Consider the following 144,179-nt stretch of genomic DNA (forward strand, 5'->3'; position numbering starts at 1 on the left):
GGCATTAGCTCCATCAAAACATAGGGGAAGCTTCTAAGGGCTCCTCTTGGAAGCCACTGCTGTAGTCCCCTGCTACCCGAACCTTGCCATGCAAACCCAATACAATTATGATGTTTACAACAGGTAGACACTGTACCCGAAGGAAGGTTGCTGTCACTTAACACTGAAAGTTTCAGCAACTTCAGATGGTGGAATACCATCAGGATCTGCAGAACTCAAAAGCTTGGGATGAACTGTTCCGCTTTTCCAGTAAAGTCTGAAAAATTCTTTAAAAAGAAAAGATAGAACAGACCTTGTTAAATTCAGGTTGGAAATACTAAAAAACAGTTACAACACTTCAAGTCCCATTCCAGCAGAGAATTACAAGGGAAGCACAGAGAAGGAGCTCAATTGTTTGCCTGCTTCTGTGGAAAGTCAGATAAAAATTCATGAAGTAGAAGAATTTATGATTATATAAGAGGTATGACATAACAGGCGTCTCAGAAATAGGAGAGGCATCAGTGAAATACTGTAATAGCAGGACACAAATGATACAGAAATGAGAGACAAGATATTATATGGAAGAGTTAACAGTGCATGTTAAAGAAGTGAAATAAAGTAAATACTTTTAACTGTAAGTTCAAGCAACAGAGCATTCCCATAATTAACATGAAGGGTTGACTAAGCAGAATGTTAATAGTACTATGCCTAGTCAATCAATGACTATGACTGGTCAGTTAAGAAGATGGAAATACACTATAAATGGTAATGTAAAATGCAACAACTAAAAGCAAAAAGATAAAGGGAGACTCCAGTTACCTCCATGTGAACTGGGTAATGTTCCAGTAAGTAATGGTGTAGGAAATAAGTGATTAGACAACATGCAGGACTTCCTGTTAGCAACTCTAATTAAAAAATCCACAAGAAAAGAAACATCTCTTAGTTTAGGCCTGAGCTGGACATGCAGCCAGATTCAGAAAAGCCTGTTTGTAATAATAAATCAAATAAATTTTAATGTTCTCAAAAAAGATTAAAAAGTTCCTTCAGAATCTTCCACAGTAATATTTAATTTTGATAAACAAAATTGCATCAAAGCTGGAAATGATTATTAAAAGCAGCAGCTAAAAGTTCAGTTTCCTGGAGGCAACAACTGTGTGGAGCAGAGAGATTTACTTCATATAGTTTCCAAAGGCTTTCAACAATATCCTTCACCAGAGGGATAAGACAGAAAATAATCCACCATGAGATAAGAGGGAAGATCTTCACATGGATAAATAGTGGGGTAAATGTCAGAAACGTAGGGTGGGGGTAAACAGTACGTTTTCACTAAGGTCTAGCCCTGGAGGGCATGGTGATATGTGCCATGGCGATCTGTGCCATGGCCTGTGCTGTTCAACATGTCCGTAACTGACCTGGGGAGAGGGTGAACAGCAAACGACACAGCTCACTAATTAATACTGTTATTAACGGCAGCAAAGATGAAAGTTGACTGTAGGACTGCAAAGGACAGTACAATACTGTATGACTAGACACTAAAGATAAAGGAAATTCTGTGTTGATAAATGTAATACGGTGCACATTGTGGGAAAAAAGTACCCTAATTTTGCATAGATAAGATGGGTCTGAGTTGGCTATTACCACTCATTAATGGAAACTACAATGGAGAACAGAATTAGTATTTTTTATCAGTTTTTTCTGCTGTTAAATATATTCATAAATTATTGGGAAACAGAATGAATAATGAGATGTCAAGCTTTGTTAGTAATAAAAAATTATTCACATAGTTAAAACTAAAATTGACTGTAAAATACTACAGAAGACTCTCATGACAATAAAATGGTAAATTAAATTCATTGTTGATAAATACAAAATAATTTTCAAGGGGGGGAAATACCAAATGCATCCTAATTATACACACAAAGTGATTGGCTGTAAATTAGCTATCAGTATTCCACAAGGAAATTTTGGACTCATTGTGAATATTTTCTAAATGTCAGCTTAGTGCTGAATATCAATTTAAAGAACAAATAGAATGTTGAAATTATCAGAAAGACAACAAAGAACAAGATGAAAGACGTGACTTTGCCATTGTATAAACCTCTGTAAGTGTTGCAGTGCAAATGCTGCATGCTTTTCCGCTGGTGCAAGTGTAGAGTGGGACCCAAAAAGTGCCATGGTTTAAACCCAGCCAGCAACCAAGCACCACGCAGCCCCTTGCTCACTCCCACCTCACTCAGAGGGATGGGGAGGAGAATCAGAAAGGAATGTAAAACTCGAGGGTTGAGATAAGAACAATTTAATAGGTAAAGCAAAAACACTAAAGTGAAGCAAAACAAGGAATTAATTCACCAGTTCCCATGGGCAGGCAAGTGTTCAGCCATCCCTGGGAAAGCCGGGCTCCGTCACGCATAATGGTTACTGGGGAAGACAAACACAGTAATGCCACATGTCCCCACCTTCCTTCTTTTTCCGCCAGTTTATATACTCAGCATGATGCCATATGGTATGGAACACCTCTTTGGCTAGTTCAGGTCACCTGTCCTGGCTGTGTCCCCTCCCAATGTCCCATGCCCCTCCAGCCCTCTCACTGGCAGGGCCTGAGAAACTGAAAAGTCCTTGACTTGGTATAAACAAAGCAACAACTAAAACCATCAGTGTGTTATCAACAGTGTTCTCACAGCAAATCCAAAACACAGCACTGCACCAGCTACTAAGAAGAAAATTATTCCAGCTGAAACCAGGACATATGGTCACATTTTCTGCTGCTATTTTACTTTGGAAAAGTCATTTTACAGTGCCACAAAAATCTTAGATGGAAGACCTGTTTTTAGAGGAGTCGCATATATGTTTCAGTTGAAGATCATGTTTAAATACTTCAGTATGTTTCATATAGATACAGATGCTGAAAGCATAGGTACAGGCAGATACATTGTTTATTAACTATTAGCACTAGGATTGTGGTTTTTTTCCTGAAGCATTCCATCATCTTACAAAATTGCAAGTTTTCTGTTTTCTGAAGTTTAAGCCTGAATCCATACACTGCATTCAGTTTTTGGTGATACTTGGATTTGTGCTGCAAGACTGTCTAACTAGGTCAGGCTCAGCACATATTTGATTCATTTAATGAATTTGTATTTTTATGTTCCTAAAATGTTTAAATTAACTTTCAATATCACCTCTCATCTATTTATTGTTTCCATTAATAACATTTTTTTATCTTCCATTTCAAAGCTCCGTAAGTGAAGAGTTGTAATAAATTAAGCTAAACAGGCAGTCAAAAAGAATTTGACCATCTGATGATTGTATTATTCAAAATGCAGTGTAATAGGCTGATTTAATTTTTGCCACGAATGATGCTAGAAGGATGCCGCATAAGCTCCACTATGAATTTTTTTTCTTTTTCTAGTCTGTTACAGGTGCATCAAGCTAGTCTGGGCAAAAATACAGAATCAGAAAGCTAATGATAATTCTAATGTACCTGTTTTTCCCTCACAAACCAATGTTTAAAAAGTTAACATCTAGGCATTTCAGTGAGTTATCCAGCAAGATTTGATTTGATGTTAAGCAATCACTTGTCACTTGCCATTTTACTGTCATTTGTTGAGAGTTAAACTACCAGGAAATTTAAAATCTGACTCGAGATTAAAAGCCAGCAGTCAACATATAAAAAAAAAAGGCAAAATCAGGTGGTCATCACTGAATTGTTGTCTCATACTGAACTGCTTGTCATTACTGATGCCCTTTAAGTGGTGTAGCGAAGGTTAAATAATAATGAAAAAACCCACAAATTCACTGTCACTAGTGTACCTTTCACCTCAACTTGTATACAGTGAGCTTTACCTATTCTCATTTTGCTTTAATAGTCCACAAGTCCTGCTTATAGCTTGTCTTTGAGGATCCTAGAAACCCCATGTACAATAGGCACTACTATAGGAGTAATGGTCAAATTTAAAGTCAAGAGACTTTGCTAAACATCACTGCTGTTGCTGAACTGATAGCAGAGAAATATGAGAGGAGAAAGTTTAACCTCATCAGATCACAAGAAGTTACATCTTCATTTAGAAATATCACTGTGTCTAGTTTGGGCCCCATAGTTCAAGAGGAATGCAAAAAAACTGAAGAGGGAATGGGGAGAGCTGCCAAGAGAATTAGAAGCGTCATGGATTATGAAGACAGGCTGGACTATCTGAGCTAGGTTTGTTCAGTAAGGAGGAGAGTAAGGGGAGGTCTAATAATGGTCAACAGGTGCTTGAAGGGCATTGACAAAGAAAGCAGAGGCAAACTCTTCTCAGTAGTAACATTAGATGCTATAGCAAGCAGCAGTGGCCAAACATTACAGCTTTGAAGTTAGTTACTAATGAAAAAAATAAAAGTGCTCCGGAAAGCAGCATAGCCCTGAAAGCGTTACTCAGGGAGGTGGTGGCATCTCTGTCTTCAGCGCAGAACCACAGCTGACCTCATCTAATGTTGTCAACGGTCATCAAAATTCTGTGTTCTGTGAAATAACTATTCCTGCATCAGGAGTTGTTTATCGTGGAGCTGAATGGTAACACTTTATTTTAGATAGTTTAGTCAATTCTAGATTCCATAGCTGTAAGAATAAAAGAAAATGGTAGTGGCAAATAGACTGTGCAGAAGATTTCATCTGTATACAAGAGATCCCTGTCATCATCCCAAAGACTAATATGTAGTCATGCCACTGAGATACTCACTGCTTGTTTTGTGGCAATGCTGCTGTAATTAAATTATGCTGCGAGTGACTCAGCAAATAGTAATCTCCATCAAATTTCTCATGTTGAAGCAGATTCATTTGTGTATAGAAGGTGTTCACAAAATGTTGCATTTTTCAACCTCGTTGCATCCTAGAGAAGGAAATATTGCTGAAGCAGGTGAAGGCCACTGCCTTGCTGACATGAATTCTCAAAGATCAACAAAACTTTGATCCTCTCCACTCAGCCATAAAGGCAGAGTGGACATCCAGTTTTGCATTGCAAACCCATACGTTGTCAAGTTGAAGGAGTTAATTGAAAATGTACCCCAATAAAACAATAGTTTAATTGAAGCAAAATGAAAAAGAAAATACACCCCACCCCCACCAAATGAATGAATAAAAAGGCTCAGAGACACGTTAAACTCTTGAAGTAACATATTCTAAAGGACCTGTTCTTTGGAGCTTATCAATGCAGAACCTGTGCCAGCTTGAACAGAACAGAATGTTATTCACAAAGGTGAATTCAGCTCTAACTCTGCTTCCTTTTCAGCAGCTGGATTTTCTGGGCCTAGTTCTTTTAGCTAAATCAATATAAATGGAAAGTGACTGCAGAAGTTATTCATTTATCTCCACTGGAGAAAAAAACACTGCTTTTGAAGGTCACCTCAGTGTCACATATTGCAGTTTTTGGAAATAGACTTTTGCAGGCCTTTTCCAGCTATTGGGAAGTGTTTCACAGTTCATGAGGTATAACAGCCAGTAACAACAGAAGTTGCTATAAAAGGGTGAAAAAATGGACTAAATTAACCTAAATAGAAAAGAACACCAAGATAATCTCATGATATTAAACGGTGAGTTGCAAACAAGTAAGGGATACAATCAGAAATCAACGGACCAAAAAGGATATTTCAACGTCAGGCTATTCAATGAATAGAATAAAGTAAGTTATGCACTATTATCCTCCCTTCTTCTTCCAGTTCACTCTCTGAAAATAGTGAGCCATCTGATCACATTTGCATTGATGCTAAGCAATCTCTAGCCACACACAGTTTACAGTTTTCATGTGCTGAGCTTATCTCATTACCAGGAGACTTTAGAATTAGCTCAACATTTAGAGGCAATAGAGCTCATGTATCAAAAAGATAACTTCTTAGCAGAAAAACGACTAAACAGGTTGCAATCAGTCCTTCACCAGAGTTTGTGGTCATGTTTATAAAATTCATCCATTGCAACATCTAAACCAGCATATACCAGGGAGAATGCCTTGTTTGTGACTATTGGATGACTTAGAAAAATGGGATCTTGTTCTGCTTTCCCTACTTTTTTGATTTCCCTTCTACCTACATACTCTCCCAGTCCATGTTTCCCCATCTGCCTCTTCTCATCTGGCATTAGGAGAAATTGTGCTGCACAACATCAGAAAATTCATCCAGATGAGAAAGAACTCAAAAAAGAAAGCAAAGAAATCTTAATCAAATCAGTAAATTATCTTTGTTGACAAGCAAAGCAAGCCAGAATTCAGAGCAGCCACTGTTACAACATGGTTGCCAATCCATAACATATATCTGTGAGTAATAACTTATTCTACAGTCACTGACAAAAAGCCATGTTTTCTTCATGTTTGTTATTCTATCCATTCCTTCTACATCTGCTTTGTTAAATGCAGGAAGTAACTAAGATTTGCATTGTTCGATGAAAATGTTACAGAAACAGCTTTTTCTTCCTTTCTAAAAACTTTCACTTCACAAAATATATTTCTGGGTTTTTTATTTCAAAAAAACTTTATTGTGTTTGAGAACTTTTTGATTGTATTTTTGTGAAAATTGTTACATTTTACATTGAAAATACTTTGGTTTAATTTTTGTACCATTTTTCTTGTAATGAGTGCATTTCCCGTCTTTGGCATTACATTCTGGAACAGTTTTCTGTGCCATAAAACATTCAAAGAAAAATATTTACTTAGTGACCAGGTCAATCACTATGAGTGTCAAACATCCCTTGAAAATGAACACAGTATGATTATCCGTTACAACTGGGAACTACAGAGTCAGTCAAAGGGGTGAATTATGGCTTCATTCAGATGTGGATTCAATCTGCTCCCCTACCTCAGAATATGACTTTGCAGGAAGACATTTAGAAATGGAGGATGTGGAGGCTGAATTGCCTAGTGCAGTAGGTTTCAGAAATATGCATTGGTCACCCAGGCCATAGAATACAATTTATGAAGGGTTTTGCACATCACCACAGAAGTGCCAAGCTGCTAGGTGCAGACGGAGCTTATGTACATCCCAGGTCCAAAAGAGGCATAAAACATGCCAGGAGCACTTTGCTGCTTCCAGACTGAAGTAGCTATTGAACAGAGATTTTAGAAAAGGGTTTTTTTTTCGGTTTACTGTTTTCATCTCTGCTTAGTTCAGCTTTATGTACCTTGGTCTTTTTTAAAGCTCTGGATTTTAGAAACATCCCAAATAACTGACAGACTCATGAATTTCAGTGGAATTACGACCTTTACTCTCTCATTTCTTCACCTGCAGAATAGGAACCTCTGTTCTCCCATGTTGGAAGAATGTTTTGAGAGGTGGCGTAGATGCATTAGAGAACAGTCAAGGAACATATTTTCAAAGAACAGTTACTAATATAAAGCAATATTCTATTAAAGGAGTGTGGTGGTGTCCATATATTTAGGTAAACTGTGTCCAGACCGATTTAAAGCATTTTCATATGGAACAACTGGTCTTTGCCCCTATTGACATTGTTTTCATCAGGTGGACATTTTTCTGTGTTGTTTATTAAAGCTATTTTCCCCCATCTAGGTGCTGGTGATTTTCCAAAACAATCAAGAAGAGTTCTCAGGGGAAAATGTAAGGTGACCTGTGCTCAAAATATAGCAAAATAGGGAAGACATACAAGCCATAATTAGGAAAAAAATATTTATTTTACTTTTTTATCTAATCGTTTTGCTGCTAGTAATTATGGGTTAAAGGGGGAAAACCAAAACCAAATAAAAGAGAGGCTTTATTTTAAAGGGGGGTGGTTTCTTTAAACACACAAAGTAGTGATAAGCTGCTTTTTTAAGTTTTTTTTTTTAAAAAAGCTCTTATTTGCTGGGTAAGTGCGTTCAATTTTTCAGTGTCTTTGGATGAACCACAATCCCAAATCAAATATTGTCATGCATTATTAAATTAAGTCAATTATGTGTCAAACAGATGACGTTAAGAATGAAATTTGTGCTGATAGAGACTGCATTTTTAGAGGGCAGTCAACATATTAAATCCTAAGGAGAGGCAATATATTTTTCTGCTTGCAGATCCCTTTGTAATTCACTGGGACACATGATATAGAAGTTTCCACATGCCAAATGCAACCCTAATAATTTACAGGGAAATGTAGTGATAAAGAATTCAGAGGACTAGAGGAAATACAAATCCATTATCAACTTTAGACATCAGGCTGTGTTGGTAGTTTTTAATTCTTTGGAAGTTTATTCCACTTCTGGTTTTAATTTATTTTCATTTTTTTACCCCATATGAGGGCCTCCTGGCATCCATATGTTATTGCTAAAAAAAAAAAAAATCACCAAAAACAAAACAACAAAAAAAACAAAGTCTAAAAGAACTGAGTAGCTCTTCTCTCAAAACTCAACAGCCTGTTTATTATCTTGTACATGCTTACCAGGTGCTTATTCCTAACTTTGAGAGGGTAGCTAAGTGGCAGCTTCTCTGTTTCTCACCTTATGTTACATCTCACCATCTGTGCAGGGATTGTTTTGGAATGTCCCTGATCTCTCAGCCCACCAAACTCTACACTCACAAAATTAAGTTAACAAAAATAGTTGCAAGTTGCCTGGATTATTGCTTAAAAATAAATAAAGGTCAAACTTGCAGCCATATAGTAAATTCTTACCTAATAGTCTTTCTGAAGGATAAACTAACCTTTCACAGGTTGTAATTACTGTGCTACATATATACAGAAAATTATTTTGTATATATTATGGGGCTGGGCCTCTTCCAGAGGATTCACGTAAAGCTTTGCTTGGAAATTGCTTGTATATGTAGAGAGATCCACTACACTATTCTACTGGACTTGTTGTGGACATGATTTCCCCCACAGCTAAGGCTTGCTTACTAAAATATTCCCTCTGTGGTGTATTGTGCATTTCTTATTTTTTTTTTTTAATGCCTGTTTGATATAATTTCCCAAGGGAATATCTCTTCATGCAAAGCCTCCCCTCCCCTCCCCTCCCCTCCCCTCCCCTCCCCTCCCCTCTCCTCCCCTCCCCTTCTTTTATTTTTTCTTTTCTTTCCTTTCCTTTTCAATCAGGACTACAAATAATAATAAAAAAAAGGTTGAAAATAAATATATGGTACAAATTCAACTCCTATTTACACCCATTTGTATATAAAAATAAACCATGCTCATGATGTTGAATTTGTGTTAGTAGAACTGATGACAGAATCTGGCCCCAAATAACTTACAATAGTGATATCTGCTAGTATCACACAGAGGGTTAAATACATCTAAGGCTCACAGAAGTCCTGGATAAAGGTAAGTACGTTAGCTTTGATTTGCTCTTTTGGGAATAGAAACAGATTGGCCAGATGATTTTTTGCAAGTTCTTATAGTAACTCATGGGCAGTGATGGAAAATACAACACAGGGCCAGCCAGCTTTTAACTTTAAGCTCTAGACAACACATACTCTTTATCTTAGCTGATAGTTGATTCTCAAAGGCATACTGGAAGCTGTAACCCTTTCCTTAAAGCTTATATACATTGTCTGGGGCTGAAACTTTTCCCCAAATATTGAAATTCAAGTGCATAATTTTTAAGATTTTATTTATCTTTATTTTCAACATACACTACTCACAAGGTTATTGCCAACTGTCTCTGAACAGCTAAGTTGGCAGTGTGCTCACTTTGGGTTTGGATTTCAAGCTGAGAAAAGGCATGCAGCATCACGAGCATGCTTCCTGGGAAGACAGCCGGACTTGCAGACTGAAATTATTCCTTTTTAATTGCTACTCAGAGATGATGTGCAGAATGTGCTACTAAAGAGTCTTTATTTTGGTCCTCAAAATCAGCAATCCAACATTTAGCTGATTTTGGGGAGACAAACTGGTGGTAGAACTCCTTCTACTAGATGTGCAGCATGAAGAACAGAATTCCCCACAATAAGTTTGAAAATATAAGGGGGGAAAAAGAGGTGTGAATTATTTCAAAATTATTTCAGCAAAGAATTGCAGTTACACAGGACAATATGCCTTTTTTAACTGAAGACAATGCATTTGTTTCTTTTTCTTTTTTCAATCTCTGACTTGAAATTAGAAACCAAACCCCAATTGTATTACTGGTGCTTTCAGATGTGGTTGGCAGACAGTACCTTGTCCACTTGCAGAACATGACTGCTGTTGCCTAAGCGGACAGAAACTCAAGTGCCCTCCAGGTACAGACAGGAAAATTAAGCAACTTACAAACAGTGGTCTCGATACTGGTCTGAATCATGTTCATTTTATGTAATGAATCCTACTCAAAGCCAGCAGAAAATATTTAATCTTATTAAGGCAATTCCTTGGTAAATTGCGCTATTTTAAATTGCAAATGATGGTGTTAAAATGAAGAGTGACTTCAAACAATGTAATGAAAGACTGTTACTGAAATGAAAGCTCAGTAAATGACTCTGTTCTCTGCTGCCACAGTTCTATACGGAGACAATGGATTTATAGGAGGAGAGTACTTTTTCTACTTCTCCTGATAGATTTAGCGATCAGAAAGATATACTAATGAAATACATTCATTATATTTTGATTTGGTGAGCAAAACTTTTTTTTCCTCTGTCTAGAATTATTTCTTATGTCTTTCCACCTTAAGATTTTTCTTCTTTTTATTTTGAGGTAAACCCAGGTAAGTAAAACCTATTCCTGTCAGTAGGCACGCAATAAGACAGGTCTTTAATGCTCTTCATATTTGCTACCACTTTTTCCTTCTAAAAGCCAAAAAGGTTCAATCTACTTTACAAGACTGTTGACATCTGTTAGACTTTTGCAGGTTTTGATGTTAGAGAAAGGGCTTAAAAATACCAAAGTTGGTAATCACTCAACAAAATCACTGAAGTTACCTGAGCATGGCCATGAACTGTTAAGTGGTTAACTGCTTTAATTACCCTCTTGCACTAAGTGGAATACTGTGTGTAAGCATGTATGTGCATGCTGAAGAACTAGTTCTACAAAGCCATGAAATAGTTAATGGAACTCTACATTGCTTTTAGTTCTGTCTTTCATTTAAGAGTATATGGTATATCAAAATGGTGATCCTTTTCTTCTTTTCACAGTTTGCAGTTGTTCTCTTATTCTGCATACATTTTTTTAAAATTTATTTTTTATACTTAACTTTATGCTCTGAAGAAGCAAAAGAGTTAACTCCCTCCCCTGAAATGCAAGAAAGAATAATGCTTTAAATAAATGTACCCATCTAGATCAGTTGCAGGAACAAATGGAGATCCTGTATAACTAATTGAGATTATTTTAATAGCCGCATGATCTGGATCGCTCTAAATATCATTTAGAGAACTACTGCTTTTCAAAAGTGATCTTGTCTATTTACTTACAGGCTTCTATTTTTTATGGTCATTGTCTGTAAGTTATGTTTTGTTCAGCACTGTGCATTTTCATGTATTGCATGTAACTTTGAGCTGCCAATACACATAAATTGGCAAAACTCAGTTTAAGAGAAAAAGTGGAAGTCAGACATGCCTGTTGCACTGAAAATATACTCAGTCCAGTTTTTCTGTAATATCTTCTGAATGAATTGCCCTTCCTCCTGCTCTTTTCTCTACCACCTAAAATGCTTCCCTCAAGTTCTTCAATAAACTGTTCCATATTAATTGTACTTGCTCTGCCTTGTTGAACATTATTTAGCACAGCTCAGCAGAGGTACAAGCTTCTGTAGCATATGGCACAACTGTGCTTTGGCAAAGGTGTGCTGACATTCTTCTGCTTCCTCAGCAAGAATTTAGGTTTGGAGCCATTCACTTCTGCCTCTAAACCTCTGAGTTCCTATGCTAAAAACTAAGAAACATTTGTTGAAGTGACATCTTTTTCATCTGGTCTTAGCGAACAGTAATGCTTTTATTGAGGAAATAGTTTTCAGGCTCAGGTTAATGTGAACTATTGGAAGCTAACATTTTAGTGTCCACTGGTATACAAAAAATGTGCAGATACTTCCTCAAAATGACTGTGTAAATATATTTGACTTACCTTGTGGCTAAAAGATAAGAAAATGTATCTGCAATTACAACACCATATGTGGCAGTGACATGTAAATTATATTAATTGGTCAACCACCAAAAACAACAGGTATCTGTTTTCTAGTCAAGCCAAATTCAACTGCACTTGGGTTAAGCTAATTTTAATCCTTCATTAACAAGATTCCTTAGATACAGACTCATGAAAATTCACAAAGTCCCCACACAAAGGCAGAAACAAAAAGTACAGAAGCTGGAATTTGCATGTCAGATTAATTTCAAACAGCTGGTTTCAGTTGCATTCCCCATTGCATAGTTATTTATATTGCTTAGAGAGAAGAGCTCTTAGTTACCTCTACACTTCTCCTCACTCCTGATTGGGATGTTGTAAGTTTTTGGGTTTTTTGGGTGTGTGTGTGGGTGGGGTATGTGTGTTTTGTAGTTGTTTTTTGGTTTGTTTGGGTTTTTTTTGGTGAGGGGCATGAGATTTCTAGTGGAACTGATTAATAATAAATATATGTAGCTTGGATTTAAGATGGGTTGTATTGTTTTTCCTATGAAATTATTCTAATTTTTCCAGATCAGCAGAGATGTATATTTTAGCATATCTGGGTACCAGTGCTTTGGAATTTTAGCATATGTCCTTTTGCTAAAATTGTCCTTTTGCAGCAAATGGTTTCTATTTCAGGAAGAAAAAGTACTGAGGGAAACTTCTCCTGTCTTCATTGTGGTTCAGGGAGTTTAGCTTAGCCCATTGTGGGCTTCAGAGGCATCTGGCATACTAGAAGATGTGTAGAATCATTCCTTGGTATATTCAGCTGGGTTATGTATGTGTGTGTCTGTATTGTAATACTAGAAATAGTTGTGTCTGGTTTTTGGGGGGCTTTCTTTTGTTAGGTTTTTCTTGTCTGTTTGCTTTGTGGTTTTGTTCTGTGGTTGCTCTTTTTTTTTAAAAATCCTTTAAATATTTCATTACATGGGCAAATATTTTTCAGTAAAAATGCACAATAATTTTCTAGTTTGAAGACTGTCACTTTAAAATAACTTCAGTAATGAAAAAGACTAGTACCCTCCTCCCACCACCCCTTTAATCTAAATTGAACATATGTGTGGACTTTGCTCAGACTTTCCAAAGTCATTCCTATCTGGGCAGAAACCAAGTAAGAAAAGTTCCTTACCAAAAGAAAATGTTTAATAGTTGGTTATAAGTGGATCCAGGAGGTTACAATGAAACCTGAGCTGAGTGAACTGCTACTGCAAAACCTCAAATGGTAGAAACCAAGCCTCACTTTTTGCATAGAAATATCAAAGCAGCTGAGTTTCACTTGAACAGTTTTAAATCCTTTTGGCAAAACTTCTTGTATTCTGTATATTGGCTCCTGTATGCACTTATATATATTCCATTTCCAAGTAATGAGTACATTTTTTTCCTCTCTACAGAACAACTTCAAAACCCAAGGTTGCAGATTCTGAATTGTGACATTTTGAGATTTCATCTCCATGGTGGGTGGGATGGCTGGTGAATTCAGAACCATGGATTCATACATGCCCTACCCTGTCTTCAGAAGGTCTTGGGAATTAGATGTATGTCATTTGTCTGCTTTTATCTAAAATCTGGCACGCTGTCATGTTGCCGCCAGCTTTATTGCTCTTGTTCTGGGTAGCTAAAATTCAGCCTGCAGATGCAGCCCTGTGGAAGGCAACGTTGGGTTTGTATAGGAAGACCACTGCCAGGGCGTCTCATGGTCAGGGTTGTACCTAAAGAGCTCCTACCTAAATACAGTGCCTTCTACCACAGAGGACTGATTTTGACAAGTAGCATAAATAATCTTCTATTTAAATAGTATATTCTGCTGGTACACAGTACCTCTAATTCAGGTTTTATTTGATTTGATTGTCCTTCTTATGATTCAGAGGGTAAACCTTAGGGGTTACTCACTGCCAAAATTATGTGAATGGCCATTTGAAGTTCACAAGAAAATTCTATACTGAGGAGACCTCTACATTTATAATTACAAAAGACCCCTAGGTGTTTGATATAGAGTTAGATCTATAGGCTTTTAAGTCCTGCATTAATTATTATTGTAATTGTTAGCTTTCTGACTCAAGAAAAATGTAAATAATTCAATTAATGAAATGTTTTCATTATTTCACTTGTGTCATTTTCATGATCTTTACAAATTTCATGGTCAGGAGGATGTTCCTGTTGGTTAAGCTTACTTTTTCCTTTTCCTTGTTACTCTTCATCCCTTTTAAGCTCCTGTAGTCCTTTTCTAAACTCCTTTTTTTTATTTTTATTTTTTTTTCTCTTCCATTTTCCCCAGAAAGCATTTCTTCACAGAAACCTTTTTACTTAATAGTTACTAGCTGGAGAAAGGTTTGTTAGATTTTTTTGAACTGTTGCAAGTGGAAAAGGATGTTTTTTGTGGGAAACCTTTCACTAAGTCCCAGTAACTTTCTTCTTATTGTCTGTGTCCTAAACATATGCTTACAATTCCAAATGTCAGAAATATTAATTTTTTTTCTAACTTTAAATTCCTAGGCTGAACCATTATAAAACCAGAGGTCAAACTGAGCTGCTGATGCTGATTCTGATGACAGTACTGTTACATCTAATTCATTAGATGATATTTCAGCTGGTAAAGGCCAGACATGTAAGATGGAGCAAAAAGACGTAAGAGAGAATAAGGAGGAGGAGTTACAGTATATTCCATATGATAACAGCCATTTATCCTCATTCACTGCAGGAAATCAGCCCTTTTTGTGTTCAAAATCCTGCTCTTGCCTAATAGAAGGAAGTGAACAGAGTTAAATGTGTTCAGCACCTGGGCAATTTATATATGGTTACAGACCACATTTACACTATCCCTCCAACAGCTGGAAACAAGGTATGGGAAAGGCAGATGCCCTTGGATCTTCAGGAGATACATCAGTTTAGGTGCAAGTTTTCTGCCATAGCAGATGTTGTAAGCACTCTGGTAACTGGTCAAAATTTGAGAACTTAGAAACAGCTGCAAACTTCAGAGTCATTGGTAGTCTCTATGCATCAGAACGGGCCTGCAGGAACAGAATAATATAGCCGATTCTCCTTATAACCAACTACCTTTCTGAGTGGAAGTGATGCAGAAGTTAATTCTGATTCAGGCTGTGAATAAGGAATGTTGTTGAGCTTTAAACTAGTTTGAGACCTTTACTGTTGGCTGCCTGAAGACCAGGGAATATCTTTTTGATGTGTATTACATCTATTTCAAAATTGCAGGAAATAGTCTTCAGAACTGAGAAGGCCCAAACTTATACCCAACAAAAGTACTTCGGATTTTTCAGAAACTGATAATCAAAGTTTCCTATTCAGTAAGAAAAATTCATTTATGTTTCTTTGCCAGTGGAAAGGTATTGTATCTTCAAATTTTTCTAAAATGTTACTAAGGACCCTTTGAAACAAGGACTTTTCCTGACAGTAAAGCTGAATAAAAGCTTTCTTAAGACATTTTAGGCAACCTCTGGAAAGATGCTTATAGGTAGGGCCCCATTCTGAAAATCATGCTGACCTCTATAAAGTGAAAGTGATAAAAAGTAAAAAAGTAGCATTCTCTTGCTCCTCTTGCTCCACTGTACAGCAGTACCAGAGATCATGCTGGGTACAGAGAAAAATAATTTTCTACTTCAGATAATCCTCCCCATTCTCCAGGAAGTTTCATACATTCTTTGCGTTCTCCCTTTGAGATGGTTTTTGCATGTGTATTTTGGTATGAGAGCTTGATTTTTACATTAAAAATGGCTGTGCACTTAAGGTTACCTACCTATTAGCTAAAGGGTAGAAAAGCAAAAGAAAGTAACTGGTGGAAAAGAAAAGATTACGCAAAGTTATGTGAAGCTTGCTCTGGAATAAGTTAGATTCTGTTCCTTAACACATAGCATAAATTGTTTGAGAATTATATAAAAAAACCCTGCCTCAAAAGCAATAACCCACAGTATTAATATAATAAACTAAATGGATATGAAACATCTATCTATAATACCATCATCATGCCATTTATCATAAGAAGCAAGTATACCTGCAATTAGAACACTCTATTCATAATGAGTCTCAGCTGACTTTGATATACCTTGTACAATATATTTCCTACTGAAGTAACAGATTTAAGGTAATTTTTTCTCCCGAATATATACTATACATCATACTTATCAAATTCATTCCCATGTGTATTCCCATTTTTTATTGTAGGTGATCATTTTGGGTATTTAACTTTAAAATGTATGGCATTACATATTATTTTTACTTGTTTGTTTGTACTATTTCAAATTCTAAGTGGAAGAGGCTCACTGTAGGACCAAAACTGTGATCTCAGTTCCATTTTGGGCTGAACCCTGTACCCTTAGAGAACATGTTAGAAGATGTATAGGTAAGAAATAAAATGACTTATAAGCTGTGTTATGGAGCTAATTGCTAGAAGAAAATATTTCAATATTTTATTACCAGGAAATAAAATTCAAGGGTCACTACAAGCCTTATATAAGATATAGATCTTAAATTCAAGCAGGACTTTCTACTTTTTGGTTAATGGTAGCCCACTAGATGAACCTCAGAGATGGTGCAGGAAAATGAAAGGATAAGAGCAAGTAACCCAGAGTGCAGAACTGTAGACTATTGCAGCACACTAAAATGTAACTCTTGCCTTGTAGAATATGTAGGACAGTCAAACATATATAAATACATAAATAAATAAACAAACTAAACCCAGGTACATCTTAAAAGAATTTTTGGTGTCATGAATTAACTCACGTTGCTAGTTGTTTGTAGTTCGTTTCTTGCAGACATCTTAAAAGACTTAAATTATCTTTTGAATAAATGTCAGATTGGTCCCACACCATCAGACTCTGTTTGCTCTTCATAAATCACAAATTAAAAGGTCAAAATGGATTAATATAAAAATGATAATGATTATGCTCCATAAAACAGAGTATTATGTATCTAACATTATAGAAAGTATTTGAGTAAGGTAGTAAAGTCTAATGAAAATGAAATAATTTGGTTTTAGTAAACTGAATAATACAGTGATGGTTGAAACACTCCCCTGAGTGCATTTGGCTACTAAGAGGATGGGTTGAGTTGTGTTCCTATTCCAGATACAAAAATGTGTCCCAGGCTTACAAGAGCACTTCTCACTGGGTAGTTTCCATTTTACTGCATGAGAGCTTCCTATAAAGGAACTCAAAAGGGACAGCTAATTTGTCTTTGCAAAAGTTTAATACCAAAGTCTACCATACATTAGCTAGAAACACTGATGAAATAGTAAGATATCAGTGTGTTTATTCATATGCTGTTTCCTTCCTTTCCCAGGTGGAGTCTTCGAGATGTAAGTGTAATCGTAAGTTTTTTAATACCTGACTTAATAGAAAACATGGTGTCAGACGCAAACCCTTCTGCTGTTACCTCCTGCAGTGTTTAGAGCCATGTAGAAGCAAAACATAATAGGGGGCATAAAGGTCCCACATTTAAAAGTAGGTTTGGAGCCTAAATGAAGTCAGAAGGAGAGTCCATGTTACTAACCACCGTCATATTACATGGATTCATCAAGCATTCATACAGCATAGGCTGCAAGTATGTCACTTCAGCTTTCCCCATGTTTGCTTCCTTCCCCTTTACCCCCTCAATGTGAAGGAAAGACATTCTTGTCATTAGTCTGCTAAGTCTCCAGCACTAAGTTTTCTCAGTGACCTCCATCCTTTGGTTTCATTGCAACATCTAACTTGTTCTAGGATTAAAAGAAGCAAGTATAGGTAAAATGGCTTCTCCATCCTCACCCAACATACCATACACAGACTGAAACATCAAAGTTAAATTGAAAACTCAGAAGGCTCTGGGCCCTATGCAACTATATAATGGCTCTTATTGGGGTATGGTAAAATATCAATAACTTCAGAGGAATTCTGAAATGTTCATTCACGGGGGTAAGTACTGTGGGTTAAAGAGTCTTTTTTACCATGAGAATATTGTTTATTTCTGTTAAGCAGTAACAGTATTGCTGGTGCCCTGATAGTTATCTCTCTTCTGAGATACCAAAGCAAAGGAAACCTGAGAAAACTCCCCTTCTTTCAGAAATAACTGGGAAGTATTTTGTGAAGAAACTTTTAAGAGGGATGAATAGATTACCTACCTACCTACCCCTAAATACCTCCATTAATTGAACATATTGCATGAAGTGTTTTAATTTTGTTCTTTAGGCAGGAGAGAAAAAGAATAATATATGTTAAACATCTGCTTTTTCTTTGAAAGAAAATTTGACAGAACCTTTTTAAAAAATGGGGAAAATTTAATTTTACATTTATGAAATTTTAAGATTTAAATTCCTATATCATTACATGAAGAGGTAAGAGGCCTATGTTGATTTTTTCTGTATAGTGTACTTCATATTTCCTGTCTGAAGTAAAATGTGAGCCTTTGCTGATGACAGTTATTGCTGATTGTGATGTCAGAAAAGAAAAAGAAAAAATGAACCCAAACCAAAAAGACATAACTTTAAATATCCTGCACCTTTACTGTCTAGATCATTTTGCAATTGGAAGGGGTTCGAAGATATGATACACTCTATCACATACATAATTATTATGTCAATTTAAATTTTGGTAGATATTAAACTATACTTAGCTCCCTAGCCTATGTGAAAGTCGGCAGAAGATCTATGAAAATGTTTGCTTGAGTATGCTAGTAAATGTAATGTAGGTTCTTCATAAGAGAAATGCAGATAATAGTAGTTTCAATCACTTATTTTATCTTCTGTTTTTCCAGTATTGGGTCAGAGTTTGAAAAGTATTCCAGAAAATACCATTGTCTTACACTTTGAATATTGGTTTTATATTTTGTTGGGTCATTTGCATAGTGAACTATTTATTTTCCATGTGTATGTGTATCAATATAAAATATGTAACTGCATTTGGAAAATATAAGCTTCCTTCTTGCTACTGTTCTAGTAGAGGCAAATAATTTTCCTTGAATGACTAAGAAAGTGATTGCACCTGAAAATCAGATGCCTAAATCTCTATCAGATATTAATTATATCTGAAAAAATTGTCACCTGTTTCTTGGACCATGATGGAAAAGGTTCACACGTATCATTTATGCTTTCTAAACTCCTATTTAACTGCAGTTGTATGATTTGTTCAATATGTTTTCCTCTTCAAAAATAGTATTCTGAGAGAACTCTGTAAAGCTCCTCTTTGTAATGAACTCTTCTGCTGTTCACTACATCAGATTATCATTTTGTCTTTGTGACACTGTCACTGGACAAAAGATTGTGATGTCACCAGAATAAGTAGTTTCCGATAGAGGTGCTGGAGGGATATGAGATTGGTTCTATGTCTTTTCACTGACCTGGGTTCTGATCTGTGTGCTATGCCTCTGGGGTGACTTCACTGCAGTCAATAGCCCCAGTATTATGTGCATTCACATCACTAAATACAATGTGTTTTATTGCCCAGTGTGGGGTGCCTGGTGCAGAAGTGTATATCTGTGAAAAATGAGCGAATATAAAATTTTACATGTATTCACATTTTACCACATGAAAATTTTATGACTTAGCACTTACAGTGGATTTCACCTTGTTTGACTTTGGCTGCGTGAAAATTCCACATCTATTTTAATCTGGTGATGGGGTAATATATTCCAGCCTAAAATAGGTCTCTAGCGTAGGTGAAATGGGCAAGTACCTGGAGGTATTTGTCTCTCTCCACTATACACAGCATTAGCCTTGATGGTGAATTAAAAGCTTGGTCTTTAATCTTGCTTAAGCTTAAATGTTGAAAGCTGTATGGGTTAACCTGTCATCACCATAGGCTCGATGGACAAGGGCTGAATATGGATAACTGCGTCCTGCAGGGTCTGTGAAACCTGAGAGTTAAAAACATTGGTTTTAAACTTTGCATCCTGTAATACACAGCAGGTGAAATCGAATTTAGGCACAGCTGAGCCACCAGCACATTTGAGGTCGCTGTGCCTTGTTTTAAGAATGCTGATAACCCAAATGTCCATGGAAATTGGAGGCCATCGTTAGCATTGAAAAGCACTAAAAGTCAGGCCACCAATGCATTCAGCTACTTATGTCACTGAGCTTGTTTTAAGCACAGGGTCTTTATTATGCCAGACTGAAAAGTTGTTGCTGAGTCATAAACAATGAAATACTTCTTACTGTATTTTTAAAGAAAAGAGAAAATTGCTTGAACGTCTTTTTTTTTTTTTTTTTTTTTTTTTTTTTTTAATTATTTATTTGGGAAACTAAACTTGTATGGTATTTCAAGAGTAGTAACATAAATAACCTGAACAGAATAAGCCTTCCAGAAACAGAAAGGGTCTGCTCAAGTAATACCGTGAGATCTTTTTTCCTTCCCTGCCTTCCTACGCTGGAGCCCACTGGCCTTTGTAGCGGTGCGACACTAGGGAGCAGGCTTTCATCAGGAATTACCCGCCTGCAGCATCCACGGGGAGCGGGAGGTGTAACTCCGCGCCGCACATCAGCGCCGCGGCAGCGGGCCGGCCCCTGCCCGGCTGCACGGAATGGCAAGGCACGCGGGTACGGCAGCGCTAATGGTAAACAACGACAGATCTGTCGGGAGTCCGATGGGATGCGTCTCTTGTTTGTGCATGTACGGTACAGGAATCAGAGCTATTTTGTTTGGGGTGTGCTTAGATGCCTGTCTGAACTCTTCACCCCACCTTTTACAAATCAGACTTAGCAGTGCAATAAAAAGACAGGTTTTTTTGTCAGTATGAGTGACTTACAGTAAGCTGAAAACTAGGACAAGCAACTCTTAGAGATGGGGGAAAATAGAGTTGCTCTTTAATTTAATTTCTTTTAAAAATGCCCTTATTCTTATTGACCATTTAATAAAACCTTATTGTGTAATTATTGCTTCTAATAATCAAGGTATTTATCTCTAGAAATAAAGTTGCAGGAGGACAGAAAGGAATTCTTTCTTCAGAAGAGTTCTAGACTCAATTTTGCTAATATAATAATGAGTTACAATTTACAAGGCACTAAATTATTACTTCCTGCAATAATTTCAAGCAAATCTATTTTCTCATTAAATCAGTTTAGCTGCTGAACTATATTTTTATGTAAACCACATGTGTCTTGTATATTGTACCATTGTATTTTAGGAGTCTAAAATCTACATTACACATTTTATTCTTTTGATACACCACTCTTGCTTTCTTTATGGTGGTCAAGTCCGTTTTTTTACTAGGCTGAGGAGTTTTGATCAGGTTAACTTAAACCTGTGTAACTTAGATGTGATCACAAACAAAAAGCTCTGGAAATCTTCACCATTTATACTCTAGAAAACTTCGCCTTATTGGGAAACTGTTCCAAAAAAAGTATGTGGAACCAACCATTGCAGAAATAACAAAAAAAGAACCCCAAAACCTTTCCCAGACTTTCACAAGAGCAGCCACCCTGAATCATATCTGTGGTCCATATAGTCCACTTCTACATCCATTGCAGTAGGTTCATGGAAAAGTTTCAGCTAACATACAAAGAACAAGCAATTAGCTTGAACTCAAAACACTATTTAGGTGTTTCAGGCTATTGATTTTCTTTACAATATTTCTCTGCTTTTTTTCCACGTACGCAACTCTACCTGTTGCCTTCTGTGTGCTGATGTATGGTGAACCAGAACCTTACTGATTTGTTCTTGTCTGTGCATTAATAAGGCTGAAATATGTAGAGGAATGGCTCTTTCTGTATCAGTCCTCCCAATCCTCCTGTCTTGGGGGAATATATGCAAGTATTAGTGTTCTGTGGTAGGCAGCACCCCCCTCAGAGTATTAGACTACTAGAAAAGACTCTGCTTATGAAACAGCACAGGAAGTGTAATCTACTGCTAAATAAAGAACTCCAGAGTTACCACATTCAAGTAAAAAAAAATCCACTTGAGAAATTCTGGTATCCAAGTAGGTAATAGGGTATCTGATCATAGAATAATTAACTTCTACCAGAAGAACTGAGCTAAGTCAGATTCTGTAGTTGTTACTTTCAGTAGAAGCTTGCCTGAAATGAAACTTACACAGCATTATCCCACAGAAGATCAAGTTTGGGCTGCAATTCAAGAAGCTCAACAGCTAATTCAAAAGACAATCAACTGAAAATTTCAGAGAACAGAATGAATAAATGTAAACTATTGATAACATGGCCATATTGCACCATCAATTTTTAAGCCAAAGTTCCCATTGATTTCAGTGCTTAAAAATCAATGCGTTTTCTGCAGAGAAATAGTTTCAGATGAGCAGTGATTATTTATCATAATGACTTTTATCTGAGGATATCTCCCATTTCATAAATTATGCTTAGTATTCTTGTTTAATACTCTGTCTGTTGCAACAACCGTACTATTCTGTGAAGAAATCATTATCTGCCTTTGCAAAGTTTCTTCTGGGTTTATGCAGTGCTGTAAGGAACTTCTCAGGAAACATGCAATCTCTGTGGAAGAAGCCCAGCCTAGGGTGTTACTGCTGTTGTTTGTTACCTGTACAATGATACCAGCTGGCAGTCACAACTACTTAATGGGGATCCATCATGGGAGGGTTTACTTGCACACACTATAAAAGCTAAATGCTTGTCTAGAAGACTTTACAGACTAAATAGACTGAAGAGTTACAAGACAAAAAAGGTTGAGAGAGCTCAGCTGCCCAATGAAAGGTTGGTGACAGAGATTGATGCAAAAACTGGAGCTGTAGACCCCTTCTTTAAATTGAGTAAACTGTGAAGAATATAGCCAGTGTCACCACTTCCTCTTGAAAGTTTTCATTGAACTTCAAAACTCTACGGTCTGGCTTTTCATGAAAAACAGAAGACTGAATTCAAAAGGGCAAAATGCTTTGCTAGATAGTCTGATTTCAGGACAATTATGCCATATTTTACCAATTTAAAGGCTTCCATGCCTCAAGAGTAAGCCTCTTAACCATATTCTTAAATGTTTATCATATGAACAATGCTGCTGACTGACAGGACTCCATATACAAAATTAGAATTACATGTTCCCTAAAGTCTCTGGTCACTGTATACCTGATCTCATATAAAATGAAAATTTAATTTAGTGTCAAAATTATTCCTTTTGAAAGTAAACAATATAAAATAAATTTAAATGCTTTTCCATTTTCCCACCTTTTTTTCAGAGAAACAGTCATCTAAAGATATGCTAACACAAGTGTGTAACTTCTGGCTTGTAAATGTTGTATGTTTTGGAAGCTGCAGTGATTTGCCTGTTAAATAAGGGATATAAGGAAGATTTAAACACCTCCCTCAAGGGAAAGGTTCTGCTGTCACAAGTTTAGCCCACATACAAACTTTTCTTTCATACAAAATAGGGAAATATTCCCAGTATGATTCTGAGTGAAATGAAATAACTGTAGAAAGTAAGTTTAATATAAGGTTATGAGAAGATGCTGTGTATTTTATACAATATAATACAGAAAGGTCAGATTTTAATGTCCCATCTTTGGTCAGTGGAAAAAGGAAGTCATGTTGATAACCAGTTCATTCCCAGGCTCCTATTTCACTCTTCTGGCTTAAGAAAAAACCCACATTTTCAAAAGCTGTTCTAATCACAAAATCAAATATACCACCAGGAAAAAAAAAAAAAAAGAAAAAAGTATTTCACCTGTCATTTAAAATATCTGTTACTAAATTTAGTAGCATTCCATCTGGTCTATTTTTTACTTTTCCATTGTAGAAAAAAAAAAGAAAATGTTAGAACTCTATTTGGGTCATTCTGGTATACACAAATAATATATACCAAAAGCTACTGTGACGTTTATTGTTCGTGTCTTGTCCAGAAATCACTTAGCATTTTCTTGGCTGTAGAAACTTGTAATAAAATGGTTATAACAGGAAAAGCAAGTCACCTAGCACTATAACCCACAGAGAAATGAACACTTCAGCACTTATTTTTTACGGGCTAGTTAACCTCATTGGATTTATATAACTGCCAAAGCCTGACCTCCATTACTGTTGATCAGAGCTAAAATTTACTTCCATAACATATTATACCGACCACTTTAGAATAATAAAGGAAAACAGAAAAGACACAGAATGTACTCTTATTATTGTATATATTTTTCCCAGTCTGTGAGGCTTACCATTAACTGCTACACTGGGTAAACTGCAAAGTAAGTCTGTGTTCATGCACTAAATCCCTCTAACACTGGTCTGGCAATTTCCAAATATGGAAGTGGCTATCAAATAAATAAGAAAGGGCAAGCCTTTAATATAGCTAAATCTAAAATGTTACCTACTGCCAAGTGTTGGGAGCTGAGTTAAGTTAGCTCTGAATTCTGTGTTTGTAATGATACATGCATTTATTCTAGGACCCTATTTTGCCCATTAGCCAGCAGTCATGTCTCATTATCTGATTATATGAAATAGAGTTTGTCTGTCCTTTGGTTCTCTTTCTATTGACTTTATAAAGTCTTAGTTATTCCACAAACATGTTCTACACGTTCAAAATATTTGGTCAATTAGAATCCTATAAATTAAGTGGCTTCATAATAGTGTAATGAAATTGAAAGAGCCTGATAAGTACACATCATAACAATGAAAAAGAATTTAAAATAATGTTTGACTATGAGCTCCTTTTCTGCAGAGGATGAAAACCCTGTATGCTTGGTTATTTTGAGTCATGAACATAGTTAATAAAATGCATTAAAACTCACAGCGTTGCTATAAGCTTTGGTTGACTAATATATCTGATTGGCCTCTACTTATAGCTTCTTGTCAGAGACTGAATAAGAAATGGGGCTACTCAGTATTGCTGAAAGCCAAGAACACATAGGTTTATTAATGTACCTTTTAGGAAACTTGGTCTTAAAATTTAGGTTAATTTTATTGTAGACATAAAAGGGAATTTAAAAATAGTGATATTTTCTGTTAGGACTGAGATTTCCGAGATCAATATAAAAATATGGAAGAAAAAAGGAATTAAAACTGGCTATTGTCTGACTTCAACTGATATTAATTGACTTGTTACGTGTGATTGGGTCAAAATTAGTATCTCTGTTATTGCAAGGAGAATCTGGAGTTTTGAAGCTCCTCTTTCCTTATATTTTTATATTTTTTATTTCATTTTCTGACTTATAATTTTTACTTTGCCTGCTTCCTGGCTTTATTTAATTTATTTTATCCATCTTTGTGTACTGTTTTTATTCCTTTAATTCCCTTATTTTTAACAGAAAGAAAACAGATATTATGTGGTATTATTGCACATTTCCTGGAGACAGTGTAAGCAGAACAATCAGACTTCAGAATTAAATGCTAACTTTATTTATTAAAAGGACGGCAGGATTTTACTATAAACTTCAAGAATCGTAAGTCAAGTTATGGGGATTTTGAGATCGTCTTGCAAAGCACAATTTGGGGTGAGAGAAAGAGTAGAGTGATGTCATCTGCTTTGCCCTTTGGTTTTTTGCTTCTTACTCACTTGGATATGCTCTAAAAGTTTTCTAACCACAACAACAATGGTTAGAGACATGCTAAATTTTAAATTATTTTTGTATAATTAGATGTCAGGAGCTGGGCTGAAGAACAAACTAATGCCGTGAGACATTTCTTAAAAGCCATTATAGCTGCCAATTGAGTGGCAAGGAGACAGCTGTTCTGGAGTCTTTTACAGTGGAAGTGAGATGTACATTTGGCTTCTGTCATTGACCAAAACTAACCAAAATATACAAATATGTGAACTTTATGCACATGTTCATTTTTCTTAATTTGATAGATTAGCTCAGCTAACCGTGCAGTTAAAGATGGATGGAAGCCTTTTAGAAGGTGGTCAAACATTTCAATGAGTGCTTTTGAGGATATATGTGTTGAATTATATTCCTAATGCCAAACTGTGAGCAGCATCTTTAGGTCTCCATGTGCTGTTACTTCCCTGTGGATAATTCCACCATTTCATTTTTGAAATCAGTCTTTTAAAAGATTTTAGGGTAAATGTATCAAGACATAAGAATATTTACCCCTATAGTAAACATGTAATTCAGAAACATCTGGAGCATTTCTTCAAAATGTTTTCACTTTTGAACTGAAACACATCCTAAGGACTCTCAAAGGAAAGGACTGGTAAAGGTAGTTCTATATTAAACTGGTAATATAATGATATTTGAATTTATTTTGAAAATGTAATATTTACTTTCCCTGCTAGCCGCAATGTAGGTATCACACAATTATACTTTTTACCAAAAGGTGGGACTGGGTCCTTCTTACTGAAAGTTTGCAAATTGCAAAATGTCATGGTGCAGTTGAAAAACAAAGAAAAAGTGTTTAATAATGACCCTTTTGTATTTATGTATTACAACCTCCCTTAACCTTGTAGGATAACTGCAGGTTCTCCATCATTTAATGGATATAATTAAAAAAAAAGTAGGTTGTAGATAATCCCTTTAAGCGACTCTTTTGAGAACTCTTTAGCTTGTCTGAATGTAGGATCCTAACAGCTAAGCTACAAGTGCGCCAATTTCTCTGTTGTCCTAAGCTGAGGAAAAAAAAAGGCCTCAGTGATTGGTATGTATTTAAGTTTCACGCTGTCTTTTTCCTCCTGTGACTACAGCAGGACTTGGGCCACATCAAACCAGTTAAAACTCACACACCAGCATCTGCATGTGTCACCTAAATCTGCAGCATTTCTTGGGCCGGGAGTATATGAGGAAAATGGGCATAAGGTAAAGTTCTAAGATAAATTGTACTGGGAAAAAGTTTATTTTATACTTTTTTATGTTACTGTTGTGCATAAGACAATGCATCACTAGATTTTATTTTTGCAGTGTTTACCTATGAACGTAAATTAAGACTCTAGCTGCCTGGGCAGTTTACTGTGGCACCCATTATGTTCTTTGCCTAGATAGTGTTCATAACAAGTTATTCTTTCTGAGCTTTTTGTTTTCTTCATTATTTATGAGATGTAAGCCACTCTTAGGTCACTAAGGTGAAATAGATCACTGAAGCAGACCTTTCTGGGAAGGGTGATGCAAAAATTTCCTGTGCTCTGAGTAACAAAGGTGATGTTAAAATCTGTTCCCTTCAGATAAGGGTATAGTGGAGGTTCATTTCTATATTATTCTGTTTCACTTTGTTTTAACTTCCTCCACTTGAAAGCATTAAAAAGGTCTCCAGATTGTCTTTTAGATAACAACTGTACGCTTAGAAATAGGTTTCAGAAATGAGATTAGTTCTTCCGGAATGATGATGCTGAACTATTGACCTGCGGAGAGAGAGATGATGATGTTGACTTTCATTCTGCCTGGTTCCCTAGCTCTAGTCATTTTTTCTCTAAAATTCAGTAGTGGCAGGTTACAAAGTAGGGGTCAAGGCAAATGAAGTGGCAGCCAACCCACCGCATTATTCTATGCCTGTAATCCTTCTTAGTCTCTTGGTCATTCAAATGCAGGTGATGGTTTCAGTGCTGAATTAGTGAGGTAGAATGTCTCTTGATTTAACATTTTAACCAGAAGGGATTGCCCTCTTCCTCTGCTCCCTGGATGTAAAGCCTCTGATGATAACCAATGGTGATGGCAAAGTATATAATGAATGAAGGTGCTGGGTGGTACTGCTACTTGTAAAAAAGAAGCTCAGAGACAGTTAAATCTGTGGGTTTAAATTTAGAATAGACAAGTAATTTGTAATGAATTATTTATTGGGTTAAATTTCACTAACATTTTTTTCCTGTTCACCAGTTGTCCACAAACATATGGCAGAATTCTTGGATTTATTCATTATCTAGAAAATATTCATTTATTTCCTCAGTGAATAAATTCTTGGCCTGCAGATTGCTCATGAGCAGTTCATAGGGAATATTCAGAAGATGCACTGTGTGTGTTAGTTTCCACGTCTGCTTTGATGTACTGAGAATTATCACTATTATTATGACTAAAAGATCACATGAGCAGATGCTGTGCTGACAGCAATACTTCAGCTAGCCCTTTATTTAATTCTCATTGGAACATGACATAGTACCCTAACGCTGCACTTCAGGATTTACCTAGAGTATATCATAGCTCTTATTAAATGAGGGATTGCCTTTATTCTGGATTAATTTACCAGTGCTCTTTACAGCATGGCTCCAGTGTTGTGTTGGCATAGCTGAGAGGACAGGGAATTGCAGTTCAGTCAGGAACCAGTGTTTAACAGGAGGACATCATTACACCAGTATTCTCAGCAAAATCTATCCAGTTAAAAGCTTGCATAACAGAAAAATACATACTAATATTCTTGATTTACATTACGGTGCAGGCACTTTGCCTGTGTAGAGAGCAAAGACAGTTTTTTAGTTTTTTACTTGGCTGAGGGTTTCTGTTTGCCTGTTTGGTTTATTTTTTGTTTGTTTGTTTGCTTTTGTTTGGGTTTTTTTTTTTTTAATGTTCACAATTCAGAAGCATGCACATTTTAAAGAGAATGGTTTTGGGTAGGAAAAAATATGTCGGTAACATTCATAAAAATCGGTTGGAGTCTTCCCTGTTTCGAGAGATGACAACTTATGCATAACGTCAGTAGCGTACAGTCACCAGCTGTTAAGGATGTGACTCATGCCCCAGTGGAGATGGTCAAGTTTGAGAGGGTGAGATAAGCAGTGATAACTACTTTAATAGGGTTCTTCGTAGAAGTCATTCTCATGCCTGTCCTTTTCTTCCCTGCAACCTACAAAGAATATCCTTCAACTTCCCCCCAGTACACAGGGTCTGTAGGCTGCCACAGTACTTCCCTTCAAGTCCCACTCACGCAGAGGACTTTCTTGGTTTTCCTCAGCAAAGCACGAAGTGTTTGGGAATAGAAGAGTAGGGGTATTTTCTCAGCTTCCCCAGAGAATTTGAGAACTGAAGAAGACATTTTTTGCTGTCCCAAGGGTCTTTGTGTGTACTTGTCTTTAGTCTTTAGAGGTACACCACCCAACATCCACTGCCTGGGTGTTCACTTACTGGGTGCAATCTGGTATAAATGTACTACAGTGTAATAATACAGCTGGATGTATTATTATAAATTATAAAATTATAAATGGGGGATGTGATGCACTTGTTATAAAAATGTAAATCAGGAGAAGAAGAAGAAAAAGAAACAAGCTTTTTTTATAACTTCTGGTAACTCAGGTCATCACAGTGTTGCTGAAAAATCTGTGACACTTGAATGTATGTCAGTTGAAAAGCATATGATATGAAAATGAAAGATGATACTCTAAATAAAATGCTCTTTTTCTTTAATGTGTATATTGCTTAATAAAGTGAAAGAACCCAAATACTTAGCTTGAATTTTGTGAAACCTGTGAAGAAGTCCAGCAGATATCCAGAAGGTCATAAGCTGTAGCCATAGGTACCTAATCTCCTGATTGTGAGCATGCCTGGAAATGCTGCTTTGCTCAAAGATGGGTGTTCAGTCACATCCCTTGTGTGAGCAGCATCCTCCAAATTATAGATATAAGTAGCCTCTGTCTGTACTGAACATACATAACACCAAACTCAATTCAAAGCATTATATCTGAACCACTTCTGCTCAAAGATATCGAGTTAAGAACTATTTCAACTTTTGCACAATGCAGTGATTACACTCATTATTCCTAGGGTGGGAGAACTGCATTTGGTGCTGTTCCCTGTTCAGAATGGGGACTCCCTTTTTCTATGCAAATGACCTTAACAGGTCATTAACAGCTACAAAACTCAGGAAGAAGGACCCTCCATTGCTTCAACTGCAGCTGCATTTCTGTGCAGTCATTAACACAAGTTTTATGAAAGAGGAATAAACAAACAGAGAGTAGGTTTTTTTTCCTAGTGATTAATGTCTCTTCATCAGAAATATGAGTGTGAATGTGAAATCCATGAAACCAACAATATTCTTGAACTGAGGTTTCCCACTACATTCACTGAGTGTAATGAAAAATCATTACAAATGGCCAGTGTGATTTAAGCAAAAATGTTGAGGATATTGGTTTAAGCTCAGAAACCTGGTGAGACACAAGCACTTAATGCAGAAAAGAGAAATGAAGTTTCATTATGTCGGTGGTTTGGTGCTCATATTGCGCTGTTTAGGTACTTCTTGTCATACTTCTTGTATACAGTACTATTGTAAAGTACCAGTTTTTCCCTTTCATTGTACATGGAATGTGGGAATGTAAGAAAACCTTGAATTACACTCCTGGGCTCACTGCCTAACACTGAACTGCTGTGATGCTTTGTGCCAGGAAGCCTAATCCCATTTGGAATGTGACCCAAATGATTTAACCTCATTACACCCAAAGGCATTGTGATAGCTTTTATGGGAGGTTTTTAATATTTACGAAATAAATACAGGTAATGAGTTTACTTTAGGAGAATAAAAAATCCTTCATATTACTATTATATTTCAGTCCTCATATTACACCTGCCAACGTAGCAGTGAGAAAACTGATTCACCATTAGGAATACCTATTCACATTAATCACAAATAGGAGTAACTATTTCATATCGATAAAGAACAGTATGTTTACTTGTTCTTATCTGAACTCTTTTGAGATGTAAGAAATCGAGAATGTTTTTATCTCAAGAATGAAATACTTTAAAAACGAGGACTGTAGACTCAAAAGTTATGGCAATACTGTTTAGCTATGTTTTTCACTTTATTTCAGTTACCATATTTGGTAAAAATTGAACTTTTAATATAATTCTCTGATATTGTGCTTTAGCATCAGTATATTGTCATTTAATTTCACCAGAAGGCAAGGTCTCAGAAATTTGCATTATGTTTGAAATGATAAGGCAATATAAGGCTTCAGATATTTTAAAAATAATCACTTTAATAATAGATTTACCTACATCAAGTTCATAGATTCTAAAATTTTTAAAAAACTGTAGTATTATTTTTATGATGTATGACTCAATTGTACATCAGTAGATATCTCTAAAAAAGACACTGTATTGTAAAAAGTCATGGAATTATTTAGGAAAAACGAGACTTTAAGAAACTATCGGATTAAAGATCTTTTGGCAGTGTATGGAAAGAAATATTTGTGCCTTTAATGGAAACAGTATGACCACGAAAAGGTCTCAGACATCATCTGAGTTGAAGGTGGAATATTTCCCCTACAGCAAAAAAATGAAAGTGCAAATTTTTTTTTATAACCCACCCACTGTGTTGGCAGTGTCCGAGATTGCCTGTTTGACTTGTCACTTGGAAGACAAATTTGATCATAGATCATGACTGTCAGAATGCCTCTTCTGCAACTGTATCAGTAATTAGCTATGCCTTGTTAGTGCTCAAGGCAAGTACATATGTCACATTGAAATAAAGGGTTAGATTTTTCTCCATTTTAGATAACACTTTAACCTTTCAGCTTTGTAGTATCAACAAAGATCCAGACTATTGACAAGACTGTGTCAATGGCTTTTTAAAATGTCTGTGCTGTATTAGCCTGTTACAAAAATGTTGCCACTCTAATAAATTTTTTTTATTAAATACAGAGTAACCCAAGAATCTGGGGAAAAATAGGGGGAGGGTGTGAGCTGGTTTTAGTTTAGGCCTTATCCTAAAGTCTGTTGAGCTTCTCTGTGACTTTCTGGATGCCATCAGTTTCAATTGATTTTGATGTAGCTAGGATCAATCCTTTGTTACTTAATTGTATTATAGCTGTCTATGTCTTTGAAAACAATTACAGAGCTATCTATCAATCTAGCTGCACCAATAAAAATGACCTCATATAATTATAACTAATAAAAAAATTAGTTTATGCACATTGATTATGGCTATTTTACCAAGGGGCTGCCATTTATTAAATAACCTTGTGAACAAGATGAATTGCAAGTATAATGAGGTGGATCTGTGTTAGTATATGACATTATCAATCAAAAATACAGTAGTCAAGGTATCCTGCACTTAGGCAGATGCAGAACAGAAAAGAATGATGGGCTATTGCAGAACAGGATGGCCCCCCTGGCTGTCTTTGACATTTACCCTTTCTCAGTCTAACAGAATCAGGACTATTTAATTTACAAAAAATTAGAAGTAGCTACAGACTCACATAGGTTTCTAACATGCATGCTCTTAATTATTACAGTGCAATCCGTTCTCTTGCCAAATGAGGAGTCCTCTCATGTCCTATGCCAAAATCAGTGGGCATAGTTAGTGCATGAGATGCCAGATTCCAGATTTGGCCTAACCAGGGAATCCTCAATTATTTAGTTTTAGCCATCTTTGTTACCTTGTGCTGCTTAAGTGATGCTGGTTGTTGGATCAAGGCAGTGTCTGGACATAGAGACAGAGTAATGAGTTTATTAAACAGTTTTTGCATGTGTGAGAAATTATTTCCCAGTGGTAGATGAAATCCATTAAAAGATTATTAAATGACATATTTCCTTTAGAAGGTTAAACCTGTCCATGTGTTTCAGTGCAGTACTGTTTTGCTATAATGTGCAATAGTCTGTTATCCCTATTTCAACTTGTCTCTTTTTTGCTTAAATTTTCCTCTGACAGTCTATCCTAGAATAACCTGTGCCTTAAAATCCATTAGCCACATTGACTGGATTTCCTTTGAATATAATGGGAGCCCAGATGTACTGCCCCAGTGTAAGCATTCTGCACAGTGGATACCAAAACTAAGGTGAGGAGGACTGAATTTTCTGAATTTTTACATTTGCGAACTAAGGTCATTTTCATGGGTATATTAATCTGTAAAAAATTGTTTGATGTGACTACCCCTTGATTTAGAAAGACTGAAATGTACTTATCCTTGCTTTTAAATTAAAACCTGTCTACAAGCTTTGTTTTTATTTTCTTGGGTTTATACCTTTTGTTTCCAGGATTGATCTGTATAGAAAAGACAGGTACCATTTCATGAAACAGATTATAGAAATATGTAATTTTTAATTCTAGGTTTTTTTAAGCTTCTATTAAGTAAAAATGCAACTCAGAATGAAAGTAGCTCTTGGTGGCTGCTCCCTCAAATGAGAGGAAACAAAAGACCCTCTCCCAAATCATAACATATATCATCACAGTAAAAGAAAGTAAGTGGAATATTTAACATGATGGGAGTTTCTTGCTTAAGAATCATACAGAGGCATGTATGACATTTATAACAGTTATATAATTTTTATAAGCAATACAAATCCTCCTTTGCATGCTCCATTTGGATTTTGTTAGGCCAGTGTGCTTTGCAGGGACACTATTTTAGCCAGGGAACCTCTAGAGTAATGATTTTAACAATTGCATATAAGGACTGAGTATCATAGCAGGTATTTAACATTCATATCAGAAATTTCAAAATATTCTTCCATCACTTCAAAGATTCTCAGGAATTTTGAATGTCTGTTTCAGCTAGCATCTCATGGAGGTATATTCAAGTGATATCTTAGATTCTATTATAACCCTCCAATTCACTGAGGACATTTGGGCATTTAATGTTGCGGAATGAAGTCAGAACAGATACATGACGATTCCTATTTTTCTTGTTTTGTTTAAGTTATTTTTTCTATAAGAAACCAACTGTTACTTTTCACAGAGTGGTATGTGATAAAGTTGGCACTGTATTGTCACTTCACACTTCATTTTCTCTACTGCACTGTTCTAATGGACTATTTTTGACTCATTAAATGGAAAAGATGAAACCTCACATTTTTGCCTTTTTTATCTGAAAATGATCTCACACTGAAATAATTTCTTCATTAAGTGTTGGTTTTAATTTCAGTTGCAAACTGCTTCTCATTTTCGTTAGATACACAAACTCTGAAATTTTAGACCCTGTAATAACTAACTAAATTCTTTACTACAGGTGCTCCCAAATATCTGCTCCTGATCCCACAGTTTCTGGTACATATCTGTTTTTGTTGTGCTTAATTTACATTGTGAAACTTCACGTTTTCAAAACAGTGAAAGACTACTTCTGATAGCTTTATTTTTTCCCCCAAAAATCACATCATCTGGTACCCAGAAAAAAAAGCATGTCATATTTAAAAATAAGAGCTAAGATTTCCTGTAGTGTCATATATTCACTTCATAATTAAATCTGAATAATTTTATTCAAATATTCATTTTTCATTGGGCACATGGATTTTTTTTTGCCCATACAAACTGTTAACCTGAACCAGTAAGTTGCAGTGCAAAGACTGCAACCTATACTGGGAAAGATGGTTGAATACATACGTTTGGTCATTTCAATTCATGACAGCCCCAGAAAACATTACAGCTGAAACAGAAGTTCTTTGCACAGGTAGGTAACACTACCAGGCAGCAGTTAACCTGGAAATTTGACTTTGCATATTCTGGCTTATTAACTCACTCCTACCTAGCAAGTGTAATGATGAAAGTATGGTGAAAGCTTATGACAATGTGTAAAAAGCCTTTGCTTATTTGGTGGTTTGGAGTAACTTAGGACTACTAAAGCAGACTGCTGTTAACTGATTTATGTTGGCTAGCTTGACATTTGCAAGCTTTTGAAAGCTAAGCAGTTCTCTTAAGGAGAGGGATATAAAGTGCTGTTACATGGGTATGATCTCTAAATCCATGAGAAAACTAGATGAGGAAATGGTGGACTACTATGATCCTGGCGCAGTACACACCTGAAAAGCGCTGGCTGAGTTCTTCATTAAGTACACCATCCTGCATTATCTTTGTAGAGTAGTAGCTGAAATATACTTATCAGAAATCCTTTTCTGTTGTTGAAAGATCTTTTCTCTTGGTAAGTAAATTTCTGAATTTAAAAGATGTTCCTCCCTAAGTAGGTATTCCCTAGGTTGGGGAGGAGCAATGACTGGTGACACCCAGAATGCTGAGTTCAGAAGTTAGTGCAAAGCTCATCTGAAACATTTAAAGGTAAGCATGTCTGTAAATCTTGTCAGGCAGTTTGTCATAGGCAGGCTTTTTGGTTTTGGAAATGCTGGAACAAAGGGCTTCCTTGAAACCTTTTTGATACGGATCCTTACAAAAAAATCTAAAGATCTGTGGAATCTTACCAATGATTTATCCCTTGAATTTAAGTTTTAACAGTGGATGAAGTTGGAGAAAAAATATCTTCTTTTTTTTTAACAATCAAAGATGGTAAATAAATTTGATTACCTCATTCACATTTGTAGGTTTAAAGTTTAGCTGAATGCAGATATTTGCCTAAATATGGTAGCCACATGTTACAGAACGGCAAGTAAATCAGGTTAATTCAAGACTGTCAAGTAACAACAATGTATTAAAATAAGTGAGTGCCATCTTAAAAGCTGTTGTTCACTCACAGATCTATGGCATGAAATATGTAATAAAAGAAAGCTGGCAGCATAAAGACAATCTACAGGATGCTTCAGGTGTTGCAGAGCAATTATTAAGTTCTTTATCCAGAGTCTGTAAAATGATCCCTTGACAAAATGCTACAGATTTGAACATTTTGTCATTCCAGGCGTCATACATATCAAACGAAAGGAAGATTTACAGTGCCCAGGGATAATAAATGAAACACATTTCCCATCCCAAAATTCTGAGACAATTACAACATTCATAAATCTCTCTCAAAATTTTTTCTGCATGTCTGTAAATCAAAGAACCTGAGTCACAGTGGGGATCACAATGTAATGCTGGCTTTTGAGGATGGTGTACTATCAAGCATCCTAATTATATGTAATGTCACAAAGATGTTCATGTTGCAGATGGAAATGGGCTGAGATTTGAAGGTTTTCCATGACTAACCTTGTGAAGGATTCTTTACAATCCTGAAGCTAATGCCAGGGGAATACATTTAAATGGGAAACAACAACAACAAACCCAAACAAATCACGTTTTCTAATGGGAGAAAAGAATAGAAGAGGGAGATAAGTGTACCAGCGCTAGATAGAAGTAGCCTAGAAAGTCACTGAAGCATATAAAAATGATTAAATTTAACATCTGGAGAGTCAGCCAGTAACCTGAGAGAGGTTGCTGTAGTGAACCACATCAGGACCACCTGTCAATTAGTAAAAGAGCTCAGGGGAAATGGAAAACAGAATTCATAAGTCAAAAGAAAACTGATAACAGCAAAGTAACCTCAGATTATGATTTTTTCAAATAATGAGAATGTCTTTTGCTATAGATTAACAATCACACTACACAAATCCCAGGAGATAACTATCAGAATCAAGTGTATTCCTTTAACATCTTCAAAGCAGCCATCACATAAAAAGTGAGTTGGAAGGCAGAATGCATCAACAAACCAGGTATATTAAAATAATTTATGTATGTTGAGAAGGCGTTATAGCAAATATGCTTTCAGGATGAAGCTTTCAGGTCACTGTGTTACTTCTCAGAACAGGCAATCTCACTGCTGATGATTTGTTAAAGCAAGGGTCTGCTGTTAATTGTTGCAAGGGTTTACAATTAAATTCTTTTGAAGTGATTTTATGCACATTTTGATGCAAAAGATTAAAGATAACATAAAAAGGAAGAAGTATATCAAGCACTTACATGCATTCTTTTCACTAAGATGGATAACCTAAGGTCAGTGTAACTTTCATATACTTTCAGATAGGCATATTACTTTGAGACTGTAGAATATGTTCAACAAGGTGTTTAAGGAACATGCATTTTTTTTTTCCTAGATGCCTTATATAATTTTAGAAATCCTCTCCCTATAGAATCCTTATCATTTGAAGTCAGATATTGTTGTTATTGCCATACGGATGTTAGTTTCATCAATTTACTGGTCTTGTCAGCTAATATGCCAACTGCAATATCTTTAATTTAAAAATTTTAATAGCTTTATTCAGATAGTTATGTTTGCAATGTAGCATTTGCTCCTTGTCATGCATAGAAGGGCTGATCTGGTTTTCTCTGAGTACTGCTCCAGACGATTTATGGAGGATATTGTGCTGATGTCTCTCCTTATTCAACAGGCTAATAGGTGGAGCATTCTTCAGGGATATACTTCTGACATTTTAAGCCAATATTTTCCAAATAGGTTTTTAAAGTAGGAGTCTGGAGTTGTTCTGAAGTGGGACTCTCTGTGCCCTTCTGTTCTCCTTCAAACAACATCGTTAATTGTACAGTGACCCAGAGGACAAAAGAACTGACATGCTTACAGCATGCTAACAACTCATGCTTAATATATTGAGTGGTTAGCATGTTCAGATGAGAAAAGTCAGCTTAACATTACTGTATAACATTTAAACACACTTTGTTCCAGGTTAAGAAAATCAGAAACCAGGCTTTTTTCCTGATAATGCTTAGCTTAAACTCATACACTTGGCCTAAGCTGAAGATCCAGTCATAGTATTGCCTCGACCTTATCTCTGACAGGAAAAAAAGACCAAACCTCTAGCTCTTTCTTATCTCTGCTCTTAGCCAGTCAATTAGATTTATACCCATCTAAAGCCATATGTGTCCTAGCCTTAGCAGCCACCCAACTATATATGAGGCTATAGGCAAACCATGGTCTGATTTCTGCATAAGGAACCAAGTTAAAACCAACAGACTAATGTGCTAAATTCAGATCCTTTTAGGTCAACAACTGTCTGTGTGGGTAGGAGAGAAGTGAATCACAGAATCTGCTAAACCTGAGCTTTCTGTCCTGCATGATGGCAAGCACAGCATTCACTAAGTTGCGTGCTTACTTCCCAGTCCTAAATATTGATGTATTTAACCTACTCAGTACAGTTGGTTTTCTTTGTTGTGGCTGCTATTTCAAGTGTATTTCACACATTTGCACTACGTCTCTCTCTTCCCCATGATCTTATGTAAGACTGATTTGAGAAGGATTACTGAAGAATCCATCTACCACAATAAAAATGCCTTGTCCATGGAAAAGATTAAAGTGATCAGTTTTGTAAAGAAGTGCTGAGAGGTGCACAGCAGCTAAAACCCCAGACTTTATAATCAGGGTACTTGTTTTAAAGAATATGTTTGATTGCAGGAAAGAATCAATACATTTGCATTGACTCTTCATATATATGCTGGTATTGTGTACAAATATATCCAAATATATTTTTTAAGACTTCTAAATACTGCCTTGCCAGGTGGAACGTGTGGTTATATGTATCTAGAGGAGTTATAACTGTCAGGGAGAAATCCTCATTTCCTTATTAGATGATGGAACAGGTCTTCTATAGGTCTACTTGTTCTACCAATTTTTGTAAGTATATCTACTTACATCTATTTTATTCATTTAAAAATATACATGAATGTAGAGGAATGAAGCTGGGTTAATTATCATTGATAGTATACAGCTGTTGGCTGGCTTCAGGGGTGGTGGGTTGGCTGATGTAGATAAGGTGCAGCTGTGGCTGGTTCTGTTAAATGGTTGGGCAGCCGATGAAGAGAGTGGAGGAAGAAGGAAGAGAGAGGGAGTGTGCTCTGGATGAGGAGAAACTAGGAGAAGGCAGCAGAGGGACTGGCATGAAGAGTATGCTGGTATGTGACAGTAAAAGACCTTGTTGCAGCTGGGTAGTTTGGAGAGTGCTGCAACACATGAATATTTCATGAATGGACTTCTTTAACTTTAAGTGTATTTAAATAAACTTTACTGCACTCTTTCTTAAGGTCACCATTGTTTCAAGTTTCAGGATCTGAATTCCCTGCTATATCAAAATTGGTTTGGACATTCCTGTCTCAAGAATGCTTTGGAAGTAGACAGATTCTTTTCTATTACTAGAAGACTATACATATAGGGCAAATAGAAAGCATGCAGAATATTGACTGAATTTGATTTGCTTCTGCTTATGTAATGCATTTCTGTTATTATTTTATTAACTCTAATGTTTTACAAGAAATTTCAGTAATCCAATTTTGTCTCGGGTTTAGCCCCCTTAATGGGTTCCTCGATAAGGATGAGCTCATATAACTTACCATCTACTTCTGTTCACTCTTCCTATGCAGTTACTCTCAGTATTATGTGAATTGGATATTGCAATGGCTTATTGCTCTTGCTCTCTCAGAGAACATTTCAAAGGATTTTTATTTCCTACTTAATAAATGTGCTGTAGGTTTTGGGTGGAAGTCCTAGAAACAAGTTCCATTTTTGGAGTGGTCCAGAGGCATGTCAAACAATCCTCAGCAAATTTCTGCCCTATTTCAGTGTAATTGGTGTGTGTGTGTAGCTTCCATGCTAGTAAAATGAATCCAACTGTGTGGTTTTGAGAGTTGTCTACCTGCTCTAACAAATCAAATTCAGTGAATCTAAATGAACAACACTTAAGTACTACTCCCTGTCTTTGTGTCTAGCACTTCAGAGCTGGGTTGATGTTTTAATCCAATACCAGATCCGTCCATATGTTTCCAAATATTTTTTTCTGCAGATAGCAGTAATATATTGAATCATGCTGGCAGTCACGATTAAGGAGTTGGGCAAGATCCTCCCACTAACTTTTTGTCCTTACTTCCACATACCTGTGATACAGTTGAAAGTTAACGTTCTATGCAGGTACATTTTTATGCTCATTTAGCTGCCAGACAGGAACCCAATAAGGATATTTTGCACTCTTAATGAAGAATCTGAAATAACTGGAAGGTGCTTTTCCATAGTCTACCAGCTCGCCTTTCTTCCTTTAAACTTTAAGTGTTGCATACATGCTAGAGTTCACTGACGGTAGCTTCTTTGCTGGCTGTTTCATCAGCCATGTTTCCTTTCATTAAGAAATTTGCTTCCTCAAGAAAGCATTATGGATTTTAAGGTAAAACATGGTGGGGCTGTGATTTGGCTTTGATAACACTTCAATGAATTTGATTTGCTGTTGTTTTGGTATCTTTACATCTGTCAGCTAACGGGTACCATTCTTTCACAACAAACACAGACTTTCTTTCCTTCCCTTTTTTTTCAGCCAGTAATGCACCACCTAACATTGCATTCTCTTTCCAGTAATATTCTGACGGAAGAGAAGCACTTCCTTTTGATGGACTTTTCCAGTCCTATATTCCATGTACAACAGGAACCAAAAGCATTAATTCAATAAGGAGATGTTGCGCTGGGGATAACTCCGTCATTTTGAGGAATTCAAACTTTCTTTGTCCACTTTAAGTTTTACTATGGGAGTGAAAATCACCTTACTTAGGAGCTGAAAATATAACAAACTCTGTATAGCGAGTGTTCACAGCAGCATTTGCACTAGTGACTTGCAAGCAGTCCTGTCATGTACTGACATACGTATTCATAGCAACAGTTTCTTGAACATTATTTCTCAAGGAAGGGACCTGTGCATTTACACAGTGCCTTTTACAACAGAATCTGGATTCTGACTGTGGAGTCAAAAACTATCACATTACAAGTAACTGATAGGTAGGATTTTGCTTTACATATTTGTGGATAATTTGCAGATGGAAGAAATGGCTGACCCTTTTGACTCAGTCTGAAGTGTGCAGTCTACTAGTAACATAAATAGGACAAAATTTACCGGTGTGAAGTACAAGAACATTTATGGAGTAATACAATTTTTCTCTGTAAGCTGAGAACCAGTGGAAATGACAGATGAGGAGAAAGTCCTAGCTGTGTTCTATGGTCACTGAGTGACTCTGTGTTATGATAAAGGAGAAAGCAACACCAACTCAAGCAAATTTCAAATGAGGCCCCTGTAGGAGAGATGTTATTGTACAAGACCTGCAGGTCTTGCGACATTCTTCATAATGCTGGGAAATAAAAATTGAAAAGGGATAATAAAGGGATATGTGGATAACAGCAACAGATTTTTTTTTTACTTCTTTGGTGAAATTAAAGCTGAGAAAGGATCTAGTTCTTTAAAAGTTATACAGAATAGAATAATGGGGTGGGAAAATTAAGAATTCTCCTAGAGGAATGATAAAGGATGCAAACTGTGAGTAAGTTTAGACTGAAATAAAGGTGATAAGAATCTTTGAAAACCTGTCCTGTAGGAAGAGTGAGAGGGAAATACTTGTTTTGAAGTTCGGGTTGATAACATTTAAAGCATGATTTTATGATGCTATCCCTGTGATAAAAATGACAGGCTCCAGACATCCTTTACCATTTTGTTTGTATGTTGGTGAGTGCATCTGTATTAACCTACAAATTTCAAAAAACAGTACCTTTGCTTTAATTTATTAAGCTGCTTTATTTTTCCCCCCAGCACTTACCTTGCCATGAAGAGAAACAACAGTGCTGTCAGCAGACGTATCCTCCATCTGCTTTAAGCCAGCTCTGGTTGCAGTCCTGGAAAACAGCTTCTTTTCTCGCATGAAAACTTTGCAGTAAAGATTTTTTTCCCTTGCACTCTGATAGCTGCTGTTTGGAGTGCTGTATTGATAGGTGAAATGGGAAGATAAATATAGAATATGTTCTAGTCCTTTTTTGCAAAATTGTGAGCTATGTTTCAGCAGATTTAGATGTTTGCTAGCTCAAAATTATTTCCATTGTCAACAGTGTTGTTTATAAAATCCAGTATCATTTGTATACCGCATGAGATGGCAACCTTGGTTTTTGTATTTTTAATCCATGAAGCTTTTCCTGTTCATTGCTTTTTTAAAAATTCCCACATTAACAGAAGCTTATTTCTAAAAACAATGCAAACACATGTACACTGGATTATAAAGATCTGCTGTAATGAACAGGAGCAGCACAAGACCTTTGACTGTATTATGCCATGGGTTTATTTGTTTAACGCAAGAGAAGTGATTTTAATTGTTTGAACAAGGTCCAAAGCAGAGTATCTTTATGTCAGCTGTTATAAATTACACTAATGACAGAACAGACAGTTTCTCAAATAAAGATTTTTCTTGCAGTAAAAAGTATTTTATTATAATCTGGAGCTACTTATTTCCTATGCACCTGCTGCCACTGATTTTGTGCAGCCAGCTATTGTTAGGAGTCTGCACCCACTGTACAGGAAAAGTGAGCAGATATACATCTGCTATATGACATTGCATCTAAGGCTGAAGTTGAACCTTATGTCCTTTTCCTGTGAAAATCTTTTATTTCTAACATAACTGTTTATTGTTAAGTCTAACGTGATCATCTTAAACCACAACAATAATTAATAAAAGGCAGTTAACAATTTTTTTTCATTATTTTAAATTCTTACTTGTGCACAAAGTTCTTGAGCACTTCTGTGCCCTTAAAAGGCTTTCCACATATGTATTGCTATGAATGTGCTTGTGTCTTCTCAAAATCAGGGATCTAGGCAATTTTCTCAGGTAACAACATAGCAGGCACCTAATTTAAAACATAAAATTGAGCTGTAGTTCCCACCTTGATCCTGCAATAGCTTTGGTTCAGACCCAATCAAAGAACTACTGAAATTAATAGGAGTCTTTCTTCTTACTTTGATAGGGCTTGGATTAAACCACTAATGTTTAGAAGTATCTATTCTGCAGTGTTCCCATATCAGCTGAAAGGCACCTGCCCCTCAAATGAACCAAAAATCACACTGCCGCATCAGAAATACATTAACTGTTCTTTGGATGCACCGTGTCCTTGGGTTATCTGTTGCTTAGGCCTGACCAGATCTATTAAAACTAATAAAATTTAAAGGGAAAAGAAAATGAGTAGAGGGAAAAACACTTATTAACAAATGATCAGGCAAAGGATGCTGGAATGGCCTAGCTGTTGAAAAAGTCATTGTTTATATATGGCTATAGTTTGATGATAATATATTTTGCATGTTGAAGGCGTAAGAAAATATTTAAAGAATTTAGGGTCTTCCTTTTGAGAATTTTATTTTGCTGTCTGTGACCCTGACATACTAACTTTATGATGATTCTGGCAACAGTACCATACCTACATTTTTACTGGTGAATATATGAATATTTCATATTCCTTTTTTCCTTAACTGGTATGACTCTTCTAGAATCCAAGGGTCTTTCTGAGGTAAGTAGGAAGACAATGTTCAAAGGTGAGTGTGGAAAGGAAGAAGTTAATTATCTAAATTACTGTTTGTATGGAACTAACTGCATGCATACCTGCACAGTTTTAATTTTAGTGTGAAAGTACACTGCCAGCAAATTCTGTCCTTTCTTTTAGAGCATGATACTAGAATTTGAAATCTGCTTTTCAGTTGGCTCAGCTACCTGAAAGCCTATGTGACAGTGCTAAGGGAACAGTGTATCTGATTCAATCATATTCAAGCCCAAAATTTCTTCTCGAATGTCTTAAACCTTGCCTGAATATGTTTTTAGGCTAAACATGAGACAAATTTGTTATTTGACCACAAGCACAACACAACACAGTTGTATCATCAGTTACATAGCCAACATAGATCCAAAACCTAATGAAGAAACAGTTTGTTTAAAACATTACTGCATAAACTGGACATAAGATCATGATTTACCACTACTCGGTTCTCCAGTGAACACTGGATGGAAGTTGTGCCACAGTTGCAATAGAAGTTAATCTTGTAAAAAGCTATGAAGACAAAGGAATATGACGTTAATTAGGAGAGGGTATTAACTGTGTAACAGTAAAGACTCCTTTCTACTCCACAGTCACTCTTTACCACCTAGAAGAGATTTGATCATGACAAAGTCTGAAATACGTAGTTGCTAATGGAGGCAGGATACCTATCTTAAGCAGCTCAGCAGTATACTCTGGGTGTCAGTCTCCACGCATGCTAAACACATTCACTGTGTATTACTTTAATAGAAATATCTGTGAGTGAGTTAAAACAATTGCTATTTTGAAATCAAAAACGCTGGAGAGACTTGAATCCTGCATGTACATTTCAATTAACTGAAATAAATTAGGAAAGAATTTAAATTAAAAGATCTCTGTAAACTTGGAGGGACAAAAAAATAAGAAACTAAACCAAAAAAAACCCCCATCCAAAACAAAAAACCAAACTTGTATTGTGGAGATGCCCAGGCAATTGAGTTTTCAGATAAGAATGAAAACACTGTTGACAGTCAAATGTCAAAACATAAAAAATGTTGACAGTCAAATGTCAAAGCTGTTTGATATCCTAAACTTTCAATAGTTTAATATTCCTAGAAACTACAAGTAAATTGCCAAAACATCATTTGCACATGGATAAATCCAATTGTAAGTGGAACAGAAGGAGCCCTGTAATTCTCAGTCCAACAAATGATGGTGGTGATCCAACAACAAATGCAGTTTCTGAGACAGAGCTCTGTACCTTTTAGAACTCGACTAATGCATGTTCCAACCATTTGCTGCACAGCTGTATTAGAGGAAACTAAACAGGTCACGGACTAAAGTAAATAGATAAAAATTTGGTTTTCCAAAATGGTATAGCTATATGTCTTCATTTTCCTCAAAAATTTTTCATGTTCCATCACTGCTTTGAATGAAAGACTTTACCTGCCTTTGGTTTTGAGATCCAACCATGTCATGAGGTGAAAGTCCAGAAGACTGTAGATTAAAGTGAACTGAGACTTTAAAACACTGACAAACCACTATAAGTTCATATGAACTGGGCATTCTGACTTTAGCCCATAAAGACCCTCAAAAATAATCACATTAATTAAGCAAATTGGTGTGTGGTCTTCTTTTGTTTGTATAAGGCACTTGGTTGGGATATTTTGGGTAGTCTTTTCCCAGAAATGGAAAAATTAATTTCAGACATAAATTTATTTCTTTCATCATACTGTTCTCAATTCTCCAGACATTCTTTTTTGTTGTTTTTTTTTTTGTTTTTGTTTTTTTTTTTTTTAAATTAAGCTCTTATTCAAAGTGTTTTTTAAAATGGTAGCATTAGACAAGATTGTTCCTGATCATCTCTTTCATTTGTTCTGCCTCTTGAACACATATAGTAACAGTGATATATTTTTTTCAGTTTTGGGGACACCACAATCAATTATAAAAAGAATACTTTAGTTGTCTTTTTTTTGCCTTTTTTTAACATGTGAATGTCTTACTTAAATAATTAGTGTATAAATCAACTTTCAGTATCTCTAAGACACAGAAGAAGCCAACAGTGGGGTGAGCATGCTGCTCAGTATGTTTTGACTCTGCAGAGGTAATAAACAGTCCCTGGATATTTTTCACCCAAAGATGCTCTTGCCGCCAGCAGGTTCCCAACACTACAGGTGGCAAAAGCTGAGATGAGTTTTCTTGTATGCTTCAAGTTGCAGAGAAAAGGAAGCAAAAAAGGAAGGACACTTCTATGGTGTTTGTCCCCTGGAAACCAGAGCCATCTGACACAGGCATGCACTAACCTAGAATTTATATATAATGACTCTCAAAACTGTGGCACGGCAGGGTGCCCTATCAGCTCTCTCAGGTCTGCTTCTGTCCAGTATCTGGGTTGATTTTCATATGAAAATGAGAAGCACTTTTAGGGATGCAATCATCAAAACCTTTTTATTAATTTCTTCTTGTAACAATTGTCCCAGGAATTCACATATCCGTGAAATGTCAATCTCAGCCAATTTAGCCAAAAGACAATTTCTAAAGCCAGCCACTGTTTTTTACTCCTTATGTGAAGAGTTTCTAAAAGTAGCTTTCAAAATGCCGTACTTTCAGTGAGTCTATTCCAAACTTGCTCATGAAAAGAAATTGAGCAATACACACAGAACCTTTATATTAAGAAGCTGACTAGCAGTTTGTTTCATCACTGAAGATAGAAAACAAAAGTCTGCATGAACCTACCCATCCATAAATCCAGCAACTGGGCAGCTGTAACCTGACATGCCTAGAATGATCTGTATTTTACAACAAGAAACTTGAAACAACCCCACACAGTAAAGCGCTGTAGCAATACATTGCCTTCTTTTTGTTCTTTGCAGACTGATTTATGGTAAGGACACTTTGCTTCCTCTAGAGATCAGAGCATGTCCTCGCTGAGGGTCTGCTATACAAAAAAAAAAAAAAAAAAAAAAAAGGTGGGGAGGAAAATAAGCAATCAGGTAGGTTGGCACTTTGCCAGAGTTCTCATTGGCTCCCCATATGTGTGGGCTACCTGGCTTTCCTCCAGGCCTGGAAGACGCTATCTTTAAAAGATGAGATGCCAAAGGCCTATCGACCATAGAGACATTTTCCAGGCCATGCTTCTTACCTCTGAACAGGTCAGAATTAAATTTAATGTGCTGTCTTTAGGTTTTCTGTATGAATTTATCTGTAAGTGAGACGTTTCCTAGACAGCTGCAAAAAAGAGTCCATCCATGGGGATGGAATTAATTGAAAGAAACACTCAGGCAGAAACTTAATCCAAGTAGATAATATGCATAAATTCCTTAGTAAGAAAAAAATTGTAAATGTAAGGGTAATCAATAGAAAAAAGCACAGGAACAGTCCTTTGGAAGAAATGCAGGACTTTCTACTGCATAGATTTTGCTATTTTTTCCTCATGTTGAACAAAGTGAATTAAGAATGACATTGAAGATGCTCTAGATGTGATTATGGCTCACCTTCAGTCAGACATTGTTTATACAACTGCCATTACATTCACTAATTTGGAGAAACAAATTTGCAATTTCTTATTTTCAGGCTGACTTGCAGATTCAGTTTTATTGCTGTACGGTACATTCTGTGAATCCATATATAGAAAGGATTCTGTAGAAATGTTTTGGGACCCCAAGCACTCAGTCTCTGTTGAATAAAAAAAACATGTCTTAAATCTAATAGTTTATAACACTTTGCAGTTATAGCAGTGTGAACTGTTAAAGAATAATTAAATTGCAAACAAAGAAAAGCTATAAATTCTGTGGTATACTTAAAAAATGTGGTACCTGCTTTTGTTTTAGAGGGCATGCTGGAGTAGAGTTTCTGTCTAGGATTTTAGCTCTCCATTAGGTACCAACAGACTGTCAGAAATGAATGTAGATACTTATTTTTAAGCATACATGTATCCTGGTAAGCACAGAAACACAGATGAGGGAAATTAAATGTCTGTTTCATATTTAGTTTATTTTTTGTTAGGTTGTAAATGAAAACCGTTGTTGTAACTTTGCACAAAAATATTTGTGGATTTTATAAAAAGAATAAGTCTCCTTTTTGTTAGAGAATGTTGAGGAACAGCAACTTAGAGATGCACAAACCATGTTCAGATCAATCAATCTCATGCACAAAAATACTTCAGGTGTAGTTGTTTAGATTTTATAGAAAACACTTCCTAGCTGAAGGAAATAATGTTAGTCAACTATTTTTCCTAAGTATTGGTGATAATAGTAATGTGTAATTTTCTAAAAAATAAGTTGTACTGAGCCACTGTTATCCAACGGAAAATTTTATCTTTTCTGATTTTGTGAAAATTTCTGATGGAGGAATTGAAGAAGTGTTTTAAAAGGAGTCAGCCTCTTAGCTCTCCTACTTTTACCCATTGTACAGAAGTACATACAGTGCTTTTCTTTACTGTTCATCCCTTTATTTAGAAAAGCTGTTTTGACTAGGCAGCCGTTATAACATTACAATAAATAAAGCTAGACTGAAAAAAGTTTTCAATTATTTTTTTTATTGTATTGGAAACTGTGTCTTGTTTTATATACTTCAATTTTTTTGTTGTTTTGCTAGTGCATTAGCAATTAGCAATGTGCTTCAGTGTACATGTTTAATTTCTGTTAAAGTTACATGCTCCACTGCTTTTCTTTGTAATTGCAGAACAGGTCATGGAATCCTGTGATACCTCAGAGTATTATTCTGTTCTTGTAACATTAGTATCTAAGGCTAAATATCTCTGTCAGTACTTTCTGTAGCAAGGAGACTGCATTCTGGTAGAATTCTAACTAAAGCCTTATATTCTATTACTAAACCCTAAGTTTGCTTCAGCTGGAGGTGGTGGCATAAGGAACAAAACTAGATCACAGACAGACAAAGCAGAGCTAGGCAAAGCAAAGTGAAACAAGATAAAATAAAATATAAAATATAAAATGCATTTTAAACAGTTTCATTTAAATTATTCAATTTCTTTCATGAATTTTTGGTCTACCATACTTTTTCAGTATACCTTAATATTGCTGAGCAGATTTTTAGAGGCAACTCCAACACAGCAATGATAAAACAAACAGTGACTTCCCAATATTTCTTTTGATTTTGAAACATATCATTCAATTTGTATGTATCGTTTTCAGTTTGCCACAGTGATTTTTGAAGGTAAAAATTTTACTGGCATTTTCTGTCAATATCATACTTTAAGAAAATGTCTTAATTGAGTTTTGAAAGACTTATTTGCTGGCATGCTTTTAGAAGTTTCTAGAGGTCAAAATGAAATGAGATTAGGAGGGACATTTCACATAAGAAAAGCACCAATAAGATCTTATTCTTCATGAAATAGCCTAACTTTTTTGGTCTGCACAGCTGGCAGGATTCCTGCTGGTTTTTGTGTGGTCAGTATACTACACTAACAGCTTTTGCTGTTTTAGTTTTACACTTCAGTTTTCAGGTTTGAGGCTGAAAAATATAGAATCGTGTGGTAGTAAAGGGGATTGAATAAGGTAAAAATGCATTTCCATATTAAAGGAATGCATAATGGCAGAAGGGATAATGGTACTCTGGAAGACAGTGACTTGGAAAAAGTGTCAGGATAGACTAGCAACTGGTATTTGATCTAGTGAGATGGTGTAGTAATATGGACTAATAGATGTCTTGGATGCATAATCTGGGATAAAGTGAGGCCAGTATAAGAATAAAATGCAATGCTTTTTGTATTTATCATTAGTGAGGTACATAGATTCTTTTTATCTTTCTAATTACAAAACTGATGTTCATATTTTTATAAGTATGTTACAAGTTTAAGAAAAATGAATGAATGAATTAATATTAATGTTCTACAATCTGAGATTTAATACACCTAAAGGGTTTAATTTATCACCATGAAGTTAGATGACTTGTGTGCAGTAGATAAATTCTTTCTACAAATAAAACCAGTAAATGAATGGATACAATAGTATTTGTTAGTTTAGGGCAAGATAAGATGAGAACTTTGATGCTGGAGCCACATGCTTGACTGTTATAAAAAAGACATTCACTTTAAACCAAGAGATATTACCTCCTAGAAAATACTACCGAACAAGGTAGTTGATTTTCCACCTCTTAATGGTATTAAATCAAGATAAAATGCTTTTCTGCAGGAGGTGCTTTTGGTAAACACAAGCTATGCTTCAATCAAAGACAAGCTATTGGTCTCAAAAGAGATTTAATGAGATGAAGGGGAATAACCTGTGAGACGATGGCACAATATAATAGTTCTCTGGCCTTAAATGCCATAAATTTACAAACCCAACAAAAATGTATCTTACCTTCTTTTATGAGATGTATTTAGTGGGGATATTTTTGTTGCAGTTTCTCTTTTCATCCTTTCTAAATATAATACTTGAATTCTTATAAGTAAGTTGACACAGTAGACCAGTGAAGTTGAGGGCGTGCTATGTAATACTTTATGTAAAACAAATATTTTATTCCAGTTCAGTAATCTGGTGAAAGCAACTGTTAGACTGCTAGATAGATGTGTTCTTTATGTATTTATATAACTTGTTTTGTTATTTGCATTATTTTGAGAAGTAAAAGCAAGAAGGAAATTTTCTAGTGAAACATTTAATTGAGGGGAAGCTCACAGGAGTAACACAATTTTTTACTGTTCCAGTTCTAACAGTTTTCCTGTCTAATTGTTAATCTATGAGGGTTTTTTTTTCATTTTAGCGTTACGGCATGTGCTTGGTGGATGAAGAAGTTCTGTACTGTCATCAGCAATAACATGTATTTGAAAATGACCCTTTATCTGAATTTTTATTCCTAATTTTTTAATCCTTATGTTTTTCCTTCTCTCTTTTATTTTATATTTCCTTTTATATGGATCAATTGAACTTTCACATACTAGATGATTTGACTACTGCTCCTTCAACACCTGTAGATATGTCAAATGTCAAGAAATTACATGTTATCAACTGTTGCTTTTGACATGCTGTTATCTAAATTGTCCTAATGCATCCATGCATACGGCTACAGTGACTGTGTATTTTCAAATCACAGCTTATAATATTTGTTTCATAAATGCATATCTTATGTTAGATATTACTATGCCTGAATAAAGGACTTAAACAGCAAAGACTGAGGAGAAAGGAAAGGAAGGAGAGAAATGTAGAGCTAAGGCTCCTTCAAAAAAAAGCTGTGAAAACTGAGCTGAAGGATGCCCTAACAAACTTTAAGTTGTGAAGATTAAAGGTGATTTTAAAACCTTTAAGAAGGAAAAGGGGAGTCAGTAATCCTGAGCTGTTCTGCTGAGGTTAAACCTCTAAAAGAGAGGCTGGATGAGCCTGTTAGGCTATTGATGCTGATGAAATGGTTAGGAGAGGCCTGTGGCTCAGAGACTTATTCTAACAGATTTCATCTTACATACACAGGGAAAGAAGAAGATGGTGAAATTTGTCCCCTGATGAGTTGACAGTGGGAGAGCCTGAGCCTCTTTGGCCAAATGTCTCAAGATTCAGGAGGCATTCCAGATTGTTAGAGTGTCTCATCATTTTCTCTGCTGGGGCAATCTACCACATCTGAAACTGATTCAGTTTCATGGTATCACAAGCCATGCTGATCTCAGCGTACTCTGCCTAGGCTTTTGCTTTTTCTCATAAACATATTTCTGTCTGCAGAGGAAAGGTCCTGCATTTTAACATGGAATTTTGCTCTTTATGTGTCTGTTTTCATAGCATGCCCATGGGGTGAGAGTATCCAAGGCGTGAGAAGTGTCTGCCCTGTTGTCTAGTTTGAATGCAGATTACTGTCTACAAGTGACTGGCCATTTTTATTTTGCCCACGTTTTCTCTTGGCTTTCTCTCCCCCAAATCATAACGAATGCTGATGTCTTTGGTCCTTTGCTCATACTCTAGCCACCATCAATCAATCATAGCAGTAAAAAAATAGTAAATGCAGTAAAACCATGTCAGTGGGTACTGCTTAATCAAGCAAACCAGACTGAGAACAATCTCCTGACTCTCCCTTCCCCGCTGTGGCAATGTCACTGTTTCATTACTCATCAACAGAATGTTTTCCCAAATGGTTAACAATGCCAGTTCTGGTAACTAACCCATGAAAACATATTTGTACTAAATAATTCTGAAGCCAAAGCTCTTTTGCTTATTTTTTTTCTGGTTAATTAGTGAGCAAAAGACAGAAACCCTGGTATAGCCACAAAAATCATATTAGAGTATGGTGTTTATTCAACAGAGCCAAGCGGGTGAATTACATAGCCACAGAACATCAAAGGGGACTTCAGAAAAGATGATGGTATGAAAAATCCTTTTGCATAGCGATCTTGCGTATTCTGAAAGACTGCAAGTATGCCATTTTGGAGTGAAGTTGTATACACCCTGTTTTTTGGCTTTCTATTTCCATAAGCCTAATGTCAGTGGAGATAACTGTCTCTGAGCGGGAGACTGCATATTTACTTATGGAAACATGAAGAACATTCCCTGCAATCCACCCAAAGCATTTCACTAAAGTTTGACTCAGTGGAAACTTGGTCTTAGAAAACAATCTAAAGGGAAATCTGAAGTTCCCTACATGAAGTGGTAGCATTGGTAGCTACAGAAAGTGTGCAATCCATATTAGTAAAGATTTTAGAGGAGTTAAAGTACATTCATCTGAGAGATCTCCTGAAGGTAACAAATTAATTGATGTCAATTCTTTTTGCATAGATCTGCATCTTGCATGTTTCTGTAGTGCTCCTACCATTTAAAACAGCACACTGTGGATTCCTGAAATCAAGTAGTCAATATATTTTATATTTTCAGCAAGGATGAAATCCAACAGGAAAAATAAATAATCGAGAGTTGTTTTCATCAGTTAACCCAGTCCAGTATTTCTTTCCACAGACAATGCTGAAGCTACCTTCTTCAGAAATTAAACCATGTAATGCTGAATTCTAACATTATAAAATTGTGCCAAGTGGAAAGCAAGCAAACAGGCAAATAAAAAGCAGGCATTCACCTCTAACAGAAGAAAAGAAAAAACCTACATGGGAAATTCCTTTTTAGATTCACTCCAATTAAGTTTGTAAATATTTGAAACTATGTGTAAATCATAATATCTACCATTAACTAGGAATTAATGAACTGGAGAGTGATAAAGAAATCAATAGTATTCCATTTTTCTCTGTAACTATGCTTGGGTTTAACTGAATACAATTTAATGCATAAGTCTCATCACAAATGTCAGTCAGGACCGTGGAAGAAGAAACACTGAAATGTCACCGAGAGTGTGAACATTTGCACGGTTTCAGCAGGAAAAGCCAATGAGAACAAAAGATTAAGGTGGACAGAAGGATGAAGTACACCGTGATGAAATACAAGTGCAATAAAAAACTGGTTTTGAATTAGGAATATTTTTATTATTTCCAGTTTCAGATGAAGTTGAGAAATATTAGACTTAGCAGAAATGTTAATTGTACAACCTTTTCTAATTACAGGGATAAAGATGTTAAAATAACTGCAGAAAGCCTTTTTGTCCTCTTATTGTTAAGTGAAAGAAAAAAATTTGTGCTTTACCTGTTTACTCCCATACCAACTATGGATTCTGGAGAACTTGTCCTCAAGTTACTGAAGCTGACCAAAGTTACTAACCTCTGGAAAATTTATTTTCAACAATTGTATATAGCTTAGAAGTTGTAAACTTAGAAGTTCTTTGCATCTTACCGGCTCCTTAACACTTGGCCGAGTTCTACTTTTATTTACATGCATGTGGAAATTCATTATTTATAGAAATGTTTTTTTAAATTATTTATACACAAACTAGAAATATAATTTACACCTGTGTACCGGAGAATAAGACTTGGTTCATTGCATTCAGATTAATCCAGACATGAAGATGGAAAAGAAAAAAAGTTTTTCTTGTCTCAAATATATGAACAATCAAATTTTATCTGTAAAATTCATAATCAAAAGCAAATTTAAATTTTTAATTTCTCAGTTATTTGCACACATAAAAATTTGCATTTCTGGGCATAAGATTTTGTGCCTTAAAAGCCTATTTATTAATTTAAATAGGAATAGAAATGTATCATAAATCACTAATTAATCAAAAGCAACCAGGATAGCTTCAGTTTAGATTACTCATAATTTATTCATAAAATAGCAAAGTTTATAAGATATCTAACTGAATACAATAAAATAAGCAGCAACCCTCTGGGTGTCACAACATGGTCACAAATATTCCATAAGTACATTAAAGATAGTTATCTAAATCACAGAGTCTTGGAATGGATGAAATTGGAAGGCACCTCTAAAGACCATCTACTTGAACCCTTCTTCTCAGAGCAGGGTGACCCAGAGCAAGTTGATCAGGGTTGTGCCCATTTGGTTTTGCATATCTCCAAAGACAGAGACTTTACAACCTGCCTGGGTAGGTTCTTGTGACCGCGCTCACAGGGGAGAGAGAGAGAATAAAAGGGCGTGTGTGTGTGTGGGTGGAAACCAGAAAATGCTTTTTGCTTATGTTTCAATGGAATTTCCTGTGTTTTAGTTTGTGCCCACTTCCTCTTGCTCTGTCACTGGACACCACTGAGAAGAGTCTGGGTACTCCTCTCTGATATTTATACTTATTGATAAGATCCTCATGAGCCCTTTCTACTCTAGACTGAACAGCCCCAGCTCTCTCAGCCTCAGCTCATGTCACAGACTTTCCTACGCCTTCATTGCCTTCACAGTCCTGCAATGGACTTCCTCCAGTAAGTCTATTTCTCTCTTGTGCTGGGGAGCCCAGACCTAGACCCCGCACTCCAGATGTGTCTCCTCAGGACTGAGTAGAGAGGAAGGATCACTTCCCTTGATCAGCTGGTGGAGCTTTTCCTAAAACAGCCCAGGATGCTGCTGGCCTTCCTTGCCATGGAGGCACATTGCTAGCTCATAGTTGGCTTGTTGCCTACCAGGATCATCAGATCCTTCTGTGCCAAACTGCCTTCCAGCCAGTTGGCCCCAACTGTATACTGGTGCATGGGGTTATTCCTCCCTAGGCACAGAACTTTGCATTTACCCTTGTTGAACTTCATGATGGCCCTGTCAGCCCATTTCTCCAATCATCTGGTGTATCAGCCACTCCTTCCAGTTTTGTACTGTCTGCAAACTTGCTGAGAGTGCACTCCGCCCCGTTGTCCAGCTCATCAAAAAGGATGTTAAATACTACTGGAGTCCATATGAACCCCTGGGCTACACCACCTGTGGCTGACCTCCAGCTGGGCTCCATGCCATTGATGATAACACTTTGGGCTCAGCAATTCAGCCAATCTTTTAAGCAACTCACTGTCCATTTATGTAGTCCATACTTCATCAGTTTGTCTATCAGGAAGTTATGGGAGACAGTGTCAAGAGTCTTGCTAAAGCCAAGACAACACCCACTGCTCTCCTTTCATCCCCTGAGCCAGTCATTTCATTGTGGAAGGCTCTCAGGTCAATCAGGCAAAAATTCCCCTTCATAGATCCACGATGACTACTCCCAATCACCTTGCTCTCCATATATTTGAAAATTGCTTCTAGATTGGTCGTTTCATCAGTTTCACAAGGTGAGACTGCATACCCTGTAGTTCCCTGGATCCCTCTTCTGCCCCTCCTGAAGAGTCCTTTGCTTTCTTCCAGTCCTTGGGGACCTCCCTTGATCACCATGAGCTTTCAAAGGTGATCAAGAGTGGCCTTAAAATGGTATCAGCTAGCTCCCCCAGCACTTGTGGGTGTGCCCATTATGATCCCATGGACTTTTGTGTGTTCATGTCATTTAAGTTGTCTCTAACCTGCCCTGAGGATAAGCTTTCATTGCCCCAGACTTAGCCACTGATTTCATGGGCCTGGAGCTGCTGTAGCAAGTTTTACACCTGTAACAACTGAGATGAAGGAGGCACTGAGTGTCTCTGTCTTCTGCTTCACCACGGATAATATTAAATTATTGGGGTTTAATTATGAAATGTATTCTATTGCACACGGCACATACAACATTAGAAGAAATCTAAAAGAATAGTGTTTTCACATTTCAATATACATAATACTGTATAACATAGACTTAAATGTAGCTGCTTTGGGTGCTGTTCTATGGAACATATTGGTTTTTATGAAACATAAAAACCTAAGTTACAGAATACTATATGAAGAGTTTTCCCTTCATTTAGAAAATTAAAAAATGCTGACCTGCTGAATCAGTAAAATGTGTCCAAAACTGTTGCTTCTTTATTCAATTTCTCCAATAATAGTCACATTTACATTTTATGGAGGTGATACATATTTTGCTGCGTTAACTGCAAGGTGCAATACTGTGATTGCTATTATGTTTGAAGTATGTTTGTATTCAGGTATCAAATACTTTCAAGTGTAATACTTCCAAGATCCTGAGGTTTGATTTTATGTCATCCAATTTCAGATGTCTTCTATGTAAACATAAACACCTTTATTTGAATACTTATTTAGATTTCTTTCAGAGCCTTTAGAAGGAAAGTGTGTTTATAGATCACAATTCATCTTACATGTATTAGATGTTTCCATTAGGATGACCTGACTGGTGGGAAAAACCTAGATTTTTTAATCTTCCTAATAAAATTGGTAAAAATCTCCTTTTTGGCATAAAAAAGTGACATTTTTCTATTATTATAAAAATAACGTCGTAATGAGAGCATGTGTACCATTACAAACTTAGGAATGTATTTTTAGCATGCAATTCTGAGATTAAAAAATCAACAGCAATATTCTCCCACCTTTTTCTCTTCTTTTCCCTGTTTGATAATGCTAATAAGATGAACTGTTATCTTTTTATTTTGGCTGTCTTCTGGGTTATTGCTCACAAGCTAACCCTTCTTTCGCTTTTGTCTATTGTGAATAAGGTTAACCTAGGAGGGTTAGGACCAAACCCAATGGTAATAAGGCAGATTACACTTTTTTTAGGTTCCATGTCTTTGTTGGAGATCTTCCTGTAAGAAGGGCTTTTTTTCTGTGAATTGTCCAGGGTGGTTTTGTTTGTTTGGTGTTTTTTTTCTACTTTTTAATTTTTTTCTTCAGATAAAGGAATTTGCAAATGCATAAAGGTGAAGTCTTGTATTACAGAAAATGAGAGTAGGATGGAAAATTCAGGAAGGAGCACTAGAAAGGGCTAAGATTATTTTAAGAAGTCTGCTCTCTGAAGTTTTAAGAAGGAGAGAGTATAGAAATAAATGTCTTTATTTCTTGAGCACCAATGTGAGAAAATGAACATCAGGAACTTACTTATTTCTTTAAATTCTCCCAGGGAAATACAGTGGTTACTTATAATTATTGTTATAATATATATATTTATGTGTATGTATATATTAAATTTTGAAAAATGTCGTCTGTTATACAATATGGTGAAAACTATGTATAGTATCAGTCAAGTGGCTGTGTGTGGGTGTTCAATGTATATGCATATTGTAATAATAGTGGGAAAGTTAGAAAAGTTGTTTTTCCTTTTCACTGTTCTCATATTTTGCTTAAGCTTAGAGCAATATCTTTTATGTTTACAAAAGGCTAAGAAAACCATAAGCAAGAAAATGGAAGTCACAGGAAATCGTAGGTAAGTCTACCAGTTGCAATGCTGATACCCTGATAAGAGATGAAAGTTATTTCTTCATGATCTTTTCATTATAACATTGAAATTTATGTTTAAGGACTTTTCAAATAGCTGTAGACTGAGATCCAATGACTAGTGGCTGAATGTATCCACCAAGCAGTCTCTATCTTTAATTTTGTAACCATTTGAAAAAATATATTAATATTTTACTATTACAAATACAGAGATTTTAATTTTTATATCTTGATTTTAATAATAGCATACTAATAAAAAACAGGCATCAAAAGCCGTAAAGCTACCTTCCTTCTATATAAAAGTCATGTAGGAAATACACTGCAAAGGTTGTTATCACCTTGGAAAGAAAAGAATATATGTTTGTTTTCATTTTCTTTTTACTTGATAAGTTTATTATATTAAATAAAATAAAGACCAGGTATAATTCTTATGCAACCATTATGTCACTTAATAAGATATGTAAATAGCTGAAATCTTTTAATTTAAATCTAACACATTTCAGGGTTTCATTCCATTTTTAAATGCATCATCTTGATGGTCTGTTTAAGACTGATTCCACAATTTGAAGATGTCTCTGGTATTGAGAACACTGCAGGTCAACTTTCTTATAAGTTTTTTTTCAATGTATGCCTGTGCATTTCAGAGATTTATTTATTTATTCGTTTATTTCTGGCTGTATGAGTGGAAGCATTCTTGTTTTCAAAGCTGCTGCAGCTCAGATGAGTAAGACATAAACTGTGTCTATTCAAAGAGGTTTTTACTTGTACTTTTTTTTTCCCCCTTGTGAAATTATTTTCAATGTAGTAACTTCCTATGCTGTGCATAGTATGACATTCCTTTTGCTTTCTCCTTTCCCTAGTTTCAACCTCAAATTTTATTCTATGCCTTTTCTGTTCCCATGACTTTGCCATAACAGAAAATGACACGATATTGTTATTCCCTTACACTTGAGGTGCGCAGTCATCTTCACTCCAAACTTTAATTTATTGTATTAATTGTAAAAGCTGTAGCTGAGTTGATCGCAGAATTTTGCAATTTGTTTGATATATCAGTTATATATCTGTTTTGAATGCAAGGTGATATTAAACACTGTAAAAAATTCTTACTTTACGTGGTTAATTTCATTTTCAAAACCCTAATAACTGACAAAGGTGATGCTTCTTGAGTCTAAGACTATAGCAACGTGACATATCCCTTATGAATTTGGGAGAATGCTGCAAAACCAAATTCCCTTAAATTGTTAAAGTAATATCACAGGGCATGCATTCTACTACTGATAAGACATGACAACAAATAAAACATAAGCTAATGGTCAACAGTTATGAGCGGCGAACCAAATCATTCTTTAGTTTAATTATTAGTTAGGTTATAGCATACCTGAAATATAATCATTGTCATTGTCACCAGGTACTAGAAGCCTTCTATGTGCTAAAGAAAATTGCTTTTCATTAATAACAAAATCAATAATCATGCAGAAACTTGGTTTTCCATTAGTAGTAAAGGACAAGCTCATTGTCTTGTTACTGTTCCTCAGTAAAGAATCTAACTAGATAATCCTTTTTTCATGTGATACTGTCAATATTAATCTGTATCAAAGAGTAATATCAGTGTTTAATGTTCTTTCACAGACCAAATCTGGTTGAATAACTAAAGAAAATATTTTCAGTTATTTGACTGGATTCCAAATAGCTGTTCAGTTTGGCAATATCCATTCTCTTTGTAATTAAATGATTTTCATTCACGCTGTATTTGAGGAAGGCTAGTTCTTCACATTCTTTAGCTGTTCCTATCTGAGTAAGACTACTGCCTGATGTTTATTTGTTTTCTTTTGTTGACCATTATTCTGTGATGGCTTTTTTCCAAATCAGTGCAGAAGAAAATCTAAACAATCTGATTTTCATTAGAAATGGTAACTGGCAGCAATAACAATGAAGAAACGTATTGAGAAAAAAATATGCTGAACTTCCCTTTCAGAGGGATTCCAGACCTTTCAATTTTCTCAACACTTTCCAGGAATATTTTTAGTTACAATTTTTCCAGGAAATCTGGCTTTACAGAAAACTTTCTTCTATAAGTGTTTGTCAGAATGAGGGAGGATTTGAATTACTTAAAGTAATCCAGCTCTAAGGGTAAATTGAGTTATTCAGTATACAGGAAAAAATGAATTCTTAATCATGAAGAGCAGTGTGGGAGATATCATAATGGTATTTGTGGGAGACAGACATAAGGAGAAGGGATTCTGATTGCCAGATGGTAAGGAATTAGCATATTGCATTGACTTTTTATGTCATAATGTGGCTTAACACTGCTCTTAGTTCTACTTCCTACAGTTTATTTCATTAGAATCCAATCCCGTTGTAAATGCTGCTCAGTATTACATCTGGGATATTGTCTAAGGGTGTCCCAGTAGCGACATTGTTGCTAGCTTTTTCCTAAAAATAATTTTTCATGCAGGGTATGAACAAAGTCAGGTGTTTGAACAAGCATAAAATTTTCCAAATCAGCTGAATTCCTTAGATTTTGAAACTTAGACCCAGGGTAGTTATTGCCTATATCTCTTTATGGGGGTGTGGGTGTTGGTTTTTGGGGTTTTTTGAGGTCTTTTCTTTTCTTTTCTTTTTTTACAATAATACACTGTACATAGCTATGTATGACAGATGTTTTGGTGTTCCTAGTGGTAAGAATCCAAGAATTTTTCTTTAATTCTGCTTACAAGTCTGAAAATGCCATGCATATATGGGAACGTATACTTTTATGTATATATTTTGTACCAAAGACAAATTGCTAGTTTTCTTAATGAACACATTACACTCTCAAAGAGTAATTATGTATTTGTCACCATCTTCTTCCATTGTCGATCACTTTAAAGTATTCCCTATAGGCCAGTCGAAGATGGTCTCTCTGTGAAATGAAGCATTGCAGTCTAGCAGTTTGAAAAAAAAAAATATTACCACCCTAGCAGACGGAACATCAGTAATTTCTCAATTACTCAGCTCAACTGGTTTTACAGAGTTTCTGCCTTTAATGTTCTGTGCCTTCACTGTGTGTTATTTACATCTGACTTGAGTGTAGCTTCAAAGGCAGGCAGCTATCAGTAGCCAACTGATACTATCTCTATCATTAGATCCACCTTATAAATCAGTCCCAAGATTTGGTGACCAGGAAGATGCAGATTTTACAGCATGCCTGTAAAATGAGTTTACCTAGGCTACACTGAACTGTGATTAGGTAGATAAAGGGCAGTTTGCATTGCAGACCACCAAGAAACCATGCTATTATCCCGTCGATTTGCAGGGCTGGGAAGACAGATGAAGACAAATAGTATACTGCTGGCCACTTTTGTCCAGGCTAAGGTGAATGAAACTTCAAAGTTAGGGTCTTTCCTGGACTACACCGGTTGCTATCTTTTGTTCACAGCATCAGTTACTACAGCCATTCTTCCTGAAAGAAAAGGACCATTTTTTAATTGCTCATTCATACTTGCAAATTGTAAACCTGTGGAATGAATAAGTATATGTGGGCATGTATGTATCTCTCTCTCTCTCTCTCTATATATATATATTTGTATATACCACAAAATACAATCCTACATGGAGACCTATAGATCTTTAAAAAAGCTTCTGGTTTTAAATTTCATACTGAAAATTAACAACAGCACCTGAACTTTCAACTTTTAAGTTTTGTATAGATATAGGCACAATGCCATTACCTGCTGAAATTTTCTTCCCACTCACATTTTTCTATTTTTAACATATTAATAAGGCTATTTGCCTTAGTACATTTACAGGAATTCAGATAGTTTGCAGACATACAGATTATAAGACTCAATATTTTTTTCAAGTGTGGAAGGAACCTGGAGTATCTAATTTAGGTACTTGGACCTATGCTTTTAAATTACAGGTGAAGTAGTTCTGGAGTCATTAGTATGTTCCCAGTACAGTCGATAGAAAGAGAAAGTAGTGTTTGAAGGTCTTCAGGGAAAACTTCTGAGCCTGAATTTAGATGTCTTCAAAGGTTAAATGTGGACTTTGTAGTGCTTTGAGCTTGTGTGTGTGTGTGTGTGTGTGTGCTTTAACTGATGTACAGGTAAGGCCGTTTGACTTCTATTCACACTTACTATGGCCCAAGTAGTTCTCTTGATATTAATGTAACTTAATTGTAGACTACTCAGTATGAGAAAGGATATCAATGTGGAGGCAGTCTGGCATTGCCCCACTTACGCTAATTAATATTTTTTTCAATAGAAATCAGTTCAGAAGTACCCTTTCATGACAGTGGGACTAGGTTTTGACATATAGGTCATGATTTTTACTTTTGCCTGTTTGCAGAAAAAAACCTGAGAATGTTAAACTGCATGTGATGGTCTTAAAAATTATAGCATCCTCTGCTCCCTGGTTATTAGAATGTGCAAAATAGGACTCCAGTTCTTTTTGGCATAACCAGAAGAACTATACAGAATGAAAGTTATGAGAAAAATGCTAAAAAAATGTTTAGATAAATATTTTGAAAACAATTCCAGGAAAATAAAAGTATAATGCTTGCTTATGGAGAAATAAAGAAACTTTTCTCCTCAGAATGTGAAAAGCAAGGGTTGAAGCCAAATCAAATACTAAAAGTGTGTGCATTGAATAGAACCTTGAAATCCATCTGTCTTATATGCTTTCACTTGCTGTGTTAGAGACAAGATTGCATTATTGGAAAAGAAACAAAACAACAACCAAAAAACCCACATAAACTTTCCCCCCTGTCCACTAGGGAGCATTCTGAGTTTTGAGTTCTTCAGGAAGCAGTTTGTATTCTGAGAAACAGAAATTAAACAAATGTCTATTTAATGGAACGTAAATTTGTCAATATGGCATCCATGCCTCATGGAGGGGAAATATGACCTTGGAAAAAAATTCCCTGCTGTTAGGTGCCTTCTGAATTGGGGAGGAATGTTTTCCACAAGGCTGTTTTTAGCAGGCAGAGTGCATGTTGCAGCCATGTGTCAGATGAAATTCAGAAGTTAATTAAGTCAGCAGTATCCAAATGTGCATGGTAAAAGTGGTAAGGCTTCTATAAGAAAGGTAGGGGATGGGACAAGCCTTTTGAGAGGTGAGCTTCTCTTTTATTGCACCGGTTCCACAGTGGATAGCGGTTAGCTCATCTTTTCTTCTTCCTCAGTAGAACCGGTCTTCTTAAATCAGCTACCAAAATCAGGTGCTCGTGTTAAAGTCAGGTATAAAATCTGTAGGAGACTCTAAGCCTGGGTACTACCATACCCTTTGTTATATTCTACTGCTTTTTGCCCTCCCAGAGACAAATTATTTCAGATGATTAGATAACTGCAATAATTCAGAAGAAATGAGAAACAGTCATAGGAATTCTTTTCACGTCATCCACTCTACCAAAGAATCTGTACTTGTTAAAGATACACAACCAAAAAATGGGCCGGATATGCCTATTCTTTAAATATTTGTCCTTCTAATATTTCTTATATATGAAAGATTCTTATATTAGCAGCTCTAAATCAGAAAGCACTTGCTATTCACAGAACAGATGTATCAGTGGAAACTTTTCTACTTTCTAATATTGGTATGCATTAGCTGTTAGGAATTTTGGTAGGAGTACTGAAGAGTTGCAATGGCAGTTCTTCACTCAAGCAATGTGTATGTTGTCACCATACTATGTGTGGTTCAGGCTCTTCTGAGATGGATGATTGTCTACAGGAAAGAACAAATTTTTGGATTCTAGCAGGTTTATCTCCAGAAAAATGCAATTAATTCTGTGTATCATAAAGGCACAAAAGTACCCCTATTGATAACTTTAACTTGATGCTAAAAGATTGCATTTCACCATAAGTGCTCCCTATCCTGTTACTTGACCTTCTTCTGTCCCTCCTAGCATTTTCTACCACATTGTTTTTTTGCTTACATGTGAACAGAATGTCAAAAATGAAAAGCAATCCATTAGTTTATTAGCAAGAAAAAATATTTAGAAAAATCTCAGATAAAATGAGAATTGCACAGAGGAAGCAAAACTATTTTAGTGTTACTATTTAAATACTTTATAATGACTGTAAAGCTAAGAGGTGGATATGGAAATTTTAATAGCACTGCACACAGAAAATAGAGAAAATGTGAGGAGGTACGTGATACCAGAAGAAAACTTCTGCTTAGGATTTGACATGTCATCCACTTTTCCTTCAAGGAGTGAGAAAACAAATGCAGATGCAGTTATGAGATTTTTTTTCATTTAATTTATTTTCTTATTTCATTACATGAAGATACTGATTTTTTAAATTTGAGATAGATCAGTTATGTTTATGAAAAGTGACAGTCAAAGAAGACAGAGTTTTCAAAAGCACTCAGTGATACCTTAATTGATTTTCCTTTGAAGTAAAGGATAAAAATCTTATCAAATCTGAAAGAAGCTGTTAGGTCAAGGGCGAATAACCTAAAAAAACCTTGCCAATTTCTAAAATATCTTATAGGACCTATACAAATGTTCAAACTATATTTAAGTTTGCTTTTAATCATCTCTTTTTTCATATTTAAAGAGAGACCACAAAGTGTTTGTATGGCATAGTTGCACTTGCTTAAAAAAAGAAGAGCCTTGCTGTAGATTTGTTCTTTATTCTGGAGATAAACCTGAGTTTCCTTTAAAAATATATTTTTAATGGCATAACTTTATAATCTCAAGCCAGGAATATAATTTCATTAAAAGATCAACATTGATCCTCTGTCAGTACTAAGACATTTTGTGACTGACACAGTCTTGCAACCTCGCTGTCCTGTAATTGATGGCATATACTGACCACCATGGTCAGCTTCAATGTCAATGTCTCCTGGCAGTTAAGGTGAGTTAAGAAAATCTACAAAAAGTAATTAGAGAATGTCAAGGGTAAGTGTCCCTGACACACGAATAGTCTGATTCTCCTGCTGTGAAAGATATTGTTGTGGAATCCAATGAGCAGCCTCATTAATGCTGCTAATTATCTCCTGCTGTTTTGAAATGTGCATTAATTTTTTTTAAGGTTTGTTTAGCTAGGGATGTGTCAAAAGTTACCAGTAGCACAAGGTCACTAAGTAGATGAAGAACCCTATGGTAACGTGAAGGCATGTGCATTATGTTCTTCCATTCTCATTTATATCCAGGTATAATTGCACCTAAAACCAACAGTGAGTTGTTTATACTGTTAATCTGTTCTGGTGTACCAAAGATAAGGAATCTAAGCAACACAAAATTTTCAATTACTTCAGACCTGTTTTTATTTCAGTAAGATGTTGATAGCTCAGGTGGAGAAAATGCAAACCAGCTGAGGAAAAAAAGGTACAGATATTATGAACTCGATTGTTTAGGACTGACCTCAATTAAATTGAAAAATGTTGATACATATTCAAAATACAGTCAAGGATCTGTACTTTTGGTCCCAGAAAAGTGTTAAAATTAAGAAAACTTTTTCTAGTGATCATCAAAAGTTAAATGAGAGTTTATAATTTTGATATCTTTACTTATTATTTCACATAATTTTTAGGATGGGAATTTATATAGTTATATTAAGAGTAGCTTTATTGCAATTTGGAAAATACTGATTATATCAAAGAGAGAGTACAGTCACCAGAGTAATACATTTAGATACTGTTAATGTACTGAGATCAGAGACTTAAACCCAACACAGCAAAGTGAAAAATATTCAGGTTTTCTTTTGAATGTACCGGGTTTCCTTGTGAAAGGAACCAGCATGGTCTGACAGAGAAAGACATGTCTTGCAGGATGCTGTGCGTGGGACTGGGGTTTTTGATTTTTTTGTGGCAGGGAAATGCATCAGTTCTGCTCAAAGCAATATTTGTGTGGGGATTTTTCTTTTATGTACATGGGACATGGTGCCTCTAAGATATCTTAAAGATGGAGTTTTGCCTGTTTCTTAGGCTGTGGAATTGAGGGGAAGGTACAAGTTCAAAGTTTGGCAGATCATGTCATTCTGTCTAATAGAGTACAGTGACTGTCTAGCACAGTATATGCAAGTCCAGTTTTGAGGAATGAGGGGCCTTGCCCAAAATCAGTATAGTTTATGTTCGAGATATAAATTATGTACAGACACAGGCAGGAGATTAATTACTTGTTTCCTTATCAATCAGTATTAATCTGCTTGTCATATTTCAACTTACGTCCAAAAATTGAAATAGAAATATTGTATGCTAATTATTTTTTTTTAAATGTGGAGAGAAAGAAACACACATTTCAAAGAGCTTTGATTAAGTGAAAAAAAGAGTAAGAGCTAAACATTCTCCCTAGCTGCTGAATGAATAAGGAAAGAGTACGTTATCTCCCTAAAAAGGGAGGAATTCTCCCTTTCCAGGTGAACCTCAAAGGACAGTGTTATGTCAACAAAACTCTACCACGAAGGTCAGGGCCTTGAGTAGAAGAGTAATGTTTTTACATTCACCCATTTTTCATGCATTATATAGACCAATATGTGTATATGGACCCAGCGCATTATATAGATTTCAAGCTTTCTCCAAGATCTACTCTTCATGATGCATGGGAGACCCTGAAAGACAACAGAAAACAATAGAATTTCCACAAAACAATCTCCCAGCATCCAACAGTTTTCAATTAAGGAACATCTTGTACCAGAAAAAAAAAAATCTGTTGTTGCCACAGGCAGGGAGAAGGGATTGGCAGGAACTAGGAATATTGTGTCTGAAGCAGCCTCACTGTTCATTTACATTGATAGTGAAAAAAGCCTACCAATTATAATGTGTATATGAGGGAGAAGGTCTAAATTGTCCAAAGAACTTGAGAACTGCTTTATATATATATATATATATATACATATATATATACACTGGTAGTAGCAGATGCTTTTCTGTGTTGAAATACTGTAGCTCTAATGGTCATTAGACATCAGTATCTCTACTTCCATGGTAATCATAACATTTACCTGTTTTCATGCCTAAAATTAAGAATATGTATTTCCTGTTTTCTTATATTAATAATACAATTATTACTTTTTTAAAATAGGAAATGCAGAATGCCATGGTCTATTATAATAGTTGGAAAGGATCAAAATAAAATGATCTGTTAACTCAGTACAGTGTATTGTAACACTTTATACATCAATGAAATTTTAATGTTTGTGTATTCTCAACATGATGTAAATGCAATTTGAAGTGCATTTCCAATGCTATATTGGAATGTAAGATATAGCAAAATTGGGGTTTACTTAGTGCCTACTTCAAAGAGCAATATCTGCACTGTGACTTTAAACAACAATCAAATCTGACAATTGGCTGGAATATTTAGGTATCTTCTGACAAGATGTACAGAATTTTAAAAAATATCTGGCTTTCTGCAAAGCCCAAAGAGAGATAAGTGAGCCTATTTGGAATGAGAAAACTGACATGAAAAACTGAGTCAACTGGTTAGGACAAGAGATACTTACTAACTTTGCCCTCCTTTGGTGCTGGTTTTTGATATTACCTACATGTAATATCTATGACCATGGGAAAAATAATGTCACTATGTCACTTTCCAAGTCAACTTCCCCACTTACTAAATTAGACATTGTGATATAATATCTTCATCTCATCATTATGAAATATAAGTAAGTTTGTAGTGTTCTTTGATGTCTTTTAGTTAAATGTCCTATCAGATTATAAAGCGTTGCTTTTATTTATTATATATAATAATTAATATTATAATAAAAATCATATAATAACATAGTTTGAACAGAATAATTTCTGCCAAGTCAAAGCTGGTAATACAAGTAGTGAAATTAACTCTGAACTGTGTTCAGTGAACTTTATAGCATTGCACCTAACAATTTAAGCACAAGTTAAATACTCAGTTCCTACAAAATACAGATGAATGGTCACTTTACATTGTTACGTCCTTTTTTAATTTCTTTTTTTCTTTTTATCTTTTGGAATGGAAGACCTAAAAGTTCTTGGGACATAGCTTTTCTCCTTTCTTAATCAATTTATGAAGCAGTGTACTTAAGACAGAACTTTAAGTACTGTGAGGCACAATGTTTTACAATCTCAGGGTTAAAAATTATTCTTAGACCTTATCTGCTGAGCATTTTTGTTATTCAGGCTCTTGCTCTATTTTATTAAAATAAAAGAAGTAGCTAAGAGTTTCTGCTATGATCTTTTATTAATAGTGTACATTTGTATTAATCTTCATGATCTTCATATTTAAAACTATTCTTAATTCCTGCTTAATTTTCTCCTACCCTTTTCTTCCTGATTCCTACAGATTTTCTTCCAGATCTTTATTTTATAAGAAGTAGTTAGACAGCATGAAAATTTTCTGAATTGAAATTTCAGAGGAAATATGATCCTAAGTCAGTATTTTCATGTTCATCTTCACATCAGTTGCCAAGCCAGATACTGTGGCTGTACAGACCCACAAGGAGGTGACACTGATCTGAAGTCTTCCTTTACTATGTAACTAAAGAAAATGCCAACTAATACTAGACAGATGGCTGTTGGTGATTTCTGCCATTAATGCATGGTTTGTATTTAAATGTGTTCTAAATCTTTAAATTATGCATCTAGCTATCCCCCATAAATATGACATTTCAAAGTTATTAGTTTAATTTTTCAGGTTTTATCACCTCTATATATTATACCTTGTGTTATTTATATGTCAAGAGCAAGCGTTTCAAGTCTATTGGTATCTCTCACTACCACCGTTTCTATACTGTCCAGAACAAACTACTAACAACTTAAGTGAGACCTCTGCACACTAGTGAGAAAGTCTGATGTTAAAATAGGCCAGATAACCAGGCAGGCATTGTAGCACTATGGTGTTGATTTCTACATAAGCTGTCATTTTGTTTCATTTTTCACTGATACTACCTGTACATTTTTATATGCAATTTAAATATGTTGTATGTTCTCAAATACAGCAATATGTTAAATACAAATTATATCTGTATACATTTTGACTATATACATCTGTATATATGCAATCATCTCTGTACAGAATTGAGTCAAGTGTTTGAATTCTGTTCCTAATTTCAGCTTGGTTCGACTCAATCATTTTTTTTTTCTCTGATTTTCTCCTGTATTTAAAAACCAACTTAATCAGCTTACTCAGGATTTTCCTTTGAGAACTTTAAAACAAAACTAAACTCTCCTTCAACACGGATGTGTGCTATAAATACTAAGAATTATGATTCATTTGTTTGTTAAGATAAGGTGAATGAGAAGTAAACAACATAAATAATATCTGGAATGGGTGAAGAATCATTGTTACCCATTGAGGAAGCCCGATAACAGTTAGGAAAAGCTGGATCACTCATTCGAATATTTTACAGCACTGCTTATGGTGTCCATTCTTACTAATGACTTTCCTGGATTGTCCAAAAAATCCTGTTGTTTTCTGAAGAGACACGTTTTCTGTCGCAACAGTTTCCTCTTTTATCCAGGTATTCTGATTAAGAGTAGGGGAAAAAATATCATCCTGAAAGAAAAATTATCACAAGCAACAGGATTTCTATATCCCTTTTTCTTAAGTGAGCGTTCCTCTGTCACTCTTATTAGTTTTCTAGTCATCATGTCAGTTCGTCTCTCAGTGCCTTAAATGTTTCTGTGGAAATAATCTCTTTGAAAGTGCAATGTTAGGACAATTCTGAAAAGACTGACCTGTTTTTATAAAAATGGAGCATGTAGCTTTGGAGCTCACAGCAGCTTTGTTTTAAACTACTCAGGGTGTGGTTGAGTAGGGTAAAATTACCATGTGTTCCCCAATGGTTACTAGTAGTGATTCAGGATAGACCTTTTCTAGGAGCTGTGTGCTACAGAAGTGTTGCAAGTACAGACTACTGTAGATGGAAGAATGATAAATAGCCTAGTAATTGGATAATAACATCATGAATCAAAATGCATGTCACAGATTTTCTAGGTGGAACTTGTGGATAGATCCAAAGCTGGCACTAATCACAGACTCTATTAATCATTGTTAAGGCATTAAAAAGTAATGAGAGGAATTGAAAAAGCCAGATGTGAAGAAGGGAGGAGAATGAAATAAATTATTTTATACCTGTCTTCTCAGTCAGCATGTCCTATAAGTCTCAAGGAAGCAAAGATATCAAATGGTATAATAAAATTAATCTGCAATTGAAATGAAGATGCAATGAAAAATTAGGTCTTAGAGTTTTAAATGGACCCTGTAGTTTACAACATAATGTGGTACCTGAAGGTTAATAACTAATATTTTACATGTTCAGACTGTAAATTTTCTCTAAAAATCAAAATTCCCATGAGTGAGGAGTGACTGTGATTTGCTGTTGCTGTATGTGCAGAGAACATAGCAAAGGACATTCCTGCACATACATTTGTAAAAGGGGATGTGCACTTATGTCTTGTAAGGACATTCTTGGTATAATGCTAAACCATGACAAATGTAGTTCATATACAAACGAGGTTTTTTTGACAGAGCTTATAAGAAAGCATTACCTTTTTAAAAATTAATATTATTTTATGCAAATAGATCCCTTATTGGATAAAGGCAAAAGATTGAGTGATGATAAAAAGGAGGCTAGGAAAAAAAATTTAAAAATGAGAAAATAGAGAATAATAGACACTTAGGCAAAATTTCTAGGGGTTAGTTGAATTAGACCTATACATATGTCAGGATGGTGATATTTGCTGCTTATAATTAGTGATGGTTTTATAGTGATGGGGCGACAAGTTTCCAGGGTGCATTTAATGTCTTTCTACAACCACTTGAAGTCATGAATAAAACAGGAGAATAATGAAATATTTCCATGGGAATTCTAGGGATTTCTGTGTGACATGATATTTGACTAACTTTGATGGAGTCCTTTCCAACTATAATATAACAAGCAGTTCTTTTCAACAGTCTTTTCCTTTAACTGACAATGACATTTTTGAAGCATTTCTGATAACAGAACTTGTCACAAGACCCTGAAAATGTGTTACTGTTCTAAAAAAGATCAGCACAAAGGTTACATATACAAAATTATTAAACATTGCGCAATGTGGTTACACTATGCTCCTAAAAAAAACCCCACAAAAAAAAAACCCCCAGAGTTCTCAGAAATGTTTGAATGATCTGAATGAAAGTTTCTCGAGTATCAAGAGCTTTATATTCCTACATTGCCTTGGGAAAATCCTCAGCTTAAATAAATAACCTGGTTTTTATATAGATGCTAACTAGGTGTTAGTGAATTTAGAGCTGCTGGATATCAGCAAGTTAAGACAAAACATGTACTTGCAGCTTCATTGCATAGACAAAGTAATAAGAGTTTAAAGCAGCCTATCTTTGGGCACTTCTGTGAGAAAGTAAATCCTTATACCTGGCACTTACTATGGAAGTAAAATTCTAGCTTTATATCTGTTGTTAATACATTTTAATGAAGATTTTACATTTAATACATTATAATTTAACTGGTATTTTTCTGCTGTTAGCATGTAAAAGTGACAATTTCAGAAACGAAACTTGCCTAATTATTTCTCTCATTAATATGGAAAGAAAAATGATGAGATAACTTTTACATAAATTGCACATTCACATAATAACCAAGTTGATGCTAGAATTGGATAAACAAGTTCTATTTTATTTTCCTTTTCAGGGAAAATGGAACAATTATATCTTTCACAAGCATTCTATCATTCACAAGTGTTCTGTCCCCTTTGAAGAGCTCTTCTCTTAAACCAAAAGGGAATTTATGGAATGGGATAAAATTATGCCATATGAAGGGATCAGGTTTTTAAAACAGTTTTGAAGGTCTATTTCAGTAAAGTGCACACAACACTTCTTAGTAAATAAATTGACTACTGCGCTTCTGCATTTTTGGGTGAAAAAGCTGAGAACATAATTTACTTTGAAATTTCTTGAAATACATTCAGAGTTGATAGGGAAGCTTGTTTCATAGTCCTGGCATAGAAACCATGTTTGAACCTGAAGCCGTGAGTCATATTCTCTTCTGTTGATCCCCTTTTGTTGATAGAAATTGCTGGCAGTGTTAACATATTAATTAAAAAGCTTTCCTAATATATTAAGCATGATAGAAACTGACAGCCTGTAGTCCTTTAAGGAAGTGCCGATGAACAATACAACACTAGAATGTAGAGTTTGCAGACTACTACCTCTACAAAGATTTCAATCATTTGCATAATTAAACATGAGACACCAACCTCTCTCATAAAGAACTTATTTCTCAAGTTTTGCAAATACTTAAAGTATAACTATTCCCAATTTCTAATTAGTCAGCCCATTTGACAGAGATAGGTCAGACAACCTATCTACTTCTCCTTAGAGCATTTTGCAGCTCAGGGACACTTTTGCTGTGGTCAGCATGTCAGGTTGCATGCAAACTTGATATTCTGCACTTTGAAGCCAACCAAGAAAAACATGGCAAGGCAGCATGTTCATTAGCTACATCTTATAAACACGGTTTACAGCCATGAACCCTTTCTAAAAGCCTCTTCACAATAACGACAAATTGCTACAAGTCAGAAAGTACTTTACTCATCAGTTAAAAACTTATGATACAAAGTTGTCACTAATATCTTGAAATATGGGTTATCCAGAGGTTTGTTGGATCCAATGCTTATAACAGCGTAATCCTTCTGGTCCAATGATATTTGTCAGATGTTCAAGATGCTTCCAGACAAATGCCGTGATGCTAATACCTCACTGTTCAAGATAGTATTATTTAAAAACAGCTATTGCTGCTTTCAAATATATATGGCAGTATTTGAAAATTCCATTTCAGAGACGTTTGCTGCATATAGATATGCATGTTGTTTGCTACAAACAAAATTAATATGATGCAGTCAAAATTTGTCTTACTTTCCGAATTTATTGCATTTAGTGCTGGGCAATGTCTCAGTTTTAAGGTCATAAGGATAACATCTGGGAATGTGTGTATAAAAAAGGTCTTGTATCTGTGTGGGAGGATCTGTTTCTTTAAGTACTGTGATATGCAGCTGAAAAGAATAAAGAACAGAGAAGGGGGACAAAAACAGCTGAAAAATTGGAAAATCAAAATGACTGAGCATGTGTTAAAAGAAAGGTATGTGTAAGAAAGGTAGGATTGAGTCGTCATCTAAAATGTCAAAATCATACTCAGAGCTTTCCCTTTCTTCCAGACAGTATACCCAGGGATTAATTTTTGTCTTTTCCTTGTAGACATTTTTTCTGCTGCTTTCTTTGAAAGTAACATTTCCCACTGATGTTTTAACTGTCACGTGCCTCTCTTTCACAGACCCCTCTATTCGTGCTGCTTGATGAGTGTACTTTCTTCTGTGTCTTGCAATCATGATAAAAATACAGGGTTTATACAGTCTGTAATTTTTCTGCAGAAGTCCTTCAAAACTGCTGATACTTTATTACTATACCGTTACTTGGAAGTTATGGAGGTGATTACAAGTCCTACTTTTAATTTAATGGGAAAAGTGTCACTTTCATTTGAGATAGACATGTCCAATGTGGTCTGTAACATATTCTGCTTACTTCCAATACAGTATGTGACTACCTGTGATTTTATGTCAGTTTATTTTCTCATTTATGAGTAATTAGGTTGGTTAGCATTTTTTTATTAACTTTATAATTTTTATTTAAGTTGAAGAAATAATCACCTGGATGTTTTTAAGGGGAACTTTTGACAAAAGTTCAAATTTTTTCTCTGTAAAAGTAAACTGCCGAAAAAAAAAGGGGTTTAATATTAATCAGACATGTACATTTGGGTGACTTTTTTCTCGTTCTTCTGTACAGTCAGATTCTGGCACAAAAATGCAAAGACAAAACCTAAAAATCAGGAAGTGTATTTACTGGGGAGTTGTCTAGTCTGTATGTCTGGCCAATAGAGACAATATGTCTTAAAGCGCTGTATCTCTCAACCCACTGCTTAAATTCTTCTCAACATGAACAATTATCTGAAGATGTCTGTTTCTTTGTTGGTTGTTATTTTTCCCAACATATGAAATTCTTATTCTTTGATCATTCCTAAATATGGTAAGCATCTCTCTCCAAATTAAATGCAATGTTAGTGGGTTTGTCCTCTGTCTGGTGTATGAATGCATGTATTTGTTTCTCTTTGTGCACTTTCTCTGTCATATTTACAGAGCTTATATTTCTACTTGATCTGACCTCAGATCAAAACAAGCAATATTGATGGCTGTCAGTTCATGTTGGTCTCACAGTACAGACATCTTTACACAAAAGAAATTGCTACACAGAGTAGGTTGCTAGGATTTTTGTTACTAACAAAAGAATGCAGGTACTAGAATATACACTGCTTGTTAGAAATAGCATACAGAGGGAGAATAGGGAAGCTGATAAACATTTTTGTGTTTGGAACAGAACTGCTAGAGGAAAAAAGTGTTGGCTGTGATGCATGTGACTTCTGTGCAAGAACTTAGTGCATTGCAAAGCTACCACCAATTTATCATGAAGGTAAGATATCGCAGATCCTTGCCCGTCCTTACCTGGGGGATCAAACCTGCACCTCTCTGGAGATCTTTAATGCAGCACAAGATTAAATCAGAAATGAAAGTAAATTTTGACTGGAACTGGAAAGCACTGGCCAATGGCATTTGCCCTCCAAAGTGCCATAAGACTGCAGCCAAACCATGGTGATCACCTTTCTGGCAGCTGGCCCCCAGGTGGCTCCCTGATTGGAGCCAAAATAACCCTTTCATTTACCAGAGGGCATATTGATTTCCCCATGCCTGGGCAGTAAAAACACACACTTATAGAATCTGTCTGTAACAGGTGGCTGAAAGTTAGCTTTTGTGAAACCCAAATTGTAGCTGTCAGTCTTTTTTTTTTTTTTTTTTTAATCTAACTCATTAATTGATAGGAAGAAGCATTTTAATCATACTGTAAAAAAAGAAGATAAGTACTGTGCTGAAGTACAATTCTATAACTCATTGTCTCTGAGGAGCAATTTACATTTTAACTGCAGCAAAGTGTAAAGCTCCTATTATTGACTTTCTAGTCTCTGGACTTCTGTGTGATCAAATAAAAGTAGCAGCAGGCAGCTCCAGGTAGCAATAAAATTTAAATGCTCAAAATTTAGGAAATAAGTTCAAGGACTAAGGACTAGTAAGTATTATAGAGATGAAGAAATTAACTGCTTTAGAGCTAGTATCACAGTAAGAGAAGGAGCTTGTAAAACTTCTAATGAAGAGAGTCAGCATGGATTTGGACAAAGTCAAGAATGGAGAAAGAACATGATGGGACTCTGCAAATATTACTGTCTTGAAGCAGAAAAAGATGAAAAGTAGTGACTTTAGCATCTTCTCCAGTGATGTCAGTTCTCACTATTTTAAACATGAGTCCCTTGTCATGGGGTTTGAAGCTCTATGAATTCAGTCCTATCTAGAAGTTCCCATAAAGCCACATAAAATAAAAATAATATGTGATCATAATCAGAAGGCAAATTTCTCAACATTTACTGAGATGGTAGAAATAATCTAGATGTTCCAGCTTCAAATATGGTTATGCTTTAAAAATATTGTGAAATGACAGTCTTGTACCTCTACACTTCTGTGCTTAGATGGAATTTTAAAGAGAAATCTGATCCATTTTGTAACACAACTTGTAATTTTTTCCTGAAACCTAGTTCTCAGCTATGAGTATGCTTGCTTAATTACAAGTTCAAGGAAATTTTCACACACACCAGATTGCGTTTAAATACTCAGCAACATAGGTGCAACACATCAATAAGAGGTAAAAGGTCTGTGTGATGTGAACTTGAAAGAAATGTTAAAAACTTTAAAAAAACCCAACAAAAAAAACCCAGAAAAAAACTTAAGTCCTGATTGTTTTGTTCATGGAATCAGGATAATTCTTAAACATTAAAGATTTATATTTTCTCAATATTTTTAAACAGATATATTTGTCTGTATTCTATGAAATGAAACTAAACACAAATGGAGTAACAATAGCTTTATTTATTTTATTTCTAAAAGTATAAAATAAACTGAATGTGGGGAATGGTTAAGAAGGAATGTAAGGTCAGAAGGAGGGGGTATGTAGATCAGACAAAAGGAAAATCCCAGACTTTTCTGTTTCGCCCTTACACCGAAAAACTTCTCAATTGTTCTTTGTTCTTTCCTGGTATCCACTTCCAGAAGTAGGCATCAGGCCTTGAAGAAAAGTCTTTCTGTCCTAAACTTATTTGTAGCAACTTTGGGATAATGTAAATATAAATATAAATATTGAATAAATTTATTAAAGCATATATATATATACACACACACTCTGATAAAGAATGACAATTGTTTTTTCATAGGCAATGCCAAATGTACCATTGAAAGCAGGCAATGAAAATGAGAATTACAAAATATTTTTGCTTTGCAATACTGCAATTTTCAGTCTAAAACGAGCATATTTTAGTTTGCTTGTTAAATATTTGAAATCTGAATTAAAAAGGTTCATAAAACTTCCATGGTATAATATGGATCTGCATTTTCATAGACAGTAAAGTAGTATCAAGTTACAGATAATAATAACAAGAATGCTAAAAAAGTATTTTTAACACACTCCTGAATTGCCTAGATGTTCATATTTAGTTTCTGTCAACAGAATATTTTGTTAAATTTGGCTGGAACTACAGCTGGACTTATAAATCCTTAGGGATTTTATTTGTTCAATGAAGCTTATTCTTCTTTGCATATCTACAGTTGTTACTGTGATGCTGTTTGATGAATTTTCATAGACTAACACTGGCTTCGTTGAGCTGTTGGAGAGGAAGTGGCAAGGTGTTTTTCCTTTGTATCTGATCAATTGAAGCAATCACCTGTAATTACGATGCTCAACCAAACGCAAAAACAAGCTTCAGTGACTCCCCATGGTGAGGATGGCTGCATATTCTTTGTTCTTTTTCAGTCTGATAGAAAAATAATCCCACTGTGAGTATGCCTCTAAAGACACATTAACTCCACAATTTCTAGCTTTTTTTTTCTATTTTCTGTTTTGTTGGTTTATATAATAGTGTGGATCCAGGCATACAGGGAGATGAGAAAGTTCCTTCTCTTGGTTAGGTTTTTCTAGTCCCTACTGGAACAGGAATGCCCTTTTAAAAGATACAAATTGGTTGCACAGCATTTATTGTCTAGATGTCATGTGGGCTCATTTCTCAGAACCACAGGACATTCAGTTTCAGAGGCTTTGCCTAATCAAATAATCAATATCTACTTTTATACAAGGGCATCGGGCTTTGCTGTATAACTGGATTCTGTCCGACTGATTAAAAGATGTTGTGCACCTAGGGTTTGTCAGGTTACCATTTGGCCAAACCTGCTGCAGCTAGTGACATACAGAATATCTCACCACAAAGATGGATTTTATCAGTGAATTTAATGCCTGTTTTGGGTGGGAGCAAAAAGACCACTTTCCCTGTACAGAGACTCCTACCAGGAGGTGACAAAGCTTGTGCTACTCAGTGGCAAGATGCCAGAAGACTTCTCTGTCTGGGTGAGTAGTGATTTTGCATCTGACTTAACCTGTGACTGACATGGTGTTCAGGCCTCAGAGTACAAGGTGAACACTAAATACTGTTTTAGAGTAGAGCTGAAGTTCAACAGGGCTTCCCAAATGCTGCTGTTTGCTCTGAGTGTTTATGCACAGGCTATGCCAACCCAAACCCTAAGAAGAAAGTTGTTAACCTTTTATTTTAGCACATCAAAATGCCCAACAACATGCACACGGGTGTTTAGCCTTTATCTTTAAAAGAGCTTGAATGTATGTTTTGTATGTAATTTCACAAAATGAAATTTTTCGAGTGACGACGAGTTCAGTTGCGTGGAACCACAGTTTCTCTGTGGTTTCTGGACTCTCAGGTTTGGCTACGAGCGCTCTGCTGTTTGCAGTGCAGGTGTAATTAGGATAAGCAGGCTGCTGGCTGCTGCACAGCCTGGCCAGGGCCGCGGCTGGGGTGCAGGGTCTGCCCAGAGGCACCACCAGTGTTAGCTGTGCAGGTCTGGCCTTGGGAGGGGAGATTTTGGACTGGCATCGTTTGGTTGTACGTACAGATCTCCTCTCCTCCTCCAACACAACTCTGTTTCCCAGGCACTGCCTCTGAATCCTTGTCATGATCCTGATGTCCTGGTAACATTGATTTTTGTAAAATCAGTCATGTTTCTCCTTTTCTTGAATGAGGGATGCTGTGAATACCACACTGAAATCTGATGTTGTAGATGATGAGTGACCTGACTAATACAAAGGAAGAAATTACCTATAAACTAGCTTGTCCCTAAAGATTGTGGAAGAACTGCATGAAAAATGATTGCTTGTATTCTCCCTGAAAATCTTAAAAGGAAAGGACATGTTCCTTTGTTAGGAATGTTATGGTTTTATGAATGATTTTTCTTGACACAGATACTGTACCAGTGTGAATTCTAACATACAGTAGATACTAAAAATTAGGAGTACATTTTTAAATATTAGGAGTACATAGCAATATTTATTGCCCCAGAGGAAAAATGTGAATTTCATGGAGTACTGGCAAACCTTCTCATTTATTTTCTATACATTCGCAGTCATGATTTCATATGATTTTTCAATACTGCAAGTGTATTTCTGTGAACTTTTTTAGGAAATATTTGCAATGTGAAATTAAGTTAGGGCCTGATCTATGGCTCTTAGTAGTTACTAAGAGCTCTTGTTGATGTAAGTGAGCATTACACTGCAGCTTGAGTAGTCTCCACTGATTTGTCAGATTGTCACAGTGAGACTGATGTAGTGAGAACTGAAAGCACATGATGCAGTGGTTAAGAAACAGTTTTAATTTCACATATACATGATTAAGAAAAGAAAAAAATCTGGATAAAAGGCAAAGAAAATTAAAAACATTGCCATCAAAGTTTTTTCCCCAGAATATACCAGCTTTATTATGAACCGAAAGAATTTTGATTGTTAAGCCTCTGAAATGTTGTAGAGTGCAAAACATTCAAAAATTCAGGTAAGGTTGTATTTTAAGTATTCCTAACAAATGCCCAATTTTAATTTTAAAAATAAATATTTTAGATCAACCCAAACTGAAATATGTTTAATATATTTAGGATTTGAGTTAAACTGGGTAGGAGTCAATGGGAATACAGCTACACATTCCAGCCTTTCCTGACTTTTTTGAATAATGAACATATTTGTAAAAGTTGAAACCCGTTTGCTGTTAAGTTGCAAACAGAAAAAAGCGCTAAAGTATTAATTGTTACTGTGTATATCTAGTAATTGTTTTAGCTGTTTGTTAAACACAGTATGCATTTACTTTTACCTTATGGTATGTATTACTTTATGGTTACGTATATAATAAGATAAATTATCAACATCACAAGAATATGCTTATTATTGTATTTTATTATGACTCACATAATTTTTTAAATAAGCAAGTGATTTCTGAGATGTGATTTGAAAATTTTTATCAGTTCAATTAAATTTATAGTCTGATAACAAAAAAAAATTTACACAGATATTCAGAATGTTTTGGTGGGAAGGGTTAAATAAACCCACAGCACAAATCTTCCAGATCTAGATTTTTGCAACTAATGTCATTTGGATCCAAATGTTATATGCAATTTTCTCTGAGCAATTCAAAGCACATTAGCAGCATTCATGATATAAAAAAGAAAAGCTTAATAAATGTTTATTATACAGAGTAGGCACAAGTGGGTAAAACTGCAAACTGATTAATAATTAAGATAGTTTGTTAAATATGTCTTCTTAATTTAGTCAAGTGGGTTTTACTTTCAAAACATTTGCTTTGAGAAAAGGAAGCTTGATGTTCAGCATAAGTGGGAGAGTAAGTTGGCTACTAGTGAATGGTTGTTTGCACGCGGAATGGTACCATGGATACCAGCTTTGCAATTAGATCAGGGCATGTCTTAGGTCACTGGAACCGTGCATTACTGCAAAATTATTATTAAAAATTCCTTTGTGAAATTGTAGGTTATGTGAAAGCAGTTGGTATTTAGCCACGTGGTAAATGTTATCTGGAGAGTTTCTTTCCTTTAAAAGCACAGTGGGCATACACAGACCTGATTACCCATTTCCTAGGTTGTCCGAGTGGACCAGCTAGGCATGGAAAAGAAAGGACTAAGGGAGTTAATGATGACAGGCTCTGAAATCAAGAGTGGTTTGGAAAAGGGTGGAAGAAAGCAATAGTTCACTATTTCTTCTAAGAGATAGCTGTTGCTTTTGATTTATTTTAGTACTGGATCTTTAACAAAAAGGGTTAAGTATTAATGGTTTCATGAAAATCATTCTGAACAACCATATAGTCAATAACGCATACTTGGGGCTTTCAGACTGCTTTTTTAGCCATTCTTAAAATAATATTTTTCAATTTCCCCATTAATTCCCTCAGCATTTCCTCATTTTCTAAGCTATTAAGTCAGAACAAGACCTTTAGAAACATTCTTTATATGAAAATGAAGTAGAAAAGGCATATGCAGAAAGTTGCTTGTTTACTTCTGTCCCCCTTTTCTTAATATTTCTAGTGAGCAAAGGCAAAAGAGGTGCTCATAGTTTACTGCAGTTGGGGAGCACTCACTGGGTTCATTCTTTCTTTCTTTCTTTCTTTCATACAAGACAAATATTCCCTCTCCCCCGCCTCCCTCCTCCCCGCTCCTGGAGGAATGACAGAAGTGGAAAGAACAACTAATAGTGGTACTTGAAGAGTGAAGGAACAAAGGAGTTAGTGAGCTATTGAGGATTTGTGATTTGCTCAGTCAGGACTTCTAAAAAGCTCAGATCTTATTTGAGCATCAAATTTAATGGTTTCAGGAGCTCAGCTTGTTGGGTGCTGAGCCTCTGTGAAAAACATGCTCTTCAGAGATGTACTGGAGCTGTGAAGTTATGAGTGCTTGTGGATGCATGGACCGTTACTTTGGTGCCCAGGAAGAAGCTAAGCTGTCTTGAACAGTCCTGTCCCTAGTGTGCAAATGCACACAGTGGCTGGTGAGAGTGTCAGGGATAGGGAAGGGACAGTGGAAACAAACAATTTCATGAGGCTTGGAAAATGGATGTGTTGCTGCAACCAAGGTTTTGGTTTGTATTATTAATTAGTGATTCTTTATAAGACTTAAGTTTTATTTAAAATAACAAAGCTAAAGAATCTTTTCTATAGAAAGCTAGAAGTCCCTTCTGGTTTAGCAGTCATGCAAAATAACATTCATGTCCAGATACCCTGGGTCTGGTTTGTTCAGCTCTTTGCAGGCAGACAGAAGACCTCTAAAATCATAGTATAACATGTTAAAGTAAGATATAACAAAACAAAACTAAACAAAAACGAGCCCTTGGATCAACAACTGTCTTTGGAAGGAGTGCAGAAACTGCTGACATTTATTCCAGCCTCCTAACACTTCAGCACGGTGCATCTTGTCCTATGTTTTTTTGGGCAGGGCTCTCCTGTCACACCGTTACGTCAGGAAGGACAAAGGGAGTGGGTTTTTTAAACACTTAGGAGTTACATAATTTTAAATAGTATATATAAAGCAGGAAATATAAGTGTCAGGAAAAACAGGTTCATAAAACAGATTTTGGCTTGAATGAATATTGTGTGCAGCTGTAATGCAACTTGGTGGCAGTGCTGAAGCATCACGTTCTGCTGTGGAAGAACGCCCAGCATAGATCTAGCAATGAACTTCTCCCTTTACTGCCCACACTTATGAAGCTTTAAAACAGCGCTATCAGCTGCTTGTAGAAATGGCTGCAGACTAAGGAATATAATATTTGTCAGAAGTTAAATGATTCTCCTTGCAACCTGACAATCATTCCCTTTAGAACATCTGTTTGGCTTTATTTTACTGCTGATAATTTTTGTCTGACAATTTCTTGGGTTTCTGTAATTTAAATGCAATAATAGGTTAGCAAGTGAAAAGCTAACTATAGCAATTCATATTGATTCCAAAACATATAATATTGTTTCTAGGCTTTTATTACTTATTTTTACCAAGTGATTAGAATTCACAGATTTTGTGCAACCACAGACATAAACCTTCTATAGTTTCTAAGAACAACTTGTTACAGAATTAAAGGATTGTGAAATAAACTTAATTTCTGCTTTGGATAATTAGTATCATAGTATAAGATGTAGCCATATTAGCTTAAGAAGCTAATTAGATGGAAAAGAGGCATCTTTTGGTAGTCTAATTTTTATAGCTGGAAAAGTTAGAAAAGCTTTCAGGTTAATAAAAATCTTCCTGTGTGACTGAATGTCCATTTATTCTGGTATATTACTTAAGATAATGAAAAAGACCAACCTCTCTGTACAGGTCCCATCTACTAGTCTACTAAGGTGCCTTAGATATTTTCCTTTACACTCTGTTTCTCACCAAAGGAAACTGAGCTATTATGTAGCTGGTGTGGATTAACAGAGGTTTAACAGATAGGAAAATTAAGGTAGGATTACATGATAATTTTGAAGATACAAGAAAGTTACCATTTTTGATAGCTAAACTCTTCTGTTTGTCATGGCTCTCAATGAAATGAGAAGGATTAAAAGTTTAATTGACAAGGGTATTAGACACTGCAAAAATATTTGGGATAATCAAATCTGAACCTGTCTCTGGAGAGTTGCAGAAGAGTTTAGCCATGCGTGATTAACATGAGAGATGAAATTAAGAGACAGTAAATGCAAAGTAATGTACATGAAGGAAGAAAAAGTTCACATATTCAAAAGTTGGTTTTCAGGAAAACATTTCTTAGTCATTCTAACCTCTGAAAATATCATGTCAATACTCAGCAATGATTGAGCACATACACCAGGATACTTTCAGGAAAGCAACAGTGAATAAATAAAAAATATAGTTACATGTATTGAAATTCAGATCAGGAAATCCCAAAACCTCTTACTGCTGGAAGCTAACAAGTACCTCAAATTTCTGTCTAAACATACTTGTTTTATTCCTGAGCATCCTCCATTCACTACTGCAGGAAACAGTATTTCAAACTAAAGAAATATCTGGTCTGTCTCATTATAGAAGTTCTTACATTATATAGAATAACATTATTTTCAAAAGAGAATTTAAAAAGAAAAACGTCAGACAAGTTTCCCACATGATAATGGGCACAGTTCCACTAAAACCTGTGTAAGCAATATGATCTACGTCAGTTGGAAATGTACCTCACCATCTAATTTCTTAGCCTGGAGATTATTTCCAAGCATTTTCTAGCTATTATGCCTTTGCTCATTATGACTTCCAGTTTTGTGTATTTTACTAAGTTCAATCTTCTACTTCCCTTATGGTTATATCTGTTCTATTTTCAAATAGCTGCAAAGCTTTTTGTTAGTAAACCTTCTGGTAAAGACCTCTCAAATGTATCACAGGAGCATCTCAGACATAAGTTGTTGACACTGAGAAGATTAAGTACTTAAAGAATTCCAAAGGGCAGTTTTGCCACTGTCAGTCCTGTTTATAGTTAGTCTACTCGAAAAAATCACAACAAAACCATAAGATTTTCTGAAAAGTTAATTTAAAAGCTACTATTACTCATGAGACAGTCTGATGTTCCTTTTTTCTCCCTAAATCATAGGACATATATGTCTATGGAAGAAGGAATGTGTCTGTAACTAAAGTGGGTGTTTAGCAGAGTTTCTTTGACTGCAGTTTGTCATTTCCTTACTCATTCTGTCATCCCAAACACCAGTAATGCTAGCAGATGAAAGATTAAACCAAACAACTGAGTTCTGACTTATGGGATCATAGTATGGGAAGTAGACCAGGATACAGCCTTGGAAATACACAGATGTGCAATTTTCACATTATCCTGTTTTACAGATCACTCAGAATTTGGTGGAGAATCTGATCTATCCTATACTTTATGCTCTTCGTTCTGTCTCTTCCCTTCTGACAGCAGAATTTGCCAAGATGTGAGACTTGTGCTGCCGCGGTATACCCGCTGCTCTGATTAGTGTCAGGCTTTACACAGATTTTCCTAAATTATTTCATGCATTCTCAGGAGACCAGAGTTGTATGTAACTTAATCCATAGTTCTGACCTCTACAATCTCATAGAAAGAAGCTTCTCGTGACTGAAGCAGTGACACGTACTAATGGAGGACAAGGTTTTCCAGCTTCAGTACTGCTCTGTGTATAGGTATTATTCAAGATACTCTTGCAGCACATCGAGCTTTTTTCCTTCTCTCCATGTTGTGTTAGCACTTCTTTGTAATCACTGTTTCTACTGTCTTAGAGCTACCCCGCTCCCGAGGTGACACAGCAAAGTCAATGGGGCAAACTGAGTGGAAGTTGAGGTTTAGGTATAGTTACAACATGTCATGTTTCTATACCGTAGTGTGATCCCCTACTTCCTTTCATCCTTTATGTCTTGGGAGTTACAGTTACTGCATGGCTCCTACTGCCTAATGGGGCACTATAATTTTCTTTCCCTTCATGAGCTCATGCAACCATTACTTTAAAACCACTTGCAAATGCATGCGAGATGAAAGTGCCTGATATTTTCAGCAATATTTCACTGAATAAACTGATGCTTGGAGAGTTTAAATGGAACTGACGTTCACCAACAGACAAGAAATGTCAAAGCTGCTGTTTCCAAACCTGAAAAAGAGTCAGATGCTGAGATAGTCAGCAGTGTATGCTTTGTATGTCCTTTGTAAATGGTTTGTAAATACTAATGAAGGAGTCTTCTTGCTTTTTTTGTTTTCCATGTCTTTTGTGCACCTCTTATCTGTTTGTCCCTTGACCTCAACACCAACAAGAACATAATTTCTATAATACCTACACATTCCTGCGACCTAGGAATCCAGTTCTAATAAATACTAATGCTGGTCAGTGACTTCAAGCAGAATCTAGTTTAAGGATTGATGCATGATTTGATTTTTACTTTGACTTTGAATGAACAGTGTAATGGCATAGCATTGTTCACATTGTCTTTTCCTAATTTACATCAGGCAAATGTACCACAAGATACTATTTGCCCATCAAGGGGTAATTATTCAAATCAGAAAATCTGTCTCTTGTGCTCTTAGAATGCCCCAGAGTAGAAATTCCTGATGAGAGTTGTACAGATGCTCAATGAGAGGAAAATGAGAAACATACTCCATATTTTTGGAACAAGGCCAAACTATTTATGTTTTTCTGAACTGGGACTGAGTTTACTGGTGCTGTTGTACAAGTATTCACTCAGAGGGTGGTTTATATATAATATACAGCATAATTTCTAGGCTATTGCTGCCAACTGGGGAGACTTCCAAAGAATTATATCTCATATACTGAATTATATTTGAATGGGATGCATTTCTGTTATTTCCCAATACATTCATATTCCATCTTGCCTTTTTAATTAGTGAATATATTGACTGTATATGTATTATTATAATTGCCTCTGCCAGCCTGCATGCTTTTAATTGTGGATAAATTTATTCCATCATCTCTCCATAATTGTAGCAGACTATGTTTATTGCAATTGCTACTGACTGCTGGAAAATGATCTTCCTTCTCCTGAGTCTTAGCCTCTTTCACGTGTATACTTCTAATATTGTTTCTTAGATCATTCCCTGCTCTTTCCACCTTGTCTTTGTCTCACATAGATTTTGATCTTTTTGGTAATGTCTGTTGTGACTGTAACTTCAAGAGTCTGACTGTAAAAATACAAAAGAACCATGGGTAAAATATTTTTTAATTGTCCATGTGTCTTGCTTGGCTTCTGATGCAACATAGAGTATGAAGGACATTATCAGTAACCGTGTGTTTGTCATATCATCTCACATCACCAAGCACTAATCATAAGTCTAAGTAGTAATTAAACTCACTCTACTTTCCAAAAGAAACTTCATATAATTGAAGACCTATTTTATGAACAACAGTGCTAGGAAGGTGGTAACTATTTCTATTAATTGTGAAGATGGAAAAACTAAGGAGAACTTATTTATCTAAATGTTCATGAGTTAAATGCCATAGTTGAAAATGACAAACCAGTGCTCACTGGGACTGTCTACTGATCCGTACTTCTACTGGGACTGTCTACTGATCTGTACTTCTATGTACTACTCTGCTACTTTTTAGGTACAGCCTGATTGCAGTTTTGAAGCTGTAAGTTTTAGAACGTCCTGCTGACTGCTCCACATTTACATTGCCAGAATGGATCAAAAAAAAGCTTATTACTGTTTTCATACCGAGGTGATATTGTTCAGAGCTGGAAGCTAGCGGAGCGTCTGGTTAAAATGTCAGCATTCCAATTATATTCCTATTATTTCCCATTACTTTTCTAAACATATTTGCTATGAGTTTTGTCAATGTAAAGGGCAAATTCTCAGTAAGAATGAGTTTCTCTCTCTTTCTCTCTCTTTGCTTTTAAGCACTTTAGTTCCTTTATGCTACAAAACAAGACTACATATAACATAAAACCTCATTTTTATTTTGTCACCATCATTCACAGCATTGAATGTGGCAATTTGAAAAAGTTATTGCCTACATACGGATCCAAATGGTAACATGCTAATGATGCAATCGGTGTCTAATCTTTATTTCTCAACATGAGCTCTTTATTGCCTTGGTCTGGACAATTCAAGCACAACCATTCTATGTTATCTAGTGGATCATAATTTAGCATTTTTAACCTTGTGTTAAATGTTTCACCTTCAACTGGATTATACTTATTTGTGTTATGAGATTGAGTAAAGATTTGATAACATCTCACTCCTGTTTTACCACCTGAACTTTCTGGGGTGATTGAGAGAGTAGGGATGAGAAATCTGCTGGTTTATTGCACTTGAGTATTTCCTTTTTGTCCCTCAAAAGTTGTGAAAGATGAAGAAGAGCCGAAGTCTCAAGGAGACCCTGTACAAATATTCATAAGGCTTTAAAAAATTGGAAAAGAAGGTGAAGCTGAAGCTATCAGGGCTTTAATCTGATTTTTAAAATTTTGCCCTTAGTCAACAACAATGCAAATTAAATATTAAAATTAAAAAAATATATGTTTGTTTTTCTGTGTATTTTCCTATCTATTTAACTCTTACATGGCTGGATTTTTTTCTGGCAAAAAAGACCCCAAACAACTTTTAAATTGTTTGTAAATATATTTGTTTTGAAAACACCAGTTTTACTGCCAATGACAAACCATCTTTTTATGTGAAATAAATATATAAAAAAGGAATGCATTGTTGTATGTTTTTGAATTAAATTTTAGCATTTTATATATTGAAATACTCAGAAAGTTGTGGAAAGTGTTATTTGTGTGATTATGTGACTTTTTTTCTGTTACTGAGGAATTTCAGTAATTAGAAATGGAAACAAATCCCAAATTTTGAATATATAGTTGTAATGAAGAATTGAAATATTAAATCATTTGAGAAAGCAGTATATATAGAGCTTGGCATTTAAAATAAAAATCATCAACAAGGATTTTCTTTCCCAGTAGTTATTCAGTCATGTAAAGAGGTTGAATTTTCTAAAAAACATTATAGTCAGCTCTTTTGAGGTTCAGAAACTGTAGGTTAATTTCTCTCAGTAATCACCTTTTTCAGCCTTCCATAAATATAGATAGTAAATCATACATAGTTAGAGGTAAGCAGAATCTTTATTCTAATATTTTAGTGGTTTCTGAACAGACCCCAGATTTTGTTTCTGTGAGCCCAGCATCCTCAGGGAGATAGCACAGATTTACTGGCTGCTCCTGTAATTTCTATTTTGTGTATATCTGTGGAATAGGTGATGTTGCACAGAAAGGAGTAAACCACATTGCCTTATTTTCTAAATTAGCTCTACAAGGCTGATTTTGTCTGAGGTAAAGGTGGATTTTCTATAGGAACAGGCTTTTTGGTAAAAGGATGCAAGATTGAACACAGTTTCTTTTGAAAGAAGTACCATACTTTAGAGAGTGAGAGAGTTTCTGCCTGATGTTTTATATGTCCTCTTAACCTTTTGAGTAGATCATTCTCTGTTCTTTGCAGAAGGATGAATTTGGACTCTCAGTTATTTGCATTTTACTCTCATCTCCCTTTGCAATATGTAATGCCTTCTGCCTTGCCTGGACCCCCAAATTTTGTAGGTTTCTTAACTAAACCAAATCCACTTTTTTTTTCTTAACATAACAATTTTGAGTTAGTCAATCAAAGGGTCACGAAATGGGTAAATAAGACAAAGCATTTCAGTGCATTTTTTAAATTAACGCCAAGGTTATTCACAGACAAATGCGCAGAGTCAGATCCGAGTTCAAAGGAGGAAGCCCCCAGAAGATAACTGATCCAAGTTCTACAAGAAACTAAATCAGGTATTATGTGTAGGTTGCACAACTCCAAAAACCTCCAAACCACCAAACCTAAACATATTTGACAAGTGTCACCTCATCAGTCTCCTAGAACAGATGTGCTTACACTGAGGGGAAACTACATATGAGCAGTTTCAGGGCTCATCCACTGATTTCTTTGAACACAGCAGTCAAAAGTTTCATAGAATATAGTCCACTGATTTCTATTTTTGCAGATGAAACTATAAGTATGAATGAAAGTACACTGCTGCCCTTCAGTGTCATATTTAACCTTTAAGATTTTTTAAATTATTTTTTTTCAAAGTGATTAAGAAACAGATTATGGAACTTTATGATGGCAAACATTCACCTGAACTCCCAGGGCTGTGTATATATTTAAATGCATACTATGACAGTATTGTTCCTTTGCTTCTTTTTGATGAGTGTTATTTTTTCTATCTTAAATGGTGCTTCCTTGTACTTTACGTGTGGTGTGGTAAATCTGCAGCAGAGCTTAAGAACACTCAATTTGCTAAAGATCTTCCTTGTAGGAGTTTGAATTCAGATTACTGTATTGGCTCAATTTTGGTCTTAAAAGCATATTTCTTTGAGTGCAAGCAGGATTGAGGTTTTGTCTATCTCTCTATGCTGTAGTTCTTATATCAGCAGACAAAAGGCATTTTTGGTGATGAAGATGAATGGAAGACCAGAACAAAGAAATTTTCTGTGTTAAGGTCACAGTGTTATCACCATTTTAGCAATTCTGTACATAAGGAGTCACTTCAATAAGATTTTAATGTTGCTTAGAAGTTAAGAGAATATTATCTCAGAAAGCTTCACTTTTCCTATAAGAGTTTCTTCTGCAGCTGCACTGAACCTTAGCTGTCATCATCCCAAAAGACAGGTGAACTCTGCAATAAAAAAAAAAAAAAAAAAAAAAATCACATAGTTTTGAATGTCTCTCTGGGGATCTTCTCTTCTCTTGCTGGAGTCAGATCTTCATGATAACAATATTCTGCATTATATTCAGCTACCCTTGAATGTGATTTTCAGTATCTATTTGCTTCTCAAAATTTTCTACACTTTTGCAAAGTTAAGTAAATCCTTAAATGTTCTGTGTATGCTTACTTTGAAGTTGGCTGTGAGTAAAACTGAGAAAGGAAATTCCAAAAGAGGAAAACTGAAGCTCCCATGATCCCTATACTTCAACTCCTTTTCTTCTAGAAAAAAAAAAAAAGAGCAGAAAAGTGCTTGAGGGCTCCTTCTTAGTTTGAATTAACTGGGATAATGGTAAACAAAAAAAAATATTCTGTCTTTACTTTCCTAGTGAGTTTTACATATTGCACAACACATAAGTTTTCTCATATGTATAGGTAAAAGGGCTACAACTTGTGTTCTTTTAACTACTCCAACCCATGCCAACCCACTGACACATTATAAGCCTAACCTTGTCTGATTAACAGGAATTGTTTCCTGGATTTACAGTCCAAGCTGCTAAATTCTTTCTTGGTTTATCTGTTATGGTCTACGAACTTTAAGGATTTAAACTGTAACCTATCTTATGGTCTGTATTTACCCAAGGTTCTGTTAATCTGAATAAAAATGGAGTTTTCAGACAGACCAGGATTAACTGTATTCAGAATGAATGTGGTTTGGTGGTGTCCTCTTTCTTATGGGGATGAATTTAAGTAGCTGTTCTCCCTCACTGCCCTTTCTCTGTGGTAGCTGATAAGACCACAGCTGTAGGAAATGTTTTTCCCTGTGTCAGACATCTCTCGCAGCACAATCAATACATTTCATGGTGTGTTTAGCTCAGACAATGTTCAGTTATTAGTGTGGAAGGGAGAAAGGATTCAAGAATATGAAATGGTTTCTATTTCTAACAGAAGAATGGTGGTGACCAAAACCTTCTGCCTGACACAGTTCCCTTCATTGTGTCCCCTGTGCCTTTTTGTTTTGAAGCTAGGGTCTTTCTGTCTTTGTTTGTTTGTTTGTTTGTTGCTTTCTCTCCTGAATAGATATTTGTTTTCTTAGTGTTTTAAAAACAATTAAATCTGAGTCTTTCTTTTGGGTGAGTTTTTCATTGAAGTCAACACTGTAACGTAATAGTGGTGCTTAAGGAGTATGCAAACAGCACAACAATTGAATCTGTGTTCAGCTGTATGCTGGGAAAAAGCCTCTCTAGTAAAGACCAGTACTGTGCATGGTTTAGTGAAAACAAAAGCATAGTGAGTTCATAAATCTCCTCTTTCGGAGGCCACAATAATGACAAACAAGATTCAAGAGGTCTGTCCCCCAGATCTATGCTAGCAAGTTTAATGACAGTTACCAAGCATGCACCACTTGATTCAGTAGGGTGGTGCCCGGCACTGTGCTGGTGGTTAAGACCTAAAGTTGAAACAGAGTCCAAAATTTATCTGGTAAAGCAAACGGGTACACAATTTCTCCTTCCCAGAACGATGCTTTAGCAGCTAACCATGAAAAAATAGTCCTTGTGAGGACTGTGCCTTTATGCCTAAAAATCTAGAATACTTTAAATCTGCAAGTGAACTTAAAATGTACTACTTGAATTTTATGGAAAAGCCGTACATGTGCAACTCTATATTTTTAATAATTAGTCCTTTTTTTTCATTTTGGCTTTAATCTGAATGAAAAATTACTTAACAATTCCAACAATTAAATTCAATCATCATCAGGTATTTCATACTCTGCTCAGTATGTAATAAATCATAGTGGCATGGGAGGAATGGCTGTGTATGTATTTGCCCTTTCTAGCTCTGTAAGTGCATTCATTTCCTGTAACTATGCCTTGTCAGGTAAGGCAGGTTGTTCTGTGCTATTATGAGGGTGTAAAATGTGGAAACAGTTTCTTTCCAACCATAAAAAGGTTACAAAATAAAGAGGGAAAATGGAAGTTTAGAATAAATTATTTTTTGAGAACAATGGTACACACTGTATTCCTTACAGAGGAGAAAAAAAGAGAATGATTGAGACAAAACCAAAACACAGAAGATCATGAGAAATTAAATGCAGAAATGAGAACACAGACCTGTAATATCTGGCTTTAAACTAGTCACCATGGAAGTCAGCATCAATATATGAAGAGAATTTGAATTAATGCTAACTGCAGATCTGTGTCTGTCAACATAAACTTCTGGTTGTGTTTTCCATAGATCTATACATTTTTTACTCTGAACTGATGACAGAAATAGCCACTCAATAAAGAATTTGATCTTATATATCATTTTAACAGTTTAAATTGAAAGAAGATAAATGAAACCAATTTACTACATATTGAATTCATTCAGCTTAGTTACAATCAGTGGCTAGAGTCTTGAACTAGACTTGAACTGCTATTTCATTATGTAGGAAAACAGGGTCATAAAAGACCTTTTTGGTCATCATCTTTACTCCCAGCTATTGCTGTTTTTCACTGTCATATTTCTAAAAAATGAACTATCAAATTATTTTATATTATTTTACCTACTGTTTCTTTAGCTACAGGAATATTCCTGTTCCTTACCGCATTTATGACTAGAAAACTTCTAATATTCAGCTTGAATGCTTTTAAATTCCCTTCATAACAACATATTCTTATCCTTCTCTTAGTGACTTTTCTTTCTTGGTTTTGCAGAAAGCCACTGCATTCCTGTCAGCCTGTGGTTAGCTAGATCACAGTGATGCAAATTCCAAGTATTTTTTCCTCCTTTGCCTGTTTTGGTAGGTTTGAGGGGTTCAACATTTCACAGGTATCGGTGCCACAGATGTGTGACCAGTGCTCCTTCCTTCCTGTTCAGTGTGTCTGGCTGGAAAGTGGAAGGAGATGTTTGCCTTCAGTATGTTGCACTATCAGTGGCAAAGAAAGCATACGAGACAGAGGGTCTTGCAGGCTGGATAGCCCCTCTGACCTGTAAAATCCCTAATCCTGGCCTGTGCAAGTCACCTTGGAGCCCACCGGGAGCACATGAAATAGGCCTTTCATGTCATGAGAGTGTCTTGTCATTCTTTTGATATTGTATTTTCATTTGAGAAATTCAGCTGAACATTTTGCAATAGCAGTGAGAGCTGCATACCAAAATATATTATCAACTTAGTGAGAATGTATTGTATTGATTTTTTTCCTATTAATAGTACTTATGAAGTACTGCCTCTTGAAGAGCATCAAAACCAATACAATAACTCAGAATCCTTTAAAAAGCCTGTGACCATTTGTTTGTGTTTAATTTATTGTGGATATTTATGTTCTGTTGCAAATATCACTTCTCTGCTGCAGGGATTCAATTAGGTTCATTTTTTTTGTAAGGATCAACTGTTGCACTTTTATTCGTTACTCCATACCAAGACTGATTACGTTTACTGCCTACATGCCTAAAAGACCAGTGAATATGTATTTTTAATATAAGAAAGTTTGAGTTACTTGCATTTGTTCTTAAGTCTCTAATTTTCTAGACATCTCAGCAGTAAGATGAAAGGGCACAGAAGGATATGCACAGTTGTATGAGCAACAAACTATACAGAGGATAAAATGTACCTTGAAATACTGTTCTCAGTAAGTTCCTGCTGTCCTTTACCCTATGTAAAAAGAATATCTCTGTAAGATAACTATGCCATTTCTAAAATGGCTTTTTTTCCCCCTCTGATGCTTTGGCATGTTAGTGCTGTATTCCTTCTTTTACCCTTTAAGTGCCCTTAGCTTAATTTAAACCTTGAAAGTAGTATTGGCATAGCAACTGTTTTAAAGAAAGCATCAAAGTTTCCAGTCTTTCTGCAGTTTAAAGGTTAATTATGCACACTGCCAATTTCTGCAAGCAGCCAGGCTTTGTACACTCTTCTAGTGTAAAGCTGAAAAGTGCTGTTGGAAGAGTATACACATCTTAAAATAAAACTTGTGAAGTCCCCCTTTTTCCATTCAAACAGTCTGAACTGTCAGTTTAGCTAACCTTTGTTTGCCTGTCACTGTGTTCCCATGATTAAATGTGAAGATTATAATCATTAACCGTGCCGGGGGTTCACTGTGGGTGGAATTTTGATGGGAGGATGACATTCTGTTTATACTATGAAGTCAAAATCAGACTTCATCTCTTCCAGCTCAACACCCGGAGGTCTCTAGGTTAGCTACCAAGGCCTAGCTGCAGTCGTGTCACCTGACTTTAATATTAAATACTGCATCCATGGCAGATTGGAAGGTATTTCACTATACACTTTAATCTCTGCCTTTCCTTTTAAGTGGAATAATCTACTGGACATAAATGAACTTGATTTGACCTAGAGATGAACTGGTAAAAAAAAGAACAATAATAATAAAGGGGGAGACAGAGTGAGAGAGAGAGACAAAGAAGAAAATCTTGTTTAATGTGCAGAAAACTAGAATTTTTATACATTCCCAGTTATAATATTTTAATTTTTTCTTTTTCTTTCCTGTAACTTAACAAACATTAATTTTTTATTTCCCTTTTGAGATCAGTTCTTACGCTCTTTTCTTTAATAATCCGATTGATGGCATAAGACAATAACAAGGGCTTGCCAGTTCTGTTAACATAAAGGCTAGCTCTTCAAAATGTAAATCTGTTTCTGAAAATGATACTGTTATTTCAATTACAATTACACTTCATTAATGATAGTTTATCTTCAAAGTTGTAGTGTAGTCCTAATATTTGAATTAGCATTGCATTGAAAAAAAGACCAAAATTCCTTTTAGATATGGGTAGAAGAAACCTCATTAATGATTTGTTTGATGTACCTGTTTGTTATTTGATAAAGCAACAGCATGTATTATGTTCACATTTTTTATTTATGATGTTGTTTAGTTAACCAGTAAAGGTTTCACAGAAAATTGTTACCACAGAAAATTGTTAAAATTTAACTGCGTGTAAGTGATCAGCAAAGTCTCTTCAGCTTTACAAGATCCACAAGTTTAATTGATTAACTTTAACAGAAAAGAATGTGTTTTCTATAAATATATAAATATATAAATATATATATGTGTGTATATATATATATATATATATTTATATAAACCAGAATCATTATTTATTGAGTTTCTTGTTAGGTCACATCATCTTTTTCTCATTTCCTGTCAGTCTTCACCATCAGATAAACACATTTCTGAATTACATTGAGGTATGCACCTAGCTCCCAAAGGTCTTCCCATGTATGCCACATCTCAGTTATGTAAGTTTCAATGTGAAAACACTAAAGCGAATAGAATTTGGAAGGAAATTTTGGCAGGTATCACAGGTATAGCTCAAATGGTAGGTAGATTTTTTTTGTCTTTAACAAGTGATTCTTAGGGAGCTAAAGGGCTAGTTCATCAGCACATGAACCTCTGATGAACTCCAATATTGCCTTTAGCTATGCAGACTCTCTTTCTCATCATTCTTAAACTAATGGACACAGTCAGAAGGGGGATGCACAGAAATAACTTCAAAAAACCTTTGCTGCTGTTTGCCAACAGATTTATGTGAGCTAATGATATTTCATAATATTATTCAGCTAAGTGTATGAGAGAAGTGAATAATCTTGAGAAGCCTAAAACACAAATTCCAATTTTTCCTCTTTTTTTTTTTTTTTTTTTTTTTTTTTCCCTTGGGTTGAAATGTTTCTTTCTAAATGCATTCAGACATCTATGATTCCTTCCATACTTTCTCACACTTGAAATACTGTGTGCATTGGTAAAGTCACTACCCTTACCCTGCTCAAATAAACTTAAAAAATGCACTTCTACCTCGCTTTTTGAACAAAATTATCCGATGCATAAAAAAGCCTATCGTCTTCCACAGACTGTTCAGCCTTTTGGGGGGCATCTTAGTATATCCTGTATTTGCAATCAATGTGGAAGGTATAACTCCTTTGTGTAGCATCATATAAAATCTGAAGATGTAGTTGTACAAACAGTCTAGAGAAGTAAATAACTGAAAATGGGACAGAGTACCTTTCTGCATGTATGTGTTGCACATGTGTATGTATTATTTCTACTTAATATGGAATATGATTGTAAAATATTCTTAGTAAATGCATGTGAAATTTGGTTACCTAAAAATCCATGCTGTTCCAGACTACAGCAAGGAAAGCCTGTTTTCTTATAAGGATGCATAATATAGGAAGAATATTTTTCAAAACAGAGAATAATAGAAAACTTATCTGAAGAATTCATCATGGCTATTCACTATTTTTATAAGGATGCATTATAGTAAATCTGTTTATTTGTGTATATCTCAAAGCAGAACACTTCTAATGGAAATGTCATCTAAAGGAAAAATAGAAGAAACCTGGTCAACATTTTCCATTCAATTAAATGTAATGTTGCAATTATTTCTTCTGTTAATTGGGCATTTGGACATAATTTGAAATATAGCAATTTCTAATAGATATAATGGCTGTAAAATCTTGATGGTAGGAGAATGTCTCATTGACATAAAAAGATTAAGGTAACAGTTTGGAGGCTGTTAAGCTATTAATGATCATGAATATAAGAAATGTGTAAGTAGCAAAGGTGGAATACCATTTAGCTGTCTTCACAATGGGTTTCCATAAAGCAGATTGAAGGTAAAAAGGTTGCACTGAATTTGACTGCATGAATTTAGTATTGGGGATAAATACAGCTCAGTTGGTAATTAATTATTTAGAAGTTCCATATAAATAATTACTGTTGAAATCAAAAACAGTTACGCATGAGAACCAGGATATAAATATATTTAACATATCAGAACTGAGTTTTAAGCTAGCAGTTTACCCTGGTTTTCCCTCCTTTCCCCCTGCCACTTCTCCGTGAAGTCTTTTCAATGCCTTGGTGCTGAAATAAACTAAAAAAGACGCTATGAACTGCTTTCCACCGTGGTACTTGAAGCCTGATCCTACTGCAATAAAGCTCAGTGAAAAGCATCCTACTGATCTGATTTAACTAACATCAGACACAAACTCTTAAAGGAATTCAAGAAGTCCTGTGTACTTCCAACCTGCTTAAAGACCAGGTTATCGGTCAGCGTTATGAATCCATGTATCTGTGTGACCTTTCCTTTTTGTTGATTTTGAAATCTAGTACTTATTTTGACTCTTTGATCACCTGAATTGTTATAGCATAATGAAACTGCAGCATATAATGCTCCTGCCAAAAATATGTATCCAATTATCCTGGCAGTTTCACATGCACACATTGAAACTGCAGGAGCTGCAAGTGCAGCTGATGGTTAATCTGTTTTATAGATTAAAACAGATTTTTAAAAGAATGAATTCATTGAATAAAGTAAATTAAAAGGTTACAGCATAACATTTTTTTGAGTAATAAAACTTTTCTGCACTTGCTTGTCATAATAAATACTTGTTCATGGGTTGAAAGTCTGTTTGGACCTTTACTCAAACCTTGCTGTAAGAGGCATGCGCAGAGTCTAGTCTTACATCATTTCTTACAGAAAGAGTCAGGGCAGTCCAGATTAAAACTGAATCTCAGCAAATGGAATTCAGTGTTTCTACTCAGCATAGGGGTTCATAATGCAAAAATTGGTCAATCTGTAGCAGAATAGAAAGTAAAACCTCACAATTTAAACATACGACTAAAACCTTTTTCTTGCACAAAGACTTTAGTGAGAACTCTATCAAATATGTGAAAACTGGATTTGTAGCCTCAGTCTAGAACATTTAAAAATATTAACTTGTGAAAACTTGCATAATTCATCTCTTGCCCACATTATTTATGACGAGAGAACACTAGCCTGTTGTGTTACCAATCTGTACTTTTGTAAAAAAAAGTTCTTGAAATAAATGATAAAAAAAAGTGCTCTCCATTGCAAGTAAATTATAACAGTGAAAGTCTTGAGATCCTTGGACTTGTCTTGTTAGTTGGTAATATATTCTATGATTTGATACAAACATTATGTTCCGCCTACTTCTGTGTGGCATTTCTTATTGAAGGTTGTTCTGTCAAGAGGTGAAAGGAGTACTTTCTTTGTGGAGATATTTTTTGGCTGTTTTCTTGCCTTTTGAGAGAGGCAATTGGTTTATTTACTGGCAAGATTTACTACATTTGAAACTATATTAGAGTGACGATAGTAGTTTTCTTTGCTTGATGAGAAGCTTTGAACAAATTGGCTTCAGTGTGGCTTTCAATAATAAGTAATTTTCATGCTGCCAACAGGAGATCACTGCCAAGCCAAGAATCAGTCATTTGAATTGGTAAGGTACTCCTAAACAGAAAATAGACACACCAAACAAATGACAAAAGAAGGTGTAAGAGGAGAACAGAAAAGCTTGCAGATTATATGGAACAATATGATGCCATTGATACAAAAGAGAGAAAAACAAAGGGAAAAAAAGTTAAATAAATTAAATAGAAATAAAACCCAAAAGTTTCACAGCTGTATAACTTAATTTCTATTTATTGAATGCTGATTTTTACTTTATTGACATTTCTTTCTGTTGTGCAAGTGCTGATCTCTCCATACTTTATGCTGTTTCCATTTTTCATATAAAAACAAACCTCGTTTTATTCCATATTAAAAAAAAACCCAATAATTTGTTAGGTCTGTTTTCATAATCACAGGTATTTCAGTCTGGCTAATCTTTATGACCCTTCTGAACTTGAACTATCCCAGACTCTGCAGTAGAAATGGTACCAAGGAGCCAGTGCATAGGTGATCACTTCACACAAGCCCGTTATGCCATGGGGAGTGCCACTGACAGCACAGCATGTGGCACACATCAAACCTGCATTTATTCTGTTTTGGAGCACCTCTCACCTTCCCTGCCTCCACTGCTATGAAGGCAGCATCTTCTATCAGGTGACTGGGTTGGAAAAAAGTACCTGAACAGTGCAGTAGGTTTGACCTGCCTGTATGAACTCTGTTAACAGTACACTGGCCTCCATGTTTTGTATGGGACTAAAAACCTATCAGTCATTTCTAGACATCTAAGACTTTTTTTTTTTTTTTTCTTTTTTCCTCTCCCTTTCATTATTTTGGACCATCTTAGGATAATTTACTTATACTTTTAAGCAACTTTTAGGGCTGAGGTGAACATCCTGTGAAGGTATTAATAGAAATGAGGTCATAAACATAAATAAGTAGTGAGCTGAGATAATTTCGTTTTGTGTATAGGAAGAATACCAAGCCCTGGGACTGCTCACAGCCTCTTTTGAAATCTGAAGGGCCTACAAAACCCTGTGCACCATATAACATTATTCTGTACACAAAATCTGAACTCATTTAAGCATATGCTTTTTTTATACCAGATATACATTGATAATGAAATGATGGAAGGCATTCAAATTTCTAAACACCTATGGCTAGCTCAGTGAAAACATTACCTTAACGCATTGTGATGAATATGGAAGTCAGTATACCTGAGGGTTTACAGAACCAAAGGAAAATATATTTTTGAAAGTATTAAACTGTACTATAGTTCTATTATTATACCTACACTATAACAATTATGACTGCAATGTATCACAGAGGTATTCAAGCTTGTTTTAAGCTAGCTAACTTGAGTAACAGTATCAATTAGACATGGCAGCAAAAGGTAATATATTCTGTTTCTTGGACGAGTCTTGCAGTGATTTAGTGCCTGCAACATTGGCATGCTCTGCTCTCCTCTCAGAGACTTAGCAGTCCTGGGCATATTATCTGAAAAAAACCAAAACCAAACCTAGTAGGAATAAAGAGGTTGCAGATGGAACACAATTTACTGAAAGTGATAAAAACTAATTGTATAGCCAATGACTGGAATTTCTAAGGTGAATGGACACATAGAAGGTGGGATACATTTCTTATACTAAGAAAAACACTACATTAGGAAAATTACTGTTATTTACTCACTTTCATAGCCCCAAAACTACTGGAATAACATAGAAAGAGTAACCAACAGATTCAAACATAGGAAATGGATCAAAGAACTCATTACCAAGTGCCATCAGAACTAATGACTTAAAAGACTGACAATTAAGCAGAAAGCTTAAGCATTTCTTGTCTCTCTGGAGCAATAAAAGATGTACAGTATCATGAGGTCCTGGAACTCAGTATTTCCTGGGCTCTGATCATTTGTTCAGGCTAGCAGATGTTGCTAGCCAGTGACCTTAATTAGCTGACACGTACTTTTTTATAAATTAAAATCAGAAGTGGTTAGATAAGTGTTTGCGGTGCTTTTACAATCTGTCTTTGAGAATAGTGGTAGAGAAGAACATGATCCTCTTCCTTCAAAGAATTAGTCACTAAACCTCTTCTTGAACAGACCTATAAATTATATTCTGCTGAGGAGTCAGTTACAAAGAGTAAATAGATTGGAAAAAAGGGTTCCTAAAGCAAAGGGTAAACAGAAGTGTGTGTGGCTTGAGAGGGAAGGAAAAGCTCAGGCAGGCAGGCAGGACCCTGAAACAATGGAATCATCAGCACTGCTTTACATGACACTCTAATCCAATGTGTCAGGCCATAATCAGCTCTGTTTCACAGTGCTTTGCTTCATAAAAGCAGATTTGTTTAACCACAGCCTCTATTTCAGCTTGACTGAGAATGAAGAATAACCAACGAAGCCAGGCATATCTAACGGGTTATATTATGGGCATAGAGTGAATCCATCATTTGCTGAAGAGGCAGAGAAAAAGTGACAGGCTCATTCATGCCTTAGAGTCATTTTTAGGCCTATTGAAAATTTTAATCTGTGCACTTTGGATGAACTTCCCCACTTCTTAATTTAGTACATGTAGCCATGTGGTAAAGTCTGTCTGCCTCAGATAGGGCAGACTTTCTTCTCTAGGACATCAGCCCCTCCAAGCAGTTTTCTCCTATAGATTCAGCCTGGCTGCCCTGAACTTTACACAGACACATAAGCTCTATTTACAGGAAGACTTCAGAGTTAATTAAATGCTGATATCACATATACCTGAGGGCTAAAATAACACCACTCCAGCAATATTTTTAATTTAGCATTAAAGATAGTGTACATTTTAAAAGATATTTTCTTTTGAAAATACATATCTATACTTAGCAGCATGATTCTTCTCTCCCCTCTCTCTATAATATAATAGCTCTTCAAAAAACCCCAAACAAACAAACAAAAAAAGCACACACAAAAACCCACCAATTTTTAAAATGTTGCAAATCAGCAGATTCAAGGAAATTGCTTATTTAGGAATTGTATGCAACTGTCAGGTAAAGAAAATTGTTATTAAAAATGGTGGAAGCTCAGATAAATGAGGTAAAAGCATAGGCTAATTTTTACTAAAATATTTCATGTTTGCCTGTCAGTGCAACAGATTGTACTGCACTGTTCATTTGCTGTGCGTGACAGATATGTTTGAAACACTGGAAGTACTGAGGCACATGTGTATAAACACTTGACTTAAACTTGGCAGTTCATATTCATAATATCAGGTTCAGAAAATGGCAGCATTCACAGGACACACACACACCGCCATTAGCTTTTACCCTCTACAGAAAATATAAAAACACATGAAGTTAATTGTTTCCTCTCCAAAGTGTATTTTGAATGAAGAACTGTTTTCCTGAGAAAGATTTGTTTTCAAAACATTTTCACATAAAAATGTAGAGTAAATGCCATGCCTTACATACATTTTATTGACATCTCTGGGCTACAATATTTTCAAGATGGCTGCACTTCAGTGAAATATACAATTTGATGGGTCACAGATTTGTTGTGAACCTTGGGAAAGAGCAAACTAGTTTGATGTTGGAACTGAAGAAGGAACAAAATACTTACATTTTGCAGCTGGTAGAACCTTGAAAAATGTGGGTGGCTTTGTATTGCTTTGTGCTTTTGTGCCCAGGTTTGAAGTGAGGGGCTTGCTAAGTGTTTGGTCTTACATCGTTTCACTTTCTGCCTGTTTCCACCTAACCTTTCATTTCCAGGCATTTGAATTGAAGATGAGCAAGGCAAAGAGAAAACTAAATAAATTTCAGGAGACTTATTGTATGGAGAGCAATGATAATCAGCCTTGCTCCTTTCAAACTTCAGATTTACATGTGCAACAATGCCATTCGAACATACTGTGAGCCAGATGAGTGTTTGCCTGATTAAAAGGTAAAAAGTTCAATGGGTGAGGAAGACCAGAGGCACTAGTGGATGAAATTACTATAGCAAAACAAAACAGTGCAAAATCTTGGCAAAGCATGTCCAGTCTCATAAATCTTGTTTAGCAGAGGCTTTTTAAAAATCAGTTGAGCATGGAGGAATTTGGGTATTAAATTTTAAGAGTGCTTCACCTATCCTTTTTTTTTTTTTAAGTAATGGGAATATCAAGAGCCACTGTCAACCAGATTACTATATACTTAATATATATCTTATTTTATATATATATATATATTATATAATAATTTATCTTGATGGCAGAATGACACTTGTTTCTCTTGATCTATGTGTATTTTCCTGTTATAGTTTAAAGCTTATTTGTTGCTTTCATAGTTTATCACACTTAAAGTAATTCATCATCCAGAATTTGAGAAGATTCCTGGCGGTATTAACAAAATGCACCTGACCTTATAGTCTGTCAATATTCTAAATTTTCATAAAACAATGGTGTTATTTCTCAACAATATCATTGTAAAAGGAAATTAATAAGAAAAGGTCATTGAAGTAACATGTATAAGAATATGAAAAAATGCACCATCTTAGAAATATACTTAGATTAACTCTTAGATGAAAATGTTACAGTTGAATCTGCTTTGCTCGGGCAAAAGACATCATTACAGACACAATTAAGAGCAGACTTTCAGAAATTGATAGAAACTACATTAATTCTTTTTGCATTCTAAAGATACTACCTAAAAAATGATTCTCATCTATTGGAGATATCTGTATTGTTCTTATATCCTGCCTCACATTATCAAGTAATAGAATGGAACATCCTGAATAACACTTGAAATGGTAATGTCCATATATTTTCTATTATATGTATTTTTCTGTGATATATATACGCTGTATTTTCTCATGTTTCATAGGACTTGACAGCCTGTATATCAAGAACTGACAACTCGTTTCTGTAACTCACATGCACAGGCTGAATAAGGGAATACAGGAAACCTGTAGAAAAGAAGCTTCATCAAAATTACTACAGTGGCCTGGTAAGTTTCTCAAATGTCACTATCCCACTTCAGCATAAAATTCTGTGCACATAACCATAAAATATCAGCTGTCTTTCATAGTAATTTGATGTATCATTCTTTACTAAAAAGAGAACTTTTAAAAATGGATATTAAAGTATATTAAAACATCCATTTTGCAAAACACATAGTTGTACATATGTAGTAGTTAATCTTGAATAAAATAAGAAAAAGAAACCTAAAATGGCTAATATCCTTTAACATTTTGCATTGTGTGTAAATAATTCTGGCTTTCACAAATTCCATTTTAAATATATTATTCTGAAAATGGAAAAATTACCCTACGTTTTAAAATTATCTTAGATTTAAGCAGTGAATATTGAATTATTGAAAAAAAAGAGCTATTCTTTGATTTTTTGTTTAGAAATATTATAATAATGGTATTTTATAATATACTTTGCAATACATATAATTTAGATATTCTACTTAGATGTCTCTAACATTAAAATAACATTCAGTCATTCTTTTTTCCCCATTTGTGTGGCAATTACCAGGAAGAACAATTTTTACGGTCTTGCTGAGTTTTACAGTCTGACAGTTTTTCAGTATATTTCAATGAATCAGAATAATTTTGCCTTTCAGTTTTACACAGCTATCCATCACCCAGATGTTTATATGATATGATTATATTTCTTGTTCATTTTTTATATACTTATCTCTCTTTGTCTTCAAAATGAGGCTTTAGTTATAACAAGAAATGGATTACTCCGGGGATTTCTAATACTTATGTATCTGGAGATGAAATAAGGATTTCATTTGTGAATCTCTTTTTCAGATCAGACCAGGGCAGGTTATAATTTTTTTGACTTTTTGATTGTTGTACTAGGATTCAAATAGAAGCAGTTATTCAAATGATTGAGAAACTCAGATATATTTTTTCCAGTTCGTTTGGATCCATTCAGGTCAGTTGTGAGTCTGAATCAAATTTCAGAAACAGGGAATAGGCTGTAATTTCATCTGTTATTAAAATATATATCTGCCACCATCACCTGATGAAGCTTCCTCACTTGTTGAGAAATCAAATGGTTCTTACAAATTTCATGAATGATGTTTGTCTAAATTTGATGCAGATCTTGAAAATTAAGTTGCATAGAGATGGTTTCCACCTTCTATCCTTTAAATTCACAGTCCTGGGTGATTTCTGTGAAAGAAACCAAAAACATTTGTTGCCTTTTGAGCTCAGGCAAAATTTGTATTTTGTGCAAACAAATTAAAAATAAAATTTCGTTGAAATTGAAGCTACTAGTATGTATATGTTGAACACAAGACACACTCCCATCTTCTTGGAACAGGGCAAAGGAAATCGTGGTCAGCAAAGCCACATGCAGCTTTTACCCAGAAGGCAAACGTTTAGCACTTTCATCAGTTTCCTTTTATCTGCCTCTCTCTGTCGGCACCACTCAGCTCAGACTTCGATCTGATGAGAGGGCACTGGTGTCATGACAGAGAATGTGAGCTAATGAAAGTGTAAAGCTTTGGTTCAGCAGAGTAGAAAATTCCCATCTAGTGAGCAGAAACTGCAATCTGATATGATTGAGTTTTTATCAGGCTTTGCTATTATCTGCTTAAAGGTCCAAGATGGTTAAATCTGTGATCCTCTGAACATTAAAGCATTTGATTTTTTACCCCTCTAATTATTGTTTTCTTATAATTTATGAAGGTTTTTAACCCAACCCTGTTCTAGACATGTTAATTTTATTATAAAGCATAGCTCATTAAGTTACAAAAGTTTTAATTAACAATGCCACAGAAGTGAGATAAATCTCAATTTAAAGGGAGAAAAAAACAGAGATGGAGTAAGAATGCCTGATAGTTTAATATGAACTTCAAATCCATATATGAACTGTGTAAAAAAGGTTGAGCGCTACAGTAATCACACTTTTGGAGTGTAAAATCTGAGCACACAACAAATTTGGATTCTCACCTGTGAGTACTTGCTTTTTATCAGCCTGTCTCACCCCCAAACCTACTGTCCTACATGATTGCCACATTAAATATATCTGAGATCAATTTGGTTATCTAGCTATTTGCTATTAAGGTCCGTAATGTCTTGTAAAAATGTAGAAAATCAAAAGAAAAGAATTTTCCTGATAGGCTGGCCTATAAGAACAGATTTGCTGCTTGCTGTCTTACTGCTAATCATAGATTTTTCCTAAAATCTTGTTTTGTGAACACTATGAGAGGAATTCATGGGACTTGACTTAGTCCTATAAAATTTAGAATTCAAATGATTTATTCAAAACTGTTTATTTAAATACTTGCAGAGGTGTTTGCTTTATTTTAGACACTGTGATAAGTCAGTCCCAGAGTTTTCCTCTCCACTGACTACTATGAAGGAATCGAAGCTGCCAATTTTCACTAACACCCAGCTTATGCGAAAGTTCAGTACAATTAATTGAACATCTCCCTTTCTTCAAGGACTGTGCCGACTGCTCATTTTCTCTAGTCTGGCATTTTACTGCCAGCTTGGAATGCAGCTTAATTTTGAACACTCTGAAGAAGGGGGGAAAGAGGTCTCCAGTGTGCGAGAGTGATACATGATATACATTGACCTGAGAAAGAAAAAGTCAGCAAGGCTGGAGCAGAGCTGGCATTTGAAGTATCTGCACAGAAGAAATAATTCTCTTGGATGCTATAAAAAATGAAAATAGAAAATAAAGAAAATTTTCTACCCATCACTCATAGTTTTCTATTTTACCAAAAAGAGGGAGCACTTAGACTAAATTATTCCCTTGAGATGGCTGCCTTTCCATGCACCATTACACAGGAAATGTATGATTTTGAAAACCATTGATATTCTTGGTTAGCTTGCTGCTAGTGCTAGTTCTGTGCGAACATTTGACTGTCAGCATTCATTTCGTAGTTAGGAGGTATTTGGTGGTCCTAGCTCCCCAATGTAATGCTTGATACTAATATTTTGGCTTTCAATATATAAGATCTCTTCTAAGGATCTACATTTCATTGATATTTGTCAGATTCCTTATCCATAGCAGAGCTTTCTTTTTAAGAAATTAGTCATTGCAGGCTCTGAGCAATACTGCTTTGTTCCAGTTTTGCATGATTCTTACTGCTTTTATCATAGAACTAGATCAATATCCATTAGACTTAGGGTTTCTGTTTCATTTTCATTTTTGCATTTGTTTAAAAACTCAGCAACATTGCACTAGAAACAAGTTACAGCAATATTAAGATAAATGTAGCAGCTCACAGGAATTAGAGTATGACGACATTTTTTAACATATATTTTAAGTACTATTAATATACTGCATTTTTTCTAGGGAAACTAGTTTTCAGAACTTGAAAATTACATTTTGAGTTCCCCCATCAATGATAATTTGTGACCACTAAATTTCCTGATGATTCTAAGAAAAAAAAACAACTGAGAATCAGTTTGAATGGAAGGGGTTCAAATATTCAAGATAACTTGTTATTGATCTTTCAGCATTTCTAACAAGTCTTGAGATTCACAGAAAGTTAAAATGAATCAGACAAGCTGTAGGATCTTAGTTAAGGTTCTTAGTATTTTTTTTTAAATACTCATTCTCTTTAGTAGTGTGACTGTGGCAATAGGTCCAATTAACTCTTTCAGTATAAAGCTCTGCTTTGAAACTTAAAAAGTCCAAATGATTAATTTAAAACATTCAGCCACAAACAGTGACAAAATTCCCTAATGAGTTCAAACTCTGGGTTATTTTGTATCGTGTGATTCAAAGAATAATGCGTGTAATGCTGCAGTGTCAATGATGAGGCATCCCTTAACACTGATGCAAATGTTTTTTGACAGGTGATAGTGGGCTTGATTTTTTTCACATCATTTCCACAAATGTGCAAAAGAACTAAGCAGACAGACAAATTATATTCTGTTTATACTACCTTTTGCCTTCCTGTTCATTATGTACAAATGATATTCTGTTCCTTCACAGCTAATGTGAGGCATAGAGGGTCACCACCAGGGTTACCTTCTCAAAGAGATGCTCTATATATTTTATCTTTTGTTCTACTGTTGGTGTATGGTTGACCTACTCCAACTTTCTGTTAAATCGATAAAAAATCCATCTTCTTTTTTATTGTTTGTTTGTTTATTGTAAATAGATTTTTTTTTTTAACAAGGGGGTGGGGTGGGGGGGGTGGGGGCAGATAAAGTTCACTTTATGCCAGTGGTAGACTAAGCATCTATTTGCTTATCCCTTTAATAATGTCAACACACTTCTGTGTGTGAACAGTCTGGAAACAGACATTATCCACTCACATACTTTTCATACAGTACTTCAGCTCCAAAATAATCTTAAAAATATAATGAAATTTTTAAAAATGTAATTAAAATTATCCAAACAAAGGCCAAACCTTTGAAACAACAGTGACCAGCACAGACTTGAGCTCTAAAGAATAGAAAGCATTTTGTCTGAGACAAGCCACAGAGCAAAGACTGTTTCATGCAGATCTGTTGCAGCTTGGCACAGACAGAGAAGTATCTCTGAAAAACTGAAACCAAAATATTGGGACATGCAGTTAGCTAGCTCGCTGGATGGTAGCCACGTAGGCAAACATCCTTCAGCAGGGCAGTCTGATCACTTGCAGCGCTCTCCTTCACTGAAAATATAAGCTCCTCCCTTCCAGCTCTAACTCAGAAAAAGTGTTTATTGCTAAAAGGAAGTTGCTGACAGAGAGAAATCACCTCTGTGTCTTCCACTGGTGTCCTTTAAATGGATTAATTAGGAATGAGGCATTTTAAAATTTGTTTTTTCAAAGTAGCATACATTTCTCTGACTACATGCATGGACTTCAGTCAAAGACACAACGATAATACTTCAATTTGCAAATACTTGTTAGATATACTGATGGCAAATCTTTGTCACTATCAGAAGGATCAATAGGAAGGTTGTAAATACTAGAACTGGATTTTGTACCACAGATCATATCTATTATACAACCTTGTTTCCAAAGCAACTCCTTTAAAATCTACAATGCTCATATTCTGTACTGAGGTGTTTTGTGGATACTATGTCAGGTCAGTTATTAATAATTATGCTTTCCTCCAGTCACTAAAAAAAGTGGGAAAATGGCATCTTACGTTGCATTTGTCACACAGTGTACACTTAAGCTTGCCCAAGAAAGCCTGACTTTCTTTTTTAAAAGGCAATTATTGACAAGATCTTGATGGGGGACACTCCTAACTCACTGCAATTTGTACATAGAAAACTACTTTTGCCGGCAAAATCGGCACAAAATGTGTGCTGTTTCTTCCCTTCCTACCCCGAGTTTATCTTACCTGATACTTAATCCTGCTGACACCAGTGTGTGCTTCACGCAAGTAAATGATATTCAGAACATAGCTGCAAAAACTCCATTAAAGTGTGAAGAGTGTAGTGTGGATAATGATATGTTTTACAATCAATAGGCATTTAAACTGACAGCTTCTTTTGTGGTGTGAAATTCTGTTTTACCCATCGCAAAGTCCAAAGACTATTGATTTGTATCAGTAAGGTACAAGCTGTGGTGCTAATTCTCTCCTTGGTGTCTGTTTGTAACTTACTCGGTGATTAACAGATGCTTTTAAAGCACATTAAAACTGAAAACTGTGCTTTTCTGTAAAGTGTAGTCAGAAAGTGTTGTGGACTCATTTCTTTCACCACCTTTGTAATTGCTACTGAATACTGTGAATTGTTGGTAAACTCAGCAAAAATAAAATAATCCCATGTTTCAAATTAAGTGCACAAAATTGTTTTTTATAGTATAAAGTCACTATCTGATGTCCTTGAATTCTAAGTCAGAAGTAATTGAGGGGAAACTTTGTACAATTTTTAAAGGTCAAAGTAAATGTATTTTAATTCACAGCATGCTTTAGTCCAGTCTAAACATTTCTTTCGTACCTGGATTTTCTCAGACTTTTGCAAATGCACCATAATTACTATGGTCTTGCAAATGAGACATAAAATATTATGTACTCTTTGTACTGCTATTCCACATAATAAATTTTTTTACATTTGCTAGAGTATGCGTGCACTCATTCTCATACAAACAAAAAGTAATCTCCATTGTTTAAATGTTATCCACTGGCTTGGTTTCTGTTCTTTTGCCTAGCAGTTTCTTCTGGAGCTTGTATACCATTACTGCTGCAGAGTTAATTGTATACTGTGCCAGAACTGAAATTAAAACACTAGGATTTACTTCTACCTGCCTTGAAATGAAAAAAATACCTGCTGTTGTTGAATATTATCCACAATAGATATACCACATGGTTTCAAAAAATTGCTTGATAGGAATACAGAAGGTAACTATTTTTCTTACGAGAAAAATATTTCTTAAAGAATGTATTTGAAAAAGTAGGATTCTTCCAAATTTTATTTTAGATATATTTTTATAGATCTTTATCCACAAAGTGCTAATAATAGCCTTTAGTACTCTGCTGAATGGGAATAAACTTAAATGCATGTGTAATTACATACTGAATCGAACTTGTACAGAAAAGGTCTCTCCCACTGGCTCAAAACTCTTGCGAGCTGCTGATTCGTTTTGATATGAAGTATATGTTTCTCTTGGTATTTCAGTAAAATTACAGTAATAAACTTACTACTCTTCTGCCTAATAGAGCAGGATGGTGCAGCAGTTAGACAGAAAGACCAGGAAGTATCTTTTTTATTTTTCTGCACAGTTAAATATAAATGAAGATATTTGGGAAAACGTTATGACTGAGGGTTTGAGAAGGAACATAAAGGTTTTTGCTACAAAACAGATGGTTTTATTACTTTTTTTCAAAAGCAACTCACAATTAATCCATCTAAAAACTGAGGAAATGGGTATTAACATGATTAAAATCAGACAGTTGCTACTGAATTTTCTGAAGTCTTGTAAAAAAGACAAAGCCTTATTTTACTGAATACAGAAACTGATTTATTGAAGGTCCCTGTTGAGGTGGTATTGAGCTGCTGCTGCTTGTTTGTATGTTGAAGATACTTGGGTTGTTTTGTTGCAAACGTCAGAACATGAAAATACTACATATAATCAATTTTTGGCTATATTTAAATCAGAAAACAAGTGGCAGAGCATTGTTCACTTAATGTGTTTTTCAAACTGGGCTCTTAATGAAATGGATGCACAGATATGGGCACTTCTAGGTAGTTCTCAAAGTTTGGATTATTCTTGTATTTCTGTCTTGAAAATAAAAAAGGTGGGGGGGGGGGAGGGGGGGGGGGGGGCAAGAAGAAGAAACCCAAGCCAAACCAAACAATGTAAACATTTAAATAGTATTTCATTCCACTCATTCTATTCATGAAAAAAAATAATGGAATAATCATGGAAACATATGTTCTAGTCTTTATGAAAGGTCCTCTTCTGTTTGAGCCTTTGGAAAATCTAATGATGGTTTTGTAGGGAACAGTCAGATGTAGAATGGTCAAATCTTAACTCTTCTACTGAGAATCTGTCCTGTTGTGAGTTTCAAGGGAGACAATATTGTAAAATAATAGCTGGAGGACTTCTTCTCTTCCAAAAAACATGGAAAGTCTCAGAGAAAATCGCTTGTAGTTCTTGGGTGCTTGATACTCTGCTAGTCTCTGGTGCACATCTACTACTAAACTTTTCATTCTCTGTATCCATTAGGGATATTAACTCATATTTAGTAAAATTCATAGGGAGCACTCCCTGCAAAAGGTTTGCTAGATTAAAAACTTGTCCTTTGTATGCTCCACGTAACAAGATTGGAGGCATTGCAGACTTTGTGCTCCCGGTTCACAGCTACGTAAATACCAGAGAAGCAGCCTGCCTCTGAAGGACCACAGTCCCTTGACTGGGAGAGTTTCCTGTATGCCTTCTCATGTCATTTAACATCTGACACACTGTGCCAAGTTACACTATCATTGTATTACAATACAGGTTGACATGATGCAGCAGGCCACTTCACACACCTATATATAGGACAAATGCATGACCAAAGTCAGGAGTGGGAGGGTATTTCTTCTTGTAATGACATTAGTAACAAATAAAATATTTAAGACTCACTGGAGGGAATAAGATCATGTTGCAACAGTAGTCTGAATTGTGTCAAATGGCTCTTAGAACACCCCAGCCCCAAAAAGGAAAAATGTGTCTTGTTATCTGAGCTAACAGATGCAAGTGCATTTTATTATGTCTCTTTGCATTAGGAAGCAGCCATTAAATAAAAGAAAAGCTTTCTAAAACACCCTAGGGGGAATATACAAGGAAGTGTGCTTCAAATGCCCTCTGTGCTGTAAGCATTACTGCAAAGCTTGTTTCATACACAGTAACTTTTCTACTTTCACATTCTCTGAAAGTGACACTGCAGTTGAAATGATTTAATGCTGAATTATTTGGTTTTGTAATAATAGACAGTATCCTTGTTCCCTAATGATAACATCATTGCCTGCAACAGATTCTTTATGACATATTAAACAGCAGACATACCCTACACAGCTGTCAGCTGCTGTTTTCTGGGTAGGTAACAATTATGGATTCTTAAGGTATATACAGTAGAAAGAAATAATAAAGCAAGCCACTAACTTATGAAAAATAAAATTGAACCATTCTTGTATTAACTTATTTTTCAGAGTAGGTCACTGAGCACTGGAAATAAAACCTAATTACTCCCAGTTGAAAAGTTCAATGTCACTATTATGGTATGACCTACTTTCTGAAAGCTCTGAAATTTTTGGCTGGGTAGATAATGGTTGAATATATTTTTTCACTGTACAGGAGGCCCTCTCTATCATTTTTAATATACCACAAAAATCTGAACATTCACTTAAATAAATTGATACTATTATTAGATGAATTTATGGAAAATTTAGGTGAAGCATGACAAGCAGCAAAGTGGTACAATTCTATAGGGCTGGACTATGTATTTATGATTAGAATCAGATGCAAATTATGCTGTAAAAATAACATAAAAGAGAAATAATATCAGGAGTTATGCTGATTATTAAAATGAAGTAAATATAGCACTCGCCATTAATTTCATAATAGGTATTTATGGAGTTTGCTTTTGAACATTTTTTATCTAATGACATTATTAATTTAAAATCTGATCCATGCATGAATATTTCCATTGCCCATTAGTTTTGTTTAGAAGTGAAGACATGTCATTGTGTGAAAAATGGGAGTTATTAATAGTTTGTTGTTCTATCTTCTGATAGAAACTATGAAATTAAATCAAGTAACTGGCTGCTTTTCAATTTATTTTCCCCAGCGTCTTGACTGAAAAAAGAAATCTGAATGTCTTTAGTGTTTTTACACAGAGATAGTCTTTGACCTGGTAAACTTAGCACATTATCCTCAGACAGATACCCTAAAGAGCTAAAACATGAGCAAGTGACAGACTGGAATGTCTTAAAAAGATTTTTTTTTTTTTCATGTGACCACTAGAGATGATGTGTAAAGTAAGTATGCCAAACATGGTAGTTACATAAATATATGAATGCTGAGTTCCTAAAATAGAAATGTTTAAACTTATTTTCCTGCTCAACTGTGGAAAATAAATTTAAAATCTTATGATTTGTGAGAGTGTGGAAAGTTGTGCTAATTGCTTTATAATCTCAGATACCAAAAAACTCAACTATAAATGTGATAGGAGGAAATAATTGGATGGGTGAGCTTCACAGCATATAGAGACTACCATTAAAATAATATTTTCTCAATAAATTATGTGAATACACCTTTTTTGTTAGTTGTATGACTTTAAATGAATTTTCTTTCAAATTTACTCAAAACTCCTGCATATGCCCATGGCAGACATTGAACTTGATTAAGATCCAAAGGAATTTTAAGGGCAAAAATTTCATCCGGTATACCTCTTTGTAAGTTCATTGAGACAAAGAATCAACATGGATCAAACTGTCAAATGTTTGTAATGAAGATACAATATGTGTAATGTGTTATGTTAAAAATGTGATTGATATCATATTCATAAATTAAACCTTTCCACAAATTAATTCTGATGTCTAAGAGCTTTGCTTTTTAGATGATTATAGTCTATATTCAGAATTTTATTCCACTTCCTAAAGGAGAAAAAACTGTGCACTTGCAGCCCAGAAAGCAAATCGTATCCTGGGCTGCATAAACAAAAGTGTGGCCAGCAGGTCAAGGGAATGGTTCTACCCCTCTGCCCTGCTCTTGTGAGACAACACCTAGAGGGCTGCATCCAGTGGAAGTGTTCAAGGTCAGGTTGAATGGGGCTTTGAGCAACCTGATCTACTGAAAGATGTCCCTGCTCATGGCTGGGGGCTTCGAGTAGATGATCTTTAAAGGTTTTTCCAACCTGAACCATTCCATTATTCTATGCTTCTATGGTTTTTCTACTTGCAATTGCTAGCAATTTTTTGTCAGAAAATATTAAAATCAATAGAGAAGACTACAAAACCAAAAAGATATAAATAAACTATCTGGTATTTCTTAACACAGATTTGTGCTTCTGCTTTTTGACTGGGAGACAGGGAATATTTATACATGAGAAAATGAAGAATAACCAGCAAGTAGTGGTACTCCTTTTAAAAAATAATTTTTTTGAATGCTTTCACAAATGAAACTTTGAATTATGATGTGATTGTAGTGAATGACTAAAAAATATGAAACAGTATAATCCAACAAAATATAAACTGTTCCAAGATGACTCACTGAAGTCATAGAATCATAAAATGGTATAGGTTGAAAGGGACATTCCTTTAAAGGCCATCTAGTCCAATGCCCCTGACATGGGCGGGGACATCTTTCACTAGATCAGGTTACTCAAAGTCCATCCCACCTAGCTTTGAGTACTTCTACTGATGGGGCATAACATACTTTCAACCATAAAGAAGTTTATTATAATCTGGAAAATTCATTTTTTCTGGGCTGAAGTACTCTGGCCTTAGCAAACATGTTATTTAAGGTGCAAATATTTTCATTTTACGAAAAGTATGTTTCACTGAGAATAATGTTAAAGAAGAATATTTTGACTTCTGTACATGAAAATAAATGAACTGTGTTTGAATTTAATATTACCTTAACTCCCTCATGGATTGTGGAAAAAAAAATCTCAACTTGTTAAGGATATTTAGGAAGAACTTGGATCATAATAAGCCTTAATAAACTATAGATCATGAAAACAGCTTCCTGAGGACGATTTCAATGCTATCAATTATATTTTTTAAAAAAATATCTCTAACGTTTTACTCTAATGCTCAGACTGTTTCCCATGATTACCTAAACTGATCCTTCTTCTTCTTTCATGTTTTATTAGAATGAAGTGACAAAAAGGGAGAGGGAAAAGTGTCACAAAAATCTCTCATTGAACAAGTAGATTTCATCACTAGGCAGATTTCAGTCTTCAGATGCTATTTATCAAGTAATATTCAAATAAATAAACATTTTTTTTTTATTTCGAGTTCCACTTGTTCATATCCAAGTCATAATATATGTAACTATATCAATGCTAAAGCTATAGTTATGTAGCTATAACGATCACCACACCAATAATGGGATGGCAGATTCTGTCATATTGAGACTAATAAGAAAATATTCACAGATTACAGTTTATAACAAATAACTTTTCAGCTCAGTTCTGATGTTTAAAATATTTCTTCTTTTTTTTAATTTTATTTTTTTATTTAGATACATAGTCTGTTGAACTGTTTTCTATTTATAAAAGGGAAAAAATACATTCCAGCCTAATAACTGCTAGGCAGATTTTCAGCAGAACTTAACACCCATAGGCAAGCAATACAAATATCTAAGTGAAACAAAATACATCAAGTATTGTTTTTCTGATTTTAAAAAGTGTGTCATTATATATAAATGATCAACATACTATTGACTATCCAACTATTTGACTAATACTTTCTTTTTCAAGTTGATGTGTGTATGTGTCTTGCTCCCTATTACTGTGTTATGAGCCATGAGGTTTCAGCCTAGACCTGAAACCTGTCTTTGAATCATTTAAAACAAGTCTACAGACAACCCCTTTAAATCACAGAAATAACCCCCCCCCCCCAGCTTGAAGCTAGACTGTGGCAGCTGTAATGTATTTTTAATTCTTTTTGTAAAGAATGTTGTCCATATCGTTAAAAAGAATAAATGGCAACTTTGCACAATCAACTTTATCATAATTACCTCTGGTGTCAGAGTGAGCTGCATATTCTTCAGAGATGAAAGACACTATAAATTTGTTTAATTTGTTTAAAAAAAATATTAATCCCTTCTTTACCAAAGTGTTAATTAGGCGTTATATTTCTGAAATGAGATAGTTTGATTACTACATATTTTGTAATGAAATCTAATTCATTGTTTTACATTTGGAGTGACACATTTATGTGAAGAACATACATGTGTTGGTACCAAATGTCCTCTACAAAGACTACATCTTTACAGAGATTTCATTTTGAGTCTAGGACTGAAAAATAACAATTATTCCCTTTGTTTTCTCCTTTTGTCGCCTGCTTTTGGGCAGGTGTTAGAATCTTTGTATAGGCGTTTGCACATAGCAACACGCTATTACTCTTGTTGCAATAAATAAGTGTATGTATTTGTATATACTGTTTTTAATATTTCTTTAGAAAAATTGGTGCCACTGAAGTCATACATCACAATCCAAAAAATTAATTTTGCTGTGACACATTTTGACTAGAAGTTGACTATGATGGATAGCAATATGGCTCTTTTCTATAAGATAAAGTGCGTGTTTTAATAAAGAAAGTAACTCTATGAAAATTATTTGTGTCTTTGAATTGATCTTTCAATTTAAAATGTTAGCATGTTATCTATAAGAAATTTGGTTTTAGAACATAGCATTTGCTATTTTAAATGAGAAAAAATGGTAGGTTTTCATGGTAGGATCCGAAAAATGTTAAAACAGAGTAAAATCAGTAGCATGCACTAATCGTAGCATTGGGTCAAGAGAGAAATGTAAATGCAAAATCTGTTGTTCTACTCACTGCAAGATTTTTTTTTCTATATTTATTTTTTTAATGCTTTTTTTCAAGCACTTTTGCAAGCTAAATCCCTCCTATCTGCATTTTTACCTGACTGTAGTAAGAAGGGAAGAAATATACTGTATATTTTTGTTGTTTTGCTCTTTTCCTATTAGTTTTGGTTTATTTGAAATTGTTTAATTGTTACTGATTTTCTTTTGAAAGATGATTTCCCTATAAAATTTCTGTCTAGGAGTCATCAAATCAGCCTTGACAGTGGAAAGCATTGGACCAGTGTCTGAAGAAAATACTAATTGATGTTGTTGGTTGAATATCAACATAGACATGTTCCACAGGCTGCTTTGTCTTGCCTTGAATGTCCTAATTTGCAACACAGCTTGTGCTTGCTCAGTATTGTGTTTTTTTAAAAAACCTTCAAAAAGTTAAATGTTTTTAATAGCAAAGATTAGTTTGAAAAGGCAGAACCTATGCAACAAAAAAAATATTAAAAAAAAAGTAGTGAATTAAAATCCTTGTCTTGGATTTTAAGCTGAGAAAGTATTTTAACCACATGTACCATTTGAAAACATGTTGTGCATTTAATTTTTTATTATTAAGTTTAAAAGGAGGCTTAAAGGAAAAATGTGCTAGTACTATGATTGCTTTTTCTGGAAAAAAAAAGAGTTAAATTCAAACTTGCATTCTTGTGGAGGTGTCTGATTTTTTACTTTCTTCACTTTCACTTAACAGTAATGGACGTTTAGGTAGAAAGTTTAATTTTCATACCAAATTTTTAACATACATATACCGAAAATAAGTATTATTTTATACAGAGAGTTTTATTTTGTATGGATTTTGAAAAGGTAACTCACTATTGAAGATTTAATTGTTGTTCTTGATCACTTATTGTTAATTAAATGAGATACCAAGATTGTGAGTTTTTGCAAATTAATAAAGTCCCTTCAGAGACCAAGACACTATACTTGTTTCCTGAAAGTGATGATAGATGAATCTGACATGTGAAAATTCTGGCCTTCATTTTCCAGAAGATCAAACTGACTCTGATGAGGATGCAGAGCTGGGGGGGTGCGGATGGGGGAAATCCTATTTCCTGGGGTTATAATTATTTGCCTATTTGTGTTTCTTGTCTCTTCAATTCAATAGTCGTTGACATATAGATAAGAAGAAATGGCTTGTTGTTTATCACAGTACATAGGAACTATTTATCCAAAAATTTTACCTAGATAATTCAGAACAAGCTTCCATTATGATCCGTTTATCTGAATTGCATTAACAATGGACAGACCAATAAGTTAACTTAATAACTGAGATGATGGTTATAAATTGTATCTTTCATATTTTTTGTATGAATAGCACTTACAGTTCCTACTATTTATACATCTATTTTCCCTTCATTTTAAACAGTAATTTTGCTGCATCTCTGTTTCTGAGTTAACTGCCATCTTGAATCATGAATCATCACCTTGTGCACTGAAGCCTTCTGTTGCTAGAAGTTTTGACACGCAATCGCAACCTGTCAATCCAGTAGTGTTAACCTGACAGTTTTACTGATCTTCTCTGTTTCTTTCTTCTTTGTTTTTCCATAAAGAATAAATAATATTGTTTAGACAGAGACCAAGAAATTGAGATGTTGTCAGCTGTGGAAACAAAAGGACTAGCAAAGTTGTTACGTACATTTTAGCTATTCTGACTTTGTTAGTCTTGCTTGCTCTTTCTTCTGTTATGTATTTTCCTTGTCTGCTTGACAATGTAAGGTATTAAAACTTTAGGAGATACAAAGAAAGTGAGTACAGAGTATTACCCATAGTATTACCATCTTCAGTTATTAATAGAAAAATATTTTGGCATCTAGATGATATTCAGACAGTAAGGTTCTTCAAGCCTGATTTTACTATAATATGGATTTTTTAAAGTGAATCGTTTCTCAGTGATCATAATACTGGGAGATCCCTTTATAATAGAGACTTTTTCATAAGATGAAAGGCATAATTAAAAACAAAACCCAACCCTTCAGTCTTTTCCTTGAAGAGACTGAATTTTAAGGATACATACATATATGTATCCTTATGTTATATTTATTATGTTATGTAATATGTTTAATGTAAAAAAAAAAAGTAACATTTTATGTTATAACAAAGTTGAAATAACAGACAAAGTGGAATAGTGATGTAAAAAACGAGTGGGTTTCTCAGTTTCCTAGGGGAAGGATTTACTGAAGATTGTGGAAGTATATATCGTGCACATTTCCTGAAAGTATGTGAGTGTAGGTAGAGTCTTTATTGTGCTGTATTCATGTTTTATTTTAAAAGTGTCTTCATGATTATAGTATAGAGTGCTACCCCTCTTCTGGAAATGTTTTTTATTAGGGAAGAATTTTAGTAGTCATAATTTTCGAGAAAACTTTGTAATTTTGGTGAGTGGTCCAGTGCAGAATTGAAACAGAAACATTTCCCACATCTGTCTTAGGCTATAAAGTAGGTGTTGTAGATTAAAAATTTAACTAAAAATTTTTAATTTCTTTGTAAAATTAAAATATTGTTTTCCATTCATGCAAAAGGAATTATTCTAAAAGCTTCTTTTATGGATCTTGAACAAATAAACTCAGGTCTTTTGGGTTAAAGCTTTTTAAGCTTCATTGGCTACATCTATACTTATGAGCGTGAGGGAATGTCATTAGGAACTGGAACTCACCTGTGTATAATTTTATTTGTTAAAAGTTATCCCAACATAATTCTACCATGTTTAAATTAGCACACTCCAAAATAATACCCTTGAGTAATTTGTAAGTCTGCATGAACCAGAGACCATTCCCAACAGGCGTTCTGTATGAAGCCATTCAACTATGGATGGGAAAAGATTTTAATCATAAGAACAAAGTCCATTCTGTACTATGTGGCAAGTTAAATTTATGAACACAAATGTAGCTGCCTGGACTGTTCTATGAATTTGACTGCAGTTTGCATTTATTTTTGAGCCCTTTTCTGATTTTTGTAGTTTCTTTAAAGCATGCATGTCAAAACATGGTATAATATTACACCACTGGTTTTACTAATAGATTACTACCATAGATTAGGATTTCCCAGGGAAGGGGAAAGCCAAGCAGAGAGGAAGCTGCATCCTATAGCTTCCTGCAATCATCACCAACCAGTGCAGTGCATAAAATTCAGGTGAAGCAGCTACTTCTTTCCCACTCCATGAAGTAGACAATGCTATGTTGGTTTCTTAGTTGTGTACTTCAGGGATTTTGTTTGCTTCTGAACTTACCACAGCAGATTCTAAATTATTTTTTCCATTACCGTTGTCCAATCCCTATTCTTACCCCTTCTAGTATTTTTAAATGTCAGTATAATCCATGATTTGCTATTTGTCTTACGTCAGCAAAGATGAATGGGCTACAGATGTGAAAATGAGGTCGTGTTCTGAAGGATTAAATAGTTTTGAAGACAGATGAGAATGAAAGTGTTTAATGGAAAAGTTATGGGTAACAAAAAGGGGAGCAGTGGGAAAAAAAAGCATTCCAATAAATTGAAATCCTGACTTGATCAAAGTAAGTATTAGAACTTCATCTGCCTTCATCAGGGCCAGAATTTCACTTATCTTGTCTATTTAACATTTTCTAAAAGCAAAGAGCAACCCTGAGTTCAAACTAGCAGGAAACATGCTGATATAAATATGATGTAGTTTTAATTAGTCAAGAGAATAATGGATATTTTTTTAAGTAGCTGAGTTAAAAATTCAGGAAATAATAGAGCAATATTATTATTTTTTTTATTTTAAATTTCACACTAACAGTAACAAATATTTACTTTGCCCTCTTCTATATTGTCATATTTTGCCTTATGAAAATATGCTTAATTTTTACATAAAAAAACAATAAAAAACATAAACTGTTGAAACAAATTTCTAACCCTTGTACAAAATAATTAGCATGAAAACATAGAATGGAAGATGTTTTCTAAACTTTTCCTTGCTTATTGTGTTGCTGAAAAATTTTATTTATCCTTTCTTGTCTGTCCCAGCAGGATATCAGGATGAGCTTGACCTGTGTTTGGTGCGCTTTCAGAACAGTTTCAGGTTCCTTATACTCTGAGGTAGAGTCATAAACGTAAAGGTAAAAAAACAAATAGCACCACGTATATTATAAGCAAAATGCTTATACATTTGTATTCCTAACATTCCGGTGATGAAAGCTACCATTTTGGGGTAGTCAGCATTTATTTGTGTATTATTTTGCTGTTTCACCTGAACCATGAAGTATAGCTGTTTTCATTTGGAATTGATTTCTTCATTAGAGTATTTAAATACTTCTTTTTCTCGTGTCCTTTGATGCTTCTTCTCTGCTAGAGAAAGTCTTTTCTGAAGAATGTCCTCATTTAGCATGCAGCCTTGTACATATGACATTTAAAGGCTTAAGAAATCATCCCATATGCAAGGAAGAAATCAACATACTTTAAGCTAATGGAAATATTTCTGCTAGCTTCTCAAGGGACCACTGCACCCAATGAGCAATACCAGATTGGTCCTGGGGTTCTTGGAGTAGTGGGAGCCCTGAGGGTGTGGGCGGGGACAGGGAAGTCCCTCAGTGCCCTCAGGGCCAGACATGAGGTATAACACAGCTGTTCTCCCTTGGCTCAGTTTTACTGAGTATACTGTTGCTATTTTGTGAGAAAGCAGATGAGGTAAAGCAATCAAGATGAGTAAGAATCCAAACAGAAACACACCTGTTGAAGGAAAGATGTCCCAAAGGTAGAAGAGGAAAATGGCATCAGAAGATGGTAAATTAGCAACATCAAGGCTCAGATGCCCCCAGGATCAGTGGTGGCTGACCTGTCTCTATCAGGCTGAAAACTGGTTGGCTTGCAAAGATTTATCAGGTTATCCACATCAGGTGTGGTGAGCACGTAACATTTAACTTAGCAGATCATTAGTCCCAGCTATTGTGTGTATTAATCAATAAATAATTGCTTTGCATGCCTGAATGGCATGTATCATGGTCATGAGGTCTCGGTCTCTGTGGCAGAAGAAACTTAAACAAAAGTGATCTGGAGAGGAAAATGTATTCTATGTACAAAACTGATTGCATATCATGCATGAAACTTCCCTGGGATGTGGCAACACTTTCTATCTATTTCACTGAACCACCCTGAGAGCTTGTCTCTGAAGTTAGATCCTGCACGTTGTCCTTACCAAACTACACCTCACTGGAGGAGTCTGACCTCTACTTCTGTAGGCAGAATTGTAAGGGAAGGTAAATAGTAATAACAAAAAATAATATACAGAGATAAACAAATACTTCTGGGCAGAAGAAAGATTTTTCAAATTGAAAATGGAGATCTCTGTCTGAGCAACATAAATCACTTTTTCATTTCTTCTTCCTCCCCTCCCCCCACCCCCTGGCCTGCAAACAACTTGTGCATCTATCAAGAATTTCAGAAAAATAATAGTTTCGTGTCCTCTCACAACCACTTTGAACACAATGAATGAATCATTAAAGTAGTATGTCATTTGGGTATTAGATAACATTCATCAGAAGGATTTGTCACATTAGTCTGAGAGAGCAGGAGGTAAGATCACCTCCTTTCTGTGGTATACAGGGACTGAATATTAATTGGTGATATCACAGACTTCTGTTGACAACACATAACTCCTTGTAATTCAGCTATGGTTAGCCAAGCGTTTCCTTACACATCCATTATCCATGACTGTGGGCAAACATTCACATTTGAAAACAGTATCTCCATTTTTATCATGTCTAGTGGCAAAATGGACCACTTCTATATGTAGTATCTGCACTTCCAGAAGCACATTTAAATGATAAAATGGGTTTATCATAACAGCTTTTTGAGGATTTAGTGATTTATTTCTGAAGATAGACATCTGTATTATAAGACAGGAAAAGGTACAGGTCTCATATTTAGCGCAGTTGTGTAAATTCAAAGTCTGGAACTGTGATGTCTAAACTACAACAATAAACCATCAATCTCTAGTCACTTTCTTTTTGGAATATATTTCATATTTATAGATACAAAGCTGTTATTTCCTCAGCTGAATTTAAATGGTCACAGTTAAAAGGGCTTTTGGCTGATAGTTATCAGGAAAATTAGTTAACAAGTATAGTAGTTTTGAACTACAAAAAGATATGGGTACTGCACCAAAGAATCATCTTTCTCACTCTCTCTCTCCCACTTACACACGCACACACACTACTATGCCTGTAAACTGTTTGGGGACCTTTGGACTGCCATTGGTACTGAAAACCAGTTCTTTTGGAATAAATAGATTATCAGAAAAATTAATTTTGAAGGTGAACACAATCTCTAGTTACCTGATGAAGGCTGAAAAGAAAGCATAAAAGCCGCTGATGTTTTGCCTGCTATATTTAATTCTACTGAAGCCACAGTGCATGGAGGAATTCTCTGCTGGCAAGGACTATCATGAGAGAAGAGATTTGATCTCCATAAAACTACAACACACTTAACTAAACAGGTCTTCATATTGAATCACTGTGATTAAAATAGCAAAAGTTTAAAAAATGCTTATTAAACTGATGGTGTGGGGGTTTTTTTTCAAAGGAAAATAGCTAAAAAGGCTAAGCCTTCACTAGATTAAGGGCTAACATTACCTGACGTGGGTCTCCTAGGTTCCTTGTGTGGCCAATAAAAGTTGATTTACAGCACCTAAACTTAGTCTTTTCCTTTGTATATGCCTCCGAGAGGCCTCTATTGACTCTAAAATGAAGGTAGTTCTAAGCTTTGAAATACCACCTCAAAGTATGTGTTTCATCAACATTTTGATTTACGTCCTCTTTGCTGAAGAGAGTTTGGAGAAAATCTAGAATAGGACCTATTAGAAAACCATACAATAAGCTGAGCTCAGCTTTTGTCTTGGTTCTATTCCAGGTCATAACAGCTTTTATTCTATTGATTTTTCTTAATTACTTTATGGCTTTATCTTATGCACATTGAAGGCAATGTCAGTATTAATAATTCTTCCAGCACTGATGGCAGTAGTTCTGTCAGTGCAGACTGGGAAGGCGTGGCTGCCAATGTCCAAATATCAGTACATGCAAGTCCCACCTTATTTGGGTTTGATTTTGTCGGGACAGAAGTTCTATCACCTACCTATACTGTTCCTTCTGGTATGCCCATTGGTAGTAACAAAATAAAAATGCTATGATAAATCTTGTCTAATGGTAAGAAAATGTGCAAGTCCATCAGTAGTGCAAAAAAGGAACTACTTATATTTTATTAATCGAGTCAAAAAGAAATATCAACATCCCACACTCAGATGGCAGAATCTATTGTTAAAAAAAAAAAAAAGAAAAAAAGGAATTAAATTCACTAGAACAGAACATATTTTCTCAAGCAACGCATTTTTGAATGCAAATGTATGTGGAAGGGAGACTTGCTAAGTATTACTGGTAGTGTGCTCTTTAACCCAGCAGCAAAGCAGGTAAGGTGGATTTGGTATGTTTTTGTTTGATTTTTTGGTGAAGGGATTTTTGTTTTGGTTTGTTTTTTTCTTTGCTTGCTAAGGGAAACACTTCTGTTGGTGCCAGCAGGTTATGAAGGACAAATGTCAAGTCTCAGTTGAAGGGCTCAATGAATGAAGGGAGCATTAGGTGTCTCTGGTATATGCAATACACCTGTTGCCTAAAGGGGAAAGTCGATATTGGCTCTGAGAATTTTTTATAGGTACATAGGTAGGTAGATAGATAGATAGATAAATAATATATGTATTTTAGCCACTATATTCCTCTCACATGGTTTTGCCAGATTATTTTTAGTACATCTGAATAAGTGTTCTGAAATATGTTATTGATGTTGGTTAAAATTAACATAATTTTTTATTCCTGGATGAAAAATTACTTGGTGGGATAGGCATAACAGATCAAAACACTTTTTTTAAAAAATTACATATTTCACATAATTTGTTTGGGATAGCCTTATTTAGTGCAAATCTACTTGCCAAGTGTATCCCTAGGTAAAATCAGAGTGAATAACCAATAAGCAGGATCTATTCTATGTAACATCTGGGATTATATTTAGCTTTTCCCCCTTGTGAGTATGGCACCATTGTCGTAAACCTTTCTATGAGGTGACACTTTGGTTTCCCTTGAGTGAATGTGTGTGTGAATACATGCGTGTGTGTTTGCATTAATGAGTGATATGAAGGAACAAAAGCATGTGCAACTAAATCTCAAATGGTGTACATCTGCAAAATTGCGTGAAGGTTTATGATGATTTAATGAGGCATACACCTGAGGTTTTATCAGCAGAAAATTTCTAAATCCTTTTGTATGTCTATATCCCCACCTTCCTGAATTACATTAGATATAATTAAGGCATGTTCAATAGATTAATACATCCCTAAAGATATTATTATTGATTTTAATAATTTCCATGGTGATAACTATGGATTAATCACTTCTTAGCTTAAAGTATTAGAAAAGGCTTCTAGACCAAAATTATTTATTAGGTTTGTACTTTATGAAGTGGAGAAAAAAACACTAACAGTTACAATGAACTCATTAAAATACAGTGGTGAATACATGATAAGATAAATCTGGTTGTCAAAATGTTTCAGATTTTATAACTGTTTTATTTAAGGTTCCATAAAACCACTTAATGGAAATCCTGTGGTTTGATGAAACTCCCAAGAGTTTTCTTTTCTCAGATTAATTTTAAACAGATAAAATACTTTAGTGAACATTTCAAGTGACATTAAAGGGCATTACTAGTGTAAAAAATATTTTCTTTTTTAAACAGAGCAGAACAAGATATTTTTATGGCATGTTAATTTCTGTCTCTTTTTCTAATACTGATAAATTGTATGTAAAGCTACAGAAATGTTTGTTCTCCAAACATCATTGCATGCTAAGCAGAGTGGAAAGGATATCTGCAGAAATATCCCCTGAGCAAAGAAACATTGCCAAGTTCACATAAAACAAAATATTTTCTTTATGAAATAACATTAGTTGCTTTTCTATAGGGGTAAGTAGCAGATTTAAAGTTATATTCTATTGCATACCATAACAAGAGTATGTAGCTTTTGGATGTAGCAAAATGTAAGAATTCAGGAAAGCTTACGAAGAAAATACATTCATTTGAATTGTCGATAGCTATAGTGGTTCAGTACCTACTACCAATGCAACCAGCTTAATGCTGAATGAAGACAGAGGCTATGTAGGAATGGAATCACAATTTTTTTGGAAGATCAAAGTTGTTCAAAAATCAGGCCTGAATCTGCATATCATAAATCCTGAAGACATTGCAGAACACTACATTTTACATTTTTTCCCAATCCTTCCTGTTCACAATAAATGTACTGCACATAGAAGAAGAAAGGAGTTTATGGAACTCCATGTTAAAACAGTAAAATTCTGAAAACCATACGAAAAATTAGTTGGTGAAGACTACTGGGTTTAAAACACCAGGATTAACGCTCTTTTGAACGAGAATCAGTGGCACAACAAACAGAAATGTTGATGCAGACAACACAGGGTTTATAGCCCTCCTTCCCCAGATGCCAGCTGGCACACGGGAGGCCTTCAGGCAGACCAGTCTCCAAATGGAGCCCACCAGGGCCAAGGCTTGGTGGGTGCAGGCACGGGCAGCACTGATGCCTGTCCCTGGGACTGGGGGTGGTGTGATGCTGGGAGGAGGTGAGGGCTGGCCTCTGGGGACATGGGGGCCCCAGTGGAGGCTGCTGCTGGGGAAGGTGTGCTCAGTGTATGAACCCATATACTGTGGAAACAGAGGTGGGAGTACAAAGGAAAAACTTGTTCTTTCTCCAGTAAAGTAAGGCCTGTGTTTGCCATTGGAATGTAGGATTTGCTTTTAGACAGTAATTAGTACTGCACCAGTATGTACAGGATACCTATAGCTAATTACTTTCAGAAGGCAAGTGTCAGTGTGCTAGTGGTTACTTTTCTATGTCCTTTCAGCTACCATGAAGAAGGCAAATAGGTTCTTACCTCATACTTTTGGAAGTTATTGAACTGCAGTAAAACCATGAAACCACAAAATCACTAACGACACCTACATTATCCAAATGAGAAGGAACATTTCCCCATCAATCCCACAGAAACAATGTGCTTGCATGTGTTTTTAAAAGATTTTTGAGCCTTTGACTTAACTGGTTTTAATTCTTTTTAAGTTTTGATTACTTGTTATTCCTAGTTGTGCTGTCTGAAATAACAGAAATCTTTCTTTAAAAGCAATACAATTTACAAGTCAGAGAAAAGAAAACGAAGAAAAGAGAAGATGGTGGTGCATAATTACCCAAACATAATTGGAGAACACAATAGACATACTGGCTGCAGGTGGCTGACAATAAGATAGCTAAGAGAAAGTAAACATGATTAGCAAAGTTTCACTTACTAAATGTCGCATGCAAAATTAGTACGTGACAAAAGAATCACAAACTAAGGAATTAATATAAAAGACCTAAATAACGTAACCAACATGTTGATGTGTTTTGTATTATCAGAGGCTTTTTGTGACAAGGCTTTCTCACATCTGGCCAAGGCTATCTGCCTGCAGCACGAGAGGCCCTTAGCCAACCTGGCAGAGAAGCTTGCAGAGCCCAAAAGAGTCTGTCAGAGATCAATGAAAAGCACAAAAGAGGTCAGCATCGATAAATGCTCATGTATACCCACCTGGAAAGTAGAGATAAGGTGGTAGAAAATAATCTAAAACTAATGCTTTGTCTTAGTGGTTCTTGTTCACAAAATCGTGTAGAGCTCTTGACCTCCTTCTCACAGGTTTCTCTGCTTTAAAACCACTGGTGGGTCCTTGCCTTGCTGGAATATTCTCCTTATAAATGTTTATATTTTATGGAGCCTATGTCAATTTCTATGAAGTCTATAAGCCTTTTGGTATCAAATAGGCCACACAGAAACTGATTTTGGAAGGACCAATGTGTTTCAGCTGTTTGGAAGGAGTTTTGGCTAGCAATGTATTATTTTTTTTCTGTTCCAGCTGACAGGCCAATGGATATTTGCAAAATTAGTTGCATGGTATCTTTCAGCCTATCTAAAGGACACTGTAACACAGAGCTACCTCAGCTAGCCTACCTCATGCTGTGCTGGGGAAGGAATGATCAAAAAAAGTTTAAAGAGAGGAAGCCAGCGATGCCTGGCCACAGTCCAGCTACCTCTTGCAGCACTTTTTCATGGAGCCGGTGCCAAGCTGACCCAATTGCTCTGCAACCTGAGCTGAGCTGGGAAGGCTGAGAGGTACTGTGCTTCCTGGCTTGGATTTCCATGTGGACTTACTGGTATGAGACCATGTGCTAGTCTGAGTGTAACTACCTCTGTGCTCCGCTGTAGAGGATAAACGTGCCCCTAGGTACATGTGGTTCTCAGGATCACAGCTGACAATTTCACTGTGTTTACTCCAGTTATTGGTACAGTATCAGGCTGTTACAGCTCACTTGACAGCCCTTGAGTAACTCATGGGGCTCAGTATAAAGAGACCATGGTCTTGTGAGTCTGTAACAAGGCATGAAACTGACATGGTGGTCTCACACCACGCTCTGAATTATTTCCAGGAAGAAGGATAACTTTTATTAATAATTATGACATAATGCAATTGTCAAGTGCTATTGAACCCCCCACATTTTCTATAAAATGGCATGATAAAAAAAGGAATTGGAATGTGTCTCCTTTTTACCAGTAAGAATATTTTTAATATCTTATTATTTCTCCTATTTAGATTATTTTGAACAGCTGTATGAGGCAATTTGAATCAGTTGAAACATAATGTTTGGCTAAATCTCATTAAAAGGGATTATAAAAATAAAAGAAAATCTTTTTCCTATATTTGGAAAGAGAAGGCTAATTCCAAAAATGGGTTGAAAAAATGAGATAGATATGCTTACTGTAGGTATGTTTCCTGAAATGAGATCTACATTTGTAATTGATTTGCCTGCTTCAGGGTTTACATAAAATAGAATAGATTTTGCATAACTGATTATAAGGGCTTTATGCATACCAGAATATTGAAAATCACTTTTGAAATTACTATACATTTAGGTGGGGATTTTTTCAATAATGGAATGGTTGCAATTTTCTTTTATTTTTATCAATGAAACAATATTAAGGAAAAATATCATCTTGTGATGAACTGTGATTGAACCCTCAGTGTTCTTGATCCTTTTTTCTGATCTTGTCTCCTGTTAATCTTATTGTGCAGAAAAAGCTTAGAGTAAATCAAAGGGTGGTCGGGCTGATCATTGTGTAAATGCTAAATCTTTTAATATTTGAGTTACTGTGTAGAAACGATATTAACATAAAATTACTTTCTGCATTTATTGGAAAACACAAACTTTGAAGTCTAATAAGAGTTAAAGACAGATTAAAGTTTTCATGTATCAGGAACCGTAGACACTAAAGTTTTATATTTTATGAATGAAGAAAAAAAATCTTCCTTTTTTTTGTACAGACCAGACTTAATACCTTGAATTTAATGTGAACAATGATTAAAACAATTCCACTAAAATAAAACAGAGAACATGCATGTTACTGAGTGTGATGAGTATATGTAAGTTCCTGGATAATTTGGGAAAGTATTGTTAGAAGCAGATAAAAAGAAGGATGAAGCCCATGCATTCCACTTGGAATGGCAGCTTCTCATCACACTGGTAGAATTCTACTCAGATTTTGCTGAATCTCCATGCAGCAAGCATTGAACCATTTTATGTTGCTTTGACAGTCCTAGACATATAATTTAATTTGATTGTGTGGCTTACATTGTCCAGTAATAACTAGTGAATATGCAGAAAATTTTTATTTTAACTTTTCTGGAGTTACATCCACTTTATAGCTTGCTTTGAATTATAACCATATACTTGAACTACACTTTTTGTGTATACTTAACATCTCAGTATATTGTTCAGGAGATGCTTAAACTCAAAGAGAAAGGAATAGAGAGTATCAAGATATCTTCAGTTCATGCACAGACTACATATACCTTTATCAGTTAGGGACAATTTTCTTTATTTTGATGTATCTAATTTCATCTTATAACATAGTATCTGTGGTGACCCAAGGATGCTAGAACAGAAAGGGTGTTTACAGTAAAAATTGTTTTAAATCTGTGCTGCAACTATTCTGCACTCTTCGTGTTGTCTTGGGCAGCTGGACAAAGATATTCACCTGCTCAACTTTGAGATACTATAAAGCCTCCACTGAAGCTGCAGGTGAGAAATGAAGTATTGTGACCTTCTGGTACATGGTTTGTCTTCCTTGTTTTAGTCCCAAGATTAATATCAGAATATATTTATGTGACTAAGAGTTCAGAAGAATCTGGCACTCTTGTCTCCTACGTATCTGCCTCAGCACTTTTATTAGGCAGTGATGAAAACTTTCATGGCCACTTTGTACAAATACAGAATATCTATCTCTCTCCCTCCTTTGTTTCAGAAAATATGTGTGTGTATGTTTCTATAGATTCCTATAGATACATAGGTGTTCCTTTTCTTGAAGAACTGGTATATATACAGAACATATATAGAGAGATATATATGTGTTTCTGTGTATGTACATAGGAACATATATGAATACAGACACACACATGCACATATATTTATTCCTTTCCTCAAAGGAATTGATTTCTGTAGTATTTCTTTACTCAGGAAAGGTAGGTGACCTATTCTTTCATTATACAACACTGAATTTTTCAGATATGTCCTTTTTTTCCCCTTCAGGTGTCCAACTATACAACGCCTAGTGAATCACTTACGTGATTTAACAGAATCTTTAGCAATATCAAATACAAATATATTATTGGCTAATAAGACCATGATTATATGAGCTACCTGAAATCAGACAGAGCTCAAAGAGAGCCTGAGTTTTTTCTGCTAATAGGCTTCATGGCATTAAGTAAATAGCAGTGGACAGGCAAAGACAATTGGCTAGTCTGTATTACCTATTTGTATCTGTAATCTAACTAAATTTTACACATAAAACCCCCAGAATTCTTATTCATAAAACCAAGGATCTGGTCACCAAAACATAAATCTTGTTACTTGTGTTTATTTGTTTTGTAGTTTTTTCTCTTTAGCAAAGTAGAGAGCTACTATTTAAATACTTGTAAAAAATCAAAACAAATAAAGAAATGAACACTGAAGTTACACTATTTATTACAGGATCATTACTGTAGCATATACATTATTTACGTTTATTTTATAAGTTACATTAATTGTTAGCACTTCTGGATTAATTCTACAAATTAATATTTAATAAAGTATTGTATGTATTCTGACATACGTTATAAGATCTAAGAGAGCTTTCAATTTCACATATGAGACTATGCAATTTGTCTAGTTATCGATAATGAGCCTTTGCCTGTTTAAAATATGTAATTTTTGGATAACAGTCAACGAAGTAAATAAAAAGCCAAAAATAAAAATAAAAAATCATTACATGCAAGGAGACAGAGATCAGAGATAAACTGATAAGGGACAAAGTCTACTGCAGTGGTGTAAGCTATGCCCATATTAGCAGTTAGCACAGGGATACCTGTGTATCTGTAGAGAGAAAAAGGTAGTGTCTAGGACCCAGCAACTACCTATATGTGTTTTGCTGGTTTTTACTTCAGACTAGTTCTGGTCTGATGTTCAAAATTTCAGCTAGTGATTGGAACATGCTAGGTAAGCTCCCAAAGTGTGTTTTTCTGAATACTTGATGTTGAAAGAAATTGAGTTCACATGCTCTAAGACCACACCCTGAGGTGAATCAAAACATGATAAAGCACACCTACATCAACATTTTTATTTAGATCAGGTGTTCAATTTGGAAACATTTCCCAACTGTGTTCCTTCACTGCAATTTGCTTCTTATCACAGGGAAATCTTGGAATGTGGGAAGTAGATCCTTTTAGAGGAAACTAAATTGAAAGGTGCACAACAGACAGCAGCTGGAGGCCAGGCTAGAGATATTTCAAGGTTACCTTGCACCGTGTTGGGTCCTCAGCATCCACTGCTTCATTTCACAGAACTGTTCCTATTCCACTACACTGTTCGCTCAGTGTGGATGCCTGGAAGACTTGCCTCTAGCCTGCACTCCTGACACAGGCTGAACTGCTAACGTAGATGTATCCATAGAAAATACAGTCTGTCTGTTTTGAATTACAATAAATAACAACAAAATATGAATAAAACAACTAACACAATGCTAGAAAAGAAGACAGAACAGTGTTTGATACCAACAGTGGCTTTGGGGGGGAAAAAAAAAAGCAAGCATTTCTGCTATATAGTTTTAATGATATATTCACGGTTGTTGACATTATTTTCAGTGGTTCTAAGTATGAACTAGTTTGTAAGTAGTTCAAGAAAAGCATTTGACCTTGAGCAGTAGAATAGAGTTGTGAATGGAGAAAACATGTCAGCAACATGCCTAAAAATAAGAAAGGAAATAGAATACAGAATTTTTAAGCGACAATGATTGATGTGTATACACCTCTATGAAAATGAATGAGCAAGAGCTTTCTAAACATTGGGAAAAATGAATTAATAACAAGTAATGAGAAAAAGGAATTGACTAGTTGATAATGAGAAAATTTGATGTAATAATCATTGCTCACGAGGAGGAATGCAAGACAAAAACAAAGTAGCTTTGCATGGGTTCCAGAACTTGATCCAAATCTGCTGAAGTCAGCAGGAAGCCACTGGCTTCCACGCACTTTTTGGCAGCCTTGCACTGTACTCTCAGTGTGAGAAATCTGGCACATCTCTCAGCTACTCCATAACTCAGTCCTGGTCTTACAATACTGCTTCATCAGTTCATTCCTTTGCCCATCTTCCTAAATTAATCTCAGGACAATTCACTTTATAGACTTTTTCTGACCTCTCTAATCATGACGGTGCTTGTAATCTAAATGGTGATTTGAATAAGATTTCTCTGTATTTGTCTTTTCTCCCCAGAGAAGGGAACATTTGCCAGGGTCAGCAATAAAAGAGAGTAACCTACTGGGGAAGATGATTTTTATAATATTGTAGGTGTATCACTGAATTAATGGACAATTTTTTAACTAACCCTTTTGGCTACAGACTGTTACATTTCTGTCCATCTTACTTTTTGCTTCACATCATGGCAGGTAAGTTAAACATTTACCTCCTCCTTGGCATTTTTGCTCTTGACTAAACCAACTTCTCTATTTTCTTCCAGAAATGTCAGATCCTCAAGGAATAAGCAAAGTAAAAGGAGAATGAATATCTTCAGGTTGTCAGAGCTAGATCTGTTCAGTAGAAGTGGCAGAAGAGTCAGGAGTCTTACAGTGTTGTGAGATCCATAGCTGAGTTCACGGCTCTCAATGCCGGGATATCCTGACAGCTCCTTCCAGCTCTCCAGCAGTATTGGAGGTGTAGCTTGTGCTCCCATAGGATCCAGGCAAAGCTGTGCAGCCCTTCAACTGATGGGCTTCCATCAACATGTCATCACCCTTGACTACAGGATAACTTCACAGGAAAACAGTAATGTGAGCAACATCCTTTGACAATTTTAAAGTGAAGAAGGTTTTGCTAAAGCTGCTAGTCTGATGCTGGTTCATTGGTAAAACTACAGACCGCAAAAATGTAAGAGATTTAAACCAACTCAACCCAACCCAACCAACAACCACCCATCCCCCCCCCCCAAAAAAAAAAAAAAAAAAAAAGGACAACCAAAGACCAACAAACAAATCCTTAGCAATTACTGCATATAATATAGTTTCAGCTATTTAAGGTATAGCAAGCTTGTCACAGTGATTAATTTTTCCGCAGTATTCTGTAAAATTAAATGCTTTTATAATGAATTCTTATAGAAGAAAAAGTATTTATTAGAATAAAATATGGGATTTGGATATAAATAAAATTGACTTCATTTGCAAAATAAGATATATTATTTTTGTCATTGGATTTGGGATGTGAAAGATCAGCATTGCATGACTGTTGCTTCTCCCTGATGGTACTGTTTTTGTCAGTTCTGACTGACTTTTAGGACTAAATCATAAATTAAAAACCTAATATGATTTTTTCTTTTTTTCTTGTATTAGCTGCTGATCTGTAGCTAGTTCTATTTGCAAAAGAAAGAAAAAGAAATTACAAAAAAAGAGATATTGTTAGGTTTTCTTTCTTCTTTTTTTTTTTTTAACTGGAAGACTTGGAAGATTATTTGACATTCATATGACAACACTGTATGGTTCTGTGTCCTTAAAGAGAGTATTTGGAATACATGCAAAATTAGATGTATAAATCAACAGCTGTTAAGTGGATCATCCACTTCAAATGACTAGTACTGAGAGACAATCACCATAACACAAGATTTTAGGTGAAGGGAGAAAAAAGGAGGATTGCAAAAATGCAAGTGGCATGCTGGTTTACTTGTTTAAAATTAATTAGATACAGAGATTTCAAATTTGACAGGTGAAGACATAAGAGAAATCCAAGCAAACAAAATAAGAGAACAAATGAAGTTGTAAGAACATGGTTGGTGACATATAACAGTAAAAAATGTATATGTATATCACAGAAGAGCAGTCATTGTAAAAGAATATACATGTACATAATACTTAGTTACTATAAATAAAAATTTATTTATTTATTTATTTATGCCTGGCTAAAAAGATAGTTTATACACAGAGGTAAAACAAATAACTTTTTTTTAACGTCATCTTTCAAGGGGAAAAAAAAAAAAAAAAAGAAAGACCAAAGAACTTGTGGTTTGTTGCTCACAGAGATAAATTTATTTGGACTTTGAAATGTTAGATTATTCCAGAACAGATTTATATCAGCTTCAGTTCAGAAAGAGCTCAGGCTTATACAATACAGTAAAAAGAAAAAAAAAAAGCCAACCTGCAAAGGTCACTGAGAATACAAACACAAGTTGTTCTAGAACTGTTCCTCGTAATTGTCTTAGATATCTTTGTAACCTGTAGTACTGTAAAGTAAGAAAGTATTTGCTTGTGCAGTTTGTAAGTTAAATTGAAACAGTTGTTTTCCCCATCAGAGCTATAGATGAGAAAATGAGACCAGAGAAAAATGCAGTAAGATCCTGACAACCTGCATTTCTCTTCCCTGCTAGCTGGTCCCAAGACAGATCCCTAAATTATAGCTGCACAGGTGATACCCAAAGTAGAATAAGCAGAGACTTGAAAAAAAGTAATAAATGGATAATAGTAGTACAATTACCAACGGTTCCTCTCATTCTTTGTTACTACTTCCTTGTAAAAACATGGCAGAAAGAGCAGAATTCTAGTGTTTCATAAATAAAACTAGGTCCGCTTCGAGACTCACTTTCTTGGAGTCCATTATCTCTCAGTTAAAAGATGGAAAAGCAGACCTCTGGAAATCCTACAGAACCTGAGTACTATCATAAAGGAGGTTGGGTTTAAGTCTTCAGTAGTAAACAGCTAAAAATTAACTAGCCTGGTAGCACGTAAATTTGAGCTAGATGAATAATACAGAAAACAGTAATTTGAGACATTCTTCCAAATAAATAAATTAGATATATTTCAGTCTGTTATGGTCTAGACGGTTATCTGACTTGTTTAGTCAGGTACAAGTTAATTGTAGGAATGAGACAGTCTATCCAATAAGATTAGTACTGGTCTGTTAGTCATGTCTTAATCAAAACAAAAGGACTCAATTAGTTGCTATTGTGATTTTCAGCCAACATTTTAGGTCTATTTATTGCATTTTTGGGATGAAAATCAGAATTCTGATTAGATACATCCTTTAGTACATTACCAAATAATAAGACATATTTACATAGAAGTGTTTTAAAGACTCAAAATTATGCTTGCAGTTTTGTTCCACTGAGTTATAATGATAGTTGATTTTAACGAGACTTCCCACTAAATGAGGCATTTTCAGTGTGCAGTTGAATGAAATAACTAATTCGCTGACCAAGCTCTGAAAGATATACACAACTTCAAGATAGAGGGGTATGAACACTACCTGACATTATTGTTTGTAATGCTTTAATCTGATGATTCTGAAACATTTACTCTGTATTTATTAAATCTGAGTTTATTCCTGTTTGAATTCCCCAGCCATTGTCCCTTGCAGAAGTCTGGACATACCCACAATGAGTTTTTCTGGGACTGCCATTTTTGTCTGCTGGTGCTGGTGCAGATTTTGGATGTTTATTTCCTTTTTTATCCATTTGTTGTAACACGTAGGAAGAAGCAGAAGGTGTCTGTGCACAAAAAATGGAAATACAAGAGAACACAAGCAGAATTGTCGCTTGTGAAGTGGAAGTTTTGTTTCCTACTAATACTTATGATGTTAGTAGTAAATACATTTAAGCAGCCCTGCCTGTAAATGTTGGTTCACATATGTCTTGCATCTGGTAAACTGGGCCAAGAAAAGCAGAAAGCATCAGAGGATTATGTATACATATGTGTACACAAAAATAATTCAAAAAAATTGCTGTTCATTCTATTATTGACAATAAATAGCATACATAATATTGTCCATCATTTTTTCTCCAGTTATCAAAGGGCTCATCTAGACGATCTAGTTAAAAAAGTCAACATACTAAATATGCTTAAATCTTTCTGAGACCCAGGGTTTACATCTTTGTTCAACATTGCATGCCCTTGCAACAAAAGTAATAATTTCCTTCTACTTGAGTGAAGTGCATTAAAACTCTTAGCACATTTGAACTTGAAGCGTGAGTCTACATTTTAGCTGGACAGAGTAACAGGGAGTTTAAAAGGAAGCAATGACCAGAAAAGCGTATGTTGAACTGCCTGAATAAATTCTTTTTCTTTTATTATCTCATCTACTCAGTTACCACCACCCTCCCCCCCAAAAAAAATATCAATCCAACACAGAAAACCTGACATATCAAAACTGTAGTCTATCAAGACCAAATTCCATTTAACTACAGAATGTACAGTGTGCTGAGCTGTATTTCAAATGAATGAATGAATGACAACTCACTTCAGATTTTCATTTAAGGCTCAAATCTACAATCCATGCTGGTACTTAACACTGAAGAAGTATCACTGAATTAATAGAACTGCCTGAGTGAATGCTATTCACGGCATGAATAAGGATTGTAGAATAATTTTAAACCTGTTGGAATGACCAAGTGATTCAATCATGTCACTGAAAAAAGTTTTGTATATATTACTTCCGTGGTGTTTCAAACCTATTGTATCTTACTCCGTCTCTTATGTTCCCTTCTTTAAAATTAGTAAATAATATATGTAAAAATATGCTTAAAAGGGTAATGAAATTTTCACGTATTACATAAATAGCATTTTGAATAGTTACTTGATGCACTAAATCTTTGGTCAGTGACCCCTAATTATTATTTTTAATTAAATACAGGATTATTACCTTCCATACATTTAAAGGTTTGATAGTATGATTTGGCAACTGCTCATCCTGTTAATTCCTTCTCCTAATTCAAAGGCCAGAAGTATCTTAATGACTATTTTTCAAAGTCTAATACAATATTTTCTGAAGTTAATTTAATTTACTTGGTCTGTAAGTGACATAACATTGTAGCTAAGCATTTTCATCAATGTACAGTTAACGATTGCATGGATCACCATAGGAAATTTTATTAACTTGACTACTGACTCCAACTGTAATCTAGTTCCCTTGTCAATTTCATCTGTTATAGACAAAATCAGTCTGAAGTGATATTAAATAGAATTATGACCAGTTAAGGGGGAAAAAAAAACCCACAACCCCAAAACACAACCCCAAAAGGTGGATTTTAGAACACTTTTTTTCCTCCTTTATTTGTTTTATCTTATCTTTTCTTACATATTTTTATAAAAACTCATATAATAGTTGGATCTTATTGCATGAAGTAACTACCACAGAGAGGCAATTTTGGTAAAGACATCTTATTCAACTCTGATGAATAACCTCTCTGATATTCAATTTGTTTCTATTTTGATGATAGGCAACATAAAAACTCTCACAATTACTCCTCACCTGTATTATCAAGAGGAACTTTGAGAGGAAGACAAATGCTTACTAGTGATGCTACCTTGTGCAGCTTTACTGACTCTGTCTCTGAAATTTTTACTGTTGCCGCTGAAGATGTACACAGTCCCTCCAGAGGAAATCATAACAGTATTTATAAATATATTTATATATGCATCTATTTAACATGCAAAGAACATACTTGTATATATATACATATGGCATTTGATAAAATATGTTGATTTAAAATGTAAGAAATATTGCTTTTTTATTTGCTTGTAAATAAATAAAGTTGCTGTCTGGATGATCTTATTTATAGCTATAACAGACCTAACTTCCTTCTCCAACTTTTATGAAGTTTCGTGGTTGTGGGGACAGTATAACTGACTGTACGCTTTGGAGCACTATGAAAGCTCTTTTCAAGTTTTTGGACAGTGTAAAGTGCCTGTGTTTCACTGTAGTTTTTATTCTCCAACTCCCTGTCTTTACCTGTCTATCTATTTTTAAATGTATCTGTGTGAGAAAAAGTTGTGAGTAGGACTCTAAAAAAAGGATAGCAGTCAATTAAAAAGTCAGGGCATTTCTCCCTGCCCCTTTCAATGGACAGGTATCAGCTTACTAAATAATCGGTGAAATTACTTCAGATAGCAGTTAGACTGATCTTCCATCCTTGTCTAGTGGAAACATCAAACAACAACATACATTTGTAAGAGTCTGTACAATATAAGATTAGAAAAAAAGGCCAGGTAGAATTGTGAGTACTGTCCTCTGTTGTCCTCTGTTGAGGACTGTGCACTGGAAAAATAGTATTGTATTGTCTCTTAAAGGTTCTTTCTAGCATGCCGAAATCGTTATCATAGCATTGTTAGTAGTTACAACTTGTCTTATGTAATAGCCTGTAGGAATTAGTCCATTGTATAAAGTAATTAACATGTTTGTATCAAAATTCAAGTGTCAGTATACAGAAGGGTTTAAAAGGATACATACGTATTGTCTCACTAGGCAAGAAAGAGTACTGTTGGATACTGCTGCTGTTGGATACTGAGTCAGCAGCATGGAAGATGTACTCACCTGGTCTACCAATACTAATATTTTCCAGAGACTTAACAATTAGTAGAGCTGAGAGGTGCGAAGATGGTAAAAATGCTTTCCACTTTCAAAAGAAAGAAAAGAACAAGTTTATGGGCTTGTGAAGAAATTCTTGAGTATTGGACTTGTGTAAATAGTGCACTGGCATTTATTTGTGTCAGCCAAAAAAAAAAAAAAAAAAAAAAAAAGCTGGCTGGGAGAATGGAAAAGTGGAAATGGAGAACCGGAAAACTAAGTTAGTGATATACTGATAACCCAATATTGAAGTAAGCATTTATTAATTGCTCTTGAATGAGAAGTAAACTGAAAGTTTGTGCCTAGAAGTGGGGGAAATTGAGCCACATCAAAAGGAGGAAAGACTTCGATGATGTTGCACGTGCAGGCTGAGGGTCCTTATAAGCCTTGTGGACTCTCTCTGTGCAGTACCATACTGGGATACAGGGGTTACAGCTGAACAAGACAACTCCAAAACAGGAAGAAACCTAGCCACATCAGTATAACATCACATTTGGGCTAACTAGTACTGCTGGAAAACATTAAACTTACTGTTTCTTTGTTTTATACATTCCTTTACCATCTCTGCATTCCCTCTACCCCACAATTAAAAATAAATTTATAGATTTGTCCTTACTCTTTGCAGGAGAACAAATAATCTGTAAAAAGAAAAAAAAAAAAAAAAAGGTGGGGGGGTGGGGAGATGGAGGGAAAGTAATTTTCTTCATTTTGTTCATTTAGTTCCCTGCCCTATTACAACACCTCTTACACTCTCATATGGAGGTTGCCAGACTCAAAGTTTTGCAAAGGTTGCAAGTCTCTTTTTGTGGTCAAAGCTGTGAACAGATGCACAAAGGGAGAAGACAGACATTTAAAAAAGAATCACACGGAAGGAACAGATAGAGGGAAATTTTTAAACCTGAAAAACTCCTACTGTGCAGCCAAATGCAGTGCCAATAATCCACAGATGTACAGCACATGGGTGTGCAAAGCTGTGACTGTTAGAGGTGCGAAAAGAGTTCTTAGTATGTTCATTGAATAGCAAACGTACCCATCTGTTCTGTTGAAATAAGTAAGATCTACATCTAAAATCTCATATGTTTGGGAAGTTAACATTTCTGGGGAGTGACATAACAGAGGTAACAAGGTGTGCTCCCTGGTACTGACATGAGTAAACTTCTTCAGTATCCAAAAGTAAATATTCAGAGATGAACAACCAGTTACGCATTTTTTCTCACTCATGGCTGTAACATGTCATTTCCGTCTATTAAATTTCAGCCCATGTTATTTTTGCAGAACAGAACAGCAGCATACCTGGCCAAACACCTCTTTTGTGTGTTATGAATGGTGACAAGGAAATTGAACAATCCCCATGGTAGACATTTATGGAATAGTGGATCCAAGATGGAAGCTTCTTTCTAACTTAATCACTGTGGGATTGCTATAAATCCTGAGGCTTGGAAAAAACAGCAAAAAATATTTTGAAAGCACTTATTTGATTTTGAACCCTTAAATTTCCTTCACAAAGGAAGGTGAGCCCACTGGCAGGTGAACAAAAAAAAAAAAAAGACTTGTCTCTTCAAACAAGATGAAGCTGGGGATCAGAACATTTCCATAAAGCAGCTACTTTAGCTTGCTACACCTCCGAGTCTGATTCTGAATAGGTCCACAGTTCTGGCCTAAATCTCATTACAATCAATAAGGAGGGGAACAGATATTTAAGTTCCCTAGGACTCAATCACAGACATTTCTTGAGCATAACTAATATATACACCCATCCTGGACTAAACTATTATAGCCATAGATCTTTGTTGAGATGATAATCATCAAAGCACTTACCAAAAACTGGGCTAACAGTATTAATTTGTCTCCATGGTTCAACTAGAGTTCTGCCATTTCAGAAGAGGAGGTTTCAGCTGTGAAAAAGCTGTTGGCTGCATATTCTCTAGAAGGGCTGTATCCCCTCCCTCTTTTGTAGTTTTAAATTTGTTTTAGAGAACAGCAAAGAATGGATAGTATTTGCAGCCAGAGCAGCATGCAAAAAGGATCATGGGGCTAGACCAGTGGGGAGCCAGAGGAGTCCTTATTTTCTCTTCCCTGTGCCTAGATTTATTTATGCATTTAACAGTAATCAGTCATTGAATAAAAAATAAAATTATAATAATATATCTCCCCCCAAGGTATAAAGGTAATTTTGGAAGCAAGATACATGTATTTCAGTTGAATGTCTAAAGCACGTTAAGGAGTTGCATCTCCTGTTAGATGAATACTGCAGAGTATGATGCTATCCCTTTCTTAGATATAATTTTCCTTTGAAAAAGCATTTTTTTTCCCCTGTTGTACACAAAGACAAAATGAAATTAAGAAATACGTGATTCTGGAACAATTTTGAAGCCTGAATAGCGCTGATCGCTATAGAACTGAGAAGTGCTTTTTTCCTCTCTGCTTTATGGTTATAAGCTGCCACACCCCACACTCTCACCCCAGAATCTTTACCTTTCTCTTGTAAAACTGGTTTCAGGTGAAAAACAAAATCTTTAGTGATTTCATCTCATAGAGATATGCAGTTTCAACTGTGCTGTGCTTTTCAGAATAAAAGCTCAGCTCATGGTTTGTTCGTGCTTCTATGAATTTCCATTCCATATGAATTGCTTTCATTTACCAAAGTGATGCAAAAGAGGTTTTGTGGATTTTGAGGGTGCACAGAGATACCAGGGTTCTTTCAGAAGAAAGAATAGAGCTGGATCAATGCTATGACATTTATCATTTTGATAGCAGTACTGAAAGGTCACAAAACAATGTGGGTCAAGAGCTCTTTTCTCAGATCACACCTCTGGAAACTGTGGCATGATCCTGCACCATGTAGTCATCATTTATTCACTGTTGGTGTCCAGTCAAATAAAAAATTTTGATGCTGCCAGGTCCAATAATTTTTCTTCAAGAAATCTGCTTCCCACACTTCAAGCCTAAAGCTGTGTGCTAAAAATGAATTAACACCAAGATCCACTTTAAAATATATTTGATCAAGTTGAAATTACAGAGGTTGAAATCTAAATCAGTCATAATCAGAACAGGGACAGATTAGCAATTTGCTACTGAGAAGAACATTTTGATCTACAGAATCAGTAAATGGGGCCTGAAAGCAAAAGAAAGATGCCAATACTGGAACCGAATATAATCTCACCATCTGATAGCCAGTGCCACTGTGTAAGAGTTTACAAAATGGAAGTACATTTGCAGCCTTGGGCACTGGAGACTCAGTGTGTGCATCCTGACCTGCATGATGCACTAAAAATCACCTGGCTACATGTAACTTTTACCTACAGCAGAGACATAAAATGTTGCAACTCAAATCAAAAGGCTTCGTTTGCGCTTTGTGATATTCATATTTCACATAATTTGTTTGATAATATTCAGGCTATCAATAGAAAAAACTGAAGGGAGACATTTGTTTCGGAAATATCTCTTCATTAAAGCATAGTGGTCCCTCACAGTCATTGCTACTATAGTTTTCTTCATTATTCAATAGCACTTTCAATCCCCATGTGTGTGACTTTCATTATTACGGATCATTTTTCCTTAGGATGTGTGATTTAATTTTAACGCAGGAATCTAAATCAAAATCCTTTGCTATTTAGTGGCTCTCTAGTGTAATAAAAGAAAGTAAGGCTTAGCCCTCTGCTTTTGTGCTCAGGAGCATTTTGCCATGTATTTGAATTATGATAAAATCAATTGGAAGAGCTCAACAGTGAGAAGTATGAAGAAAGTTTCCCTATATGAAGCTGGTGAATAATTACAGATTTTTCCAAGCACAAAAATGCTGCAAGCAAATAGCTTGTTAGTTCAGCATCTTTTACCATTTAACATTGTTTGTCCTCTTGTTGATAGAATAGCACAATTAAAAGGCTTTCCCTTTGAATTATCAATGTCTGAAGTTAAAATGGTTTGTTTTTTATGAAAGCTGTGTTCTCTGTTAGTACCATGAAGACATCTCTGAATTGTTCGCTGAGGCTTGCTCACTCTCAGCATCTCTGGGACTGCAGCACCAATGAAAGCTTTTGACTTGCTGGCACATAGCCAAGACAAGCCATGATCTAATACTGCAAATTATTTTTCTCTTTTATGCTGGGGAACTACTGTGTTAAAAGCTAGCTTCCTTTCCTAGCTCCAGGAGAGTGAAGCACAGACAGGTGTAGTCCCTTTGATTGCACTGAAACCAGTCTCAAGGTCCTCCACAGCCAATGCTTCAGCGCACAAGCGTGAAGGAGAATGAACATATTTTTCCTTACTCTCCATTTTCAAACTGTGGCCTAATCAGCAGCTTCATAAAAGTGTCTTAGTTTGTGCATAATTTTTTTTTTTTTCTGTCTGAATACAAAGATGAATACATGGGAAATTATGTCACATAAAGAATCTTGTAATTTTTACCTAGGTGCTGTCTGTCAGTCCTGACATGATCTCGAGCTTGAAATTCAAGAAATACAAATGATGTTAAAAAAACCAGACTTCAATACAGGTATTGTTAAGAAAAAATTCTTCAGCTAGGGCTTTGTGGCATAAAAGATGACTACACTCTCTGTTGTTTACTACCACCTCTCCCAAACGAAGAAGGGAAGAGATGTGGAAACAAGAGGTTCATTTGTTGAAAATACTGTGGGAATAGCAAGAAATCTGGAAACAGTGTAATCTATAATGTGGAAAAACACATTTTCTATTTTTTTTATATTTACCCCAGGTTTTCATGCTATCTTCATGCCAATTCAGCTTAAGCCGGTGATTGCAGCTGAGCAGCTGATGATTCCCCATTTCTAAAGGTAGTCCTGCTGCTGCTCCTGTTGCTGTTCTGTAATGATGGTCAGCATTTTTGCTGTAAAAAGTTTTCAACCATGAAATATAGTATCTGATACTTGATAGGGGCTTTTTCCCCTCTGTAAGCTTAAATGATCCTCTGAGGCCTCTGCACCATATGCTACTGTAGGCTAGAAGCCTCCCAGCTCTTGGGAGATGAGCATGGTTGACCCGATTCAGGGGGTGTCTGATTGGGGTCACTCCTTCAGTGCCGTGGCTGGAGGACCTTGCTGTTGGATAGTAGGGTCTGTTCCTCTCACTGTGTCCCTAAGCCCTTGCCCTGATGCGATGTGGTGTTGGAGGTAATACATGTTTCTGCAGGGTGATGACAAAAGCCATCATTGATGCTTTATGCTGGTTTTGTGAGGGAATAAATGACAACACACAAGGAGATGCTGAGAAGAATCGGCTCCTGCTGTTTTACGGACAAGATGCATAGCCGAGCCTTTTACCAGCTGAAGTGCTTCTTTCTGAGAGCAGGGCTGAAAACTAGCTTTGAAACAATGTTCTTTGCTTTCTGCTTTCCCCAGCAATGTTACTACTCTCTGCTTCTGATGTCTATGACTTCTCCAATGTCACGAGCATGTTTCTGTGAGGATGCAGTAAACCAAGCCACAGGTTGCCCTACCGTGCCCTCCCCACCAAACTGTGGGTTTCAGAAGCCAGCTGTTGTCCTTCTTAGACTTCTAAAGCCCTCTGTCACTTCTGGCCCTGATTCTGGCCTTCCTTCCCTCCATACTGGGCAACACTCCTTTCCAGCTGGAAAGCGTGTTTATTTTTGGTACTGATCGTACTGAGAGCCCATTACCCAGGGCTGTTTGGAACACGCAGCTGTAGCTGAGGAGGAGCATGAGGGCTGTTGCTGTGATGTTAAACTTCCCCTTTGTGACTGGTTTGTATGGAAAGGGACTTCAGTATAATTTCTGGAGGTCTCCAGGTTTAGGGAGCTGGTCTGTACCTCCCTTTGTGGTGATACGTAGAAATATACATCTATGAACTGTATATGCTTTAACGACATAAAGTGTCAAAGAAAAAAAGGGAATCTCAGTCTTTTGCAAAGGCAAAAATGAGGTGGAAATGTCCTATAGCAATGCCATACTCGTGCAATCTGCCAATAAGAAGTGACTGAGCCTTCACTTTGTTTCCATGATATCTCATATGCTTGCCAAGGTCCATGCAGAGGATACTGGTGGGCCTTTCAAATGAGCAGTTTTCTGCCTTTTGTGTGGTGGTCAGCTTGAGCCATTTTGCCCATCAGCCAGATGGCTTTTTTCTCTGACACATGTTTTTTCCCATTCCCTCCCTCATTTTCAGCTTGGCTATGCAAACAATATTTTTGCCTTGTATACTTGCCCATACAATTCTCCCCCAAATTTTTCAATCTGGAAAACAACTAATGAATTAATTCTTAATTAGAATCAGGACATATGCCAGACAATTCATTTTGTAATTATAATGACAGAAGAAAGATTTTAAAAGTCTCACAAATGCAGGCTTTATGCAGAGATTTTTTTAAAAAGTATCTTAGGTACATAAAATCAACCAGGCAGATTTCATACTCATCTCACATGTAAACACACTGCAAAGGTAGAGATAGTATTGGGTTCTGATCGTTTTTCTAGCTACGACTCATTAACACTTTCTAAGCCTCGTAATTTCTACTTATAGTAAAAGGAGAATAAAAGTTGAATTTATATATAACTAATGTTCAAAGCCATCATACAAAACTGGTGATAATTCTTGGCATTTATAGGCCCAGAAGTCTCAGATGTTTCTTGTGTATACAAAAGGACTGTGTACCATCACTCTGATGAAGTAGATATTTTATATATAGAAAAACTAACAAAGAAAAGGATTACCCATGATCACCTTAATTACCTAGTAACCTCAAACTGCTGACCACAAAAGTGTCATTTAGACTGTTAGGTTCTCTTTTTCATGTCTTGCTTTCCCTCTAGTTGATTGAACACATCATTTTACATTTAATATTTGAGCATCATGAGTGGCTCTTTTACTTTAGTCACTGAGCCTTTTTTTCAGAAATCCTTGCTGTGTTACTGCATCCCATTGCTTCTAAAGGTGATATTTTTAATTTATTTTTTTTTAGTGATGTATACTATTAGTGGTTACAAGTTGAGGAAAAGAAGCCTGGTGCCAAGTGAAAGACTGTCACCACTGACATTTTTTTTAAGAGAGTTCATTGGTGACCAACTTTCAAATAATTTACATGTAGATTTCATAACTAACATTGATATTGGGTCAGCACTGTGCTAAAAAACAGCCTTTCTGATGAAAATAAATCAGAATTGTTTCAAGAAAAGTCTGCCTTTCCTCCTGTTAGTAGCTGCCTGTTTCACAGCTTCAACCCTTGCTGTTTACCTGCCAGAATGGTCTTGGACCAGGCATTGCTCAGCTGTCTGAGTCTTGTAGAACCTGTTCTGAATGTCCCTCTCCAAGCTGAAAAATGTTCACTTAAAACTAACTGCTGTTGCTTTATAATCCATAAGCACTCATTCAGCTGCCTATTAGGAATGCTGTGAAAGCTTCACACTCATACCAAATTGTCTATAACATTGAGATATTTTTCCCCTACGACATATATGTGCAAAAGTGAATATTTCAAGTATACTATTTTTTTCATCAGAAAAATGTTTGAGGGTTTTTGTTGTTTGTGGGTTTTGTTGTTGTTTGTGGTGTTTTGTTTTTTTCCATGAAGAATTTCAAATTGGAAATAATGGTGTTTGGCCTTCAGAAAGAACATTTTCTAGGCCTTATACTTTGGTACTCAGTTCAGAAACCAACCATGGGATGCTATCATCCTCTTCAAGCAAGAAAATGCAGTTCAATATGGGAAATGTCATGGCTTTCATGGTATGCTGCTGCTGCTGGATCCCCTAAGAAGAAAAAATATTTTAGTTAAGCTATAGATACGTATATTTAAAAAGCAGTATAATTTAGAATGTAAATATCATATTTTATTGCTATTTCAGACAGAAAGAGGTGTTTTTCAAGAAAAAAAAGTTTGAGATCTAATTTTCTACCAGATAATAAAGTCAATGGAAAATTATTTGTACTTAATTCCTGTTTCAAATTGATTCCTATCTTGCACTAGAGCTTCCATTAATTTTTGCCCTTCTAGGTCAGTTCTGGAACAGGTTCAAGATGCAAATGCGTATTACAAATCCCCAGGTTCTCATTTTTGTTAAGAAATGTAGTCCTACCAGCTCATTAGAATGTGGATTCTCTCTTCTCATGTTATTCCTTCTTGCCTGCTTCACTTCAGATGTATTGGAAATGGTATCAAAGTTGGTGTTTTTATGGATGCTGACAGGTGGTAGGTGTTAAGGAAGTAAATGTGAATTCCAGGCTATATCTGGTGCAGCACATTGTCCAAGCCACCAAGACAGTGATACAATTCATGGTACCATGTATAAGGAGTGTGTATAAGTAGACAGAACAGTAGTAATTCATATCCAGGATCTGTCATTCCTAGGAATGATTGCTCTTATCTAGATTTTTATGAAGTCCAGTAATCACCAGGCTGGATGCCCTTTGAAAATAAATAAAGTTTCATAATTCATGTGAAGGGTTCAGAATAAGGGCATTCTACAATCCTCATAGAACATTTCTATTCTATTTCTTTAAATTAAAAAAAAAAAAAAAGGAGACCTCTCTTCTTGTTTTCGTTTTCCCAAGCTTTTGTCAGTGCTTTCAGAATGCATCAGCACTGTAAGATAACACCCTGTCCTCATTTCTACACATTGTTTGTGTACCAGACTCAGAACTGCCATTTCACATCACAGTACATTGATTTTTAATGTTCTTTTAATTTAGGCTAAAGATGGAGAAATCTTAGC

The sequence above is a fragment of the Falco cherrug genome, chromosome 2 (genome assembly GCF_023634085.1).
Source record: "Falco cherrug isolate bFalChe1 chromosome 2, bFalChe1.pri, whole genome shotgun sequence".
NCBI classification, from domain to species: domain Eukaryota; kingdom Metazoa; phylum Chordata; class Aves; order Falconiformes; family Falconidae; genus Falco; species Falco cherrug.